At 32.5% G+C, this 119311-nt stretch overlaps 2 protein-coding genes across 4 annotated transcripts; one reads left to right on the forward strand and one right to left on the reverse strand.

Annotated features, from left to right (window-relative positions):
- Positions 1-22589: 22589 nt before the first annotated feature.
- On the reverse strand, positions 22590-53324 carry LOC118189829 (STING ER exit protein). Its single transcript, XM_085822033.1, has 7 exons — positions 53116-53324; positions 50697-50811; positions 41147-41188; positions 39301-39433; positions 34084-34173; positions 31253-31345; positions 22590-22876 (listed from the first exon to the last, which is right to left on the reverse strand). The coding sequence occupies exons 1-7, from the start codon at positions 53234-53236 to the stop codon at positions 22817-22819; spliced, it is 654 nt and encodes a 217-aa protein (XP_085678159.1). The 5' UTR covers positions 53237-53324; the 3' UTR covers positions 22590-22816.
- Positions 53325-53809: 485 nt separating this feature from the next.
- Positions 53810-117852, forward strand: LOC118189828 (centrosomal protein of 41 kDa-like). 3 transcript variants are annotated; one of them, XM_085822035.1, is made up of 12 exons: positions 53811-53965; positions 54073-54136; positions 74486-74533; positions 81156-81217; positions 83305-83350; positions 86864-86939; positions 97974-98119; positions 111326-111393; positions 112768-112882; positions 113289-113378; positions 115003-115047; positions 117350-117852. In XM_085822035.1, the coding sequence occupies exons 1-12, from the start codon at positions 53912-53914 to the stop codon at positions 117589-117591; spliced, it is 1056 nt and encodes a 351-aa protein (XP_085678161.1). In that variant the 5' UTR covers positions 53811-53911; the 3' UTR covers positions 117592-117852. The 3 variants fall into 3 exon arrangements, with proteins under 3 accessions (XP_085678162.1, XP_085678161.1, XP_085678163.1); XM_085822037.1 differs by lacking the exon at positions 81156-81217 and having other exon boundaries at positions 53875-53965; XM_085822036.1 differs by lacking the exons at positions 111326-111393; positions 112768-112882 and having other exon boundaries at positions 53810-53965.
- Positions 117853-119311: the final 1459 nt, after the last annotated feature.

The raw sequence follows: 119311 nt of genomic DNA on the forward strand, positions 1-119311 counted from the left end.
GAATTAAAGAGAAAGTATTATCACATAAAATGAAGCAACTTAAACAACTTACATTGAAAGAAATGTTTAATAAAGTAAACAAATAAATATTAAGCTTTTTTTTTATAAATTTTGATACCCTTTAGATCATAATTGTTCTTTATTTCATAAATTACGGTTTCATATTTTTAATTTTAGAATTTCTGCATGCCATCTTACGAGATTTAAACTGATGATCTATAACCTGAAAAAATCAATAATCCGGAATCGCCGAAGTCCCGACGAGTCCGGATTAACGACTTTTGACTGTATTCATTTTAGTATGAATTCTTAGACTTCGAAAAAAGTCTCTTGAATCATCAGTAAAAACATCTTATTCCACTTTAGACCTTTGTCAACCTTTTTACTTTGCTGTCTTATATTATTTTAAATTTACTTTTCATATTTTTTAACTGAAAATTCATAGTGCTATTTAAATTGTTAAAAATAATGTACTAGTTTGTAACTGTCATAACCTAGATATAGACATTCAGAATTGTTTTTAAATTTGTAAACTGAAATAAGAAGCAAAAGATTTCTTACCTTTAGCAGATTTAATTTTGAGAAGAGTAATGTAGTTAATAGATCACAGTATATGATTGTTGTTAAATCTTTGCATATACATATGTAAATGTAAAATTGGCATATGGATTTCAATAAAATTCTGTTATAACGTATTCATCCAGCACAATTAATTTAGTTGATGTGATAATTTAAAGTTTTGCATACATAAAATTTAGGGTTGCAGTTATTTTGTAGCTTTATTATATAAATTTATTGTAATATATTATGATTTACTTAGATATTTTCTCAGACGAGCAAAAATTTTGCAAATGTGTTATACATTTTAATTTGGATTGCTTTATCATAATTTAATAGCATACTAAAATTCAGTCAATTTAGTTCATATTTTGGCAGTTTTTTAAAAATTCATTTTTCATTTCAATATTTCTTTTCCCTTCCTCCTCTGTTTTCTCTGTCTTTTTTTTCCTCTTAATTCTTATAATGAAGTTTTCATATTAGAAGTCTAAGATTATTTTTAAAATGCTAATTACAGTTTTATTTATTTTTTCAAGCTTTTGTAATCTTTGATTTCATATGCTTGAAATATTATAAAAGGATAGCATAAATAGGCAAAATTTCATATATATCAGTTATGAAATTTAGTTGCAATATTTTTGTATTTATCACAGATATGAATTTTATGAATAAATTATGCCTGTAATTCATGATATAAAAACCTCATTAATATGAAATAATTGGAGGTTGTATTTGGGATTGTCCAGATTAATGAAAGCTCAGAGCTTATATAAAATAATTTTTAAAAATGTAGCAAAAAGTGTTAAAAATCTTATAAATTGAAAAATAATTTGCAAAATACAGATTTATGACATGCTTATGCTGATATTAATGTTCATTTTTATAAAATGTCTGTGACTTAAGAAAAAATTATTAAGCCAAATTTTCCTGTTCACTATCTGAACTAACAAATCTGAAGAAACTGACAGTTTGCTTTGAGGTTACATTAAAGTTTATTTGTTTCATCCCTTAAATGTTTGCAACGCATCAATACATTTCTTGTTTTTTGATTTGCTCTCATAATGAAATTGACACAATTTAAATGTTTCTTTACCTTCAGTTTTTCCTTGTTTTTATTTCCTTATATTACAGCTCACTGTTACTGCCACAATATGTAGAAGTATTCAGTTCAGTTATTTTATATAATTTCTTACTTTAATAAAAGGATTTCAAGAGGATTTTGAGTCTCTTGAAAGATAAAATTTATCACATTAGAAAAATTTTTTGCATATTATATAATCTTTTTTGCCCTCTGCGCCCCTTTCATCATTACTAAAAAATTGTTCTCCCCACCCTCTTCCCAAATGTGAAAAATGTATATTTATTTTAATTTAGATTTTTTTATTAATTAAAGAAGAAAAATTATAAAAAATATTAATAGTACCAATAGTACCAAATTTTGAATGAAAGTGGCCTTTAAGTATTTATAAACAAAGTAAAAACTAGATACGTTGCAGATAATCATTTCCCTGTATAAAAGCTGCTATTCTGTCTTAGAAATAGATTTCTTAATACTCTTTGGGAGAATTTAATAATCTTGTTATGCCTACAAATTTTAAGTTGTTTTATATATATATCAAAAGGGCTGTTAAACTTGAAGCACAGTTTTGCGTTGTTTCACTTTTCATTGGACTCTGTTGCCATTCGGAAAAATGCAAGATATTCTTTCATATTTAATCTGTCTGTTATTAATTCACAACCTAAACTATTTAATAGTAGAATGGAGTTCTTAAAAATACTATTTTTTTTTACTTTTTAATTTGATTGATTTAAATAAAAATGCATTTAATTCATGATATATCTAATTAAAAACATTGGTACTATTCCGTTAGAGCGACGTCAGTTAAAAATGAATTAAAAATGCTACAACAACTAACATTTGAAATATCATCACTCCTTATTTTTTCGCCATATTTCTCCATATTTTTAGTACGATGGATTACACAATTTGGCAGCTACCTAATGACCATGAGGCTGTCATAAGATTCTTTCAGGACAAAGGAAAAATTCATAACAGTAGCCTTTGATCTCAAAATCATCTGATGAAGTTAACTTTTGACTAAAACAAAACTCCTATATCGTGTTAATATGTATGTTCTTGCTGTGGAAAAAAAAAAAGTATTGAGGACCAAAACATGGTTTGAAGACTCATTGTCATTCTTTCCGCAATGCCACTCCTTTTATATATCCATGGTGTCAAGAATTGATATTGATTGATTTTTGCTAATTTCAGTTAGAAATTAGCCATAATATGACAATAGATTGGAATAGCTACATTCAAGTCTTTTTACAAAACGGAAAAAAAAACAACATTGGACGTGTTCTTCCAGAACAATGGGTATTTGGGGATTATGCCGGGAAAGCAACACAGATGGCAGCATTATATTTTCAAACTGATGGAAAGGATTAAAAAAAGGAATTAAGCAATGCTGGGTATGAACATTTCACTGAATCGCAGTTATAATTTGTAGACCCGAAACTGGATGCCATGCCCAAACTGTGGGGCAGTGCTAAATGGAGAAATAAACGTCAGCTTGGCACTGCTCATCACCATTTAATCGTATTTGGTAGAATTTATGTGGCGTCAGTTACATTCAAAAACTGAAATTTTTTTCTGCAGTATTGAACGATATTTGTAATTTTATCCTATCTGTTTCGATTGAATTTCATTTTGTTATGTTATTTTTTATTTATCTGTATTCTAAATTAAAAAGAAAATTTTAATTTTTTTTTACTCTTTTGATTTCTATTATTTCATAATTTTATACTCGGCAACAATTTGTATTAAAAAAAAGTCACATATTATTAACTGACGCCGCTCTAACAGAATAGTGCCAAAACATATATCTTTTTATAAATGGATTACATATTTTTTCACTTTTTAAATATACAAATGAAATATAATATTCCTATGTTAGTGTAACTGCATATTCATATAATATCTTATAAAATGTTTCACTATCCCACTGGGCTACATGTATTAACAGTCTCTCCTGATAAACCATATTAAACTTTAAAAGAGCACTTTCAAATTTTATGTAGTTATTTATTTTGTTTTGTTTCATAGCAATTTTAATGTTTATAGAAACATTCTATAAATACTAGATGTAAATAACTGACTTTAAATCTCTTTCATATGGTAGTTCTGCAAAATTTCATTTGGACTTTAGAGATCATTTTAGTTATATTTTAAGAAACATTATGATACATATACAGAAGGCAGCGCCCAATATGGTCATTTGTTTGTTGTTATCATGTATACGAAAATATAGAAAATGCATCACGTATTGTGATTGACAGTTTGATTAATGTTATAAAATATTATAAAATGAATTTTTCAAACCAAAGTAAATTCTCCAAATAAATATCAAAATAAATTTTTTTAAATTGCCAAATGCCTAAAAAATGTCACCAAGTAAGAAATTAATTCAAACTGCTCAGTTTTATTTTAGTTAACCATTTAAAACTAGACAATAAAAGTAATCTTTTGTTTGGTATAGCGCAGATTTGTAATAAGTTTGTCGATTTTAAGAACAATCTGGTACACTTTCATGTTCAGACAGAAGCTATCTGCCAGGGGTTTTCTGAAATAAATTCAAGCACTTCGTGTAATAAACGGCTAAAGGACGTAAGTATGAAATCGGTGAATACTGTATAAATGCTGATATTAGGGATATAACATCGGTCAAATAATTTCTAGAAAATTAGAGAGTTCATAAATTAACATTTGTAGGCAATCCAATAGTAAAGTAGTACTTTGTTTTAGTTAAAATAAGTATTTGTTTAACACTACTTGTATTTATATTAAATTAGTTAAATTCATTTTCTGATTTGAAGTTTTTTCCCCTCATCATTTAATATCAAAATAGCCATGGACAAATGTGATTCCCCCCCCCCCCATATACACTACCCGACAATGAAACTGCAATGCCTAAGGAGTGGCCTGAAAATTATGCAGATTTTGAGGTAGACGCACGTTTCCGAGTTATGCGAATGATGTGAAATGCGCAGCTCTCAGCTCACGTTGAAGAAAATATAAGGGAAGAAACCTGAAGAATGTTCAATTTTTCTGCTGTTATTTATCCTAAGGAAAATAATCGAAGAATTTTTTTTTGGGGGGGGGGTTTGTTTTGTTTTGTCTGAGAGGATGCGTGCAATAGCAGCGAACGCCAGCCGTCAACACAGTTCCAACAGACAGACGATTTTATGAGGGGCTTGGTGATTGGACTGAGAAGGGCAGGTTGGTCGATACGGCAAATCTAGGGTGACACACACTAAGCGCCCACAGTGCACCGGTTCTGGGGAAGATGGTTGGAACAAAAAACTGTGGCAATTTCGAGGGATGCCTGTGCAGCCAGACTGACGTCTGCACGCGTGCGTAGCATACATCCGCCGACAAGCGGTAGCGCACCTGCAAGCCACTTTTACCTACATTCTGCAGCAAGTTCCAAGACACCCTGAATGTTCCCATATCGACCAGAACCGTTGATTGGTGGCTAGTGGCCTGCACTCGTGGCTTTCGTTAAGAACTGAATCGTAAAAACTGTGCGGCATTTGACCCGACATCATAAATTCCAACATCTGTAGTGGTGCCGGGTTCGAGCGATATGGACGACGGAATGGCACAGAGTCATGTTCTCAGATAAGACATGCTTCTATTTCGCTAATCATAGTCACCGCGTACGAGTGTGTTGTTGATGTGGAGACATGTCCAATCCGGCTGCAAATGTGGAATACCCCCACGACGCAAAATCATGGTTTGGGGCGCAGTTGCCTTCCAGAACACCTCTAGTTCGCATTCAGAGCACTATGATGGCCCAACGATGCAAGGATGATGTGCTGCAGCCGGTGACGCTTCTGTACCTTCAGGAAGTGCCCAGTGCCCTTATCAACAGGATAACCCCCAACCACACATTGCTTGCATCACCCAACGTACTCTGAAAGGTGTACGGATGCTTCCCAGGCCACCATGCTGATCTCTCACCAATCGAACACATTTGGGATCTGATAGGATGCCATTTGCAGACCATGCCATTGCCACGTTCAGAAGATGAACCTTCGCAAATGGTTTACAGGGAATGAAGAGCCATTTCTCAGAACGATATCCGTGGTCTTATCGACTCTGTACCTAGAAGTGTTGCTTTGAGGTCCACCGTCCAAATTTGTCCTACGACCTACTCAGCTGACGCTGTTCTCACTCTGTATCATGCATATCATTTCGAAATAAAGATCACTTATTATTCGTTGCTGTCTCTCTCTGTTTGCCGAATTTCATCACTTTCTGACGATTCTTTCTTGATGTTTCATTTTCAATGTCGGGTAGTGTATATATATATTATATATATGTATATATATATATACACACACAAGTGTATATTAAGAGCATATTAAATGTAGAAGCTAGTCACACATTTTTTTAATGTTTTTAATACAGCAATGAATTTAATTGTAGTACTGTTGCGAATTTTGTTTTTAGATAGCTTAGTATAATTATAGTTAAAAATTGTTGTATTTCCCCATGCAACGCAGCGCGAGGAAAATTTTAAGAGAAAGCTGTGTCGGAAAGCTAAAAATACAGAGGCACCTGTATTTAACATTGAGTAAAAAGTTTATCTCGGTAAATTATATTTAAACTGAATAAATATAATTAAACACTATGTTAGCTGTAACCGTAATTCCGTCATCTTATTGCTTTCCAGAAAAGACATTTCAACTCAGTTCGACGTTTGCCTTTATGAGTTGAAGGTTGTGCTGTTTAACGCTCTTACTGGATCTTACCACGATTTTTACAATACGTCCTGTCGTGTACTAGACGAGTGCTGCCTATCATAAGATCGTCGCATTTTCCTATAAATGTGCCACATGCAAGGACTCTTGTTAGATAATTAGGAGTGATCAGAATAAGAAAGATCATTTAAATAACAGACTCGATGAGATTGCTAGGCTTCAAAGAAGTGTTCTCGCGGGTTATCCACTGGACATGAAAGTGCAACGTGAAGAAGAAATCTTCATTGATTATTTAAAAATCATCGAAGTTGATATTTATTCATTTAAGGACCGCGAACGGCTTAGCCGCACAGCGCTTTCGTCAGATTGGTTTGGCTTGTTAGATTACGGCAAAGCACTCGAGGGCTATCTGCCTTAAGGGAGAGATGCTTTCGTGGAGGACTTTTTAAGGGAAACTGGCTCGTATACACGTTACACATGGGAAAAACCACGAAAACACCCATGCAGCCAGCCCGTTCGCGGGATTCGAACCTCGGACAGAACTACCAGTGTTCAGCGACTTTACCGCTCGGCCGCTGGTGGGCCTCAGCTTTCGTCAGATGGGATTTCCAAGCTAAGGTTATCATCTCGCAGCTTTTCTGAGAGCAGACGCAGCCGATATCCTTCAGACTCTTCTTGAAAACCAAAGGTTACATTTCTAAGCTTTGTTCCACGCCTTGGAACTGCGCTTTAGAGAGAAATGTTTAAAAGACTATAATTAAAATTCAATTGAAATCCCGTCAACAGAAGCCCCACGGAAACACTCCAGGAACTCGCCACGAATGTTTAAAGGCTGTCTTACCTCGCCTTTTCGGAGTGGCCGAGAGAAACAAGGGAAATTCTGTCCTTGCAGTACTTTATCGATGGCATTCGGGATTCTGAAATACCGAAAGCTTTGAGAATGGCGCATGTGAAGAATTTAAAAAGCGCTCTAGTGTACGCCATGAAATTCGAGGCAGCCCAGCAAGCAACTCGTAGAGACTGACACCCAATTAGAGTTGCGTTAGTCCGAGAGCCAATGGATCAAATGGCTGCTAGCTTACATGTTTTAATAAACAATTCAATGCCTTGAGATGGAATAAAGTGACAAGAGACGAATCGTAAAGTGTTGGAACTGTGGTTCTGAAGGCCACGTAAGGCGGCACTGCAAAAGATCCCTGGGCACGGCAGTTCAGACCTCTTCCAGCAAGAAGCAGGCAACTAATTAGTGGCCATCTCGCGAGGCGGACGTTGCCAAATAATAAAAAGCTCCATTTTAAAGCACTTCAGATTTCTGCAGTGATTGACGGCAGCAGTTGTCTTTTCATAATGGGATATAACAACGGAGTTCCCTACAATATGACGATCGATACAGGAGCCTATGTTACCATCATCTGAAAAGATTTGGCTAAACAACTGGAAGGTAAACTTATCTGGATGCTTCGCTGCGTTACCCTTCAGACTGTATCCGGTGAGAAGATCGACATCGAGGGAAAATTAAACGTCAATATCACGTTTGGAAGTGCGCATACCATCACACGGCATGTGTGGCAAAGATTACAGATCCTTGCGTACTCGGATTGGACTTTATAAGGAAATACAATTTTATATTCTCAAGACGATATCACAATACCAGCAAGAACAGAATTTTTACTCCCTGGATGTAGCCGAGAATTTTTACTTCCTTTCGTACCGAAAATAGAAATTTTCGCTACGGCATCATGGAATATTACAAGAACTGTAACAGCCCGAAAGGAGTACTAGTAGCCTCAACACTCGTCGACCTATCGAAAACCGCTATCCTGGTGAGAGCTGCCTATGTAACTGAAAAGGCGAGAGTTATTAAGAAAGATGATGTGGTTGCATCATGTATTCCAATAACCAGAGTTAAACGAAACATTAACACTCCAGAATTCGTGTCTTCAAAGAGCATTATATCAGAGTTATTGCAGAATGAGCAATTAAACGATGAAGAGGAAAATGCTGCTGAACGTGCCATTCAAGATCTGCAAGATGTTTTTTTCCGCTCGTCTTCTGACGTGGGTCGAACTAGTTTGACACACCATAAAAACGATACCGGCGATCACCCACCAGTTAAGCAACATCCAAGACTACTACCGGTCGCGAAACAGGAAGAGGTAGGAAACCTTTTAAAGGCCATACAAGAAAGCAATATCATCGAGCATTCAGCAACTCCGTGGGCATCTCCCATTGACCTGGTAAAAAAAGACGGGTCCTGATGACCGTGAAAAGACTGCAAGAACTTTGCCAAGGAGATGCCGTTTGGACTCTGTAATGCGCTGGAAACATTCGAACGCCTCGTGAAGAATATTTTGAAAAGTCTTTCCTACGAAGCCTGTCTGCTATACCTGGACGACATCTGTCGTCGAGAAGAGTTTTGAAGAACATCTCGAAAATCTTAGAAAGGGTGCTTTAGGTACTAAAAAAAGCCAATCTAAACCACTAATGTAAATCTAAACCACTAATGAGTCCCACTAAATGTAAATTACTTAGACAGGAAGTGACTTACCTCGGACATGTCATCTCTGCCGAGCGTGTGTGTGTGCAGATTCAGAAAAAGGATCAGCAGTTAAAGACTAGAAGCGCCCCGAAAATGTTCACCAGCTAAGAAGTTTCCTGATGCTTTGCACCTACTGTAGAAAATTTGTGAAGGACTTTTCTTCCTTTGCAAGATTCCTTCACAAACTGACATAAAGCAAACAAATGTTCTTATGGACAAAGGGAATGTGAGGATGCATTTAACAACCTGAAGGAAGCTTTAACATCTGCTCCAACGTTTAACATCTGCTCTTACGTATCCTCAGCTCAACAAATGCAAGCAATGAAAGTTTCGGTGTTGTTTTATCCCAAGAATGTGTTATGGCCTATTGGAGCTAGTGCCTATCAAAACCGAAGAGGAATTAGTGTGTCACCAGGAAAAAGTTGCTCGCCATAGTTAAAGCCATAGAACATTTCCATGATTATCTTTACGACAAAAAATTCTTGCTCCGCACGGATCATGCTTTGCTGACCTGGCTTTAAAACTTCAAAAATCCTGAAGGTTAAGTAGCCAAGTGGATACACAGACTCCATGAATTTGACATCACTCTTCGTTTTTGGAAGGGATCATCACATGGAAACGCTGACGCCCTGTCAAGAAGACCCCAGAAAGCTGCCGATATTGTTGCAGAATCGAAGAGAAATACGAGCTGCTCAATCCGGTCGCACGACAAATTATAAGATCAAGTTCACCTGATCGAGACCCATGGAGTAATAAAGAAGTCAGGAAAATCCAACTGGAAGATGGCGACATTAAACCTACAATTGACTTTATGGAGTCTTTAAACAAAAAAAAACCTACCTGGCAGGACATTTCAATCTATAGTCCTACAACAAAAACAGTATTGAACTGTCTAGGACTCACGCCACATTTCAAATGGTGTCTTATACTGGAAATTCGAATCAGAGAATGGAAGGGAATTCCGATGGCAGCTGATACTTCCAAGATCCCGAAATCGGGGTGTTTTTAAGGAATTACATGGCAGCCCTACAGGAGGTCACTTTGGAATAATGACCTTGCAGAGAATTCGTGAGCGCTTCTACGCAAAGGATGACGAGCAAAAGTGGTGCCGATCTTGCGATGCCTGTGCAAGTCGGAAAGGACGAAGAAACGCAACCAAGGCAAGGTGCAACGTTACAATGTAGGAACACCTTTTGAACGTATCACTTTTGACATCTTGCAAACTCTGCCACCAACTACTGATGGCACTCAATACATCATTGATTACTTCACCAATCCTAATCCTAATCCTGATCAAGAAGCTGTCGCGGTAGCAGAGGTGCCTCTTCAGTTCACAAAACTCAAACGACGCCTTTACATCCCCAGTCAGACGGCATGGTAGAGAGGTTTAATCGAACCATCCTTTAATAACCTCTCGTTGGTGGTTTCTAGAAACTAACAGGACTGGGACAAGCTACCTTTATTTTTACAAGCTTATTGCAGTGTTGCCCACTAGACTACCGGCTATTCCCCATCTCAAGATGCTCTTAGGTCGTGAACATCGTCTGCCTTGCGATCTCTTGCTTGGCCGCCCTCTCAGATGTACCTTCATCGCCTGAGGAGTACATCCGAGATATGCAAGCCCGGTTTGAAGTGATCCACAATTTTGCACGACAGCGAGTTAAATTGGCGACGGAGAAGATGAAGACACGATATGACACGATAGCTACAGGACATCGATTCAAGGAAGGGGATAAGATGTGGTTGTAGAATCCGACTCGATGGAAAGTGTCTGAAATTACAGTCACTTTGGAATGGCCCGTACATAGTCCGAAACAGGCTGAACGACTACGTGGTTCGGATCCGTAAGTCATCGAACTCTAAACCTAAAGTCGTTCATTACGACAGGCTAGCTCCTTGCTATGGCCATAGTACGTAGTGTATATAATGTAAATTGTATCAGACCATGGTCCTTTTTTTTTTCTAAATTTGTACCTTTATGCACTCATTTATTGATTTGTATTTGATTTATTTTTAAGTTACTTATTGCAATTATTGTTTATGTTGTTTGTTACTGTATTGTAATGTTTATTATTGCATTGATGCCTTAGTAGTAAGTATGTCTTTCTGTTCAGGGATTGTACTGCACGGGACATACAGTCCTTGGGAAGGGGGCAGTGTTAAGAATTTTGTATTTAATAGCTAATCTTAGTAGAATTATACTTGAAATTATTGTATTTCCCCGTGCAATGCAGCGAGAGACAAATTTTAAGAGAAAGCTATGCATTAAAACTAAACATTCAGGGTCAAGTCCTGGCTTTGGAAAGATATAAGAAATAGTCCAAAAACCTGGGACTATACGATGACTCCTGGCATGAGAGAGGAAGCCTTATGTCAATTAGGAGGAAGTAGAGGAGAATTCGATATAGTTAATCTAAAATTTGATGATATATTTTGGAACAATATTGTAACCGAAACGAATCAGTATGCAGATCAAGTAAGAGAAAATCCACATAGAACACGAGTGTAAAAAGTGTAAAGTTCTGTTACATGTACCAGAATGCTTTGAAATATATCATATCGTTACAGATTACTACTTTTGTATTTTGGAGTTTCGTATAAATAAACATTTTGTAATACCGCAATTATTGCATCAGACTGTAATTGCGTATCAAATATTCCACATAATATTCACTTCTGGCCCGATAATCGTACGCGGGCTATGCCCATGAAAGTTAGGTTTGGCCGGACCATCGTATGCGAGCTATGCCCGTGAAAGTTAGGTTTGGCCCGACCATCGTACGCGGGCTATGCCCGTCATTGTAGATTAAGGCGTTAATATTTATTTCTTTACTTTATTAAACATTTCTTTCAATGTAAGTTTTTTAAGTTGCTTATTTTTTTTAAAATTTTTTTTTGTGCTAATACTTTCTCTTTAATTCTGTAAACAGGCATAATTTCTTGTTACAGTGTTCAAGTCCTGTAACTGCTGCGTCTAGCATTCCAACTAACTTTGTCAATTGAAATTTTTTCGTTTTCAATAACATCTCTCTTTCTTCGCACTTCAGATTTCGGTGTCCGTTAATTGATTGATGATTGGGGCATTTTCATCGCAATGTAAAATTTCAGCTATATCATCTTCATTTATTACCGCTTCTCCACATTTCTTTACAAAATCCATTAACTGGAAAATTTCGCCTGTGGTTTGCTATATCCGAAAACCTTCAAATTCGCGGCTGTCATCTTCATCATCCTTACCATGAAAGTATGGTTAGCTCTCCATACATTATGTCAAGCATTTTCTAAAGCATCTGGAAACACATCCTCCCCAGTCGGGGGAGTTACAACATTTACGTATGAAACTCAATACCATTCAGCAGAGCTGGCTTCTCGCGCTCACCCGTTGTTTCCACACAGTCTCGAGTGAGGTGCTTTTCGTCCTGGCGGGCACTCCTCCTCTCTCGATAATCTACAAGTTTTATTATGATAAAGCTATATTAAGAAACAATATTTCGGACTTATTTAACTATAATGAAATCCCAGTTTTTGTTAATTTACTTTCTGTCTTTAATTTACATCTGATCTATTCGGCAAACCGTATTTCTATGAATTATAATATTTATGATCCTTGTTTAATGGAATACCAAATATTTACTGATGGATCGCTTTATGAGGGCGTGGTGGGCTCGGCTTTTGTTGTATATTATTTTGATACTGAGATCTACCACTATAAATTGGGCCTTGAAAAATATAACTCTCTTTACCAAGCCGACCTCATCGCCGTCCTCTATGTCCTTAAATGGATATTGAAAAGTAATTTTGCAAGAAATTCTAACTTTTATATTTTTACAGATTGCATGTCTTGCTTAAATGCACTTTATAATGCAGAAAATAATAATAGTCTGATTATCGATATTAAAGATCTTTACCAAAAACTATCCCTATCCTTTAATATTAAGTTTGGCTGGGTTAAAGCTCATATCGGAATATTCGGTAATGAGAGAGCGGATGTGCTCGCAAAAGAGGCTGCCTTAGAGAGCGTTTCGGGAACGTCCTATGTTCAAAGTATGAAAAAAAAAAAAAAAAAAAAAAAAGCAACCAAAGTTATTTATTCGTATTATTTTAAGCAATGGCAATTACAATGGAATACTTCTGAAAAGCAAACTCGATATTTGAAACACTTAGAACTGACTAAGAAAAAGAATATTATCTTCAATGATTTTGAAGTTAACTAGTTTCTGACCGGACATGGGCGTTTCCCGAGATACTTCGCTAGGTTTAAGATACAGAACGATGATAAAGGTAAACTATGTGGTCTGTTTGGTGACGCTAAGCATTTCCTCGAGGTCTGTTCCTACTTTAATAGCTTATGAAACAATAAAAATATTGATTTTGAAAATCCCTTTTTATGCTATAAAGATTTCGCACAATTACAGTGTCTCACAAAAGTGATGGGACACTTGTGCTTTACAAAAGGAAACTGTAATAAAATAAATTTAAAAAACATGTAAAAATTTTTTGTGGGTGTGTTTCATACTTAAATTTAGTAACAATTATTACACAAGATACATTTTCTCAAAATATTAAAATATTAATTTAATAAAAATACAATTGTTCAGAACGGAGCAAAAAATGGCTCACATAAGTGATGGGACACCATTAGATACTACTACGTACTACAATAAAAATATTTTTGGGGGTTTTTATTTTTACTCTAAAGCAATTGGCAATAATTTATAAAATCGTCTGCAGTATTTCTCTCCAGTTTGTTTTGGAAATTTTGTGTTTTTTAGCTCTGTGCAGCCATGAATGCTAAACGAAAAGAAGCTTTGCCTGAAATTCGAAAATTAGTTGTTAATTTGCATATTGAACGTGGAAAATCTATTAGAGAAACTGCTGAAACAGTTAACTTGTAAGGATCTTAAGTTTTACTAACGTTTATTTTATTTTAAATCTTTACTATCACTTCTTATTTTCTACTTCCGGCCAGAATTATAAGCGTTAATGTATTTATGCAAAGTTTGTCTGGCGAACGCTAAGTATTTAAGTTGTGGCTTTTTGCCAAGAGAGAGAGAGGAAGCAGTGAGTCGAAGCAGGCCGCTTACCTTAGAAGTTTTACTCAGTTGCTGGTTGCCTTCCAGGCTAGAGGTTTTAATCCTCTTGATAATTTTTTAAACGTATTGTAGTGTTCACAGTTCTCTGTACTACACATGGCTTCCTGTTAATATAAGGCCAATCTTCCACGTTTATTATTTTAAAGTTAAATTAGAGTTTAGTTTTATTTTTTATATTTTTTACGTTAGACCACAAGTAGCGGGTCTGTGTATTCCGAAGTACGGAAATTATTGTAAATAGAGCAAAATAAAGGGTTTTGTATACCCTTCTTGTGTATCCTGTCTACTTCCCACAGTTTTGAACATAGCTTTAGTAAGTTCTCTGTTCCGAGTCAGGTCCTTGCATGTTCCCGAAGAAGGTAAGACGGAACATTGAACCTGATAAACTTGAGTCATTCAACAGTTTTCAATATCATTAAACTATATAAAAAGAATCATATGATTCAGGATAAAAGAAGACCTGGCCGACCATCAAAGCTATCCAATGGAATAAAGCGAATTATCGTTTGGAATATTAAAAAAATTCCAAGAATGAGTGCTCCTAAAGTTGCTCCTGATTTACAAGCATTATATGGAGTAATTGTTAATCCTGAGACTATTAGAAGAGTAATTCTATCTGCTAGATATCACGGTAGAGCAGCCAGGAAAAAATTCTTAGAATAGAAAACTTAGACTGGTTTCGCAAAATCCAACATAAATAAGAATTCTGATTACTGGAATGAAGTTATATTTGCTGATGAGAGTAAATTTAATATATTTGGTTCTGACGGTAGAATCTTGGTGTGGAGAAAACCCAGGGAAGAATTTCGCAAACAGAACTTGGTGCCAACAGTAAAACATAGTGGAGGAGGAGTTATGGTATGGGGGTGTATGTCGTCCGCTGGAGTTGGTAATCTCGTTTTTATTGACAGTATAATAGATCAATACAAGTATATTGACATTTTAAATCAAAATTGGAAATCTTCAGCACGAAAATTGAACCTTCATAACGATTTTAAATTTTACCAAGACAATGGCCCCAAGCACACTGCTTTGAACGTTAGACTCTGGCTGCTGTATAACTATCCTGAAATAAGAAAAACACCACATAATCTCCAGACTTAAATCCCATAGAGAATATTTGGCAAGAATTGGAATCAAGAATTCGCAAGCACACCATTTCTTCAAAGCAACAATTAAAATCGGTGCTTCAAGAAGAATGGGGTAAAATCGCTCCAGAAATCATAAAAAAAATTAGTCGAATCCATACCTAGAAGATTAAATCATGTTTTAAAAGTAAAAGGAAATCCAACAAAATATTAAAACCTTTTAAAAAGTAAAATTTTTGGATAAATATTTGATGGAAAAGTAGGTGTCCCATCACTTATGTGAGCCATTTTTTGCTCCGTTCTAAACAATTGTATTTTTAATAAATTAATATTTTAAGAAAATGTATGTTATGTAATAATTGTTACTAAATTTAAATATGAAGCACACCCACAAACAATTTTTACATGTTTTTCTTAAATTTATTTTACTACAGTTTCCTTTTGTAAAGCACAAGTGTCCCATCACTTTTGTGAGACACTGTATGTAAATCTGTAATGAAAATTATTAACGGTGAGCGCCGGGCAGTGGGAATTCAGTGTATGATTTTTGCTTTTTATTCCATCACTATTTGGTCTATTTTACTAATTTGTTGTTACCATTGTTTGTGTCTGTTGTTTGCGGTTTTTTTTTTTAATATTTATTTTTTAATTTTTTTTGTCTTTGGTGTCTACTCTTGTCTGAATGTTTGTATTTGTTCTTTTTCACCACTTTTATGTTTATAATTATTTTTAATATAAACATGATTATTTTCATTTAGATATTTTGTTGCACCTGTGTGTTCTACCTCGTACTTGGATGACGTGTTTTCCCGCCTCGGTGTTGGAGATCGTCTGCGTTTTCGCTCTGTGGTTGCTTATCTTGTGCCATTGATCGCTCATCACTGAATTGTTGGATTTCGATCCTTCGATTTTTTACTGGTCTGGATTGTTACCCTTTAGCTTTAACTGTCAGTACTGAAGTCAAGGGCCTTGTGAAGTCCCGCCGGCTCATCCAGAACACCTTCGTGTGGATCTGGTTCCGGAGCGCCGGACTCCATCAATTTGCTTATGAATGATGGAATCATTTTTGAAAGTTTTTGTGGCTACCGTTGAGGAGCTGACAAAATGGAAATCTTTCTATCAAAGAAGACAAAGAATTTGATCTACTTCAAAAAATGTATGATGACTTAACTACTGCTCACAAAGAAATTGAAGAGTCATTAGAACATCAAGAAGAAACTCCTTCTACACCTACAGAAAGTGAATGGAAAATTGTCAAAAGAAAACGTATGAAAGCCTCAGCTAATAAGACAATTCAAATGAAATTCCTTTCAAACAAGAAACGGATAGTTCAGGTAACGAAACTGAACAAAACCCAAAGGAGATCGTAGTGTGTGTAAAAGGAAAAAGGGTCATTTTCGTCCCATTAATCCTTCTCAGCACAAACCAGTTGTTACTCCTTCCATTAATAGTCAAGAATCAATGGACACTAGTTCTGTTGTTCCAAATCAATCTCAGATAAATGAAGAAATCCAAAACGATCAAAACAAAAAAGGCAAAGCGCATGATAAAAAATTTAATTGGAAAGAACTAAAAGCGTTATTTGCAGAACATAAATTATCAGACGAATCTGATTACACAGGTTGCATTCAAAAAGAAGGCTTTAAAATTAAAGTCTCTCATGTCAACATTCATAGAGAAATGACAAGTATTCTGAACAAAAAGGAAATTAAATACCACTCCTTTCTCTTGCCTGATGAGAAGAATCATAAAGTGGTCTTTCGTCATCTTACGATGGACACAGATCCTGATGAAATCAAAGAAGAACTTTAAGCAAAAGTTACCAAGTTATAAGTGTCAATCAACTCTCTCGTAGATTTAAAGGAGAAGTTAAAAAATTTCCACTTTTTCTTATCACTCTGCAAAAAAATGAAAAATCTAAAGAAATTTCTAAAGAAACCAAAATTTGTGGATTACATATCAAAGTCGAACCAAATAAAGGACGCTCTGGCTCAGTCCAGTGCTTCCGATGTCAAGGATTTCACCATTCACAAGCTGCTTGCCACAATGACTTTAGATGTGTTAAATGTGGTGATAACCATGACTCAAGAACCTGTCAAAAAGACAAGAATGCACCTACTTAAATGTGCAAATTGTGGTCTAGACCACACAGCTTCATTTAAAGGTTGTGAAAAGTTCCCGAAGCAAGCTAAAAGAAGAACAAATCAAATTATATGCTGATAGGTTTATTATCAATAAGTCTTTTGCTGAAGCCATCAAAACTAATAACAATCCTTCTACAAATCTTATTGCAGAAGCAAAAAGGATATTTGATGACCTTAATACTCTAGTCACCTTCCTGAAAAACTCAGGAATACAACTCCTTGCGGAAAACATCCGTCAAAATGCCACTAATACAGTATCAGATGAAACTAATTCTGACAGCATAAGTCAGATCCGCTTAAACTTTGTTATTGGAATGCTGCTGGCATTGTTAACAAAATTGATGAACTTTTTTATAGAATATAACATAGGTATTGGCATGATCTCTGAAACACATGTTGTTTCTGCCGACAGACTGCATATTGCTAATTATCGCACCTACAGAGGTGATAGACTTTCACAAAGAAGAGGAGGAGATGCAATTTTTCTGCAATCCTGTCTTCTCTGCAATCCTGTCTTGTCTCGACAAACTCTGCTTCTGGATTCGAAAGTGTGACTGTTGTTGTTATACTCCCACAATTTGGTACCATCCATTTTACGGCTATTTATAATCCACCACGAAATCGACTTTCTGAAAATATGTTAAAAACTTACTTCCTGAAGATCAGCAAGTTGTTATTGCCGGAGACATGAATGCTAAGTACCTCGAATGGGGATGTCGTCGTTCTAACACCAATGGACGTATTATGCATAATTTTATCTGCAATCATCCTGTCGCATTACATGTACCTTCTGAAGCCACTTATCGTCCTGCCTCTCCAAATCTCTCGGACATCTTGGATATTATCCTTACAAATACTTCTATCCCTATTTCCTTGGAAGTCAAGGCAGAAATTACATCTGATCATGTACCTGTCATTGCTCCTCTAGGTGTTTCTAAAGAAGACCCTCCTATTACCAGAAATAATACTGACTGGATTATTTTTCACAATATCTTAATCAAAAATCCTCCTATTTTCACTTCACTTTCTACCAAACAGGATCTTACCATTCAAATCTTCACTGACAGTATACTGAAAGCTTTCAGAGATGGTACAGTTACCATTCAATTAACTAACAATAATATTCGACTCCCTCGCAGTATCAGAGACATTATGAAAGAAAGAAACTGATTGCTGAAGCTTTGGCACCGTAACTGGGACCCTGCCCTTAAAAGAGAAATCAATATTTTTAATAGAAGAATCAAGAAGCTTATCACTGATTTTAAAAAGGAAACAAGAGAAGATTTCATATCTAAACTTAATGTTAATGATGGTTCTTTGTGGAAGTATCTTCAAAATCTTAAAAGAAGTAGTATTAACAATAGACTTATTCATACAGATACTAAAATTGCCTACTCAAAGATAAAGTTGATATTTTCGCTGAATACCTGGAAAAGCAGTTTACTCCTAATATGGAGCCCATGAATCAGACCTTTAAAGATGTTCTGGAAAACTATGTGTATTCCTGGCTTCATTCTTCTTCGGCTCATAACTTCCCAAGGCTTACTTTTCCTATGGAAATTACTAACATTATTAGATACCTCAACATCAAAAAAGCTCCTGGAAGTGATCAAATTATTAATAAAATGCTTCGTAACTTACCTAGAAATCTTATCAGTAAATTCGCTAGTATTCTCAACGCTTGTCTTACTCTCAACTGTTTCCCTGATCCTTGGAAGCAGGCCAAGATCTTTCTTCTTTCCAAACCGGGTATAGTTGTGACCAAGCCTGATGGCTATCGTCCAATCAGTTTGTTATCCAGCCTTGGTAAAATTTATGAAAGACTTATTCTCAGATGATATAGTAGTGTTGTAAATATGTTGCTTAGGTTGTTGTTGAGTTGCTGTAGTGTATTGCGTTGAATAGTTGTATTAAAATTGTGTTGTATAGTTGTATTGTATTGTGTTGTATTTAGCACTATTGATTGAGGTTGTTTAGTTGTATTTGAATTTGTCATTGGATCTATTGATTGAGGTTGTTTAGTTGTATTTGAATTTGTCATTGTATCTATTGATGTAGTGTATCTTCTCATATTGTTGTCATTGATTTGCATTGTCTTGGGTCCTCCTTGAAAGCTATGATCGCTCATCACGTTTTGCGAACTTGTCCGATTGGATTGTCTTGCTCCTTTTGGTACTTCTCTTCTTCCCCTTTTCTCATCTCAGATTTTCTCCACGTCCGGATTTCTTTATGTCAAGTGCCATTGGGCTTTAATTCTGGAATCGGCAACATTGCTCTTCATAATAGCTCGGTCAATTATAGAGTCTAAGTCTAGATATTTTATGTTTCAGTTTTTCCTTTGTTGAAATGGGCGTGGCCTGTCATGACCATAAGACCAACTTGTTTGGTTAGGCGGGTCAGGCTGTGCCCACTACTGATACTGATACATCCTCCCAATATCTTGTGATGCTTCGTACAGCAGATTTTATACTAAAATAATTCAAAAATTGTTGAATAGTCTTGCCATTATTCAAGAAATTTAATATAGACTTTAAAAATGTTACTTTATATTTGCATATCAGTGTGCGCACCATTCTGATATCCAAAGGTGGAATGATGGATGTACAATTTGGAGGAAAGAATAATACGGAAACGTTATCTTTCACTTAAAGTGAAGTTTGAACCAAACAGTTGTCTATAATTAACACAATTTTTGCATCATCGGGTAAACCAACCCAATTCAAATGTTGCCGAGCCTCGGATATGAAATAATTTTTAAACCAATCATTCATTGACGCTTGTGTAATCCATGTTCTTTTATTTGCACAATGTATAACTGAGAAAATCTTCACTCCTTTAAATATCCGAGGTCGTGTATTTTTTCCGATTATGAAGTTTACACTTGTGCGTTCCTGCAGCATTTGAACATGCTAAAATTCTTAGTCTCACTTTGGAATCTTTGACACTAGGCAGAGCTTTTTCTGTAGAGACTGTCAAGGTATTTCACGATACATACTGCCAAAACACACCAGCTTCATCAGCCTAGTAAATTTGTTCTGCAGATAGCTTTTCACTATTAATGAGTTCAGTGAATTCATTTGTAAATAGTTCAGTAACTTCAGTATCAGCTGAAGCTTTCTCACGTGAAATTTTTAATTGCTTTATACCATGGCGACTTTTAAATTTGGCTAACCAATCTGCCGAATATGTGCACTCAGTTTTTAAGTTCATTTCTTCATGAAATATTTTGGCATGAGCCATTGGCATTGGACCCGTCAATTGGACGCCCTCGGTTGGACGCTGTCTGACCCATTCAGTCATCACTTTGTCATGATCGCCACTTTTAGCATAATGAATATATATATATATATTTTTTTGTTATTCAATGCGAGTAGTGTGTCGGAATCCACAAAAAGTTCCTTTTTCTGTTTTCTTATATCGTACACATTTCCTTATGTCATATTATTTCCTCATGAGCACTGACTTTCCAGTGTCCTATTCCTTGAATAATTTTGAGACGTATATACTTTTATCCATTTTTTGTTTAATGGTCATCGAAGCATGCTTTCCATTTTAGATTCTGTTGCAGCTCCAGAATTTTAAACTCTTTTCGACATAATCGAAGGTTCAAGCGCCTCCCTAAGTTCTAAATTTTTGCCGCCCTTAAATTTTGGGTTCCAGTGTTTTTCCTAAATTCTAAACATTTTGTGGTCCCTTAATTTGGTGCTCGGTGCTTCTCTAAATTCTACCGTCTGGTGGGGCCATATGAGCTCCGGGTTTATGTGAATAACAAATCAGTTATTCTTAATTCAAATAGTACTAAATGTAATCTTTTGATCTATCAGTGTCATTAACAAAATCTGTTTTTAACACATGGAAAGAAATTTTTGTTAAATTTTTCCTTGCCAACATTTCTTAGCACATTTAACTTAAATCTGTAATCATCGCCAAGTTTAATATCAACATAAAAGGTTACTATGCACTTTGTTATTCAATTACTAATATAAAAGAAATCATTTAGGCATCACTTGAGTTACTTGCAACTTGAGTCATTACTTAAGTTGTCATGTGTTGATAAACATGCAGTGATGAAAGCAAAACATAATAAATAATGGTTCGAAAGGGATATAAAATATTAGTAGGTGTAAAATCAATGACGTTTCTAGGTGCTAGAATGTTTCGGTTTGAGGTGTATGCAAAACAGTTAGGCCAAATTATTGATCATATAAATTTATGCTAAAATGATTGTTTCTTCAATAACGAGGTGATTTATTTACTGCCGAAGTGAATCAGGACTCTCCACGTTTTATTATGGAGAAATATGTTATGTTATGTCTCCACGCTTTATTATGAAGAAAAAAAAATTAAATGCGTATGCGTAAAGCATTAAAAAATTTTTCTAAGAAAAAAAGGTTGTTGGAGGCCTTGATGTTCGGATTTTAGATCATTTCGGATATTGGACGTCCAGATCTCGGACTTTGTACTGTATACCTTACATGGTGAAAATTAGTAGATAAAAAGACGTTTCTTGCATCTGTGGCTATCTATACATTTGAAATTACCTTTAAAAAAAAAAACACTTCCCTATACTGATTGTATAATTTCAAGCATCATTCTTTATGGAAGAAGATAAGTGCATATAATTTATTTTGTTTAAGAATAGCTGCAGAGTGCTTAAGGACCCTGAATACCACTTATTCAAATCAGGCAATGGGCTAAATGCATGGTTGGTTTTACCTACTGTGTAACATGAATACAAGCTAATTTCCCTTACGCAGATAACTCAAGTGCTTTTCTGTAATTAAATAACTTAACCTAATATTCTATGAATAAATGTTTAATTTCAGTCCAATTTCTTTTACATTCCTAGAAAAATTTATCTCCCAAGACATGTTATGCCATGATCATTTAATTAATCTATAGCAGTGCTTTTTGAACTTTTTTCATTCATGACACCTTTTAATCATAAAAATTTTTTTGTGGCCCCAGGTTATTAAATATCAACTATAGATATAAAAATAAAAATTCCAATAAATAAGTTAGTTCTTTGGTGAACAGTATACATATAAAAAGAAGTAATTTGAAGATTGTTTCAAGCATACAAAAATGAAAGAAAATCATGTTTGAGACATATGTGCTAAGTTTTTGCTGAGTAACAAATTAAATCTTTATGCAATATTTGAAACTGATGGATTAAAGCATCTTCACAATTTTTCAACACTGAATGATATTTGTATTTAAAAGACATTAAAGCTGAAAAAGATGAAAATCTTTATCTAATTTTGAATGAAAATCAACAATTTTTTACCTTGAAAAGGACCGAGTCTGACTGTCGCTTTTCTCCCCTTAATTTTAAATTTTACATTGTTTTTGTTAATATGGAAAACATTTTTTTCTAACTTATTAATATATCAAGAAATATAAAATAACTTCCATTTTTTGGAAAGAAATATTTAATTATAAGTTTCAGCTACAAAAAGTTATCTGTTAAAAATAATTTTATATAAACATAATGAAGTAAGACTTGTGACTTATTTACAAATGCATAATGAAATTAATGGCATGTTTACATATTGAACATAAAAAACACCATATTTGATATTTCTATATATTCTGTACATTTGATATTTCGATGCATTCATTGCAAAATCATTTGTCTATGAGTGTTCCTCTGGGCTTCTTCTTTAATTCAGGATCTATGAAAGCACCCTACAAGAAAAACAGATAATTACATAAAATATTTTCAGTTACATTTCAGAGCACAGATAATGAAAGACACAAAAATCTTTTACCAAATTAAATTACTTATATCGTAAATCATAAAATATTCTATGCATTAGTATAAAACATTTACAGTAAGCTGCTATATTTCAATACCTTATTTAGGAGGTATGCATTCAAAATTCACAAAGCAATTAAAAAAAAATTAAGATATTTCCTTTGCTGTTATTTTAATAAGTGATTTTGTCTTTGTTATGCAAGCTACATAAGCTTTTGGTATTAATTGCATACTCTAATTCTATGTCATTAATGCATTGCCAAATGATGGATAATACTCACAAGAGGAGAATATAGTGTTTGTTACACTTACATTATATCTCCAGCTGATTTAAATCTTTTAAATTTATAACTAATTTTTAAAAAGCCTATAAGATTTGGTTGTGAAATATTAAATTATAAACTATTTTCATATTTTATTTTCTGTTAGAACATAAAATTATACAATGCATATTAAAAAGATAATTGAGAGTTTATAACTTATGGTGGCAATCGTAACAGCTTTTTAAATATACTTTAAATCAGGGGTTCCCAACTGTTTTCTAGCATCGACACGCTTTAAAAAGATAATTTTCTTTAATGATTTTCTTCCAATTTTGTGTATATTATACAGCATACAATGTTAACATAATGCACACAACTGCACATAAATAATTTAAAGGTAATAATTAGGCTAAGAATATAAGCAAAACTTTTGAAGAAAAAAAAAAGTTTATTACATTTATGTTTGACTTTTAAATTTTTATTTATTTTGATATTATCTTTCTTTTTTAAGTTTACAAATGAAAACACATTTTCAACAACAAAAACCACAAATTCTAATTTTATATATACAGTAGAATTCCAGAAATCCGCACAGCTTGGGACCAGAGCTTGTGCGGATTTTAGGATTTTGCGGATTTCAGGACAGAAAAGATAAAGCATAATATTCAGACTAAAAGCGCAAAATGAATAAGGCGCATTAGATACATTTAATTAAATTATTATATACATTAAATTATTATTACATATATAAATTGATAATACTATTCATTGTATTATATGTACACAGCATCAAGGTTTGCCAATTTTGCCTCATGCAAAGATTTCCGGTTTCGAATTCTGGTGTTAATGTACACTGTTGCTGTAAAATTCCAATAGCTTTTCTTTATTTTTCCATATATCATACACAATCGTGCCGCAATTCCATACCATTCTGCTATAAATCGAGGAGTAACACCTACTTCCATCTTTTGCAGAATTTGAACTTTTTGCGTTACGGTCAATGCAAAGTGTTTATGTTTTTCAACGTTGCAAGCAGTAAAATCACGAGTGCGTTTCTTATCTGTCATTGTATTAAAAAGGGCTGAAATTAAAAATATTCTTAATTTATGCACAAAATATCTGGATAAAAAAAAAAGGCAGCACTAAACAATCTTGTGAAATGAAATAACAAAGCTCAGAAAATATAACAACATGAATCGTGAACTTGAACAAAGAGTGAATCGTCTGCTTTTTTACCTCGATGCAGATTAGAGAGAAAATAACTTATCTTATTTATTTTAACCAGGGTTCGTTCACATTTCTGCACACGGAAATTAAGTACTTTTAAGGACCACTCATGAAAAATTTACGGACCTATAAGCAAATGGGAACTGAATAAATTCAATTAAAAATATTATCTATGCTGAACTTCACTTTTGTAATACCATCATAAAAATAAAATAGATCCATAAGTAGGATGCATTAGTATTAAATATAATTATTAGTAAGTTTGAGAATAAAATAAAGTTTATGAAATTTATCATTAAATATTTTACACCAATATTAACTGGACATATTTGAAAGAAGATAAGTGACATTTTATTTAGGTTTTACTAACAGTTAGCTTTGATTTTTTTTTTTTTAATGTCTAATTTTGTCACATACTTGCTCACTCTATGAGTTTAGTAAGTAGATTTTATGTCAAGTGGCATAGGTTAAAGTGAGAAGTAAAATCACAATCAGCATGATTTAAAACAAAAGACTGGCTGTTGTCGCCGCTCCTGCTTGCCTAGGAGAGACCTGATGATCAGAACAAACCTTAAGGCCTGATGTAAGCACGGTTCGAAATTTTGAAAGTTAGCCGAGGTCTGTCTGACGCAGTTAATATTGTAGCTTTTTGGAGAGTTCCAGAGATTTTAACTCAGTTAATATAGTTTAAGATCTTAATAATCCACTAAAGCACCAGAGGTGAGAAGTTGTTTTGCATTATTTTAAGTCTCACTAGATGCGAAGAATAGGTTTTACATGAATTTTTACATTTTTGTGTTTTATCTTGTGACCACGATAAGGGTTAATGAAAGGCAATAACTCGCTTTAAAATGCAGAGATAATCTTTAAAGGTAATCCGTTAGTTATAAGTAATTAAATTGGGTATTAGATAACCTTAGTCATTATGGAATTACATGGCCACTATTGAATTTTATTTTTTAACAATATTTGTTAAAAAAGCCCTATCAAAATCTAATAAAATTTCACAATTTAAAATACATGTAATTCATGACATTGATTCTTTAACAATATTAGGATAATTACACATTAAAATTTGTAAAGCATTTGTTTTGTAACAACAACACTCCACAAAATATTTATCCATCATTTTAATTTGAAGCCTTCCCCAAACATTTTGGCTATTTTATATTGATTTCCTTTTCTTTAAGCATCTTTTCTAAAAATTAGAGATTTGTCTCAATATGCAAACCAATGCTCTCGCTAGTTTCTGCGTGCTTTATCTCCTAACTTGTCAACCTCTCCACAATATACCTATGAGGGTTTACTTGATCTGGTAAAAGTTAAATACTCCAAAAGCCTCCGGACAGATGTGAAGCAAATTATCCCTATATCTGAAAGTAACTAAAAAGATTTAAATAAGCTTCTTATTTAAAAGAAGGACATAAAGCATGTTCCTATGCTAAAAAAAAATCAATTACAGCTCATGGTGATGTAATTAAACAAGAAGAATCAAATGCAAACTAAAAATATGGACTAGTCTGAAAGACTAGACAATTTCATTTTAAGCTGACTCAGTAACTCTATTGTCATAACAAATTCAAATGTCGGCAGCGGTAATGTAAAGACGAATAACTGCAAATTATCAGGGCTGGCAGGAACTAACGCAGGAAGCAAGTGGAGGTCAGAAACACATTCTTGTCTTGCACTCCAAAAACCTCAGTTTAAAAACTGTTTAAGTGATTTGCATTCTGGTGATAAAATAGAAATGGGAAATTATAGTAAAGGCTGAAATTGTAAACAACTAGGTAATTTACATAATAATATCTCTACATATTTTGAAGAATAATTTTCCTTTCTCTTAATGTATTCAGTTTTTTCTTCCATGTTTCCTTTTCATTTTATGGTTTTTAGATTTAATTAAAGATTTCTGTTATTCTAAAAATACTAAATGCATTTAGAATGTATAGAGAAAGCTGCTAATTTTATAGTAATAGGAACATTCAGAAATATGCAATATATATGGTAAGGTCCGGAGAGCCTATGTGGCAGAAGTTTTTGAATTTATTAACTAAAAAGATTTAAATAAGCTTCTTATTTAAAAGAAGGACATAAAGCATGTTCCTATGCTAAAAAAAATCAATTACAGCTCATGGTGATGTAATTAAACAAGAAGAATCAAATGCAAACTAAAAATATGGACTAGTCTGAAAGACTAGACAATTTCATTTTAAGCTGACTCAGTAACTCTATTGTCATAACAAATTCAAATGTCGGCAGCGGTAATGTAAAGACGAATAATTGCAAATTATCAGGGCTGGCAGGAACTAACGCAGGGAGCCAGTGGAGGTCAGAAACACATTCTTGTCTTGCACTCCAAAAACCTCAGTTTAAAAACTGTCTAAGTGATTTGCATTCTGGTGATAAAATAGAAATGGGAAATTATAGTAAAGGCTGAAATTGTAAACAACTAGGTAATTTACATAATAATATCTCTACATATTTTGAAGAATAATTTTCCTTTCTCTTAATGTATTCAGTTTTTTCTTCCATGTTTCCTTTTCATTTTACAGTTTTTAGATTTAATTAAAGATTTCTGTTATTTTAAAAATACTAAATGCATTTAGAATGTATAGAGAAAGCTGATAATTTTATAGTAATAGGAACATTCAGAAATATGCAATATATATGGTAAGGTCCGGAGAGCCTATGTGGCAGAAGTTTTTGAATTTAATCACACATCGAGCAACAAAATCTAGAAATGTCAAAACTTTTAGAATTTAGAACAGGCATTGGAAGCAAAATTTAAAGGCACCAAGCAGCACAATTTAGTGTGTATGATGCATTAAGACATATTAGATGAATAGTTTAAATTGTCAGTTTTCAATTTCTTTATTAATAAAAAAATTATTTTCTATAATTGCCTGTCCATATGATAAGATTAGAAGCATTTTTGATATTTTAAGCTTGTGTCTGGTGAAAAATAAAGAAAATAAAAGGAAGATAAAAATGTTAAGAAAAAGATTCTTATATCAGAACTAAAACATTCAACTATTATGTTTTTATTGCTCTTCCAGATGTTCTCCAAAAAGTAAGAAATTATGTATTAATACTATGGAGACATTTTTCATTTTGCCACATTTTTCTGGAATCTTCCAGAATAGTGGGTCTATAAATCTTGCCTTCAAATCTTTCTAAACTTTCCAAGTTGCAATGTCTAAAATCCTAAAGAAAACTTACCCCTGCTAGTTCAGTAATAGCAAAAAGCCAGAAATATTTTTAAAAAAATCGGATAAAAAATGTGTAAAATTAATTTTATAGAGAAAACTGACGCATATTCTGAGACAATTACATAAGTAAACTTACCAGGAAAAAATTAAAAAGAAATTTTTAATTAATTACATAGCTATTTTGCTTTTGCTAAGACCCGTTTCATAAATTGTGCTTTATAGTATTATACCTAGCTTATTTTTCAGATTCAAAATATTGTATAAAAAGTGGTCAAAATGGAACTTTATAATACGACAGCAAAAAATAAAAATGCTTTTTTTTAATGTTATTTCTTAAATGTAATTACAATATATTACCATTATTTTAATGAAACTTACCAATGTTACAATGTTTTAAAAAAAATCGTCAAAAAATTTCCAGATATCAGAATTAAAAATTTTCAATAGACACTGATCTTAAAATCGCCAATGTTGATAAGTCGCCAAATTTAGAGCCATTTAATAAAAGAATTCAAATCCCCAAAAGCGAAAAGTTGTTTAAAAGCTCTTCACTAGAAAAAATGAAATAATTTCGAATGCTTTATGTTTCACACTTGCTCAGAAACTCTATCCCACCCTTTATATTAGAAATAGGAATAAATTATAACCCATAAACGCATTCACCCATTCAAAAGATGACGATATTTGTCAGAGAATTGCCAAAAGTATTCCTCCAAAATGCTAATTCACACTCAAAATGGCAGTCGTAAAAACAGTCAGAAACTTCAGATGATTAAAAATTAAGGACCTTTTAATTAAAATCGTCCTAACATTAAGGACGATTTTGGCCGAAATTAAGGACTTTTAAGGACCAAAAATCGATTCCAAAAAATTAAGGACTTTTAAGGACTCTTAAGGACCGTACGAACCCTGTTAACTTATTTTTTAAAACTTTTTTATATCAATAATTTGGTACAGTCAAAAGTTGTTAATTCGGATTCGTTGGGACTTCGGCGATTCCGGATTATAGATCATCCAGTTTAAATCTGGTTAGATGGCATGCAGGAATTATAAAATTAAAAATATGAAAAATGCAATTTATGAAATAAGGAACAGTTGCGATCTAAAGGGTATCAAAATTTACAAAAAAAAAAAAAAAAAAAAAAAAAAAAAAGCTTAATATTTATTTGTTTACTTTATTAAACATTTCTTTCAATGTAAGTTGTTTAAATTGCTTCATTTTATGTGATAATACTTTCTCTTTAATTCTATAAACAGACATAATTTCTTGTTCAGTTACAAAGTTCCGCTGTTCAAGTCCTATATTTGCTGTGTCAAGAATACTGACTAATTTGTCAATTGAAATTTTTTTGTTTTCAATAACCTCTGTGTCACTTTCTTGACTATCGAAAGCAAATTATAATGACGAGGAATATGATTTAAATCATATAAAAGACGGAGTACATCGAGATGAAATACTACATTTAGTAAGGAATTATAAGCCAAATAAAATAAAAACATCTGCCTTGAAGATAAGGATAGTGCTGACAGATTAACTTCCACTTCATTGCGTGCTGCGGCGTCCCCCGACCATTTTAACTTTATCTGAAAAGCAGTTACAGTTCCAGTCAATTGAAAAAGTGTTTTTTCTTTTCCCTGGAGATCTTCATTCAGTTTTTTCAGTTTAGCTGTTATATCTGTGATAAAATACAGATCACATAACCAATTATTATTGTCCAATTCTTTATCACTTTCATTTCCAGATCCCCAAAACTGCTTTATTGGCTAAAGAAGTTCTACAATTCGTTGAAGTACTTCTTCCCTGCTGAGGTATCTAACATTAGAATGAAGAAATAAGATTTCATGTTCGCTATCAAGTTCATCAGTCAGCAATCAATTATTTTATAACGTCTTGCAAGATATCTCTTATGACTATAAATACTTACCATATTTTAACAATTAAGAAATATAAATGAATAGTTATTTAAAAAATATTTTTGTAGAATAATACCTAATCGGGCTGGCGAGCACAAGGTTGGGCACCGCTGGCCTAGAGCCTGGCTTATCGATTTAAATAGATAAGTATTAAGATTGAATTCAAATTTTTCGAATCATCTTCTGCATGTTCTACACAAAATTGCATCTCCACCCAAAACTAAATTTGGACATGCTTCAGTAGCATTTCTTCCTTGTTGGAATTCATGCAAAATAGAGTGTGATAAATAAACTTTATCAATAGCCCTGTGCACACAATTGCATCTCACTTAATAATGATACGAGATACTTTTGTTTCAGTTAATTTAGAACAGCAGATATTTATAAACACAGTGATAAAGAGAGACAGCCATTTATATCTCAAATGAATACCTTCATGCTTGTTGAAACAAAATTATTGAACAGAACTTTCTAGTAGACCTTATTTTCAGCATAAAATTAAATAAATCATCTCGTTCATATATATTTAGACTATTTCTTGTTTTCCATAGTAAATTATTGACTTGAAGAAAGCCTGCTTCTACTAAGTAAGCAGAGAGAAAAGTCAATAACATTAGTTTGCAAAAATTTTAATTTTGGGGATATTCCTCTTGTATGACTTTTTTGTTTTGAATAGCACTTTGAATAATATAGCACTATTTCAATAAACAAATAATTAGCAATTATATACATACATATATATATATATATATTCATCAATAGAGTCTTCATTATGCTGATTAGTTGGCAGTGCATATTTGATTATTGATCCACTAATCATTACTGCCCCTCAGAGGGTCAATACTGACCACATTGCTTTCTTTAAATTGCCTATATAATAAACCTATATATTGCTTATATAGTGCTTGTTCTAAATTTCCTTGTTATAAAATTAACTTATATAGTAAAGCAACATTATTTATTTGGGGAAAGAAAGAGAGCAATTAACATTATATACAGACTTAGTATGCTTTATTAAGGCAAAGATTTATAAAAAAAAAATAATTTCAAAATTAGTACAAGTTCTGGCTGTTGCCTTAATTGTTATTTAATTACAAAGAAACATTTTCATATTGCATTCATTTATTGTAATGTAATAACAACTATTCTTATTAATTAAATGGAAAAAAGTGTGATAGCCTTTCTTCTTCTTCTTCTCTTTTTTTTTTTTTTTTTTTTTTTTTTTTTTTTTTTTTTTAATATATATGCAAAAACTCACTAATAAACCATTTTACTCTAAGTCAAAAATCAGATGAGGATATATTTCACAATCAAAGCTTTTCATTTGTTAAAAAAGCTTTTAGTTATAATTGTGTTTTTAATAGTAGACGAAATCATTTAAAATTAATTTTAAAATTATTTATTTAGTAGCTATGTGATAAAATGGTGCTTTACACATAAAATATATTATCACAGTATCAGTTTATAAATATAATTAAAACTTAATCGATTTAAATAGATAAGTATAATTTGTAATACTGAATAAATGAACAATTCATAACTATCAAAGTTCAAATTGAATTCTACATACTATTAATATAATAACAATAAGTGTAAATTGTTTTTTAAAGGAATTACAATTTTATTGCACTAAATATATATACTGTTCTAAGTATATATACTATTCTAAATACTATTTCCAGGATTAGAATACCTGCTCTAATGATTTCCTTTTATTCATTCCTTTTCTTTCTAACTGTTTTTCTATTATTCTAGCATTGTTTGCATAAGAATCTGCAACTTCTCTCTGAAATATTAAAATATTGGTAAATTTTTAAAAGCCATTTAATGAGATACAATAGTTAAATTAAAGACACACATTTATTTATTAATAATACCTTTGATATAAATAAAAAACAAGCAAACAGATTTTTTTCATTAATGTTTTAGGCATAAGAGGTTATTACTAGGTATTTTTATTGAAAAAGTAATATTGTGCGTTCAAATTTGCTTAGTCACTAAATTGCAGTTAAAGCTACACATTTATTCAGCAATCTGACAATATCTAATGTGCAAATTACTTGAAGGTTCCCCCAAGCCATATTTATGCAAAAGGTATTTGCATTTATGTACCTGCATTTAAAACTCAATACTTAAGCCTTTTTTTACCTCAGTGAAATGTTTCCTTTCCTTCTAAAAGATCTCCACAATGTAAAAACTATAGTCCACACTCTGTTTCTAACTCTTATAATCTCACAAATTTTAGAATCTATTATTTAATTATTTTGTTATAGGACATAAATTTGAATTATCGTCAAATTAAGAGTGTGGTGAGAAAAAAATTAAGCTATTTTTTATGCCAAAACATTTTGATGATGTTTTATGATGCGTCTTATGAAAAATATCTTTGTAGAGCACTTTCTAAGGGAAATTAGCTTGAACTCACATTATACATGTAGAAAGTCAATACAACTTCTTACAGCAAAACCGTTAAACTTTCAAGAATCATACACAATGCAAATTAGAAGTGTTCATGGTCTACTCAGCAATTCATAAACACATGTTAAGAAAGAAGTTTATCTTAACTTTTACATACAAGCTGCTAATGAAGAAAGGAATGAATTCCAAGAAGGTTCCAAGAACTTGATTCCTTCTTAAGATGAAATATTACTCAATATTAGGAAAATAATTTTATCTTTTAAATGTATACATTAACTATTCTAACTATATTATCCTTTTTATTACACTGTGTTAAAATAGTAAAATTGTATTGGTTACATAAATTAAGTGAATACTCAAAAGGCTAGTCTTCAGATATGCTCCACAAAACCTTAAAATTTCATGCAAATCTTCTGAGAGTTCTGCAAGTCAAAATTTGAGAGAATGTTTGACTATCACATGAAAAGCAATGTCAAAATATTTAAAATAATTAATTAAATACTATTTTTCGTATTGGTTGTATTAATAAACTATTTAGATTAAGAAATTAATTACTACAGTTGTAAAACTTGTGTTTGAATTGTTCAGTAAAAAAATACCATAATAAACTTTTTTTAAAGACCACTGAACTATCATAATGCAGGGTGATTATAAATAATTTATTAGATTTTAAAATAAGATTATGCAGGGAATAATGAATGATACATGAAAACAAATGTTAAATATTAATATCTCAATTTTAAAATTCATATTTGCCATCAGGTATCAGCAGAAACGGTAACTGCTTCCAAAATGGCATCAATGCAACAAAATGCATTCTGTGTTTTAAAACACAAGAAGTGTTTATCCACTGGTATCATATAGCATTCATTTCAGAGACAGTCTGGAACACAATTGCCCTGCAAACAAAGTATTCTGCAGTGGCATTGACAATTTAAAAAGCACAGGTTATTTGCATAAAGTCAAAAGCAGAGTGTGCCCTAATGATTCTATTGAAATTGTATAGAAAGTTAGTTTCATGAGTAACAATGCAGCAGTTTGTTAGCTTGATATTCTGATTTATCAGCCTGACATTTTTCTGGAAGATTTTGAGAACTTGATTGCAACTGAAACCATACCATGTGCAGTTACTGCAAAGTTTGCAACAGAACAATCTCATTTAACAACTAGAATTTTGTAATGACATGCAAGTAGCAAAGGAGGAGCATGGTTTTCTTAACCATGTCATGTTTAGCAACAAAGCCACATTTCTCTTAAGTGCAAAGATGAATCACAATAATGAACAATACTACTCTGAAGTGGGAGACTAAAAAATCATCATATTTTGCAATGCCAACAAGATTCCCTAACATTTCACTTAAGTGAAAAGGTGACTCAATAATGTCCAGGCACAGAATTCTGAAAATTATCATATGAGCAATGCTAACAAGATAACCCAAAATTCAACATCAATATTTTAGAAACAGTTAAAAAAAGTGTCTGGGCCTTTTTTTTCTTTGCTGAAAAGACTATGACAGATAGTTCACATTTTATATACAATTCTAGTTGTTTCTGCAACTGAAAGAACAAATGTTTTTGAACAAAGCCAGCTCCATCTCATTGGCATCTTGCAATGCATGACTACCTCAGGGAGAAATCCCACAGTGCTGGATTGGGTAATTTAATGACAATGATTTAACATTATTCACATGAATCTGGTTTACAATTTCTTTGTATGTTAAAAACTGCATGCCCTGATTACCAGAAATATTGGCTGATATCAAAAACCCTATTACCACTACATTTATGACTATTACTACAAAGATGTTCCAAAGGAAGCTACCCTGAAACTGATATGATGATATGAGCAAAAACTTGGATACTTCACATTTATTTTCAATATTCTATATTCCATGTGTAATTTTTTTTTATATACAGTGTTTTATATCCTAATTATAATTACCCTATACATGTCATCCACTTTATGTCAATGTGTTAAACAAATTTAAGTAAATACATTAATTAGACATTCTACAATGTGATATATAGAATATAAATAAGCAAAAGGAGAATAAATTGCATAAGGAGGAAAAAAATCATAAACAGTTTTGATAAATGAAATATTACTGCTTCAATCTCTTCTTCTTCTTCATCTATTGTGGAAACTGTAACAGAACTGAATTTTCCCATGTTTTTGGTGTGCTTAGTAACCATAATCTAAAAAAGATAACAAAACTTTATAAAACTATCAAATAATCAATGGGATCAATTAAAAAGCCTTTTAAATACTTAAGTAAATGTTTCTTACGATAATTCTAAAAGCATGCATGATTCTGAAACAAAATATGAAAAAAAAAAAAAAGTTATACCGAAGTTCAATAAAAGATTTCAATTTAGTAGTATGTTTTTCCTCGGCTTTATTTCTTTGACATTAAATGCGCATAACTGCACTGTGCTTTCACATTTTGTACACACACCACATACATACACACACACACACAAATACATATTTTTAATTAACATATAGATTTCATTATAGCATTAAATTTTACAATATCTTGGATATTTAGTTTCTGCATCTAAGAGGTAAAACAAATATATTTTTATAATAAAATGCTGGTACCTGACTTTCTTTCGAGCCACATTCAGAAACTCATAGGCACTAAACACAGCTTATATTATACTTTTGTCAGATTAATTTTATCTTTAGCATGTTTGCTTCATGAATTTGATATTAAGTTGATAGCTAAATAAATGCAGATGCCTAATGTAAAGATAAAGTTCTGTTTGCACATACTAATTTTCGGAAATTTTCAATTAATATGGTGTCAGCTCTCAAGCAGTCTCCACAGAAAAAAACAAATATGGTAATCAGTTTATGCCATATCAAGAATAGATGTTCAATGACATTATTTTGACTAAGCGGGAAGTATGAACATCAGCCCAGAAATTTTCCCTCTTATTAGATATTCGGTTGCTTAAGCACATGAATTGGAAGCTGCCAGATATAAATATTTACAAATTAACCACAAATATATTATTACTGATTCTGATATGGGAGTCATGTGCAAAATTACAAAATAAACAGCAGCACAACAATGGCCACAGCATTTAGGTTCTTTTACTTATTTCACATAGCAGTGAATGAATGAAGACAGACAAATGTTTTTGGCAAGGCTTAACGAAATCGGCAGTTTTATGCCTTCTGTGTAATCTGCAATTAATTTGGTAAATCTATTCTGCAGTTTACATTTATCTTTAATCTGGATTTACTAAAATATTCACTCTTTTCCATGAAGCTTTGCATATCATTAGATTTATTGCCATCTAGTTAGAAATTTTTTACCAACGTTTATGTTAAAAAATTACCCAATTTTTTAATAATTCAAATTGAACTTCTTAAAACAGGGTTGCCACTCAAACAGGAGAATGAAATTCCCTGACTTTTAAAGGTTTTCCAGGTATGTTTCGAGAAAATTCCAGTAATGTACGTTGGCTGTGCTAAGAGATAAATTAATTATGGTATTACTTGTACTGTGTAGCAAATTCACTTAATTATTCAATAAATCCCAGAGGACATTTATTCTTAATTATTCTTGGTATACTTTTCCACTTAAGAAATTTAATAAAATTTAAGATATATACATTGGATAACAATTGTACATTTTATTTAATTATTACTAGCGGGCAAGCCCGCTATTCATTGTGTTCGTGTGTATAAGAGTTCCTAATGTAATTTCGTGGGTATTGAAAATTTGAAACAAACTATCAGTGTCCAGCGGTTTCGCGCTGTCTGTGTCCGCTTTATTAAAGTTTGCATCCAGAATATACTGCATACACGATACACATGCAGAAAATCACGAAAACACCCATGCAGCCAGCCCGCAAATTTTCGGGATTGTGAAATCCCATTCTGTGCTGAAAACTCTTTCTCTGAAAGGAGTCTATTTAAAAAAAAAAAAAAAAAAAAAATGTGAAGCAGCCTTTGCAATCAAAATACAATTTTTTCAAAATGTTCACCATTCGAAACAATGAGGTGGCGTAAACGAACAATGAAATTTGACATCACGTCTTGCAATGTCTCAACGGAAATGGAATCACATGCAACACCAATCAGCGATTCAAGCTCATCTAGAGTAGCGGGATTGTTTCGATAGACTGTGTCTTTCAATACACCCCACAGAAAAAAGTCACAAGGCCTCACTCAAATTGGAAGAATATGGAGGCCAAGCTATTCCTGTGTCAGTAAATTGTGGATAATCTAACACAATTACTCTATTCTCAAAGTATTCATGAAGAAAGCAAAAACCTTTATCTGTTCGATGTGGTCGAGCCCCATCTTGCATGAACTAGTCGATACCTGGTCGATTCTCCAATACGAGCTGAGAGCTGACAAATTGTTCCAAAATTGTAACATAACGTTCAGTAGTTATCGTTTTTCGCACAAAAAAGGGTCCGATAATGCCTCTGGTGTATACCGCAGCCCATGCAGCAACTTTACGCGAATGCAGTGCTTTCTCTTCATACAAATGAGGATTTTTGGAATCACAAAATCTCCAATTTTGTTTATTAACGATTCCATTCAAATGAAAATGTGCCTCATCTGTGAACCAGATGCAGCTCACATCAAATCTATCGTTGTCGATCATTGTTAGAATCTGATTCGCAAAAGTCAACCCTTTGTTGCACAGCTTTCATGGGTATGGCCTGATGACTCTGGATTTTGTATGGAAACAGCCGTAGGCTATTTTTTAATATTTTTTGCGTGCTCTTGTACTTCAAACCTGTCTCTGATGCAATCCATCGAATGCTTTTCCTAGGATTTTGCTGAACAATTCCAGAAACTTTGGTTGCATTTTCAGGAGTGACTACAGTTTGCCTAGGTCCAACATTTCCCTTTTGATCATCAGCCACACTGCCAAACCATTCGAATTTCGCAAAGAGCATGCGAATGGTTTTTGCATCGGGTCCAACTGGAACACTGAATTGGTTTTGAAAACTGTGAAGTGTTGCCGTAGGACTGTGTTCTAATCGGTGAAATTCCAGAACCAAAAAAACACGTTGTTCAATGGAATACATTATTTCACTTTCTACACTAGCCTCTTTTCGCTAGCCAACAGTCATACTGATCACTTTCGACTTTGGAGCACATTTTAAAGGCTACTGATAGGTCATTGTGATTAGAGCGCCATCTTTTAACGATATTTGTAACTAAATTTTCTAAACTTTGGTACACCATTTTTACAGTTTTGCTAATAAACGTACAGTTTACCGCATAATTCTCTCGATCTTTGTTGTAGAGATATTTAATTTTAAAATTAGGGCTTATTCGCTGATCACCCTGTATCATACTCTGAAAATTAATTAATCAAAAAAATATATATATCTCTATTAAAAAAATGCACAGATTAAAAAAAAAAACAATATTCTATTATTTAAAAAATTGCACAAAAGCAGGAAAAGAAAAATATTATTAATTATGCTTTTAAAAAGAATCATAGCTAAAAAATTCTTTAACTGCTCTTCATTCCTAAACATTCTTTATCTAGGTCAGATTACATTTTCGTTTTATAAACAATGGAAATATCATAATCATTATGCATAATTATTACCAAAAATAAAAATTAAAAAAATACTCAATTAAAAAACTGTTTAGGGGGGAAGGAATATGAACATTTTCAGATTTTATATTATGCCCAAAAGGGCTTTTATTTTTAACATTTTGTGTGTTACCTTTATTTATTAAATATCTTGTTCTTCACACTTAAAACATAAAATTTAGTTCAACAGCAATATAATTAGCAATATAATACAATCAAAAGTCTTTAATCTGGACTCGTCAGGATTTCAGCGATTCCGGATTATTGGTTTTTCCAGATTATAGATCATCAGTTTAAATCTTGTAAGATGGCATGCAGAAATTATAAAATTAAAAATATGAAACCGTAATTTATGAAATAAAGAGCAATTATGATTTGAAGGGTATCAAAATTTACAAAAAAAAAAAAAAGGGCTTAATATTTATTTGTTTACTTATTAAACATTTCTTTCAATGCGTGCATGCATAAAGCATACATTACGCATAGTCGAAATTAGAAAATTGCAACCAGAAAACTATTTGATGTGTATTCGTGATATTTATAATGACGGGAAATTTGATTTAAATCATATCAAAGACGGAGTACATCGAGATGAAATACTACATTTAGTAAGAAATTATAAGCTGAATAAAATAAAAACATCTGCCCTGAAGATAAGGATAGTGCTGACAGATCAACTTCCAGTTCACTGCGCGCTGGGACGTACCCCCCTTCCCCAGGAGAGCAGCGTGAAATTGATAAATAGATTTCAGAATGGTTAGGGAAACAAAGGATATGCCTTTATCCATTTTTTGCAGCAATTCCACTTTTTGTTTGATGGACATCGAAACATGCTTTCGCTTTATAGATCCTTTGGCAGCTCCAGAATCGGAAATTCTTTTTGACATAATCGAAAGTTCAAGCTTACTTTTATAAAATTGCTCTAACAGTCTGAAAAAAATAATAAGCCAGATCCAATTCGAAGATTAAGGAACAACACAATCTGCAACATTAACTGAAATAGATACTTAGATAAGTTTAGCTAAGCTTATGTTGTTTGTTATACATTAAACATGCATGCTTAAATGCATTATGTGCATGCATAAAGGTATTATGCGCATGCATAAATGCATTATGCGTTTACGCATGAGCAGAAAGTTTGTAGCTTTGAGGTCCGGATTATAGATCATTCCGCATTATGGACATCCGGATTAAAGACTTTTGACTGTATAACACAAAATAATTTAAAAAGAGCATATCTTTATAATTTAAAATACATAATTTTGCGTGCTGGAGATAATTTTTTTTTTTTTTTTTTTTACATACAGTGTTGCCATTGCTCACTTTGAAATCATTGAGTTTCTTAATCAAAAACTCATAAATGCTTTACAAAACATGAAATAAATAATAAAACAAATTCCAAATTTTAGCTTCTAGATCCCCATATTCAGGTGAAGATTTACATTATTCAAAATTTAATGGTTCTACGTACCGTTGTTTTATCACAATGCGAGAAACATCTATACATTTATACAGATTCTTCATTACTTAATTTCTTTAAATATAATACAGGGCGTATTTTTGTAGCAACAATTTGAAAAGTGAAACACCACAAAATGCCAAAACGAAATTAATAGGCCTTCTGGGCTAATAATATCAGGAAGAAATTTCAAATCTATGTCTGTGAGATTTTATAGTACATTTACAAGAATAACATAAATCAAGTTTTAAAAAAATGACTGGATGTAATGAAAAAAAAGTTTACCTTCTTTGGCTGAGGGACCTGAGAGTAAACATTTGTTTGTGAAGGTCCATCGCTTACTTTGCACACAGCTCCTTTTATTATGAATGTAATATTACTCTCTGGCTCATGCTGATAATAAAGTGTTAGGCCACATCTAAGGGAAAAACACAAAGAATTAAATTCACCTTACTTTTCAAATGCAATAATGCACTCTTAAGATTTACTTTTGAAAAGATTATTTCTTATAGAGTTTTCCACATAATATTAAAAATTTTCATGATTTTTATTTTATGATAACAGTTTCATAATGAAAAAAAATTGCTCTTATAAAAAAATCAAATGTTACATGCAAATTAAGATGCATAAAATATTCTTTTAAACAATTTCCTACAAATGCAGACTTCAAAATATTTTATTCAAAGTTAGCAATTTTTAAGCAAGTTATCAATTTTTATTAACTGCATTTACTTTTTATTCAAATTAATTTAATGTTTATGATTTCAGGTATCCTTACAGAGGAATTAAGAGTAAGAAACTTTTAATATGGAAAATTTTAAAAATCCTTTTCAGCTTAATGGGAAAGAAACTGTTCTTTATATAAATCATGTAAAACCAGCTTTTCTTGAATGGGATAAAACATGTGACAATGTCATCAAAACAAATATCAAGCATACCTTTGGATAACATTCCTCTTGTAACAACTATGGTAGGCTTGTAAAATTCTATATGAAATGTCTTTAACATGTTTACTGCCCAACATAAGATAATTCGTATTAGCATTCTTCTTCAGAACGCTCAATATGAGTTATCTCGTAGTAGTGTCTTGATTTACCACTTTTGCACTGCTACGAGTTACTTACTCGCTTAGCTCTTGTTTTAGCTCTAAAAAGGCAACAAGTTGAAGCATGTCTGTACGAATCAACTCGTAGTGAACTTCTGCGAAGAGCTTTGTCTAACAAAAGCCAACTACAAGATATTTTATAGGATGTTTTTTTTCTTAAAAAAAAAAAAAAAAAAAAAAAAATGCTGTAAACATTTTAATGATTGATATGAATCATAATTAGTATTTTTAATAATATAATATGATTAAATAAATTTGGCTTCTCGGACCGGAATTCAAAAAGTGCTGTGGCAGTCAACATGTTAAAGATATTTATACTTGGAGTACTGTGGAGAGGGATAATACTGCAGTGTAATACTTGTTAAATACAAGGGAACTTTCTAACCACCTACCAGATAGTGGCAGAACATGCTAAAACATTTTCTATTCAAGGGCAAGGCATGTGTAGAAACAATTCAGTCACCTGTATGCATCACTGATTGTAGCATGGTCTGAATACTTCTCATTAGTTATGTTTTTACAATGCCTTTAACCATTATGCTCTGTCATTCTTGGATTAATTAGTTTTCAAAGATTAAGCTATGAGTAAATAACTTTTACTAGATGATGGATTAATTCTTTAGTTGTATGAGGAAACAATTTACCGTAGATTAAAGTATAGTTCATTGGTTACAAACAGTAACAATAAAATAATTCAAACATGCATTATGGCATCTTAGTTTAGTACATCTTCAACTGAATCACCCATTTAAACTAGATAACACAGTCTAAACTTTATTTTCTAAAACCAATATTTCTTTTGATCCTCATATTTTTTTATATGTATTATCTGCAGAATATTATATAATAAAATCCTTTTACTATAAACTGGACTATAAACAGCTTATGATAGTTTTATTGTAAAAAACATTACTCATGTTAGATCAAGGGATCTTAGAGCATATCATTCATGATATCAGAAGAACAGTTGTAACAAATTAAAATTTTAGTTTATAATTTAAAGCTTTAAAACAAACAAAAGCATACCTTTTACATTTCTTACGGTACTGCTTTTCAACTCCTTCAGGCCTAAAGAGAATAGAATGAGCAGAATTAAAGTTTTAAATTCAACAGGAACTTAATTTCCATACATTAATAACAAAAATATTTATTACTATGAACTAGCATTGTTAACTCTAAAATTACATTAAAAATATTTTTTGATAATATTTTTACTAAAATAGGTTTTGAAATCACTTGAAATTATTTAATATTAGATATGAAAAATGTTATTAAAGACATTATCATCAATTCATAGTACATTCATGTATTTTGTATTTTATATATACATCCATCAATAATAATTACACACCTGATGCTCAGTAAGTTTTGGCATTCCTTGATGTGATATCATGAAGGAACAGAAAATATTGTATGAATTTTTTAGCTGTTCGTAAATGGTTTGAATTTTGTAGCCTGTTCACAAATGCACGATTTTTCCCCATTGTTAAAACTTAGTCATCAACATCAACATCGCATCAGTCAACTTCAAAATAAGCATGGCAAGTTTTATATATTCAGCTACTTTCTAAACTGAATTTAAATCAGGGTTTGGTTCCAGTAGACTAGAAAACACTGGAAAAGAGGAAGGAACTGGAAGGAATGGAAAGTGATGAACCCATGGAACTGCTACTGGGAATAAATTCACTAATAATAGTTCAACTTATTTCAAATTAAATTAAATTAAATTCTGTAATAAAAAACACAAAATAATTAATTTTCTCCAAAAATCTAATGAAAAGTGTGATAAAATTTTCCTTTTTTTTTATGGGTTTTTGATTTTTTTGATCGAATTAATTCCTCTCAGTCATGTTGGCCCAAAAAGAAAATGATCATTACAATTTATGATTTAATACAAAATTTTTTTAATTTGTATATTTAAATAGTTACATTTATTACATTATTTAAATAGTATATTTAAATAGTTAGTTTTTACAAATTTTTCAATATTTTAAACATATTACAATTTATGTAATATTTTGCTTTACTTCTTTTTTTTTTATTCATATATATAATGAAAATACTTGAATTGATTAATTATGTGTTAATGTTATATATGAATAAAATATAAATGCATTTATATTTTATTCATGTATTAACATGAAATAAATAAAAAATCAATTTCTTCTGGTCTTTTTTTTATTTTTTATTATGGAATAAATTTGCCAATCCTCTTGAGAATACATCACTTCTAAAATCTCATTTAACCCTGATGCAATTTGCTCATTAAAATTACATCTTGCTTGATGGAAAGCAATGTGTCACTTCAAAAATTTCTCATATATTATTACACAATGTAGTTGAGACTGAAGTTCAGCAACATTAGAACAATTTTTTCACCCCTTTTGAATGTATTCATTCAAAACTGCAAAACAAGTATGGTATCCAATGACAGAAAATACTTTTTTTTTTTTTGTTATATGGTTTTTTATGATGATGTAGATTCAATTTTGTAATTTTTCTTTTTTAGTTTCAATACCTGTTCTTTATAAAGAATTAAGTTATTTTGTAATTTTTATAACTTGAAATTCAATTTTAGAATCTATCTAAATTTACTGATGTGAAAGCAGATCTCATAGCTAAGTACCAAAAATACATACATATTTATCGCCAAGAAAAAGTTACTGCAAATATATAAATGAGACCAATTAAATTATATAGAAAATAAAATTATTTAAATTAATAATATAATGATGCTACATATGAATAAAATATAAGATAATTTCTGATTATCTACTCAAACCTCCTTAAAAAGTCTTTTGCAACCTAAGACGCAGAAGACCACAACAGTGGCAGAATGGCCAAAGAAATCAGCTCTGGAAGGAGAAAATATGCAGGCTCTAAGGCCCTCTATGAAAATGGCATTTATACATATAGAAGTTATCATTGTCATCATCATAAAAAAAAATTTATAAAATAAAAATATACCTTTGCAGAAAAGTAACACTTTATTCATATGTATGTGTGTATGCAAATAAACTACAAACTATAAATAGCAGTGACTAAATAATTATAAAAACAAAGTAGTGATAGTTTCATAATTAGCCATTTAATTATTTTTTAATTCTAGGTTCCTGGGCAAATATTTTCTCCATTATATCTTCAATTTTTGCTTTAGCCAAAATATCCTTCTCTATAATTAAGACACAATAACAAGCCGAACAAATACTATTCAGAATTATTATTTAATTCAGAAGTCAAACAACAAAAATCAGCACTATGTTTTCAAATTTTCACAGAACTAGTTCTGATGGTTTTACCGAACCACCATCTCAGCTGCAAAAGCACAAAAAAATTGCATCTAGCTTTGGATGAATGTTCATAAATAGATAGAGCACTCTCTCATTCTGGCTCAATATCACATTCAAAATAATGATTTTCAATTGAATTTTTTAGTATTCACCATTTACGGACTCCTGATATTCATCAATAAGATTATCAATTATTGCGGCTGCATAATGCCCTAATAATACAGATAAGTAGTCGAAAGAGTTCAGTGACAATGGCTTCAAAAAGTTTTGGAGATTGAGAAGATATACGTCTACATATAACTTACTATGCCCTTTAGGCCTATTTTCCATCAATGAAATGGTGCTATCCATTATCAAATTAAAGACAGTTACTTCAAATTGTTTGATAGGGCAACTGAAACTATAGTTGGACTATTCTTCATCATCCATATGTTTCACTTTTCGGCATCTTCTAGCAAGCAATTCTATAATTATATCACAACCAGCCTTTCTAGTTTATTACTGCAATCCATTGCAAATGATTTTGATGTGTTGAATATTAAATCAAAGTTTCTAGTAATAGTTTTCAAAGAACTTGTAGCCTCCCTAATCATATCATATGGTAGGATGTAATATAATTCTTCAGTCTGCAAATATTTCGTTACTGGTCTAGTATATAAAAATATTCTCAAATATACACAAGCAGACAAAATTATTCTAAAAGTTGATATTTTATCCAGAATAGATTTTGCCATTTGTCGTATCTTTGCATTTTGTATATCACTGGAAGCAATACTTTTGAGTGCAAGCATTAATTCTACATAAAAACAATTATCTTTGCAATTGAAAGTGCCAAAATTTATTTTAGGGCATAGTATTTTGAACTCTATCTACCTTCGCCAATGAGATGAAGCTTCCTACATTTGGTTTTATCATCGATTCTTCTCCACACATCCATTCTTTGATAGGATTTTTTTAAATAATCTGCCACACTCATTTATTAATGAAAAAAGAGATATTTCTTCTAAAACACTATTTGTAGAATCAACCAATACTAAATTTATAGCATGGAAGTAACACCAAACAGGAATTCAATGAGGTGCTTTTTCAATTATTTAGTCAAACCACTGTTAGCACCACACACATTTGATGCAACATCTGTAGAATCACTAATACATTTTCTGATATCAATGTCTATGTTCTGTAAGAAGCTGATGATCATATTGCACATACCAAGGCCAGTGGAATCTGCACAAGATAAAATATCTATCACTCTTTTGTATTTTAACAAACATGTATAAATAACAACTAAACATTGGTCCATTTGATTTATGTCAGTAGAAGCATCAATTTAAAATGAGTAAAAATTTGCCTCTCGAATCTTAGCTAATATTAACCATCTCATGACATTCTCGATGCAAGTTAAGATATAATCTATCGTCATTTTAGATAATAATGTTACTCTACTCCCTCAACATTGACGATCCACATGTTTCGTTATAACAATGATATGGCACTGAAGAATAGGTTCGTAGTTTGAAAGTCATGGTGTTGTTTCCAGGAAATTTCCATGATCAACATTAACATCAGTTAAGCTTTGCACATTTTCATTCTGATGACTTAAAAAAGCAATTCCTCTTTTTCTGATAAATTGAACAACATTGATAATTACTTCCAACACTCGCTTTCGTTCTATTGTAGTTTTTTGTCGAATCATCAATGTTTCTAAGAACAAAGTACAATATATGTCTGTTCCTTTTATATTCATAATATGTGCTTCTGTATACTTATTATGAATTTTACTCACTTCATGTTCATTCACATGTTGTTATCATGCACAATTTCTCATTCCTGCATTAGCAAAAGTAATTTCGTTAGAGCTGTTGAAATAAAGTAAACAAATGAAACAGAATAATCCATTTGTCTCTTTATGGAAACTCAGCCATTTCCTATTACTTCCATTAGGATAATAGAACACTAGATGAAGAAGAAAAGAGATATGCTTTAACCTTTTCGCGACGGCGCACCTTTGTTTAAGGCGCTCATGCGGGACGGAAGAGAATTGAAGGCAGTCACCGTACAGGACGGAGGTTTTGCAACACTAAGCCTAATTTTATAACAAAAATCAGAAAAACAAAAGTTTCGTTTCTAGCATCGTAATTTTTGGTATCATTTTAGATTATTACTTGAGCTCTTATATATGTTAAAATTAGCTCTTCAAACATTTGTTTCTTAATTTTACGTGAAAATATACTTAAAAAATAGCTTATCTTCTAAAATAATTTTCGGAAGCGCTATTCAAATTATTCCAAAGTTTTAATTGATAAAATCTATCAATAAAGTTTAATTTTACGTGAAAATATACTTAAAAAATAGCTTATCTTCTAAAATAATAAATAATTCTAAAATAATTAAAAAGAACACAATAAAGACTATTTACAGTAAGAAGTAACAAGATTTAAAATGAAAACGAAGTGTGGTAAATCTCGAAGCACAGAAAAGTATCACTTTGTAACTCTTTAGAAAATGAATCAGTATTCTCATTTGCGTTAGTTAAATGGTTCACTAACCATACTAAGGTGTTCTTCCTCTGATAAATAGCGCCTTCCCGCCATAATAGACTGAAGGTGAGGCTTTCTTAAATAAAAAAAGAAGGAACGGAAATATATCTGAAGGCAATGCAAAACGTAAAAAAACTCTGCACAGTAACCCTAAAAGACCGTACATAGTAGAGGGAAAAAATAGAATAAAAAAAGGAATTGGATATAAATCAGATACGAGAATGTTTTCATTAGCACCCAGCGATTTAAAGAGCCAGCCTCTGTTTACGCTTTCCCTCCGCCCTCCCACCCTCGAACAGCTGATGAGTAAAATACCAAAGTCAAGTAGAATATAACAAACTCAAGGTCAGGAACCTTAAACTGTGTTCATTTCAAAAGTAATGGACACAGGATGCCATCTAGTGCCCTTCAGAAAAACGTTCCACCTTAAAATGCGTATACGTATCACTCGTCCTCTGAATGCGATCTTGGTTGATCTTTACATTATGGTAACTTGGCGATTTTTTGTGAAAATTTGGACCAACTCTCCTACAGCAACCCTCTATTTTTTTTTCCCCGCCGCCATTTTGTCTTCACGAAGTAAAGACATGTTTCTTTTCTTTTTATCTCCTGAACACTTCTTCCAACAATCTACTAGCCGAATTACACTTATGCTAGAAATTTTATCAAACAAAACTGCTTAATCATGACAAATATTCACTGCAAAATTAGGAAAAACTGCACAATACCATCCTCCTTACGCATTTTTCAAAATAACACATACACATAAACCATGTACACGCCGACTTATTTTTACTTAAAAAAACATCCCAGAATTGCACAAAAATGGCATTGCGCACACTCTTCACTATATCCATGTACACTGCTTTTTTCTCATAAATTACAAAAATTTCACGAAAATACATGACAATTTTCTCAATCTTTAAACCCGGTAAAAAGAACATATGTGAAATTACCTGATCGCGAAAAAGTATTTACCCTTTACAAATATGAACATTTCCACATATAAAATAAATAAAATATCCAAAAACTTTTACCTCTAAATCATCTATTACATTATACACGTCACCAACGAATTCATACAGCAAGCATTACAAATACTTAGTATCAAATATTTAAATTATTTCCATTCACGTTTATTTCAACTTAAACGTATACCAAATTCCTACAAGCATAAAATTCACAAAATAACTATCATTTCATTAAAATATCACTAAACCATGTACACGTCGACTTATTTTTACTTAAAAAGATCCCAGAATTGCACAAAAATGGCATTGCGCACACTCTTCACTATATCCATGTACACTGCTTTTTTCTCATAAATTACAAAAATTTCACGAAAATACATGACAATTTTCTCAATCTTTAAACCCGGTAAAAAGAACATATATGAAATTACATGATCGCGAAAAAGTATTTACCCTTTACAAATATCAACATTTCCACATATAAAATAAATAGAATATCCAAAAACTTTTACCTCTAAATCATCTATTACATTATACACGTCACCAACGAATTCATACCTCAAGCATTACAAATACTTAATATCAAATATTTAAATTATTTCCATGCACGTTTATTTCAACTTAAACGTATACCAAATTCCTACAAACATAAAATTCACAAAATAACTATCATTTCATTAAAATATAATTAAATTCAAAAACACTACTTAAAATATAAATGAGCACATACATTAAATTAATAAAAATTACCTTACAATCCTAATTACTTTAAACTAAATCATTGCTAATAACAATTTTCCCAATAAAACCAAATTCCTTTCCACCTTACATTTACAACAATGCATAAAAATAATATCCTCAAATAATTAAAAATACTAACTTACCTAATCTTCTTCAGAATCTTGATTACGTGGCGGATACACTTTTCTTCCTTCTGTTTCAGAATCTTTAAAATCATACTTATCTTTCAAAGCAAGATACCAGGTAAAATAAATAACATAATAAAACATCTTTATTTCTCTCTCGCACAACCTTAAAAAACATTTATTACTATCCTTTTCAATACCACTAAATACCCATTTCGAATTCACTTTAGTTACGGCCATGGGATCCAAAAATTCACAAACACTATTTCACACAACACAGAATAAAGCCAAATACAAAATTGCCAGATTTTTTCCCGATTAAAGAACAGTAATTCGTCCATTAATATCACATGACATATCCCATGATCTCTCATTTCCCTCACACAAAATAATGCGTAATCAGAACTGAATACTACTCACATTCTTAACAAAGTCTAACTAACCTAATCTTCTTCCGAATCTTCCTTACATGGTGGATACACTTTTATTATGGATTCAATAAAATTACTGAACGATTTTTTTTCCGAATTTGATAGAATTTGATAAAAAAAAAATTCTCTTTATCACATCTACAATTCACTTTAGACAGCGCCATACAATCCCAAAATTATTCAACCCTACTTCACACAACACACAATGAAGCTTAATACAAAATAATATACATCCACAGATACTTGTCCAAATTCCCCCCTTTTCCGATTAAAGAACCGTAATTTGTCCATTAATATCACATGACATATCCCATGATCTCTCATTTCCCCCACACAAAATAATGTGTAATCGGAACTGAGTACTGCTCACATTATTACCAAAGTCCCAGGTAGTAACCTTTATCGCCTCCAAACTACCAGTTACCATATTGTAAAGATCAACCGCGATCTTTACTGATGCGTGGATGGGACGCCCGGCTGTAAAAGACATTCTTAGGGAATGCGTATATGGGACATCTGTCCTGAAAGGGTTAAAGCTAAAGATTGACAGCAATATTTGGAAATAAAATCCTGTTGATCTTAAGCTGCTGTTGATAATGTAAAATAGAAAGCTGAAAAATATGAAATGTACGATGATGATGCGAATGTTGTTGCTAGAGCAATATTTTCTATATTGGTTGTGTCCATTGTTAGCAGCACCGAACTCTCCTCACATGTGTTTGATATTTCAACTTCAATGTTTTCAATCAATGTTTTTTAAGTTATCCATTTTTCACCTGAAGCCAAAAAATGATAGCATAATTAAAAGAAGTCAAATAATGTCACTTTCCAATAACAGCCAAACAATACCAACTGACATGTACGTAACAATTTTTATTCATTCAACAAACTAATAAATAATTAATTACTGGACTCTTAATCATATAATTACAATTAATTACCCAATATTGTATTAATAGCAAATGAGAAAAAAATTGCTCCAAAACTGTTCATATAGTTTTATCGAGCAATTTGTATTTGGTTAAACTGTTCACTCAATCAAACAAATAAGAACTTTTTCGAAATATATGAAGAACAACAAACAGCACTGCATTAGGCTGCTGATCATACGGAATATTTTTTTGCAGAATATGTTGTTATAGCTATTGAAGCCATGCTAATTTGATGTTGATTTGAATTAGCCATGCTAATTCAAACCACAGAACTTTTATAGCTGGATATAAACTATAAGAGCACGTACAGGAGATTGTGAAAATTTATTACATTGCCCCATACTTAAAAGGATTGCCCGGTGGTACAGTAGTTGCACCACAGGTCCAGGGTTGGATCCCCGAGCTGTGCAAGGTCAACTCAACCTTTCATCCCTTGAATGGGTCAATAAAATGAGTACCAAGTTCGATTGGAGACTTAACACCAGGGGATCCTGCAACAAGCTGACCACTTGCCCAGGGTATATGCTGATGCACTCCGGGGCTGAAGGTCAAGAAAGCAGATTTCGAGGCACTGCAGGCCATGATCCAGCAAGGCTGTTGCCCCACTGAGTTTAGTTTACACTTAAATGGAGATTAGGTACAAGACGCAGCCTTTTAACCCTCCGAGCGTTACGGGTTTAGCGCTGAAATTTCAAAGTTCCTCAAAATGTCATGAGTAAGTGGTATTTGCTTGATTTTAATTAAAAGACTTCTCTCTCACTTTGTACCTTGATTCCTTCTCTTTCAATATACATCCAAACCAAAATCGAATATGTTAAAAGCTGGCAGAAATTTTCATGTGTAATGAATAAAGAAACTAGCCTTCTGTGCAGAATTTTCTGGCCATAATGCTAAGAGGGTTAAATCCAGATATTGACAAACTCTTGTCCACCACATTTTATAGCATACTATATTGTATCAGATACCACTGTAGAGCGATTAGATTTTTAAGGCTGAGAAACATGAAAAATCTGCCATGTCTTCACCAGGATTCAAATTACAGATTTCCCAGTTGTTAGCTGGACATACAAACTACTTACATCACAAAACCACACATAAAAGGAATGCAAAAACTCATTAGAGTGTACATTATTAAATGTTGGTACACACTTTCTCAATAATTTGTTACAGGTATTAACAGGTTAAGTAATTTTTTTAATGGCAGAGCATCAACAACATTTATTTTTGAATGAATGCTTTATGGACTACAGTATTTTGACTAGGATTAGGATTATTCAATTATGGCAAAGCACACGAGGGTTATCTGCCTAATGGGAGGGATGCCTTCGTGGAGGACTTTCTAAGGGAACTGGCTCATATACATGTTACACATGGGGAAAACCACGAAAACGTCCATGCAGCCAGCCTGTTCGCGGGATTTGAACTTTGGACCAAACTACCAGTGTTCAGCGTCTTTACTGCTCGGCCGCTGGTGGGCCCAGTATTTTGACTATAAACTAAAAAGGTAAATTAAAAACATTTCAAAAAGAAAAGCAAAGTCAAATACCATTTCAAATATACAGTTTCATCCTGTTCACAAGTCAACTTGTGAGCATGCTTTGCTCCATCAATAACATGAGCACCATCTCTTGGTCTTACGGGAAGCCTTTCAAGTTGGCAATCTTAAAGAAAAAAAAAAAAAAAAAATCTTTTGTTAAAATACGAAGTAAAATAATAAATTTACATAACAACAAGGGGGGAACTCAAATTTAACCGCCCATTACATAATATGACAAAACTTTCACATAAGCCTTATTTGTTCCTTAACCCGGGAGCACAGGCGCGCACTCGAGTTACACGAGCATACGCCCTGGGTCCTAAAGACCCAGCTCATGTTTTTTGAAGAAAAAACTGTTACTTTTCAGGTAAAAGTATTACATTTATACCAAAATATTATAATCAAACTTTAAAAATATGAAAATTAAAATTAAATTTTAATTTCTATAATATTTTTTATCAAATAAAAATTTTTAAAGGAATAGAAAAAAACGTATTATATTAATAAAGAATTTATTAGGAAATCATTATATTATTATTCAGGTTTATTAGGAATATACTGCTTGAAAGAACATCTTCCTCAGAAAGCTTCAAGTTTTTCATCAATTGTTATGAGCTCACCGACAGTGTAATATTTCTGGCAGTTATTCACAAACTTTTCAAAAAACTCTCTAATAGGTGCAAGTTTATCTGATCCTTTCTTGACGATGTGAGTTCCTATGTCATCAAAACACAAGCATCTTAACCCCTTAACTGCCGCGGGCATATATATACGCCTTGCTCAGCCGATGCGTTAACTGCCCCAGATGCGCAGCCGATGCGTTAACTTTGCGAATAATTTTAGGTGTAGCAGCGCAAAGCAAATGATAGCAGTTTGGAAGGGCGTATATATACGCCTGGGGCAGTTAACGCATCAGCTGAGCAAGGCGTATATATACGCCCGCGGCAGTTAAGGGGTTAATAAAAAAAAAAAAAAAAAAAAGTTTGTAGGACATAGTTTTGTAAAAAATTTTCAAGCCGGTTCCGTCTGTTACCCATAGATCCTGCACATTTACATAAGATGACTTACATCACAAAAATATAAACGATCTATAAAAGCGCGAATTTCAATTAAAGTTGTGTGACCAGCATCTCTCTTTGAAAGCTGTCAGAAATAGATGGAATATATATATTTGTACGCCTGACGACGTTCAGCAACATTTGTTCACTTAGTAAAAGTTCCCACGATTCATTTGGAGTCTGCACATATTTTGCCTTAGCGATGTTTCCAGGCAATTAGTAATAATATTATGAGTAGGAGTTTTAACATCAGCTTTAGGCTTTTCTTTTGAATAACTTTCATTATTAGTTTCTTCAATGAAGTCTTCAACAGTTCATATATCTAATAATTTTTGCAAATGTAACATTTCTTCCTTATAGGATAAATTACGTGACATATTTGCAGCTTTCTGTGCTACCACAAATGAACTACCTTACAGAATGCTAATAGGCGCGCTGGATCTGAAAGACCCGATCCTGTCAAAACAAAACTTCGAATCAAATTTCCAGCGAAAAATTTCAGGAACATAAAGACGATGGCCTTGAAGGAGACTACACTGAACCACAACCGTTTGGGGAAAATAGGAATGCTTTTAGAAAGGTTTTTTAATCCGACGGGTCCATTGGACCTAACGCCCGCGAGTTAAAGGATATACGGTACTTTTCCGTTTTGCCGCTCGCAAGCGATAAAGTCGCCAATGATGGTACAACCGATGGTAAACGGAATATTCTCGCTGGTAACCTTTTAAGCCTCATTTTCAAAACAAGTCGCAGCTTTTTCTTATCAGATTGATTGTTTCTTTCAATACTGGCATATAATTACATAGAATTTTTATCAGATAGTTCAGTTTTATGTCTAAGGCCATTTTCAGTAATAAAGTCAATTAGGATGCAATCACAGCACTTACCCGAAGCCGAAAATATAGAAAAGGTAAAGTCAAGGGTTAAATTCATCAATTCTAACGAGAATGCATTAGCGAAGTAAAGCACTGCAGTGTTACATAATTTCTGAGTAAGCTATTCGTACGAATTGAAACATTTCTTGCATTTAAACTTGTATTCCAAATTAAGATTTAACTTGAAATTAATGTAGATAATTACTGAGAGCATTAGATTTTTGTAGAGTAATTTACGTGAGATGGCTTTTTATAAAATTTTAAGCGATAGTAAAATGTTTATGTCTTCAAAAAAAGAATTCTTAGAACTAAAATTTTTTTAATATTTTTTATGTGTATACTGTATGTTGTCGCCAATAAAGTCTACTTGGCGAGATTTGCGCCGGCGAAACGGAAAAGTACCGGATATACTTATATACCTCCTTTCTTTCAAATGATTAGTTTAAACAGAATTTAAGCAGGCTCAAGACTGTTTTGATAAACGCCGTAACTTACCCAATATTAAAGCCATATTACCACATAAACAATAATATACATTTAGAGGCTTATCTTCGTTATACTCTTCTTGATCTTTAGTGTCAGAGCAAACAATACTCCTAGATACTACTTTAGGCATCTTAAACCTTAATGTCAAAATTTAGACCAAACAATTTCTTCCGTCGCAGAAAGAACTATACAATATACAGAAATATTTTGGTGCACTTGTAAAATAAGTTTTTTAGCGAAAACATAGGAAAATATGGATTGTTTTGATTTAAAAAAAAAGAAAAAAAATTACTAGTAAAAGAAACGCAACATACTAATAAAAATTGTTCAGATCTAAATAAACTTAACTAAGTTTCTTTTTAAGGTTTGATTATATTTAGAAATATAGTACCTTGATCATATATTGTTTCCATAAATTAGTAATACTAATACAAATTAGTATTATTGTACATACAATATTAACAAAAAATAGCAGAAATAAATTTAATGACTCGATTGCAAACATCTGTTTTTAAAGTATGTTTATGCATATTAAATATTCGAAAACCTATATTGATTTATAACATAACGAAAATATAATATGATCTCTGTAGAATAAGTAATTTCGTTATACTATCGAGATAAGTCTAAATTATTAAGAAAATGGGAAACTTGAAAGAAATTCTTTTGACAAGTTATATAATTTTTGAGTTTGAATTACTTGAAGTTTTTGTATAGACACAGTAACTTTAACTGTAGTTTTGTGATGTATTAAATTTAAATCGGCGTCGTAATCAGAATCTTGCAATATGTGGTTGTGCATGATATGTACTCCAAACAAAAGTCCTTAACTTTCGGCCATTATGCTCCTAATGATAAGGTATACGAAATTTTCATTATAATATTAATATAATTTTACATTTTCGGTAGCTGAGTCTGCATTTTCGTTATCGATTGTTGTAATGGATGTCGAACTTTATCTTATAGGTGCTTAACAAGAAGATACCCGAAAATCCTAAGTATAAACATGTAAAGCCTGCGATTGATACCGGTGAGTGATAATTCTCAACATTGGCTTGTTCTAAAAACATGATTGCAAAAACTGTTGGGTTGCAAAACTTGTTTAAGAAATTCATTGTTTTGTTATTTTTACGAGTACAATGAACTGCTCTATATATTAGTGAATAATCTTCCGTAAAATAACAGTTAATGAGGTAGTTTTGGGGAGGTAGAAGTTTCTGAGTTGCGTTGTTTACATGTATGTTACATTGTTATGAACTTTCAGACACGTCTTTAAGTGTTATCTTTCACTTCAGAGTTTGTAAGCAGGGCAATAAATTTATTGGGGAAAAGTGCAGAATCACTCACTGTTTGGCGCGTTTTTAAGAATTGCACATACTCTGTATCCATGTATACATCGACCTATTTTCACTTCAAAAATCTTCCCAGAATTGCACAAAAATGGCATTGCACACTCCCTTGACTTCATCCATTTACACATAGACCTATTTTCACTTAAAAAGTCAAGGAAAATTGACAAAAATCCAATTCTTCTTACTCTTGTAAAAAGTGGCAAACAAATAAGTGGGCGATTCTGCACTTTACCCATTTTTGATCCAGCAAGCCCATATAAACTATGTTGCACATTGAAATGTTTTAGGAAGCACTTCTGCAGAGAACCCGGTAAATGTAAACATTGCCAACTTTAGCGATAATAGTTCAAACCTGGTAACCTATCGTATTCATTCTATTTGCTTGTTTGAAGGTTGCAACCATTCCTCTTGCATTCGTTTTGTTGAATTATCACTGTCGTTGTTCGCATTTGGAGATTTATATTCTTCTGTTATTTATTATTATTTTTTCTGATTTTTCACATTATTTTTTCTGAATTTTTTAACAACGAATAGATAGAAATATTTTCATATAATTAAAGAAGTTTTCGTCGATAGATGCCGGTTCTCGAATCCAATTTTTATGGCGTAAAATTTTAACAAGATACTATATTGTTAATGCTTTTCTAACAATAACCTTTCAGAGGATGGCAGGTGCGACATGAATAGCTGATTAAATTGAAATAAAAAATATTATTGATTATCTAAGATGACAGAGTAGTTTGATACATCCCCATGGTCATCAAAGTTAGCAAACCACTGCTGGTGTAAGGAATACAGTTCAGATAACTCTTGAAAAATAATAAAATGTGTAAAGTTTTAGTTTTATTAATAATGCTACTGAAGAAAATTTGATTACTGTTGAAGGTTATTTGTATTGTGAAATATATTATGAAAAAGAAATTATTTTTGTATATCACGTTTTTCCGGTTAGTTTTACATCTACATGTTTATTATCTGTGAATTTTTACTACCATATGCTTAATATATTGTTTTATCTGCTAACTTGAATTTACATGCACTAAAAATCACGTTTACAGCTCGGCTCATCAAGGATGAGCCGCGAGCTTGGCGAGTAAAAATTGCAACGCCGCCAATGGGTTCTCTGCAGATGAAAACCCATGTTTTATTCTTTTATTTGTTATGAGGGCTTATTTAATTAAAAGTGTTGAGGCTCCTGTCCATCTGATGCAGAGAAGGACAGGGATTTCTTTTCTCTCAATGCAGCTATTATGTTTTTTATAAGAAATTTGGTACAAAGTAATAGTTGGAAATGAGGTCCATTATAGTAAGTAAAGTGAATTTAATCCTTAGTGCTCCGTTGGCTCCACTATGGGGCCATCCAGCATTTATTCTGGGTAAAATCCTAGATACGGTGCAGCCTTGGCGCGATTTTGAAGCTTATCGCCAACACCAAAAATGACCCAAAGAACGTCTATGTATATACTATACTATACACTATATAACTATATGCATAGTATATACTATGTATAACTATATATATTCTTTGAATAACCCGTTTCCTACTCATCGTATACGTCCCGTTTTTACTGCTTATCATAAAGTCGCCAAATCCCGTGTGCACCGGATACTAGGATTAAACCCTATTCTGCAGCTCCATAGGCTCTGCTACAGAGCCAATGTTTTTAGCTTTGTTGGCTCTACTATGGGGCCATCTGGCATTTGTTCCGCAGCTCCGTTGGGTAGCCAAATGCTTTTAGCTTGATTACGCTTAAGATGCTGGGGAATCGTCGGCGTTGGCAATTCTTATCTGTACTTAAAACTTGCTCAGTCTCTGTACTGTCACAATTAAACCATTTTTTGACCTTTTTTATGGTTAGCCAACATGGAGAAAAATAATTATTGCGATGAGAATTGTTGAGTGGTAGTGAAGACATGCTTGATTTTCAAGTTTTAGAAGATATTGTAAAAGACAATGTTGATTTTTAATTCTGACACTTCAAGTTGTGGTCCCGAAATTATACTACCAAAGAGACGATGAATGAGAATTATTGAAAGTGAAGATGAAGATTCGTAGGATGACTTCGATGCGACACTTGCCCATGTAAACCCAGAGTGCACATGGGAGATTCTTTCTAAAGATATCACACCATAGTGAATCACAAAATTTAAAATTTATCTTTCATTTGCAAGAAGAAAGTGCATATATATAAAATTAAAAACATTCACAAGCATGTATAATTCTTCTTACTTAAAATAAGACCCGTTTCACTCGTTCCGCTGCAAAAATGAGCCGGAGTTTCTGGTAGGCAGTGGTACAAAAATGTGCAGAGCACTAAGGGTTAAGAGAAAGTTTCAAAAGTTGCTCTTTAAACCATTTTAATGTGTAATGAGAATGATTTGTCATATTATGTAGGTCACTCTGAAATATTTGCAATTCGTGCCGACGATAAGTGACCGAGAAAATTAATAGTTAGATTTGAAAATAGGAACTATTTGAGCACAGCAGACTTTTATTTACTGGCCAATTGCAAGTAGTTTAGCATAAAATAAATTTTAGGCAGAAGGAAAAAGGGAGTTGATGCGAGAACATTATCGCCCTATAATTTTGTATGATTTTAAAGTGGAATTAAATCAAGAATACTTTCAATGCCTACAGTTAGCATTTGGAAATGAAGGTCCATCATGTGCTACTGAATGCAGATGGTTTACAGAATTTAACAGAGGTCATAACTCTCTTCAGGATGAAGGACACACAGGAAGGCCATTGTCAGCTGTAATCCTGGATAATGTGTCTGCCGTACAGAAAATGTTAATTGAAGATAATCGCTGCACCTGCCAAATGATACAGAAGTAACTTAACATTGGATCTGTCACTATACATAAAATTATTTATAAGGACTTGCATAGAAAAAACTAGTTTGTCATTGGGTTTCCCATAATTATTTAACAAAGTGCCAAAAAAGAGGAATGTATCAGAATCAGTAAAGAAACCCTTAACTTACTTAAAGAGGCTGACCACTGCATTATTTCTATAATCTTAACTGGTGATGAAATGTATGTACCATTTTTTGATGTTCCAACAGGTCAAGAAAGTAAAGTGTGGGTCTTTGAAGATGGTCCCATGTCCACAATGGTGAAAAGACATTGTGCCATGAAAAAAAGTGATGTATACTGTTGTCTTCAGAAGTACAAGACTGTTCAAAGCCATCAAGCTGGAAAGACAGAATACAATCACAGATAACTGGTACACTACTAATTCTTCAGGAAGTGAATGTTAGAGGAATCATGTTCCACCATGACAATGCATCATCTCATTCAGCAGTATTGACATCAGAGTGACAGAACATCCACAATATTCACCTCATTGTGTGACTTTTGGCTATTTCTTAAATCTAAAAAAGAAACTTACGAGGACGTTGTTTTCATTCCGAAGATGAGATTAATGAGGCTATAACTGTATTTTTTCATTGATTCCAATAAATGAATGGCTTTGAGGCATTTAGTCTTTGGAACATTTTCCTACAGAAGTGCATTGATGCTGGAAAAGATTTCTTTGTAAACTCCTAAAATTTCATAAGCATGACTTTAAAAATCTGAAAAATTACAGAGTGACCCTCATATATTCTAAGATTATTAGCATTTTTGTGTATTTTACTGCAGAAAGTTTTTCAAGTCCCAGATAGTTAAAGTGTCTGCAAATAAAAAATCTTAAATGGATTATTCTGGACTGAATATATATGGAATTAGATAATCAGGATTAAAATCCTACCGAAAACATAGCTGATATCTCATGTTTCTCAGTTTTATAAATAAAGCAGCAAATTTCGCTGTTTCCCACACCATCATCTGGAGAAACCTGCATTCAAATGACTTGTATCCATACCCCAGCAGCAGGTACAGCAATGGCTTCCTGCTGATTGTGGTCAGCAAGTTGCATTTGCTGAATTCTAGAAGTAGAAGTGTGTGACAGAATCCCATTTTTCAGCTGCTGCCCTGTTCACTGATGAGGCACACTTTGGCAGAGAAGGCTGCCACACATCTGTGGACAATGGACAATCTCAGGAGTACTTGAGCATATGCTGCACATTGGTTTTCCATCAATGTTTGGTTGGGCATTGCTAAAAGAACCACCTAATAATCCCATATCTTGTGCCTGTTAGTCAGGATGCATTATTATTTTTTGGATTAGATTTTCATGGAAGAAGTCTTGACTGGATCGTTATTTGAGGAAAGCATCCAGCAGCTGCTATGCAATGATGTGTGGTTCCAACATGATGGCACCCTAACTAATTTTTTTCTTTTCATTTAGCAACACTTTAATTCAGCATTTGGTGGTCCTATTCATTGGCATACACATTCGTAGAACCTGTCCTGCCGAGATTTCTTTCTCTAATGTTACCAAAAAAGCCAAACAAACACTGGTAGTATGAATCATCCTTACTCAGTGAAAAGGGTCTTGTCACACACATTAGTAAAGTTATTGTGATCATCCATGAGACCTCTGGTATATTAAAAAAAAATCTGAGATTCTATGCTACATTGATGCCACACTTATATTCATAGTTGGTGGCTGTAACTTCAGATCGTTACTGGGACTTCTGATTATTCAATACTGAATGATTTACTGATGTCTTATTATTCATGTGACTCTCTCTTTCATTTCTTGTTTTCTGCTCTATACATGAGGATTGTTTCCACCCCTGCATTGCTGTGTAATTCCAAATTGTCTTTAAGTAACCTACCCCTCTCTTAAATTTGTACATGCTTAAGCAAATCATCCTGTATATATATCCCCGATGCATTGACCTTCAAGTAATGATCGGCAGATTGAAATCCTGTTATGGTGATATTCCAAATTTTTCTTTTGATCTATAATTTTGTTATATATTTAAAATGACCAGACATATTCTTTCTGATAAAGTTATAGATGGTTATCCTTAGCAGGTTTCTAAAGCTAGGATTCTTCACTTATTTCAGGAGGCATTTCAAGAGCAATTTTGTGTCCTATCTCTTAATAAAGGAAGAAGGTATCTGTATTTTTTTAAACAAGATTTTAGTGTTTGCTTTCAAGACATTGAAAACTTGAATATGCCTACAGGGCTAGTAAAACAGTTGCTGAACTGCAATATATCTGATCTTGTTATTATAATGCAGTAAGAGTTGTTTGCATTTGAAAGAGGATGTTCAAGTACAGGTCTTATTCAAAAACACATATTTGCAGTATGTTTGGGAATTTAAAAGTTATCGAGAAAAATATCTCAAAATAAGAGTTGTTATCAAGTCAACATTATTCACTTTTCCCATTTCTTACCTAATGGAAGCAGGCTTTAGTTAAGTCAGTAATTTTCTATGTAAAACAAAAAACAGGCTTTCTAAATATTTTTGAATAAGGTAATTTAAGAATTAAGTAATTTTATGCCAAATATTAAAGAAATTGTATCAATACATTAAATGCAGCCATCATAAATAAAATTGAACTTTTATGCATTTAGAATCTGTGATTTTATTTCTGAAACTTGGTTATATTTGTAAAGTTATAATTAATAAAAAAATTATAGAACATAAATCTAATGAACCCTTTTTTAAACTCTTGTTCATATTCTTAATCTAATTGTTATCATTAAGTTATTTATATGGAATTACTTGTACATGATTATATGATCATGTTATTTACCTGTATATTATAGAGAAAAGTATAAAGGGTTGATGAAAAAAAAAACATTCTTTAAGAGTATAGTTGGTACAAGAAGAGGGTTGAGAGTTCCTGGTTTTAGTGATAATAAACCAAACATAAACTCTTCAAGTTCTGTTCACTTTGTCTTTTCTTTTTTTTTTATTGATGAAAATGTACGCTGCTAAAAAAAAAAAAAAAAAAAAAAGGTCAGTACTATATCTCCTGTTCTACTGGGCTGATTGACAAAATTCAAACTGGGTTTTTCATGTCTCGAAAGCATGACTTAGGATATATATTAGATTTATATATAGCACTATTCGAACATAGGTATTTTGACACAAAATTGGACCTTTTTCTGAAATAACATACCAATTTTTTTCCATATTTCGGTTCTACGACTCAAATTATGCCAGAATACCAAGTTTTGTAAAAACTGCACGAGTAGTTTTTAAAATATTAGCTCTCAAAATTTTAGCTCCTCAATGTTAATTGAATTTGGCAAATATTTATTAATATCTCTTTTTTTTAATTAAACTTTTATTATTTTTCCTTTCACATTTAAAAATTTAGGTTCATTCCAAATTTTACCTGTTTTTTGTGTTTTATTTTTTAAATTTCTGTTTTTAAATAATTTGTATAAATTTTTTGAAAAAAATTTTGAATTATATTCTATAAAATTTTTACCATCATCTTAAAGTAGATGTATTTTTAAGCATACCTGCAAAAAATTAGACTTTTTTATTCAAAATTTTCTAAGATATACATGAATTCACATATTTTCGCATTTTGAAATTTGGTATCTTTTTTTTTTTGAGCGATAATAATGCCAAATGTGGTTTATGGATTTTTGTTACAGTGAATTGCCACAGCTATGTTTAACCTTAAATTTCAAATAAAATTTTATGGAGAATTAATTATACAAAATTTTTTCCCTCAATGATGCATAATAAATATTTATTAATACTATATAAAAAGCTATTTTTTTAAATTATAGATGATATTGTTCAAATTTTTAACTATTTTTAAAAATTTCTTTCTTTCCCTTTTTAAAAAAATATTTGTAAAAGTAAATTTTTATCTCCGGCGTTTTATCGTCTGCTTTTTTCCTTTAACTTCGTTTAAACCGAATTGTCTAAAACTAAGAACATCCTTTTGATGTTTATTTGAATATTATGAAAATATTTTATGATATTAACTGCATAATTTATTTCGAAACAAGCTGTTGCTTATGAAGTGGCTGATACTATCATCCATATTTTTATAGAACATAAGATTTAGAATAATCATTTTGGTAAAAGTATAGTTTAGGGTACCCCTTGGCGAAACTTGGCGATTTTTGGTGGTACATGGATACCGATTTTGTACAATTCTTTGACTCATTATTTTGGCTTGCGAAGCGGCGATTTTTGCTGAAACTATTACGCAAACTCGGTATCCATGTACACATCGATTTATTTTCACTTAAAAAAAAAAATCCCCAAATTGCACAAAAATGGCATTGCGCACTCTTTTGACTTTATCCATGTACACATCGATATATTTTCACTTAAAAAGTTAATAATTATTATATAAGTTAACTGTCATATAATTATTAATACTGTTAAGTGAATCTAGCGCCAGAGTGTCGCTATGGTAAATAAATACTAGAGTGAATTTTAAAGAATGCATTTATTCTATTGTGGAATTGTATCTAATTGGAGCACCAAATTCTACAATATAGGCAAACAAAAAATACATAATCTCAATAAAATACACTTTAAACCAAACAATAAAATAACATAAAAAAGGAAAAACCTGTTATACATTTAAGCACTACCAAAAGTAAATATTCACTTACCATGATTTTCGAGTTCGCTTCGTACACCCAAAGCCACGTAAAAATCAAAATGTCAATCATAGTCAAATGACTTTTTTCAAACCCAGTACTCTTTCTGATCGAATGCTTCACATATTGACCATCTGAACCTTTCTTCCTACAAACCCATTCAAATCCATCTAAACGGTTTTTACGTTTGACTAGACGCATATCCTTCCTATATACAGGACACTTATAATGGCTACTAATGAAACCTTCATTTACACACCAGTCAAATAAAGTTCTTTTCCCTTTTTGCTCCAAATCGTACAGAAACTTCAAATTAAAATCTTACTACATTCGGTCATTCTACCGTCTAAAGAATCAGACCAACACACACCACAAAAACGCTTACAAAACACCTCATGATTGAAAATTTCCCAGAATCATGCACCCGATTACGTCACAATAGGGTTTCCATAACATTCAACTACTCAGGCTACCATAAATGAAACAACAACTTGGCGATAAATCAAACAACAACTTCGCCATAATACAAGGGGTACCTTAAAGTCTACTCTACCCATCATTTTTATAAAAGTCAAATTATGATATAAACATACAACCTTCTAGAGACTGAATTAATAGAAGTTCAATGGTTATGTAGAAATGATCTGCAGCTACTTAATGGTTGGATAAGTCAGCAGGTTCTGTGGACAAGTAAGAATAATTATATAAACGACACCCAACATTCTGGATTCAATTAACAACGAGAGTACGATGTTTATTAAATGAATTTAAGAAGTTTTTAAACACAAAAAATCAACTCATTTTTATCCTAAAATGTATTTTATGCATAGCGTATTTTCATTATATCCTTAAAATTCTAATTTAGAATGTAATTGTCAAGAACTGAATTCTAATCATCAGTAATATAATAAGTAATTATTACAATTATTAATAAATCCTTCTTACAAAGTAATTGCAAATATTTCAAAAAACTTTGTCTGAATGCAATTATTTTTCTATGCAAATATTTCTAATTTTATATTAAGATTGCACATGATATTATTTATTTTCACTTCAATTATTACCGTCAGCTCTAGTAGAAGTTACAAATCAATTATATTTAATTAAGGAATGACCATCTAAGTTTAGAAACAGCGTACCGTAACAGCAATTCAATTATTGGCGCCATATCTTTCATGTTACTCCCGATTGGCAAGCTACATGATTTTTAATGAGTATTCGGGTTTTGCTAATAACTTCACTTGGAAATGGCGCTTAAAGTAGGTTAGTTGGTTATTTGAACATAGAAAAAACATGGGAGCTATTTGGTTAGCATACTTTCACAGAGAACCTTTGTAAAGAGAAACTAGAAAACTATGAAAACCAACCTTGCAGCCTGGGTTAGACTTCGCAACAAACAATTAGTATTTAACAATCTTCAAATTCTAGGCAACTGGTGAGGCTACAATTTAATATTTTATTTGTAAATATTTAAAATATTGTTGTATTCTTAGACACAAAAAGCAGAATTTAAGTTTTGTTAAGTTGTTAGTAAACTACCAAGCGGTAGTGCAAATGAATATTAAATTTCTTTTGCAATAATTGTATTCACTTAATATTCATGGAATATGAGCTAAAGAAGGAATGTTCTCGGAGGATTAAAGAAGTGTTTAAATCCAGTGATATTAGGTTTATCTTACAAGCTCAGGATCAAAACGATTCTGCAATTGCCCGAGTAGTTGACTTGTAAATGGTGTGAATTAAGCAGATTACTTTTAATCTTACCTTTTTAGTCAGAAAACGTATGCCAAATGTTTTGTATTGCATGACAATGCATCTTTTCATTATTCAATAACCATTCGGAGAACCGCTTGTGTTCCGAAAATAAGTATGTGTACTCAATCGTCCTGCATGTTCTTCAATTTGTCTTCTTGTGATTTTTTTTCTTTCCTAAAAACTAAAGTTGCCTCTCAAAGGAAAGGTTTTTGACATTGAAGACACAAAAGGAGTATGACATCTACTTTTAGAAGCATGTCGAAAACAGATCTCTACTAGCCTTCTCTTCCATTACATGCTGTGCATTCAGACAAAAAGTTGCATCAGCGTAAATTCTATAGTCTATTTTTATTACATTCTGATTACTTTACTAACATACAGTGAATATATACTAAATCTTTTACTTCAGCTTCAGTAATTCGGAATTTTTGACGGAACTAGGACTTAGAAGATAAGTCAAATTGAATATTTTGATAATCCAATAAATTGAAGGTCGAAGTTTCAGTATTTTATTTTCGGAGGGAGGGGAAATTTTTTCAGTTTTGGTCCATTATCCTAAGTATATTTGCTTCGATTCTTTATTTTATCCATAAAAGTGAATATCTTATACATGGCATACATATAACGCATAGCTTCAAATTAAAATTTAATAATATACAGGGTGGTTATAATTTAAGTTCCATTTTGAAACGGTCATAAAAGGAAAACTACTGGATCAAATGTTATCAAACTTGGTAACCGTGTAAAGGAGGTCATGGGAACTTATTTTCCTCGAAAAAAAGAAAGTTCGGAAGAAATGAAGTAGAATGACAGCTAGTTTCATAACTGAACCATTTTTTTTCTGAAGAGCAGTCGACAGCTGGACCACTGTGATTGCAGCTCGTTTAGAATCAATGTTAAAATATTTCATGATACATGAACTGCAGTAACATGGCATTTTAGATACTATGATTTTTATGCAGGGCTTGGCACCACCTCACATGTGTCGCGCAGTTACTTAGGCAACATTTCACGAATGAACATCTTATAGGCTGACACTTCCCCTCTTCCCACCAGACCTCAATCTCTGTGACTTTTGGCTATGGGGTTAACTCAAAAGTGCTGTTTAGGGTGATAATCTAAACAATTTGGTAGAAATGAAAAATGTGATACACCAACATGCCTGTAACATTCCTTTTGATATGCTAAGAGCTGATGAAAATGCAGTAACAGGATTTAACTTGCTTTTGGAAAATGCTGGACGCTACATTGAACATGCTTTGTAACATGTTTCGGAAAAGATTAAACACATTTTAAACCAATGTTTTCATGTCTTATTTCATTTAACAATATTGTATATAGCGCCATTTTTCCCTGGTGGTGAGTTTTTGAGCTCTTTTTTTTTCCCGCGGAAAATAAATTCCCATAACCTCCTTTACACGATTCCCAAGTTCGATAACCATTTGGTCCAGTAGTTTTCCTTTTATAACCATTTCAAAGCGGAACTTTAATTATAACCACCACGTAAATTAAACTTTAGAAGTTTGACCATTTGGTTCAAGTCCCAGCTTTAAAAAAATATATATAAATAAAAATTTTTATATTAATCCTCTTAGAAATAATGTTTAAAGAAGCTAATTTTTCTCTCACGTGACAGATTGCATAAAAAACATAATCTTTAATATGATTTAGATTGCTTCAGCCGATATAAGAATCAGGTCACTCGGTGGTACAGAATAAACACTGCTGGACTGTTTTATTTCTTTGTCATTTAAAAAAAATCTGATGTGTACACCACATGACTTCCTTGTACAGAATATTAAATTATATGCATTTTTTCTTGCATTTCATTTAAACTTATTGGATTGAATTAAATCTACTTCGCCGACAGCGCATAAACCACAATAGAATAAATGCATTCTTTAAAATTCACTCTAGTATTTATTTACCATAGCGACACTCTGGCGCTAGATTCACTTAACAGTATTAATAATTATATGACAGTTAACTTATATAATAATTATTTAACGGAAACTGAATTAACTGTCATGTAATCCAATAATTATATAACAGTTAACTTATATATTTCGTTCATATTATAACTCATAATGCACAAAATTTATATCATTTAAAGAATAGAATTATCTAATCGTTGCCACATGTTTTATTCAAATACTATAATAAAGCTAGAATGATGTATAAAAGAAATTAAGCAAACAAAACAAAAAAGAAACAGTTTTTCACAGACGATTGAGTATTTCTCATTTAATTAATTCAGTTCTCACTTCGCGAAAAGGCAAAAATGCATAAAAACTCAAAATATCTATATTAAAAATTACGAAGTAAATCTTAAACACTTATTTCCTCGAAAAAATTCCAGAAAGAATTAAGCATGATTTAATTGCCAATAATAAATGAATGCGTTACCTTTGTTGTTGCGAAGCTAAGTTTCTCTAGATTGGCAACAAATCCACAAGTCTCTGTTTCAAATGTAAACATCAATGGCCGCCATATAAAAAAGGCTCAGGGGCACTTAGACAACTTTAAAATTGTTGATAATTCTCAAAACATTGCATACAGATTTACTAAAGGCATAAAAATCTTAACCGGAAGATAAAAACAACATAATACAATCATTTTTAAAGCAAAAAATGTACAATTTACAAACATATAAGAGTAAAGAAACTCAGATCACTGAGCCGGGTAACAGAGTGGATATATATATAAATATATTTATATACGTTTGGTGCAGCCGATTGCAACCAAAATACGAGGTGCACATCTACATGTTATAGCAGTCCTATATACAAAATTTCAACGTTCTGAGGCTACTCGTTTTTGAGTCATGCGAGATACGTACGTACGTACATAAGTTCGTACAGACGCCACGAAAAATTCTCTTCAGAATTAATTTTAAAGCAGTTTTATAATTTTTTTGAAGGAAAAGAGTATTTTATTCTGTCCTTACCTACAGATTTCACGCAAAAACATCGCTAAATTGCATTCGATAGGGGTTAAAACGGATATTTTCGTTGAAATATGCTGCCTGAAACTTTTCGCGATTACAATACTTCCTTTTTACTTCATACAAGGAAGTAAAAAAATCTTTTAATTAAAATATTTATCCTTTAGACTTTCCTTTTCCCACTATTGCCGTGTGTAGCTTGGAGATAGCAAGCTGTATACCGGCTGTCATGAGTTAATAAGTGCACTGCTGGTATGACAAATGCATGAGTGTGTCCGGAGGACAGGATGCAAAGTGAAAGAGGGCGTGACTACTTTGTCACGTGAGGCTATAGCAGCGTCTGGTAGGCTGGAGAGATGCTGGTCCAAGTTTCAAGAACAATGTGCATTTTTACAAATATTCAGTTCATAAACACATCAAAGTGCATTTTTTTCACAATTAGAATGACTATATACAAAATAAAATACGTATTTACAAAGTAGAATTACGCAGGGAGTCCAGCAGAAGCAGTCAAAGATATCTCTTAGTAGAGGTCTTCTGATTGGTTATTGAGACGTGTATGCGAAAATCATGAAAAATTTGCTATTTACAAAATATTCAATTGTAGAGACATAAAAAACATATTTTTCCTGTAAACTAGAATTTGAAATAAATAAAATAAAAGAAATTTGAAACCAATAGGAGCAGTGAGAGATCTACAATAAGCAGTAGAAGACTTGAGTTCGTAGTCACGTAGGAGGTCATCCTCCCGTGCTTTGACCCCGATAGTGGCTGCTTAACTTTAAGCATTTCAGTATTACAAGTAAACACAGGATAAAAACTTAGGTTGGAAAGTTCTGATTTTCATTAAGGATAAATGCAGTAAATGTTCTAAGGTGCCTGTCTTCGTGCAATATTTCATATTCAAAGAGGTTAAATTGGCGCATATGATTGCAGTCCTGGGCTTCTCTGAAGAAATTTTGATTTTGCTTTGCGATGAACTTATCTAAGGGGTCGATCTTGAGATCCTCTTGTAGGCACTTATTTGTCACAAAATAATGAGCATTTGTGATAATCCTGAGATAGTGGTTCTGCACAACTCATAATTTATTGAGGTCAGTTTTGATGAGGGCTTCCCAGGCTGGGGAGGCATAAGTTATGATCGGTCTGATCATAGACGTGTAGATGAGCCGCTTTTTTCTTAAGTCGAGAGAGGAGTATTTACCAACAATTGGGAAGAGACATTTGATAATTTGTAAAGCTTTATCCTTGACATAATTTATGTAGTTAGTCCATGTTAAGCGATCATTTATAATCACTCCGAGGTACTTGGCATGGGGAACAATAGGAACAATTTCGTTAAATAGATAAAGTTCTCTTTTGACAGGTGTGTTCCTTTTTCTTTTGCATATGAGGAGAAGTTGAGATTTGGCTGCATTTATTTGGACTTTCCATTGCGCGCACTATCTTTCAGTGCTAGGAATAACATCTTGTAGTTTTTTGATGGCGTGATTCATATTAACAGACTTTACTGCCAGGGCAGTATCATCTGCATAACAGGCCAAAATAGCATTATTCTGAGATGCTTGAGGAAAGTCAACAGCATAAAACAGATACATGTATGGTCCTAGAACTGACCCTTGCGGAATGCCGCTGTGGATATTTCTTGACTAGGAGATAGCATTGTTCACACAAACACTAAAAGTCCGATTTGTAATGAAGGAGTGAATTGTCAAGATCATTTCTCGGTCACGTTAGCAGTAATTAATTTAGATATGAGCCCCTTATGCCAGACGCGGTCGAAGGTTTTCGCCACGTCCAACATGAGAGCAACACTTTGTTTGTTATGCAAAGCAGAGCCACAGAAGTCAGTAATGCGTAACAATTGCTTCGTAGTAGAAAGGTGCTGGCGGAAACCAAATTGTTCCGAGGGCAACATGTTTAGATAGGATTGCATACGTGAGAGAATAATGCACTCATAAATTTTTCTGAGCACAGGCAAGAGACTAATAGGTCGGTAGCCATCTGGTTTGGTGTGGTCCTTTCCAGGTTTAGGAATTAAAATAATTTTCCACTGTTGTGGAAAGTAGGAGTTAAATAAACACGCATTTAAAATGCTAGTGAAATTTGCTACTGCACAGGGAGGTAACATTTTAACTGCAGTATTAGAAATGCCATCATTTCCGGGAGCTTTGCGTGATTTGGGTTTTTTAATAATATGAGATACTTCTATAGGGGTTGCAAATTTGGGAATATTTCATGCTGTGGGGGCATTTAGCCAATCTTTCACATAAGTAAGGGTGCAAAGTTCAAAGTTTTTGTCCACAGGCCAGTCATTTGGCGTAAATTGTAGTTCCGAATGCAAGGCAAAAACATTTGCTTTATCTTCGTTTGAAAGGGCAACAACTCCGTTGTGGAAGATGGGACGATTGGTAACAAAATTTGCTTTGAGGCTTTTTATTAAAGTTCAAAGAGATCCGTCACGGAAATCTAAGTTGCACATTTTTTCACACCAAAGTTTGCCCTTGTGTTGCTTCACAGCAGTTTTGATTTCCCGGTTTAGGCGATTTATCACCCTTTTAGCAACAGGATCCCAGGTAAGGTTGTAAATTTTTCTGAGGCGATTTCTATGCCTCATCCTTTGACATATTTTAGGCGACAGTTGGAAGAGCATGTTTGTATTTACAACTGTATCACTAGCATTTTCAAGAGCACTTTGAATTTTAGAAGTAAATGAGAATACTGCAGAGTCGATGTTATCAACACAGTTCAAATTTCTGACATCAAGAACACTGTCTTTCATGAAGAGTTCATAGTGCTGCCAGTCAGTAATTTTCCTAGTGGAAGCAGTATTGTTTTTGTTCACTCCTAAAGTAGCAATGATCGGTAAGTGATCTGAGGATAGTTCGTGCAATACTTCAAGCATGATAGGGATAGTTGTAGTGGACAAGACAATATCCAGAATGTCGGAATACTCTATTCTTTCCGGGCGATAAGTGTATTCGTCCGGTGTGTAAATAACAACAGGATGGCTTAAGATGTAATTCTGTAGAGTTTTATCATTTGTATTTCCTTTATGGCACTTCCATGCGATGCTCTTAGCATTTAGGTGTCCTGCCAGGAACGTAGGAGTATCAGGAGGAAGGATTGAGTCTAGTAGGTTATAAGTTAACACATTATGCGGTGCATTATAAAAAGCACTGAAATAAATATTTTTGTGCATCGGAAGGGTAATGCACACTGTAATCAGTTTGCAACCAAAGTCTTTACACTCTTTAACAAGGCAAGATGGTAGATTTCTCTTCACTTAGATGGCGACACCTCCGCGTCGATGGCTAGTTCTATCAGCAATAGATTCTATAGTTGGAGATATTCAGACTGTAACATCTTTGAGCATGTGTCTCAGTAATGAGCGCGAAGTCAATATCGTGTTCATACAGAAATTCTTGGAGTTCTGAGATTTTATTTCGGAGACTATTTGAATTCCACACCATGAAGTGGATTAAATTTGCATTATTAGTATTTTGACCCATTATCTGAGATCATATTTTCTTGACATAGAGCGTTCTTTTCTTGGGTTAGTTGCCTGAAGAGCAGGGGAAGTCCAGAATTTTGAATAATAGCGACAAAGCTTTTAAGTTTGTGTAGAATGGTTTTAGCTTCCCTAACTGCTTCAGGGGCAAGTCCGCTGGCTAAGGCTTGCGAGTAGGATTTGTTACTGATTACTCGATTTGCATAAAATGATGGCTGAATGTGAGCTTTAGGCTTTGGAAACTTTTCACAACCTCGAAAGTTTGCAGTGTGTTCAGTCATCTTACAATTCGCACACATATGGGGAGTATTCTTGTCTTTTTTACATAAAAACAATTGATGAGCATCTCCACACTTAACACACCAAGGTTCATGGTGACAATGTGTCTGAGCATGGTGAAACCCCTGGCAGCGGAAACACTGCAGGGGTCCAGCTCTACCTCAGTATCTTTCTACTTTAATCCTCATTCCTAGGATGAATTCTTCATCAAAGATATTTTTACTTTTTTCTTTACGATTCAGGGTAATCAAGAAGAGAGGCATATTTATGACTTTTCCATCTCATCTTCGTTTAAGCTGATTCACTCTGATGATGATATTATCTTTTTGAGTTACACACTCAGCAATTTCACTTTCGTCCGTGTCCTTGGGGAGATGTCTAATAACAGCCGTAACATATTTGTTTTCAGGCAATTCGAAGCAGTGGTACCGAATACCCTTGTCTTTGAAGACCTGTAGATTTGTTTATAAAGCGTAGGGGATTTGGATTGGATTTTAAATCCACCCTGAATTAATTGACAAAAGTAATCCTTTTCAGCCTGCAGATTATAACCGATGAAGAGTTCTTTAACTTCTAAAAATTTCAATCTTTCATCACCATGATAGGCGGTGGTTTTCTTGAGCTCGTGCCGGGATTGGCCGATGGTAGCATCAGCATTGGTTGCAGACTGGGAGAAGTGTCCATGACATTATTTTTTGGTGTTTCGATAGCTGGATCTGCAACCTGTACGTCTGGGGCTGTATCCATATTATCAGAAGTTGTTTCCATGGTTGGCTCAGCTGTCGTATCAGAGGAATCCATCAGGATAGTCTTTTGAAAGGGTTTTCTTAGTCTTCTAGTGATATCTCCTTTAGGACCTGAGTCCGTGTTGGAGCTGTCTTCATCCAATGCTTTATATTTTTTCAACTGCTCTTCATCTGAGCGCGCTGGGCTGCTGGCTCGTCTGGCATTAGTTTTGTTGATTTCAGTTATTGAAGAATCGTTGTCATTAACCTTAGGAGCAGGGATGTTTGGTTTGGGAAGAGAAGTAGAAGAACGATCAGCGTTCAATTCTCTGTCGATGAAAAGTTTGAGACGATGAAGGAATTTAAGGTCTTGTGCATCTTTAGATGAGAGAGATCCATCAGCTTCTTCGACGCATTCTAAATTGGTAATCTCAGCGGCAATAAAATCAATCATTCGATCCATGGTGGAGCGGATGGCAGAGAATGCAGCAATGGGGAAAGCAATCAGAGTCTATTGCAATGACGGCCTACTGGTACAGCGGCATGCACTCTGATCAGGTATAGTAAAAGAAGAGTTCCAATAGCACAAAATCAGGAGCGAGCAGATGTACGTTTTACATGTACGACAGTCAGAACTCGTTCCTCGTCCTTTGGACTCCGCTTTAAACTTTATTTATAGTTAAAATGACTAGAAAATAAAAAGCTGTCTTCAGCTGAAATGCAATTTATGTAATTGATATTTTAAAAAAAATGACAAGAATGCAAAATTTATGGAAGTCTAGCAATCTAAAAATCTTAATTTTCTTGTGTGAGCTCTGAAAATAACTGTAGAAAGAAAGAAGAAAATTAGAGACAAAAGTAAGCAAAAATTTTCAGGGAAATTTGGCTTTCAGACATATCAAGATGTTCCAAAAAGTTGGACGCTTTTAAATATACTTTCAGGATACATCAAAGAATTTAGGTGTTCAGAGAGAAAACACTTGGACGTGTATACCAGCAAATACCTTCAATTGAGTTTGTGTAAACAGAAAAGACAAAAACAATATTATTGCAGATTAAAGTGAAGAGCGACTGGTTTTAGACTATATGGTTGTATAAATAGGATTAAGTTATAGAACATCATATGGTATCATAAACGGAGAATCCCATGATTTCTCAGTCGAATTATTTGAAGATTAAGGTGTTTATCCAGTGATTTATGTGGATGTCACCTAAAGACGTTTTTTTTTTTTCCTCGTGATGAAACAGCGGCCGAGCGGTAAAGTCGCTGAGCACTTGTAGTTCGGTCCGAGGTCCAAATCGCACGAACGGGCTGACTGCGTGGGCATTTTTGTGGTTTTCCCCATGTGTATCGTGTATACAAGCCAGTTTTCCTTAGAAAGTCCTCCACGAAAGCATCCCTCCCTTAAGGCAGATAGCCTTCGAGTGCTTTGCCGTAATCTAACAAACCAAACCAATCTGACGAAAGCGCTGTGCGGCTAAGCCATTCACAGTCCTTAAATGAATAAATATCAACTAGGCAGATAACCCTAGTGTGCTTTGTCATAATTAAATAAAAAAAAACTTCTTGATGAAACCAGTCTTTCCTTTCATCTCATACCTTCAAAATGCTTAGCCTCTAAAGACTGATAAAGGCTCTCACAAAATACTAATGAAAAGGATTGAATTGGATCATTAAGTACAGCAAAGCAGGGCTATCTGCCTAAAAGAAAGGATGCCTTTGTGAAGAACTTTCTAAGGGAAACCAGCTGGCATACACATTAGAAAATCCACAAAAACGCCCATGCAACCAGCCCGTTTTCCGGGATTCGAACCCCGGAGTGAACTACCAGTGTTCAGCTACTCGTAAACTACCAGTGTTCAGCGACTCGTGAACTACCAGTGACAGTGTACCGCTTGGCCATTTGTCGACCTTTATGAAATGGAAGGCGATAACTTTATTTAAAATGATTGTCAGAAATAGCAAGATGTTTCGAAAAGTTGGATGCTTTTTGATATATTTGCAGATTGCCTAAAGAAAAAAAAGCAAGAATGAAGCAGAATGCCTGAAGAAAAAGAAAAGAAAAAATAAATTTTTGCATAAAATTTAGTATTTGTATTTTTTTTTTTTTAATTTAAAACTTTTTAATCTTATGATATTTGATTCTTGCGATTTCAAAAATAAAATATTTGACTAAAATATGAATAATATATTAAGAAACCAAATGTAGAATAAAACTGTGTAAAGCAATGGGCACAATGATAAAACTGTTTAAAGTGTATGCAAGTCATCCTAAGTTGAAATGTTACATTATACATCTGTCTTATTTTATATACCTTTTCTGAACGGAACATTGAAAGGCGTGTTAGCTGTGCTTCACTGTAATTTCTCTTTTAATATATGCAGTTTTCAAGCACATCGTAATCTGGGTTACAAAGTATTCTTCCGAAAGAAACTCAATTTAAATAAATAAAATCAAATTGTGAAAAATTTATATTAAGAAATATATTTAAAATGCTCAGGCTGAATGAATAAATAGAAAATTTTAAAATAATTATCTGAAGAGACAATGCAACACTAAAAATTAAAATAAAAGTCTAAAAATTCAAAAATGACCTAAAATAGTAACTATGACTAAAGACTAAAAATATTGCATAAAGAAAACTATTTGAAAAAAAATAAATAAATGATGCACCTTTGATTTAAACTATGCAGTTCGAATGAGTAAATAGAAATTTCTAAAACAGTTATTCGAAAGAAACCATGCAACTTAAACAATTAAAATGAAATTCGAAAAAGGAAAAATTGCTTAAAATTAATAGCAATTATAATTAAAAATATAATATAAAGAACATTGTTTTGAAAGAAGGAACGATTGGGTCTTTTTTTCCTCTCGCACACTATACAAAAATGGAAATGAAAATAGGTTGCCACATATTAAGAAGTTCGCCAAGTGAACTAATTTTGGCGCAAACTGAATAAAAAGCGCCGACATAAATTGTTGAATTTCTCCGTAAATTTCACACCAAAATTTAATATTTAGGCATAATTTGAGTTGTAGAATCAAAATATGGAAAAAAAAATTGGTATGTTATTTTAGAAAAAGTCCGATTTTGTGTTAAAATAACTATGCTATAGCTATATATAAATCTAATATATATCCTAAGTCACGCTTTTGAGACATAAAGAATGCAATTTGAATTTCGTCAATCGGCCCAGTAGAACGGGAGATATAGAACTGTCCTTTTTTTTTTTTTTTTGAGCAGTGTACATATTGTAAATTATCATGAGTGAATTTGTTTCTGTTATTAAATACTCTCTGTCACATATAAATCTATATTTCTATTTTTAGGAAAAAATGTTCGAAGACATATTGATGAACTTAAAGAAAAACAAAAAAGTATGTCATATTTAGCTTTTGTGTTTTCTGTTTTGATTTAATTATATACTAAATACAAACTGAATGAGTTTGAGCTTTTTGAAATTTTATTTTAATTAAAATATCACATATTTTGCAAGATATCGGAGATTTTATTTTCAACGAAGAAATTTTGAATTTGACTTGACTACAAATAAATGCTTGTGGTTCTTTTTGTTGGGGGGGGAGGATACATTGCCTAAAGTGCAGAATTGCCCACTTATTTGATTGGCGTTTGTTTGGTGCTTTTTACAAGAGAAAGAAGAATTGAATTTTTATCAATTTTCTTTGACTTTTTAAGTGAAAATAGGTCAATGTGTACATGGATCAAGTCAAGGGAGTGCACAATGCCATTTTTGTGCAATTCTGGGATTTTTTTTAAGTGAAAATAGGTCGATGTGTACATGGATACCGAGTATATGCAATAATTAAAAACGCGCCAAGCAGTGGGCGATTCTGCACTTTCCCCAATACATTTCTAGCTTTCTATAAAATTCTTAAAGAAGTTTTTATTAATTAAGTGTATATTTTGATTTGAAAATTAATTTTGAATAAATTTTTCCATGAATTTATCTTGGATATGCGTGAATAAAAAAGGTTTTGAGAAGAGTTTTGTTTCTTACGTTAAAATTTAACTTGATGCATACAGTGTTGATTATTGGGCAGTTAACTGCACAGTGTAAGTATCAAGTAATGGTAAAAAAGGTAACCTTAATATAATGATTAAAAGATCAGAATTCTATAGGTAGTTCTACTCTTAAACTTGCGATATTGATATATTGGGGGTGTAATGTAGCAGGCCTCCTTGCAGTGCACCCTGGTTAATACTAAATTTGCTATCACTTTGCCTCCTTCCTTGTGTCTCTGGACATTTTACTGGGAATTTTTGCAAGATGTGTAAAGTTTTGAGACTGCTTCAGTGGAATGCTGGCAGCCTCTCACATGAAAAAAAGGACTCGACTCCTAACTGTTCTAGATAAGGAGGATGTTGATCTGTTTTCCATTGTTGAAGTTAATCTGACTTTTGAATCCTTAAAATCCCATATATATTACCTCAATCAAGATAAGTTGGAAGTTTGGACTAAAGAAATCTCTTACTTCTTCTTTCACAATTATTAGTGACTTATACTCTGTCAGTGGCACTGAGTTGGTTTGTACTGAAGTTTGAAAAAACGATGTCCATTTTACAATTTTTATGTGCTACAGTCTACCTGGTAACACAAAATTCAATTTTGACACTCTCTCTTTCTCCAGAAAAACAGTGCTGATGGGTGATTTCAATGCTAATAGCATTAGATAGAACTATGCTGACTACAATAGTGCAGGTAGAGTGATAGAAAAATCTACTCAACTTAACCTCCTTAAATTTTCTGTACCACCCATCCAGTGTTCCCACATGCCTCCTTTACAACCACACATCTATAAATCCTGACCTCGGATGATCTAGCACCTAATGCTGCAAGAAATGTAATTTATGACCCAGGCTCTGGACACAGAGCCATCATTACAACAATCAAGAAAATACTCTTATAAAAAAGAAATGCCAAATATAAGTAGACCACAATGCAGATGGAATTTTAAAAAAGTCAAAAAAAGTCAACTGGATTGCAGATCTAGAACAGGGTTTTGAAGATGATAATATATTCCGTATTGGGAGCATTGATACTTTGTTTAAGAGGTTCAGTGAGACAATTCACAAAGTTGTTAAAAAGGAAAACCTCGCTATTACAAACCATTCTGGTCTTCACATCTCCAAGCTCTGAAGAATAGTACAACAAGGCTCGTATTTCTGCTGAACAGTCAAAAGAGAGCTTAGGAAGTACAAAACTGGAGGAAATGTGTTGCTTCCCTTCAAAAGGAAATTTATAAGGCAAAGCGAAAAAGTTTTAATTATGTTATCAGCACGATGAATTATAAATCTGATTCTAAGAAAGTTTTTAAGTATGTTAACAACTTAAGGGCTGGCCTTTCCCAGATTACTAGGGCCCCTTTCAAGGATTGTCATGGAATTTTAACTAGTGTCGGAAATACTGCAAATGCTTTTATCTCATTTTATTCTAAATCACAAAGACTGAATCAAGATTCCAGGAGAATTAAAAAAATGTTGAAAAGTAATATTCACAAAGCTGTAATTGGTTTTGGCCCGCTTTGGTTGGTGTTTAGTGCCGACTTAACCGAATTTGAACTCGAAGCCTCTATTAAATACCTTAAGAATGGAAAGAGCCCTGGCCTACACTGTTTCCATCTTGAACTTATTAAGATGATAGGGCCTAATGGTCCTTCAGTGCTTTTAATGCTGATTGACTAAAGCTGAAACTCTAACAAACCAGGAATTTGGAAGAAAGCTATTATTGTCCCAATACATAAGCAGGGCAAACCTTCCGATGAATTTGATGGATATTGACTGATAGCCCTTACAAGTATTTTGGCAAAAATTATGGAACTGATGATCGGCGCTAGATTGACTGGTTTCTCAAGCACAGTCTTATCTGTAACTTTTTCATTTCATTACCCAACAGGTGGCCTACCTTAGCCAAAATCTCGATAGCCACAGATCTGCTTTGGTGGCCGGTGTTGACTTCTTGTCAGCATATGATAAGGTCTGGAGTCTTAAGTTAATTTATAAGCTTATTTCCACGAGAATTAGTGGTAATATGTAGTGCTGGTTACGTTACAGCTCCCTGGTCAGCAATTTTGTTCAGTGAAATTCGGAAACTCTTTATCCATATTCAAACAAATGAAATCTCTCAAGGTGCTGTTTTGAGTACTATGCTGTTTAATATTTATATCAACAATCTGACCAATTCATTGGAAAGCATTCCCAGGATAAAAACTGCTCCGTTTGCTGATGACCTGGCTATGTGAGCAAGTGAGTCTAAGAACACCCAGGACAAGTTTAACCCTTTCTGGCACACTACCTTTTAAAGTTGGAATTTCGATAAAAATAAAAGGTAGGCAGTCTAATTAGGCCTAGAGGAGTACACAAGTAAAATTTTGTGAAGATAGCACTTATCATTTTAATTCAGTGGGGGTGCCTGAAGTGGGCACACTGATTGAATAGAGCTTCGAAAAGAGTGCTGAAACGAGCATTGGTGGGAAGCACGTAAAAGAGTAATAAATTTGCCTACAATTAAGAAACACTAGATTCTGAATACCATAACAGATTTAGCATTACCTAGGGTGTGCCACGTGGAGACCTGCTACTTTGTATCCCCCTAAAAGGCTCTTTTTTGATTGTATGATAATTACATATGTATGAATGGGAAAAAACGTAACTTGGGTGTATGATATTTACATTTCATATTTACACTTTAGTGTAATTTCTTCATGGTGGTACTTTTTGAAGAAAGTGACACCACCTTTTAAAAAGCACAACCCAATATGGCATCTTTTGCACATGTACCAGGATCCGTATCAGATTCACTATCTGAAGCAATTCATGTAGCACTTTCAGTGCTTCAGAAATGGTCAGCCCTCTCCGATTCGTTTGGAAAATAATTAAAAATCCGCAAAAGGAAACTAATATTATATCTACAATTAGAAATCATAAACTCTTAAATAAAATTAGATAAATGTCTACTACTTAAAACTACTAAATGTAGCGCTAGTGAAACTTTGAAGAAAGCGAAAGAGAAGTGCTTTATTAAAAAACCAGACAGCTAACTGATAAAATTACACCTGACCTTCAGAAAATCACTCCAATGATTTGTTAGTTAATAACCAAACGTCACCCCCCCCCCAAAAAAAAGAGAGAAAAAAGAAGAAAGAGAAAAACAGGAAATAAAACACAGATGTGGACCCACCTTTCTGTTGTCAATGAACTGAGTAATGACATGTGGAGAAACAAAGAATAGTCTCTCAGTTGTCTCAGAGTCTTGGTGTGCCAGGTTTGGGCACTCCTCGGGTTCACCGTTCTATTTTAGGCAAGATTTCAAAATAAAAATTTAAAACTAATATAGAATAAGGAGATTAGCATACAGCCAAAAAAATTGCATAGAAATTTATTTTCAAACAATTTCTTTTGTACCCTAAAAAAGGTCTTGAAGATTAGTTTTTAAAGATCTTCACTTTTCAAAGAAAACATGGCTAAAATATATGGACTGGTTTGTGTTGAGTTACCATTTACTATAAATAAAGAAGCTTCAGAGTAACCTTTATGTCTTTTTTCATTCAATTTTTCTGTGTGTACAGAAGGAAACTTTTAGGTGTGCCCATACCGGACACACCATGCTGCAAAGGGTTAATGCTATAATTAATAAAGCCCTTGAGCAACTCATTTTTTGGTGTTCTAACAATGCCATGTCTGTTAACAAATCCAAAAACACCTGTCAGTTTTTCTCCCTAAATTGGCATCTATTTGTACTTAACCTTAAATTCCAGGGTATGGCAAATCAAAGAGTAGAAAACACATATTTAGGTTGCATTCTTGATTCTAGGTTGAGTTGGAATAAATATGTTGATTGTGCATATGGAAAAATTGTTAAAAGACTTTCTGTTCTTAAATGGTTGGCTGGTTGAAAATGAGGTTGCAGCCGAAACACTTTGTATACCACCTTCAAGCTTTTCATTCTGCCAATCTTCAGTTATTGTAACGAAGTTCTGGTGTCTGCTGCTACTAGTTCTATTCAAAAACTTGAAACTGTCCAAAACCAAGCTCTCCATATTATTATAGGCACTGTTAGAACCACTTCTATTCTAGCAATACAGTGTTTAACTTAAAACCCTCCAGTAAGAAACATATCACTTTCATAAAAAAAGAGATGCACTTCTTTTTTATGAAAAGCTAATTCGCCTGCCCAACAATACGTTTTGAAGAAATTACGACACAACACAGAGATAAATGTTAAAACTCAAAAAAGGGTTTATACAATATGCTTATTCTGCTGCACTGACATGAATGTCCACCCAGTCCTGAACTTCTCTGTAGCCCTGTTTACCCTTTGGAATTTGGAGGGATCTCTGTGTGTCTGAAGCTGGATATACAGGTTAATAAGAGTCATATGAGTGAACAACAAGTTCATACATTTGCTCTATCTACCACTGGAAACAAATACCATAGAGACACATGGTAACATGTCTACACAGATGGATCAATGTTTAATGATGAAGAAGGAGCGAGAGTCGGTATGTGTTGTGATCTTTTTTCATGCTATGCACCAACAGATGCTCATTCCCCCCATTATGATGGCGAAATTGAGGCTATTTTTATTGCATTGAAGCAACTGCCTACCCACCCTTCATTATTCTGCAGGGCAGTTATTTTATCGGGCTCCCTGTCTGCTCTTCAATCTTTTGCAAACAGACAATACAATATAGAGATAATACCCACATTCTGGAGTGCAGAGAGCTCTCAATATTAATCTCTGTTTCTTTCCAGTGGATCCCAGCACATTGCGGGATTCCTGGAAATGAGGCTGCTGACTTTTTGGTGAAAAAGGATGCAAGGGTCCTCCAGAGACCTTTGAAAAGCCTCTCATTTCATTCAGTCAGACTCCTGATAAAAGGAAGATATACCTCCAGGATAAAGCAGAGAGCACTGTGTGACTCTGCCGGTAAGACACGGGCATCACTGCTTGAGGATACACAGTTGATCCCAGATTTTCCTAGAAATGCAGCTGTGGCACTTTTGCGCCTTACTACGGGCCATGATTGTTTGCCCACATACTTGTATTGGCTTGGGCATTGTGATTCTCCCTTATGTCCAGTGTACGGACGACAACAAATTTTTGATGCTACTCATCTTGACTTGTGCTTTGCACTTTTGTTTTTAAACTGTAAAGTTCAGAAATATTACAAGGCTAGAGATCTAATGCCATCATAGTGAAGCTTCTGGGCATTTGTAATAAATAAATAAATAAATATTAATACATTGGCCTGATAGTAAATATGTAAATATGCCAGCAAACTACTACCAATATGGCTGTGCATTTGGATGTTGCACGACGATCAAAAGCAGATCTTAAATTTTGGGGTACTAAAAGGACAGAAAGATGATGGGAATCTGCATATTGCTTTGGAAGTTTTATGAAATTGTATGCAGGAAGTTCTATATTGGCAATGAAATGGTGGCGCAATAGTGACTTTGCAGTCAATTAATTTTTTTTAAAAATCAGTCATTATGATGACTGTGTTAAAATATTAAAATTTAAATATTTTTTGTTAATAAATTTTGACTGTTTATTATGCATATTGTAATAGTACTTCCTATGAAATATGGAATGCTTGTAATTTTTTTTGTAATAAATAAATTTCTTTAAATGCTTCTAATGATTGGTAGTTACATTTACTTTTCGAATATCTAGCTAAATTTTTTGATACTGTCATTCTTTCTTTTCATCATTTTATTGCATTTCTTTTATCATTCATTTAAATTATATATTGTTAAAATCAATTAAACTGAATTAAAAAGATTTGTTTATTGCTGATAGTCGTAAATCGTCTGTATTCTGCCATATTAGGTTTCTTTCTTGTATGTTTTATAAAATATTTTATTTTTAAAATTGATACATACTGATTATATTTGATCGTCTTGATTATCTACAATTATTTTCATTTGCTAAGAATGTATCAAGGATTTTATTCAGAAGTAACCTTTTTTATTTAGATCTCAGTCATAAAAAAGATGAGGTTTTTAAACGAGTCAAATTTTCTGCATTTATGAGATTAGTAAGTATGATTTTTAGTAAATGTGTAACTAAGTTACTTCCTATTCAATACCCATTCAAGATATGATTCTTCTTTAGATGTTTAAAATGTTGGTACTTTTGGATTATCTACTCACCAAAAAGCAGCAAAAAAGTAGTTGTGAGTCAATGCACCACATCACCAAGTGGTAATTTTGGGCCAACCCAGGTATAGGCATGGCACATGAATATTTATGAATTAGCTCTTTTGAAATTCAACAATCACTTTACTGATTGGAATTTCTTTTTGTGTTAAGTACATTTGTTTTTGCCATAATGAATCATATAGAACTTTGGAATGCACCCTCTTTTATTTTTATTATTTTGTAGGAATATATGTTATGTTGGAATATGCAGATGGAGGACAAAATAATGTGAACACCTGTGAAAAAAGTATGACATATTTCACACCTGCAGTACAGCCGCACCACCTGCAACAGAAGTCTGCCACCTAGTGAGCGTGAAGAGGAAGGTATCAGTCTTTCAACAGCAGTCACCTGCTTTGGCTGCTTCGATCAAACTGCCTGTGAAAAGTTTAAATGTCAGACCTGTCAGAGTTCGAAAGGGGAATGATAGTTGGAGCACGTTTAAGTGGAGCATCGGTTACAGAAACAGCAAATCTTGTGAGGTGTGCAAGGAGTACGCTATCAGCCGTTATGACAGCATACACGAAAGAGGGTAAGACGACGTCTTCAAAGCACAACAGTGGCCGAAAGTCAAAGCTGGCTGATAGGGATAGATGGGTCTTGAAGCGCATAGTAGCTCGAAAGCACAAGCAATCGTTATCCGAGATAGCATCCAAAATGAACAGGCATCTCCTGGACCCCATTTCAACAAAAACTGTTAAAAGGGAACATTTATTCGGCATTTTGGAATTTTCTGCTGCGAACATTTATTCGGCATTTCGGAACATTTGGCAATTCGTAAACCCTTGGTGAAAGCAACTAATGCTTTCAAGCGATGCTTGTGGTTGCAGAGATCACAAAGGCTGATCCCCACAGCAGTGAAAACAGGTAATATGGTCAGATGAATCATCATTCACCCCATTTCAGACAACCAGACCCATTTATGTCTGAAGAACGCCCAAAGAAGCGTTTCATCCCAACTGCCTCTTGCCGACTGTGAAGCAAGGGGATGGCGCCATTATGGTATGGGGTGCGATATCTTGGCACAGTCTTAGGCCACTTGTTATTCTGCATGGGAGGATCACATCCAATCACTGTCTAAGCATTCTAGGAGATCATGCCCAGACTGTATTCTCTGGGGAGTGAATGCTTTTTCATGATGCCAACGCCCCTATCCACACTGCTAGGTGTATTTAAGAATAGTTCGAAAAGCATGATGATGCAATTGAACATCTTGCTTGGCCCCCTCAGTCTCCGGACTTGAATATTATTGAACATTTATGGGCATATTTGGAGTCCAAATTTCGTTCCCGATTTTCATCTCCATCTGGACTTTCGAAATTGTAGACCGCTCTGCGATAGAAATGGCTTAATAATCCTTTAAATATTGTCCATGACTTTTATGCATCTATCCCACATTGCATTTAATCTGTACTTCAGTCAAAGGGCGGCCCAACCCACTATTAATAAAGATTTTCCATTATTTCACAGATGTTCATATTATTTTGTCCTCCATCTGTATATCAACCGTTCTTTGGCAGTTGTGATAATGGTTGGTGTCCAATGCCAAGTTTGTGATTTTTTTTTTTTTTTTTTTTTTTTTTTTTTAAGTGAAGAAAGATTTTTTGTATGTATGGGGAGAAGATTCTTTAATTTCTTAAATTAAAAAAAAAAAAAAAAAAAAAGAGGAATGTTAAAAGTAGGTATGGCACTGGATGCAACATTGAAATAGACATAAAGATACCCAAACAAACATCTCTGTTCTAAGTGGCCAACAAGTTTACGAATGGTTTCCAAAGTCAACAACAGGTTTGTGATATCCTGATGAGGGTGGGGATAATCAGAAAGTGCCAAAATATTAAATTACTGCTCAGAGTTTTTTAGACATGTGTGGTATTTGGAATTTCTGATTTGTTGTTATTGTTATTTATTATTACTATTTTAGGCTGTTGCATCTGCATTGGAATGTTTGAGCACTCAAAATGCTAATGGTAATTATTCAAATATTCTTCTTTTGTCTCTGAAATTAAAGATATACTTCCTGTAGTTTTAAATTTTAATTAGTTTATATTTTGTTTTCTAAATTTTATATAATTTTTCTATGTTTTATACAAAGTTTAATAAATTAATTCACAATGATTTTATGGTGATTTCCTGTTATGTTTTACCACCAATCCTCGAATTCCATATCACAGATTATGTTCTTACTGCATTAATATAAATATTAACAAGACATAGTGCACAATAAAAATTAAGCTTTATTTCGGAACTTCGCGCACACTGCCCGACAGCCTGCCTGTTTCGCTCTGCTCGCTACTCGTAAGAAACTTCTCCTCTAGGGTTGCCACACTTATCGGAGGGCGCAAGGCGCGCTCCTTATCGCCATCACCACAATTTCTTAATATTGTATTAAAAGATTTTTAAACTGTGAGAAAAAGCTTGTCATACAGTTCTTTTCAGAAATTGCAGTTAAAATTAACAAATTTTGAAGCATTCTAAAAATTGACAAAAACTATAATAAGAAAGCTCTTAAGCTTTATGTAATCATTTTATTATGCATTTGAACTTCTGACCTTAATAACTTAACGGACTAAATCTTTTTAGTAGACATGTTACAGCCACTAAGCTGACCATGTTTCCACATGACAAAAACAGGACTTTGGGATGGCACAAATGGTATCATTTTCTATTCTTAATGGAGGAAAAAAGATAGAAAAGTCACATGAAGGTTTTGAGCTGTGGTAAAAGAAACCATATGAAATTTAAGTTTGTATTAGTTAGACAGTATTATTTTGCAGTGATCTTGCCATGAGTGTTTTTCAGGAAAAGCTGTCTTACTGATTAAAGTTTGAGCTTTCAACATCATAATGTAATGTAAATCATTATGCTGTATGACATTGTATTGTTTGCTTTTGAAAACGGAAAATGATCTTTCAATAGGGGCTGTACTTCCTGGAAAATAAAGGAATGAAATTTACAGTATTTGAAAAGTCTGTACAATCTGTACCTATCTGGTTGTTAATTCTGTTTTAAAACCTGTAAAAGCTATACTTGTGTAGTTTTCTATTGAATGCAGGAATGTCCTTTTTTATTCTAAGTATTCAGTCTCCTCATATTATTGATTTTATAAAATAATGGATATACGAGTTTCTTCAGTTTTAGAGACTGATGAATTCTTTAATCAGGCTGTCCTGTACTTTTCATTCAGGTTCTTAGTAATTTGACTGTGTTTCCTAAACTGCACTTCTGAGTTAAAATAACATGCTGACTAGTGATTATTGAAGGTGTTAAGGCAAAAAGAATCAGCATAACATTGTTAATTTAATGGCACTTATTTCGAAGGTTTAAACACAGAACTTTCTTCTTCAGTTACAGAAGAGAAGCTTGTGCTAAGGCATTAGCAGTGAGAGAGAAGGAAGGCAAGCTAATAGCACTGTCTATTTTATAAAAAAAAAAAAAAAAAAAGAGAGAAACAACTATGAAATAATTTACTTGGTGAATAATGTTAGGTTAAAAGCAGTTAAAAAGCTCTGACCTCAACATGCCTAAGAGCAGTCTCTCTTATTTTAGGAGATTATAAGAATTATGTTGTGAATTCTTTGTTTCCATCAATTAGCTATAAAGCTGCATGTATTTTATAGAAATTAAGCTTTACATTAGACCATCTTCTCTTTTATCAATAAAATTTCCAGTTTTGTACATGAAGACACCATTCCAGATATAAACTCCTAGAGTATACACAGGATTCCTTGCCAGTTGGTCAAACAAAGAGAGCCTTAAAATTCCGTGCTAAGGAATATGAGGCATATGTTAGGAAAAAAAGAAACATATAAATCATCCTGCTGCCCAATACTTTCACCCCCGGGGGTTGACTCGGGCGAATGCCTGGGAAGTACTGGTTAGGATCTGTACCTAGGCAGTCTCAACCGCGGGGGTAGAAAAACAGACTTCACAAAGGCCTGAGGGTTCTCGGGACAGAATAAGGCTTGGCAGGGACTGTACTAGTACTGCCTTGTCTGCCCTTGCTCTGTGAGGTCGCAACATGGTAGATTGTTTCATGGGTAGGATGGCACTAATCCCGTTTGGCAATGTACCTTAGGTTGGAAGCCCCCTGCCCCTCAGCGTTGCTGCCAACCATCTGTTGGTGAATCAAGTTTTCTAGAGGTGTATTCATAAAAATCTGTCAGTTCTAGTTAACAATTCGAATTCCAATCCGTCTTTACATCAACTTTTAAGGAAATTGTTTCATAGTTGTTTGCATTTTTTATTGGTAAGATGGCACCACTAGCTTAACTTCCTTCCTTTTGTTATTGCCTGCATTCCCTCCTTTTGTTATTGTCTTCTCTTTTGTCATTTGCATTTATGTAGCTAAAGAAGAAAATTCTATGTTTAAACCTTCAAATCTAGTACTGCAAGTTCACAAATATTACACTGAACCTTTTTTTCTTAATACCTCCAATAATGCATTTTCACTTGTTGATATGTTCTAAATTGTTTTCATGGAATTTAATTCATCATTTAATTTAAGGACATTTTTAAAATAATATTTAGATACATTTATCTGATTTTAGTAATATAAATTTAAATGGGTATGGCTGTTTGGGAAATGAATTATGTATTTCCAATAAGTAACCATTAATTTTATATTTTATTAATTGCATTTTTATATATAGCGTAATTTAAGTATATTTGCTTATAAAGCATGCTTTGTGTCTACACTGAAACTGGGAGATGGCATTAATGAAATTTTACAGGAGATTTTTGAGTATTGGTTATTTTGGTTGCTGTGAAGGTATTTATGATGGGCATGTCTGGCTAGCAATAAATGTATTGTTTTGATAAAGAAGATCTATCTTCTTTCAAATCAATTTCTAACTTCCATTCTTATAATCTTTCTGCACTTTTCAATATTGTGCTTTCACAGCACATTTTCCTCTGAAGTTTAGAATTTCATTGTATGAGTTAGCCATAAAAATATTATCATATTCTTGATTTTTCAGCATTGTTCAATAATTTTGAAGGAAATTGATAGCCTTAGTTTTACAGTTCACTAAATCCAGACTGGGAAAGAAAATCACATAATCATAAACATGTTGAAATCATGAACGTGTTAAATGATCAAGCTCATGAAAAGCTAGACATAGCTGCAGATAGCAGATGGATACAACTCATAAGCAAATCTTAATTACCAAGTTATTGCTATTTTGATGTCTAATGAAATATCCATTTTCAGATAAGACTGAGATGTGGGCCACAACGTTCTAGTCCATTAACTGGAAGTAAAATTGAATTTCATGTATTAGATGAACACACTATTTTATTTTTGTTAATTGTATGAATTTAATAAAAAATAATAACTTCTAAGTTGAAAAAATTATAGATATATGATGTTTAATAGGACTGTTAAACAGCATATAATTTCAGTTTTTATCAAGAGATTATTAATGGGCCTGCAAGTTGTAGTTTTATATAATCTTATTTCAAGAACATATTCTTATTTTAAGGTGATGCCAAAGAAATCACTGACAGTAATTCTGATGCAGAACCCAATAAGCAACTTGAAAATAAAAGGGTAGCAAAGTAAGATATTTGTTTTTTATTATAATTTAATAAATCTGCTGTTCCTGATTAGATCTTTATAGAATGCTCCTGTTTTGGAAATTAATGAAAAATTGTTGTTGTGTAGTTTTAGATATAAGATGTCGTATAATTTTAGATCCGACCTAAGTTTGTTTTAAGTTCTCTTTTATTTTATGTGAATATCATGGATGCTAACTCCGTTGGTTTTACTAGAAGATTCCTAATTTTCAACACATATCGTGCTCTCAAAATAGATCACCGAAGTTTCTGGTTTTTAATTTTTAGCCTTTACTAAAGAAAATGTTTTTTCAGCTATGAATTAAATTTAGGGGAAACTTAAATTGGGCAAATTTCTTTCTCTACCTTTAATGATTTACAGCATATTTCTTTTTAGCCCAAAAGGGTCTGTTAATCTCAAAATGGGATTTAGCCTCATTTGGAAACATCGAATCGCTTTTCAAATTGTGCCATCAAACATTATCACCCTGCATTACTTTTAAAGAGATGAAACAATGAAGAATCTGCATGCATATATATATGTTCCTCTCATTATAAAAAAACGATGGTAGCTAGGGCCATCAAATTTTGAATAACATAGTAAACCACCCGAACATTTGCATGTGGAAGTCCAAATTTTGAATTTTATATTTCATATTTTGTATACTTTTAATGAATTTTTGATTAATAAGCTCAACAATTTGAAAGCAAGCAGTGACAAAACTGTATGGAATAAAACATTTTTATCTCCAGAGCACGAGATTTTGTATCAGAAATTCTAAAGATATGCTGTTTTTAAATATTTTGAGATTTTGTTATTGAACTGAATTTTGTATAGTGTGCGAATTTGTATAGAGTGCGAGTTTGTATAGAGAGAATTTGTATAGAGTGCGAAGAATATTATAGTTAATGAATAAAGTTAACATACAAAACATTAATAATAAAAAGATCAAAAAAGTTTTGCAAGCTGTCTTACTAAGAAAACTGAACATTGATATCATGAAATGAGAAATGATTGAAAAAAATTGCTATGCCAATGTGTAACGCTGCATCAGTAATTCTAAATATATGCTGCTATGCAGCTTTTTTACAATTTTTGTTGTTGAATTGTATATGGTGTGTGAAGAAAATGGTGTTTGATAATAAAGCTGACAAGACCGGGGGGGGGGGAAGAAAAAGAAAAAAAAGGGAGTTGTAATGAGTATAACAACAGACTGGTAAACTGCGAGAGCGTAAAAAACCTTAACAAACCCTTTTAAGTGACCATTAAAATCTGAAACCTTTCAGATTTATTATTATTATTATTTTTTATTAAATTCTGTTTGATCTGAAGTGTCTGTTTGATCTGAAGTCTCTACTGTATACATTTGTAAAGCTTTATATGAAGATTCAACCGATGTTCATTCAGTTCCTATTTGTATTTAATTTTATTTTTCACTAATAAGGTGCAATTCTAAGTTTATGCACACAATAGTATGTACATTTATTATTTTATTTTATTTTCATCATGTTTAAAAGTGCTTAGATAAATTAAAGCTTTCTTTCCTTGCTGAGGATTTTCTCAGTATAAAAGTGTAAGAAAATAGTAAATTGAAATTAGCCAGAGGACATAAAATTTTTCTTAAGTCAGAATTATCTTATAAATAGTTAAAAACCTAATTAATATGTTATAAAGTGTGTTTAAATGAGTTTGGAGTTCTTTTGAAATGTTACTGCCACATGATGTGAACACATTTCAGAAACTCACAGTTTTAAATGCAACAAGCTCTTCATTTTTTTATATTTTCAGTCTGGCAGCTGTGCAATTTATTTTTGTATGAAGAAGGATAATTCATGCTTTACGGGGCATGTTGAAGTAAAAATTGTGTGTTATTTTATTTATAAGTTTCAGAAGTTTAAATAGATGTGTATGTTGATATGAAATTAATTGATAAGCGGCCTGGAAGTCAGTGATGAAAGCTCCTGAGAAATCTTCCAGGTAATGAGGACCTTGTAGACGTGATGTGACTTTACGCATCACATCAGGAAAAGATAATTTTTCATGCTACATATTGTACATATCATTTGTTGTTATTTTTAAAAATGACTATTTTTACTTCCTTATACAAAATAAAGAAAATATCATAATTGTAAAAAATTTCGGGTAACATATTTCAATGGAAATATCCATTTTGACTGTTCCCAAAGCCATGTATGATATTTTTTCTGCGACATCTGTACGTACAGACAGAATAACAGGCACTTTTCTTCCAAAATGGATTATAAAGTGGATTTAAAAAGGATTTTTAGTGACGTCTGTACATACATATGTGTCGCACATTACTCAAAAGCAATTAGCCATAGAATATTAAAATTTTGTGCATGGGACTGCTATAACATCTAATTTAATCATTGTCAATGAAATGTGTTGATTCCGGAATCAAGAGTAACTGTCTTCTTGTGATTAAAAACTGTGTGCCATCGAAAAGTATTTCCATCAGTAAAATCATTGTGCCTAAAGTGTAAAGGAAACCATTCTTAAAAATTAATCTAGTGTAATGAAAATGAATTAATGTGCAAGAAGATTCCGAGTTTATTTTCAACAACGCAATCTATTGATTATCGAGGTCATCGTTCTTTCTGTGAATAAGTTATTACTACAGCTATTTCATCATGTAATTTATGCATCAGCAATCTTCTCCATTGAAAGTTAGTTCAAAGTTGCTTTTCTCGTCCAAGCTGAATTGAAAAATGGAAATGATTTTTCTTGCATGATATATTCCAAGTTTTGTGATATGAAATTTTTTTTTGCAGAAAGTTTTATTTAGTGCAACTGAAAATATCATATTGAAGTTGCTAATCATTATTATGTTGAAAATCTGAATACATATTGCTGTTTCTTCTTGCATTGGATTAAAAGTATAGTATTGTTTTATGAAAAATGGTATTAGAAATTCGAATTCTAATAATTTAGTAAAGTAAAGAATTGTTAGATTTTTAATTATTTAGAGAAGGCTCTTCTCTAAATGTTATAAATAATTATATTTTTGAATTTGTGGGGAAAATTTTGAATAAGAATTTTATAATTATTTTTAAAATGAAGTGGATATAAAAAATAAATGAAATTAGTATAGATAAATAATATGAAATTATGTAAATGCATTTTAATTAAAAAAACTTATTATTCATTATTCTGCCTCCCAACTGAGCTTTAATTTTTCAATTTAATTGTTTTTTGATATTATCTTAGCAAACTTACATAGAAATATACATAATGCAATTTAAATGCATTATTATCAAGAAACAATTTTTCAATTTAATTGTTTCTTGATACTATCGTAGCAAACTTAAATTATATCTCCTATAAGTATTTAATCATATGCCACAAAACCCCTAAGGCTGTACCAACCCTCCAAAAGTATAGCTCTGAAACCCTGTCCTCCTAATATGGCTGTCAATAGCAATTTTTTGTGCTACACTTTCTCTTCACTCTTAGCACTCCTTTGCAGATACTTCGAATCAGTTAGATGGACGACTCCACTGGAAGAGGAACAAGTTCCATTGCTGCGGGTACTAACTAACTCTCCTTGAAAGAAAATTGAATTTCTCTTATGGCAACTAGTTGCAGCTACATCTTGGCTAATGTACCAACAAAATATGCATCCAACTTATGTCAATAAGTTCTAATAGCTCTATAATTGCTCTTTACGTATTAGCAAGCCATAATTGCTGCTTCTTCAATTTCACTACTAAATTTACGAACTCTCTGTTTTACAGATTTGTTCAATGCTATGCTTAAAGAAAGGTATGCCAGGGTTGCCACGCTACCTGGAAAACCGGGAGAACCGGGAAAAGTCAGGGAATTCGAAAATTGACCAAAATATTCAGGGAAAAGTCAGGGAATTTAAGTATTTTTGTCAAAATCTGGAAAAGTCAGGGAAGTTCATACAACGATCCCGCCAAAAAAAGCGATTTTTGCGCCGATGTCGGAAGAGATAACTTTTTTGGCGAGTTATGTATCACGTGAGTGTCATTCGGGTAGCTGGCATAGAGCCAATTTTCGCAGCTCTAATTTGATTGTCTTTTAGAAAGGCAAAGCAACTTTCCTGCAAGTTTTGGTTTCCAGTATTCTCGAGAATCGCATGTGCAGTGCATGAATTAAAGAAAGTACCTGTTCTCGTATAAAACAAAATGGGTTTAATCCTAGTATACGGTACCATGGAGGTTAGAATCAAAGAATATGTATTGTAAAGAAGGAAAACCTCTCTGCAACAGACGTGGCTGTGGCTCCGTTCCATCATAGAGGGAAACAGCTGTGCATGTCTGATATATCTGTTGCCAAAGCTTGAAACCGGTGTCGAAGTTCGAAGGTCACGTTATCAAGAGTTCATAAAATGAATATCGTTTAAAATTTCTTTAACCACTTGCGCTAAAAAGACGTGCCACGCACGTCGAGATGCTTTTGTCTCAAACCGCGAGCGATGTGAACAACTACGTCGATAAGCATTTATCGCAAAAATGAAAATAACGTGGTGCACACGTCGCCTAACAACGAGATTGTTTATTTCTCGAGTTACAGCTCTGGATTGCACTCGCAGATGCGGAGCGGCGTAAATGAGACACTTTACCGCTTGTTATATTGTAGCGCATGGCACCGCAACCATGAAGTTTAGTCTTAGCGCAAGTGGTTAAACTGTAAAGGAAAAGAAAATATTTTTTGGTGCAAGTAAATTAATTCATGGATTAGTTATTTTCAGGAAAAAAAAAAACTACGAAAATCCGTTTTTAAAATTATTGCGAAAAATCCAAGAAGAAACGCCCTTTGATAAAATGTTTCTTCTTGGATTTTTCGCAATAATTTAAAAACGGATTTTCGTAGTTTTCTTTTTGTCAAAGAGCGTTTCTTCTTAACACGTGTTTCTCAATTTCCTGTACACATCGTGGAGAGGGAAATTCTGGCCGCCAGGTTCCGTCGCAAATCCCTTGGCAAATTTTCCCTCCGCATTCTAGCGGCGTAATAGCATTTTACTTGTATGGAACCTTTTCTTCTTAACATAGACGTTCTTTGGTTAGAATAATAATAAGATTTGGCGACATCATGATGCGCAGTAAACAGGTCATTTTGGTCTTGGCGACAATTTTCAAAATCATGCCAAAGCCTTACCGTATGCTAGAATTTTACCGCAAAATCTTTTTAAAACCTTTTCTTTTTAATAAATACCTTGCCATTTTGCAGTAAAATAAAAAAATAGTAATCAGTCATCTAGGCTAGCCATGTAATATAACTATATTCGCTAAAATATCGTTGATTATTATAATTCAATTTTTAAGTAATTATTTTTATGTTATTCATATAATTTAATGTTGCTTCTTCCTCTAAATTTATTTATTATTAGTAAATAATATTTCCAAATTTCAGGAAATTTTCTCTGGCATAATCCTGAAATTAATTATAGCAGTATGATGACATACCATCACGAAATTTAATGCACATATTTTTTCCTTATGTATGCTGCGAAATTAATATAAAATACCTCAATTTATTAAAATAGATTTCTTTCGTTTAGCTGCAGAATGTCTGCAAAAAAAGCCTTATTTTATTCCAGATTGGAAAGATTCTAATCTCAATCTTCAGTGGAGAAAACAAAAACTATTATAATTATATTTGTGTTTTCAAGTGTTAAGGTGCCTTTTAAGAACATAGCCTCACGCAAATTAAATTTACCTAAAATCTAACCTAACTATTTAGCATTGCGTTGTGATTTATAAGGACCGGATTAGCCTCGTGTTGAACTGGTGATGATCATGAGTATTAATTAAATAAAACATACATTTGTTATCCAATGTATATATCTTAAATTTTATTAAGTTTCTTAAGTGGAAAACTAAACAAAATTATCAAAGTATACCAAGAATAATTAAGAATAAATGTCCTGGGATTTATTGAATAATTAAGTGAATTTGCTACACAATACAAGTAATACCATAATTAATTTACCTCTTAGCACAGCCAACGTACATTATGCGGATAGACTGGAATTTTCTTGAAACACACCTGGAAAACCTGGAAAAGTCAGGGAATTTCATTCTCCTGTTTGAGTGGCAACCCTGGTATGTATACCAACCAACTTCATTACACACAGGGTAGGGCCAAGCCCAGGAACCTGCTGCGTGACTTCGTCACTTAATAAGATGTATGTTAAAATTTATGGGCGATTGTATCTTAAGTCTAGAGTATGTTGAGGGAGTACTGGTTCCTAAACAGAGGCCTGTTATTGCCTCTGTTCAGTTGTTCCATTTACTCTCTTCATAAAAGATAATTTTGGAGGCTCTCATTTTACGATTGAGTGTAATTTTTATATATATATATATATATATATATATATAAATATTTACGAAATAATTGTTTTTACACTAAATGAATTTAAGATCATTCAACACATATATAAATATTTATATATATATTAAAAATATTTATATATATTTATTTATATAAATATTATATATATATATACATACATACATATTTCATTTTTTTATTATGGAATGTATTAGTGCAGTTCACAAAGGCCAGTTACCTTATGCAAGGAATAGGGGCCTTTTCAAGTAACTGCCTAGGCATCCCTGAGCCACTAGTGCAGAAGAACACACACTGGTTAGCTCAAGAAGATAGCCATAATGATAGAAATGTTTGTTTAGAAGTACTGCATTTTGGTAAAATTAGGAATTGCAAATGAAAGATAATAATGGTGAAACCATAATTTCTGAAAATGTTACTCCTATTATATTTAGGGTGGTAAAATATAATTTATCAATATGGAAATTAGTATAAAATATTTATGTGTATTACATTTAATTATAAATAATGATTATGTAAAAGATTTTATATGTGATACTCTGTGATAACAAGAATCTTCCTTGAAGAATTATGATTATGCGAACTCTCAAACAAAAAGAATTTTGGTCTAAAATTCTCAAAAATCTAAAAAGACTCTAAAAATGAAATTATTTTTTTAAATTGATACTTTATAGTTATTTAGTTACTTATGTTGATCAAAATTTTATGATGTACGTTTTTCTTCATTTGCTAGTGCTTTAACGCTTTTTCTTTAAAAAGGTTTCTCTGTCTCTATGCCTTTATCTCCTTAAAGGCCCATTTACACTAGCAGAACTTTGAGCCTAAGAAATGCATGCGAAAGTTGCTAGCTTCACTAAATGGCGAAAATGTGACTTTTTTTTTTTAAAACTGAAACTGAATATGTACACATTTAAACAAACAGCCTAACTTATAGCATTATTCAAGAGTTTAAGAGTTAAATATTCCATCATAATACGAAAAAATTGCTGTTAAAAAGCTCTCAAACGAGTCTTCAAATTCGCCAAAAGCTTGGCATTCAAAAAACCAAAAGCTTGGCATTCGAGTGTTAATACAAGCTCAGACTTTGACGACAAACACTCAAATGCATATCTTTGGTTGGCAAGGTCTCTACCTTGCAAATGATTGCAACAAGTTAATTATCTAAATTATTAGGCGGAAAAACTACCTTGGTATCAGGTATCAAGGTAGCAGTTGTTTTTCTCTTAGCCATCTTCTATCCTGTCTTCCTGGACTTTCTGGTAGAGACCTTGCCAACCAAAGATGTGCATTTGAGTGTTTGTCGTCAAAGTCTGAGCTCGAATTAACACTCGAATGCCATTTACCCATTTTGTGCATTCTCTGTGAGTTTGTCACTAAACTGATTGTGCAACATTTGGTCTCGTTCATTCGCTCTCCCAACACTGTTGTAAGTTCAGATTGAAATTCTAATATTCTTCTTTTCTGCCTCTCAGAGTGGAATGCGATCCTATGTTCTATGGTAATTATTGCTTATCTCATCCAGATAAGAAATTACATCATTACATTACAAATTTCACAAATTAAGAGGGTTGATAGTACTCATCCAGTACTATCACCCCTCTTAATTTGTAAAAGTAATTTAGATACACCCTGTATATATATATCTGTAATTATATTACAGTATCACATATATATATATATATAATCCTCCTTGCCTGTCCTAAAAGTCCTTGCCCAGTTTTTATTTTCGCAATTGTTATACAGTACATAGTCCGAGATCCAGACTCGTAGGGACATCGGAGATTCCGGATTTGAGATTTTTCCGGATATTAGATCATCAGTTTAAATCTCTTAAAATGGATTGTAAAAATTATAAAATTCAAAATATGAATTGGTGATTTATGAAATAATGAAGCATTTATGATCTAAAGGGTATCAAAATTTACAGAAAAAAGCTTAATCTTTATTTGTTTACTTTATTAAACATTTTCTTCAGTGTTTACGTTGCTTCATTTTTTGTGCTAATACTTTCTCTTTAATTTTACAGATATATCTAATTTCTTGTTCAAGTCCTGTAATTGCTGTCTCGAGAATTCCCTGTTAACTTTTCAATTGGAAATTTTTCGTTTTCAATAACCTCTCTGTCACTTTCTTCACTAATGGTAGTGGTATTTTCCGCATCTAGAACCATGCTACAGATTTTGTTATTCATTAATTGATTCATGATTGGGGCATCGTCATCACAATGAAAAACTTCTTTCATATCATCTTCATTTATTGCCACTTCTGCACATTTCTTTAAAAAATCCATTAATTGGAAAATTTCGCCTTTCTTTTTGTGATATCTAAAAACCTTCAAATTTGTGGCTATCATCTTCATCAGCCTCACCATGAAATGTGGTAGCTGGCTATTAAATTTTGCCAAGCATTTTTTAAAGTATCTGGAAACACATTCTCCCACTATCTTGCGATGCTCCACACAGCAGATTTTATGCTAAAATATTTCAAAAATTCTTGAATAGTGTTGCCATTATTCAAGAAATTTAACATGTACTCTAAAAATGGTACTTGATATTTGCATTTTGCAGCTCGTGCACTATTCCGATATCTGTAAGCTGAATAATGGACATACGATTTGGAGGACATACGATATGGATACATAATCTTTTACCTAAAACATTAGCTGTGTACTACAATCAGGAAAAGTTTTGTGTCATCAGGTAAACCAACCGAATTAAAATGTTGCCGAGCCTCGGGTATGAAATGATTTTCAAAGCAGTCATTCATTAACACTTGTGTCATCCATGGTGTTTTATATGCATGATATTAAATGGAAAAAATCTTTACTTCTTTAAATGCTCATGGTCATGTATTTTTTCCGATTATGAAAGGTTTACACTTGTGCAATCCTGCAGCATTTGTGCATGTTAAAATTGTTAATTTTGCTTTGGAATCTTAGACACCAGTTGGAGCTGTTTCGGTAGAGGTTGCCAAGATATTTCGCGGTACATATTGCCAGAAAAGACAAATTTCATCAGTGTTGTAAATTTATTGCGATAACTTTTCACCATTAGTGAATTCAATAAATTCATATGCAAACTGTTCAACAGCTTCAGTATCAGCTATCATCAGATTGGCAATTGAAGACAAGTTGTTTCGCTAAATTTTTTCTTGCTTTTATCTCACACTGACAAAATTAAGCTTGAATTGTATTTTTTTAGTTATTTTTTATATTTACATCTATTTCATGCACATGCTTAAGGCTTATCTGGGTCTTGAATAAATAAATTCCCACGTATACCTACGGCTAAACAAGGGCTGATGCTTCACATCTTACCGCCTTGATGCAGTCTCTGCAGGGCCTCAGTTCTGCTAACAACCGAAATTCCATTCTCTGGTGTGGCCATATGAGCTGTGCCGCCAGATCTGGGTTTATGTAAATAACAAATCAGTTGTTCTTAATTCAAATAGCACTAAATGTAATCTTTTGGCCAATGAGTATCATTAACAAAATCTATTTTTAGCATACGAAAAGAAATTTTTGTTAAATTTTTCCTCGTCAACATTTTTTAGTTCATTTATCTTAAATCTGTAATCATTGTCAAGCGCAATGTCAACAGAATAGTTTACCGTACTCTTTGTTATTCCATTAAAAATTGTTTACACATCACTGCATGAGTCATTACACAAGTTGTCATGAGCTGAGAAGCCTGTAGTGATGAAAGCCAAATATAATAAATAATGATTTGCCATATTGACTTCAGGGATATAAAATACTAGTTGGTGTAAAATGTGTTTGTGAATGACGTTTTTATGTAGATGTTTTAGTTTGAGACCTGTGCCAAGCAAATACGCAGCTACGTAGTGAAATTATTGATCACACAAATTTATTCTAAAATGATTGTTTTTTCAGTAATTAGGTATTTTATTTAGTGGCAAAGTGAATTAAGAATAGGGACTCTCTGTGTGTTTTATTATGGGGAGAAGATCAAATGTGCGTGCGTAAAGCATACAAAAATAAAAAAAGGTTGTTGGTGGCTTTGAGGTTCAGATTTTAGATCATTCCGGATATTGAATGTACGGATCTTGGACTTTTTATTGTATTTCAAATTACAGAAGTGTTTTAAATTATGAAAATATTCATGTTTTCACAATGTCAAATATAAAAACAAAAATAATAATAATTTTTTACAGATAACGAAATCTAACTTATAATGTGGCCTCCCAGTAAATACTTGTACTGGGAAAGTTTTATACTCGTCATGAAAAATAAAATTATAAAGTTAATCTCATATGATAAAAATTAATCAGAATATTTATTTCCAGAATTTGCATAATTCGAGGAAATAAGTTTAATTTAAGTGCAGTTAATGTCTGTAATTTAATAGGCTGCACAAGGAAGTCATGTGATGTCCACATTAGATTTTTTAAAGAAAAATTACAAATTTGCTGTTCTGGTTGATATATAAGAGTATTGACATTTTGTGGTAAATTAGTTAAAACTGGAGTTTTTTTATAAATTAATTAGCAATAATGTTTTTGATGATTTCTGTTTGGAGACAAACAATGAAAATGATAACTTTTTTCTTTCCATCCTAATTAGCTGATTATTTTGTTAGATAAAATATAATATAAATTTTATTTATTTAGACTTTAATATGTACATGTAAGTGTATACGTTGTGTGCCCATCTATAGCATTTTATCTGTGTTCTGTTGTAGTGTATTGATTGGAATTGGAGAGCTAGACATTATCAATGAAAAAAAGAAACCACTTGCAGCTCCACTTGAGCCAGTAAAAAAACTCCCGTATCTGTTGCTAGATGTACGTGATCGCGATGAATTTCAGCGATGCCATATCTTAACAGGTAAATTATTTATTTAAAGTATATGCATAAATTAGTTTATTATCAAGCCTGGGTGTATCAGTTTCCAATATCAAAATTTCCATTCACTTAAGTTGTTTCTATTACTTAATATATTTAGTTGCAATTACATTCTTAATGGACACAGTTTTCCAAAATTTAAGCAACAAATAAAAAAATTGGCTAAAAGTAGTTCTAAATACTTGAAATTCAGTGAAATAGTATATTAACCCTCTAAGCGGCAAGGTCGTATATATATATGGCCTAGAATATTTTTTGTGATATCTGTAAGAACATATATATACGTGGATATTAAAATAAGTCAAAGAAATTAAGGTATCAAAACAAATCCAGGTATCCAGTACACAAATCCAGGTATGAAATCCAGTACACAAATCCAGGTATGAAATCCAGTACACAAATCCAGGTATGAAATACCAGGAGAGTTTTTACATTAAAATCAAAAAAATAATTTGTTCTCGTAGTAGTTTTGGGAAATTTGTGCTTTCTTAGTGAAAATCCTGGCCACTCGGAGGGTTAAACAATTTTGAGATGGCCAATGTGTAAAAATAAGCTCAAGGGACATTTGCTAGTAAAATTGCATTATGGAGCCATAGGCTGAGTAGAAGCAGCTCAACAACAGTCTAATGTAAGACACCTAAATGTCTACCATTCTGTTATAAACAAGTTGTGAAACCAATTTGTAACTTCTGTTTGAGCCTGTCAAGAACCTACTGAAGGTTGGCCAAGAGTCGACACTTCTGCAGATGGGTTTTATATGTGACGTAATGCTTGATGCAACAGAACTGCAGCTCTATCTCAGGGTAGACCTGTGCTTATTTCTGCTACAGGGAAAACAGTATAAGCCACAACAGGATGTATGCTAGGCGACCGGCATTATGTATCCCTCTTACCTTCTGCCACTGGAGGAAACTTTTGAATTTGTCATGCAGAGTAATGTAAACTGGACTGAAAATCAGTAGAGGTCTATTGACTTCACTTAAGAATCCTGCTTTGCTTTATGGAATGATTCTTGGCATGTTTATGCATGGAGAGACGCAACACTTGCTATCTTCTATGTAACATAAGGAAAAGTATACTTATGCAGGAAGTAAATGTTCTTGTATGGGGAAGATTACATTTAGGTGGGCATACAAACTGTTTGTGCTGCCACAGGGAACTCTCAATGTTCAGAGGTACAAAGACGACATACTGTAGCCCATTGTTCATATATATACTGTCGCAATCGGCGATACCTTCATTTTGCAAGCTGATAATGCCTGCTTTCAAACTGTTCACCTTGTGCTCCACTTTCTTGAAGAAACTGTAGTCCAAATGCAATAGCAGCAATCTCTCCTGCCCTTAATTACATTGAGTATGTGCTGCTAACCTCAAACCTGCGATGAGCTTAGAACTTCTTTGTGATCAATTGGTATTGCTCACTGACAATGTCATAAATAGCATTAGACATTGCTGTCAAGCTCGTATTCCTGTTCAGGGTATTCATACATGCTATTAAGAAATTTTTTGTATTTAATTTGTATATCTGAATTAAAAAAATTTTATGTTCCAGTTGATATCATAAAATGTAAATACTCTGTATAGCATTTTCTTGTTTTTAAATTACAAGTGATATAAATGTTATAATAAGTCTTTGAGTTATCATCAGTTTTCCGTTTGTTACTTAATGTTTAGAAACCAGTATAGTTGATTATTTGAATGACAGTTTTTATTATTATCTCATATAATGAATTTTCTGCTTGATTTCTGAGTAAAAGAAATGCAATTTTCATTTGAACTTATTTCTTTTAAAGCTAAAAAGGCATTTTCTGACTTTTTACACCCCCACACAAAGTTGCAGGTGAATATTTGGGCGACAGGGGATTTGGGGGGGGGGCATTTGTTTATCTGTCTGTAGGCTCACAGGTACTACTCAGTTCTGAAATAATATTTTTTTTTTAAACTCTTATAAGAAACAAGAAATTTTATGTGGAAAAACAGAAACTGTTTGGCTATGGCTTTTTAAATGTTTTCGAAACAGTCATTTTCCTTTGCTTGCTGGGTCTTGTACCAAATAAAAATAAATACACCAAACCACAACAATTCTACCAAATGTTGAAACTTGATGTACAGATAATCAGACTGTACCACAAAAGATAGCAATAAGGAATATTTTTTTATACCATCACTAATTTTAGCCTATTCTTATGTTTTCTGACCCAGACATAAATTTCTCCAATTAATTGGGATGTACAATAATATTTAAATTTTTTCCTTTGTGTTTATCATTTTACATAGCTAATCCCCCCTTTCATTCCTGAGAATAGTATTGGTATCTTTATAAATCATTTGTGGATAGGAAAGAAGTTTTGTGGATATAGTAATTTGAACAGAAAATAGATTGTGTAAGATAGCAGAATTTTTTCGCCTTGCCTGGTTTACATAAAACCATCAAGAATCATAGTTTTGCATTTTTTTGATAATTCTAAATGTGCAATTTTTTTGTTTGTTCAAAGTGAGCATAAATTTGTCTGTACTAAAAATTTTAAAATTTCTGCCTATATGAGGATACACTTTTGCTTTATGGAAATGTAATATTTTCTTGAAAATAAAGATATTAAATAACATAAAATAAAAAAATTAAACTTACTAGAGTGCATGCTATTTTACATTTAAAAATCTGTATCTTTTTTATAAAGGAAAATAATCATTTCTATCTTTTAAGAAGATTGTATTCATATTATTTAACTTTTTCACCCTGCCTTAATAAACCCAGTTATTCACCAAAATTTCTTGCCAGTTTTATCACACTGACCATGTTCTTTGTAAAATTTTTGCCTTAAATTTTTCATTAGCATATGAATTTATTTGCAGCAAAAAATTGTGATATTTTCTGATTATCTGCACCTCTACAAAAAATCGACAACTCATCGGTGACTTTGTGATTTGATAAAAACTGCCATAGTATAGGTACTATTTTGTTCATAAGTAATAACAATAAAAAAGTATTTAAAAAAAATTATGAGCAAAAGCAAAAAGTTTACGTGCCTGATGTTTACATTTTTACAGTTAGCTGATACAGTTTAATGAAACAGTTGTTAAATGTAAATACACATGTACTCAAATACATTTGTGGTGTACATACATGTGTTTTGGCTATTGTCATGTGTACATCCAACGGTATACTAAAAACTTGGCACTTTTACTGAATGTTGAAATTGAGGGGGGCTATAGTAATAAAAAAGTACCAAATTTATTATAAATTTATTTGTAAAAGATGTCTTAAAATAATCTGTTGATCTAGTATTTGTAAACAGGATTTTTTTGGTAAATTAATGTCATTGTCATTATTGCTTTTTATCCAGTTTTCATCAGAATCGTGATAACTTCTTTTTCTTTGCAACTGGGTATGATAACGATAAATTATTCCTTTCCCAGGCGTACTATGTAAGGCTGATATCATTGTCAAAATTATTATAAGAATTAGAAACATTGTCTAAATCTTCATAATTTTCCTAAGTTTTATTACTATTATTGCTTCTTCTTTTCTATATTGCTATTTTCTTCTGTATTCATTTTTTTGACAGAAATAAAACATTATGTGTAAAATAGCCTCTGAAATATCAAAATATCATATGATCTACTACATTGCAGATATTAAAATGTAAAAACAAATATCTATATATTTGGCAGTCACCTCATTATTAGCCTCAAAATGGCATTTTGATTTGAATGGCTATAAACAGCATATCACTTTTCAAATTGTAGCCACCAAATATTATTGACTTACATTATATTTAAAGAAATTAAGTAATGAAGAATTTGCATGGATATATGCATGTTTCTCACATTGTGAAAAAACAACAGTACCTATTATATCAAATTTTGAATAATGTAATCCTTCACCTGAACATAGGCAACTGGAAGCCCAAATTTGAATTTGTTTTATTATCGGTTTCATGTTTTGTAGAACTTTAACGAATTTTTGATTGACAAACTCAATAATTTCAAAGTGAACAGTGGCAACACTGTATGGAAAAAAAAAACATTTTTATTTCCAGTGTGCAAGACTGTCTGTCAGAAATTCTGAACGTATGCTGTTTTTAATTATTTTGTGATTTTGCTGTTGAACTGAATTTTATGTGGCTTAAGTGTAAATAGCTTGGCATTTAAAAGTAAATGCACAAAACGAAAAAAAGATGAAAAAAAGTTTTGTAAAGCCATTTTAGTAAGAAAACTGAACATTGATATGATGAACTAAAAAAAGACTGAAAAAAATAGAAAAATATTCCAACTCTTTAACATTGCATCAGGAATTCTAAATGTATACTGCTTAAAATTTTTGTAATTTTGCTGTTGAATTGTATATGGCGTAAGTGCGGAGAAAATGATACTTAATAATAAAGCTAAAAAGACAAAAACAGTGGGTTAGTAGGAGTGTGTGTAATATAACTGGCAGACAGCGAGCTCAGTGAGAGCATAAAAAACCTTAACAAACCCTTTTTGGCAGCCATTAAAATCTGAAACCTTTCAGATTTATTATTATTATTGTGCAATTTCAACACCTCTTATGAAAAGTACAATTTATGTAGTAAAGTTTCAGTTTACATCAGAGGTGGCATATGCTGAATAAGGATTAAGACATTTACTGTATATATGTAAGGCATTATTGAATATACCTGTAAATGTTTAAATTCTTTTTATTACATTGTTGTTATTTACTTATTTGTTTTGTGACCTGGTATATTTTTATGTAAGTGTTATTTCTTATATGGAATTGTTAATTTGGTTATTTTGAGAATGGCAATGTTTGGAACATGAAAATAGCTTAAGTAAAAATATGAAATATGTGCTCCACTGATCTTTTCTAAAATTTCCACAAGCTCATACTGCACCAAATCCATCCCCTTATCTACATAAGTGCAGCTAAGAGAGTTCGGAGAGCTATTATTGCTGTTTTAGTGATTATTCAACTGTGAGATTTAGTTGAGTTCATTCTGCAAATGATTTTTGCAGTTGCAGATATTGCTTGCATACTAAGGACAAACTGTTTGATGTTAATTTCTGTACTACTGATTTTTATGATAAATTGCTAATTTTTTCTTGTGCATATAGAGAGATATAATGAACTGTTAACCCATTGCAATATATTAAATGTGCTTCATACTAAATTTAATAAATTACATTTAATTAAAGGCTTTGCTTGCCTAGTTTATTTTATTAACTCCATATTCATGCTTATTCATATTTTGCTATTTTCCTTTCCATTAAAATAGATTTGAGTTTCATATAAGAAAAATTTCTTATAATGCTATGCATTATAATTCTTTCTTATAATGCTATGCATTATCAATTCATATAATCCAGGAGAGAGTACAGAATGAATTTTCTAATTCTAGAATTTCATTTCTTTAACCATGTGTAAATGTATAAAAGTAATTTCATCTCATTAAATGTATACCAATGTATGAATGTTTTTTTTCCGTGTGTGTGTGTGTATTATTTATCTGTAATTATAAAATAAAAGGGTTTATAATGAGATGAATCATTTCTGAAGGAAGTTATACATGCAATCTTATTACATATATATGCATATATTTTAATTATTGTCAGCAATCTTATTACATATACCGGGTGGCCATAATTAAACTGACAGTGCTCGCAGTATTCTGTAACGCAATCTATTTGCGAGAATGACGCCATGTTTTGTAGGAAGATTAAGCAAAACGGGGGACGAAGGATTCCGCAAAGATACAAATTAGTTCCAAAAGTCACCGCTAGGGGAATATTTGGCGCTGTGTAATAGAAAATAGAGTGTTAACAAATGCAAATGAAATTACCTTTTAGCGTAAAATCTACATAAACACCAATAAAGTCTCGTGATCTGCAATATCACGTACGCTGAGCAGAAGAAGTTCTTTATTCAAATTTCACGTTACATTCATTCGCACAGTGCCAGCTGCTTGGGTTTTAAAAGGCAATGTGTTACGTTTCAAATCAATTGGATTGAAAGTTTATGTGCAATGTTTCCTTCTTTAGTCGAGCATGTGTTACTGGTCAAATTCTTTTACCTCAACCAGTGCAACGCGTCAGCCGCTCTTTGTGCTTTTAGAACGCACAAAAAAATGCGTAAATGTAACTGTCCTGTGTCAGTTAATGGGCTAAAAGCAATGGTTGCGATGTTTGAGAAAACATCGCAACCATTGCTTTTAGCCCAGTACTGACTGAAGGTTCAGTCAGGCAGAGGATGAAAACCTGTACCACAGGATACAATCGAAGCAGTCACCACGGCGATTGTCGACAGAGGACCAGACTCTAGCGCTCATGGAGTAGCTCGGAATATGGATATGCCTTACAGTACGGTATGGAAAATCTTTCAAAAGATTATCAACTTCTATCCGTACAAGATCAGCCATGTACAGGAGTTACTCTACCCCGACCATGATAAGCGATTGACTCACCTTTCTTGCCAGAATGGAGGTGGATGATGCTTGGCCGTGGAAAATCTTATGGGGAGACGAGGCCCACTTTTACCTGAATGGAACTGTGAATACCCAGAACTGCCGAATTTGGGATGACAAATCACCACATGCAGTCACAGCAATTCCCTTACATTCACCAAAGGTAACTGTTTGGTGTGGGTTCACAGCGGAATTTATCGTAAGTCCATTCTTTTATGAGAACATTACCCCGACAGGACCGGAAACCTGTTCTGTTACCGGAGAGAAATATCACCACATGTTTGAACAGCTTTGTCATTCCGGCACTTCAGCAAAGACAATGCCCGGGGAAAATCATTTTCATGCAAGATGGAGCCCCTCCACACTTTGCTGTACAGGTGCAACAGATGCTACGACAGAAATTCACAACAGAAAGAGTCATTAGCCGCTACTTTCCAACTGCATGACCACCTCGGTCGCCTGATCTTACCCCATGCGACTTCTGGCTATGGAGTTAAGGTCTGTCAAGGAGTGGTCCAGGACCTGGCTACGTTGAAGGATAACATATCACGGACTGTACGGGAGATTTCTGCAGACATGTTACTTTCTGCTGTTGTGCATACTGTGCACAGAATGCAATATGTGGTCCACAACAATGGCAACCACATTGAACCTCACTTGAATGCAAAATAAAAGATAATCTCCGTATTGATTTGCATTTGTTAACACTTTATTTTCTATTACACAGCACCAAATATTCCCCTAGCGGTGACTTTTGGAACTAATTTGTTTTTTCGCGGAATGCTTCGTCCCCCGTCTTGTTTAATCTTCCTGCAAAATGTGGCATCATTCTCACAAATAGATTGCTCTACAGAACACTGTGAGCACTGTCAATTTAATTATGGCCACCCGGTATATGTATATATTTTAATTATTGTCAATTATCTCCATGAAGATGAAGAGTAAAATCTATTGTAATTTGGATACTTATTAAAATTCAGTTGGAAATAAAACTTAGTAAAAATGCATTTGATTTATATAAATAAAAAATATAAGGACAAAATAAAATAAATTATTGTTGATTTTGTGGAAAAATGCTAACTTTTCAAAAGGAAGGAGCCCTTTTTGATAAAATCTGCAGTATTTAGCAAATCTGATCACATTTCTTATCTTATGTATATGGATGGAATTCAATTTAGAAATGCTAAGAAGTATTTCTGTTTCATTTTAAAGCAGTTTACTTTGAACTATTAATTTTTTTCTTGAGAAAGCTGCCACTGATATTTAAATTTAATTTTTAAACTTATTGTCATTATGATTACATTATCTGAAACCGTGTAGAGGGTAAGGCAGGATGTATTATCAAATTTTAATATGTGTATATTTTGTATTAAATATTTTAAATTATTTTATTGTATGTACTTCTGGCAACTATCCTGTTACTAAGGCAATTTCATGTCAAAGTCTGAAAAGTAGCTATTTTGAATGAAGATTTTTAACTGTAACTCTCCCTATTTTTTGTTTCCTTGACTTTTAGCCAGAATTAATTTTAAATTATTTATTTTAAACTCTAAAGCTCTTTTGCCAGTTTCAAATTATCTGCCTTGTGATACTCTGAGAACATCTTTCTTGCCTATTCCACCCTCTTCCATGCAATTATAATTTTGCTCAGCAGCAAATAAAAAAAATCAAAAAAACTCTGTATCAAAGTTTTCTTGCCAGTTCAGAATTTACTAACAACGAGCTTAGAATCAGTTGCCAAATGAAACTCTTCATACATCTAGTATTGCAACCTTTAGTGTCCTCAGCACGTTGTTCCAACTAAATTTCCTTTTTGAATAGAAAAATGGTCACTTAAAGTTGTCATTAAGAAGTACAACAAATGTAAGTAAAATTTAATTGTTGGCCCTTGTAATATTTTAATGTTACAATTGACTTTATAAATTGTAGTACAATTCGTAAATAGTTAGGTATGTTTTGTTAGTCTCCAGTAAATCACATTTATATAATTTACTTCAACTTTTGTACCGACTTATGTTTGAATAGTTAGTATTTATCAATGTTTTTCCCAGCAGTTGGATTTTTCTCAATTTTTTTTAATGTAGGATTCCATCAGGGAATTTCTTTTCTGTGTTTGAAAATAAATTGATGTAACCGCAAATAGAAATATTTCATAGTATTTTGAATTGGATTTCACTTAAATATATGAAAGATATGAAATGTAATCGGATTTTGTAATTATTGGTGATTTTATCGGAAAGGGCTGATTCCCTTTGAAAAGTCAGCCTTTTCCGACAGAATCAGCAATAATTAATTTTATTTTGTCCTTATATTTTAATTTTTATAATTCGAATACATTTTTGATAAGTTTTATTTCTATCGTTTAAACTCATTTTCCTAGAGAATTAAGTTTTAATAAGTATCCAAGTTACGATAGTTTTTACTCATCACTTCCAAGAAGATAATCAGCATTAATAATTAAAATTTATGATTTTGACTTTAAAGGTCATTTTCACCTTTTTAGTTTTTTTACTTAATGTGTTAATTGTATATATTTATATGCACACAGAGTTTAAATTGCACCAGAATATGGCTCTGGTACATCTCAATTTTTTTTATTGAATCATAATTTTAGCCGGAGCACACTGGAACCCTAAATAAAAGGGCTGTGACACTTTTTTTTATGAAGTGAACTGCAATTTCAGCAGACATTATATTTTAATAACAAATATGTGTTAAGAATTAATTCAGAAGTCAAACAACAAAAATCGTTATATTTTAAAATTTTCACAAGACTAGTTTCGATGGTTTTACCGAACTACCATCCTCAGCTGCAAAAGCGCAAATGAACGAGATAGGATATAATGATCAGATAAGAAAGCCTAAACAGAAAATAAACTAGTGGTGCCATCTGTTGATGAAACCAGAACTAAAACATAATTTCTTTAAACACCGAGGGCGAAAATGGATTGGAATTACGATCATTAACTAGAACAGAAAGATTTTTTTGAATGTGAAATACCTCTAGAAAATCCAGTTCTCCAATGGAAGATGTTTTATGAATAATTTTGGCAGCAGAAAAATTAAAAGTGTGATTTTCGGACCAACAATGTTGGGCAACAGAAGACTTCTGTGTTTCTTTTTTTCTAACATATGCCTCATGTTCCTTGACTCGAAATTTTAAGGCTCTCTTAGTTTGGCCAGTGTAAATTAAACCACACTGGCAAGGAATCCTATTATTACCCCAGGAATTCATATCCGGAATGGGGTCCTTGAGTATGGAACTCGGAATTTTATTGATGGGAGAATAAACGATCCGAAAGTAAATTTCTGCAAAATATGTGCAACTGTATAGCTAACTGAAGGAAAGAAGGGAATGACAACTGAATTTTTATAATCTCCTAAAACAAGAGTGTGCCTTTTAGTGTGTTGAGATGAGAATTTTTTAACTGCTTGATTAATAATGTTGGGTGAAAAGCCCCTGTCAACAGCTATTGCTTTCAAATAAATTAGTTCTTCATCAAGGGATAGTTTGGAGGAGCAAACATATAGAGCACGGAAAACATAGGAATAAAAATGAAGTTAACTTTTGTTTAGACGGATGACATGAATTAACCGCTCCCCTTACAAATTTTTTTGAAATAAATTGCAAAAAATCATCACATTTTTTAATTTTATTATTAAATACAACAAAACAAAACAAATCAAAATATTTAGGTTTTATGTTGAGTTTTTAATTTTTTGAAGGTGTAAAAGCATTTATTTTTAATATTAGTTTACTATCCCAAGTTATCTCAGGCAAATGAAAAAAAGTTAAATATTAATCTTTGTATGATAGTTTTTGAAACAAGGAACAGCACAGAGTGGTACCTGACGTTCTACACTTGTATCTGGTCTCTTTTCTTACTGGCTTATCGCTGGAATCTTTTCCACGGGAGCACAGAGTACACTGTCTCGTTGGATTTGATTTTTTTTTTTTTAATTTTTTTTCCCAACCTTTTCATAATCACTATCTGAAAAGTCATCGCTTTTGCTATCTTCCATCATCACCATTATTTTATTTTTTTCCAATGCATGCATCTTTCTTTATACATTACTAATCCACATGCCAACGTATACTATACAATAGGGAAACACGCGACCAGTCCATCCAAAAGAACCGCGCAACCAACAAAATTTGGCAAACTGCCAATCAAAGCTAAATATTTCCTTTCATTTCCTCCAGACTGAGTAAAACCGTGATAAAAGAAATCGTACTAACAAATTCTGCTTCGCCCGAGTTTTCTCAGGATAATAATTAACTGCAATATATACGAATTCAAGATAACCAGGCAAGTGGTTAAAGTGTGGTGGAAGGCAAATCGATGAAGGTTTACGGTAAGCAGTAGTACTGATGTGTTACGTGTGACCAGAATGTCGAGAAATGGAAGAGAATTGCAAGTCTCAAGTTCAAAAGTGAACTGAATAGCAGGATCAATGGAATTCATTGTTGAAAGAACTTTATTTAAATCATCTTTATTACCTACCTTTATTACCTTATTTCAGTTTTGAAGGTAGTAACCTCAAAGGTGTCCCAAATAAAACAAGGTCTAACAAATTTTTCATTTAATTCTTTAAATTTAATTTAATGATTTATTAAATTTCTTTTTATCACTGTATGTATCTTTTAATTTCAATTTAATTATTTAGTTTTTTTATTTATTTATTTTTCCCTACCTTCTTCACAGTCTTCCATAGGACTCCTGCACTTCTAATTTTAGATCGATGATAAATATTTAATTGATCCCTGTATAATATACCGTATTTATGTGAATCTAATGCACATCCCCATTTTAAAACTTTAAATAATAAAAAAATTGTTTGTCGGCGAATGTAATGCGCATCAATGATATGAGAAATTTATTGAATCTTATTTTATACAACAATGGATTTGTATATAAACTATCAATTAATGGTATGATAATTTTATTTAAATTTAGATACCATATTTTATACAACAATGAATTTATACATAAAGTAGCAGAACATAAAATTAACCTATTAGTGGGCTATTGTCATGTGAAACAATCATTGTTAATTAGCACTTACAATTTATTTCATGTTCATATTTTACGATAGGAACCGTAATATACGGTTCCTATTGTAAAATATGAACATGAAATAAATCGTAACATTTCTATCTAGCTAACAGTTTCTACAATCAGTGATTAATAGTAAATGTCTTTATTCACTAATGTTTTCATCACTGGAATCCTCGCAGCTCTCTTCGTCAGAAGCAGATTCATTTCTTCTTTCCTCATCATCGTCATCGTCGGCGTTCCAGAGCACGTCATCGTAACTGCCATTCAATGCATTTGAAATGCAGCATTTCTTGAAAGATTTCACAATCATTGGTGCTTCGATGCTTTTCCAGGCAGCAGAAACCCAGTGTGCAACAATGTGCGGTGCAGCACGCTTAATTTTCCTGTCAGGGTCAATACACGGTTTGTCTCACAAAACCATTTTTCGTACTCTGCCTGAACGTACCCCTTAAAAGGTTTATTTATACTAACGTCCAGGGGTTATAACACAGACGTCATCCCTCTAGGAATGATAACAAGATCACTGCCTAGGCTGTGCATCTTCTTTTTTACGTCGTCAGTGAGATGACCACGAAATGTGTCCAGACAAAGCATTGATGGTGGATTAGAGAGCCCACCGGGAAGGCGTTTCCATACATTTCGGAGCCAATCAAGCATTAATGATTCTGTCATCCACCCCTTCTCTTGGTTTCGAATCAGGACATCATCTGGGAACAGCTTTTCATTCTTAGGGGTTTTAGGGCATGTTTTCCGTTTGAAGATTAAGAAAGGGGGAAGTTTGCACCCGTCTGCTGTTATTGCCAGCATCACTGTTATGTGTTGTTTTTCACATCCTGAAGTTTTGATGATAACTTCCTCAGTCCCCTTCTCCGTAAAGGTGTAGTTACGAGGCATATCAAACCAAATTGCCGTCTCGTCAGCGTTGCCAATTTGCCTCATTGAAAAATTCTTTTCCTTCCGAAGTGTGATGACATACCGCTGAAATGTTAGTAGTTTTCCCTCAAAATCTGCAGGAAGCTTTTGGCATATTGTTGTATGGCGTCTTAGAGATAAACCCATCCGCTTCATAAACCGATCCACCCATCCACGGCTAGCCTTAAACTCTTGTTTCGGTATTCCAAGAACTTCAGCCTCCTATTTTGCTTTATTTCTTATGGTGTCACTAGTCACAGGTTGTCCATTCTTCCTCCTTTCACGTACAAATTCCAAAACATTTTCTTCAATTTTAAGGTGTCTTCCTTTGCGAGGGCCAGTGAATTTCTTTCTACTAGCTTTAGTTGCAATCAGTGCCAATTTCTGTTGCCGTTACAAGCGAACATTGCTCTCAGCTACGTTGAACTCTCTCCCTGCCTTTCTATTGCCATTTTTTTTCGGCATAAAGAATTACTTTACGTTTGAAAGTAGCATCATATGACATTCTTCTCTGTTTGCCCTCCATTTCGTGACTACGTACTCTGCAGTTTGTATCCTCTATGCAATAATATGTCAACGATAAATGTAACAGTAAATGTAGTCGAGAAATTTGGTTGACGTCATCGGCGAACTTTGCACTCGAATCTAATGCGCACCCCAATTTTGAATACTACATTGGCCAAAAACAATGCGCATTAGATTCGCGTAAATACGGTATATACACAAAATGTTTTGCTTAGATATATAAATTGAAATGTCCCTAAATTATGTTTCAGCAAAGCATTATCCTGCAGCCTTACTTTCTCGTTCCATGGGTTATGAAACAGAAGAACTTAAATTATATGTATCCTTTTTTCTTCAGTGAAAAAAATCTTGTTTTTAAATGTAACATTTTTTTCTTTATCATTTGTTATTGTGTCATGAATGATATGCTTATATAGAAGTTTTAATTGCTTTTATACCATTAGATTTTTAATTGTAAAGATTTTTTTCCCATTAATGTTTTACAAATTTGTAATTTAAAACTACTTGCAGTTTGTGAAAATTTGAATTAAAGTTTTAATTGCAAGTAAAATTATTTCAGTTGTTTCATGTTAATATACAATTGATTTTAGAAAACTTCTGCTTTTATATAATTTCTAAAAGCTGAAATTTTAAAAACAGCTTTTATGTATAAAATTTCTTTATTGGTATTTTGCCATTAAAATTTCTATTAAAAAATCCATGTATATATTTAGATTATTTTATAACAAACAGGGCAACATGTTATATTTAATCAGCATATTTTTAAGATTTAAATGAATAAATAAAACATGGGGCGCAGGATATTATCTGCTAATATTTAAGTGTGAATCATTTTTATTGTATAAATAAAACATATGCACTACTTTAACTTTCTTTTTTTCAGGATTTAATCACAATATATGTTTCTTACATTCAAATAATTTTTTTTTTGTGTGTGTGTGTGTGTGTGTATGTGTTTTGTTTTTGATATTATCAAAAATGAAGAATGTGATTGAGTTCAAATTGCCTATCTGGGATATCATTATATCATACTGGCAACCAATTTAATATTGATAATAGGTTTGATTTATGCACATTTTTGGATTTGTTGCAAAAGTATAATTCTCATATTAATTTATTATTAAAATGTCCAGTTTCTTATAGTTACAAATAAAAAAAATATTTAAGTGTTTCATTTTTATAATGGTGACTGGTTAAAATTTGAAACTTTAAATTTTATTGCATTATAATGTAAGTTATGTTGTAACTGTTTGAAACAAACTGGTATATTCTTCTCTTAAAAGGCATTTAGGCGACTTTGCAAAGTTTAGAAACAGTTATTTTATCTCATACTTTAACCATTTGTAAAAGCTGTTGTACATTTAATGAAGTTTAAAGGGAAATACCCCACCAAATATATTTGGCAACATGAATTTGCAAAGAGAATTCAGAACATTCTTTCGTTATATAAGTATGCTTGGCATGAAAAAGACGTGCATGAAAAAGGCAAGAAAATATCGCACAGTTTTTTCATATAGTGTCATCTCCTAATAATTATTGCTTATATTTCATTTTCATTCCATGCTGTGAAACAGGAGAATCTAAATTATGTGCACACTTATTACTAATTTATATCTAAATTGTTGTATTGTATTGTTTTTTCTTAAATAAACTACAAGATAATTTGAAATTTCCCTTGACTGCTTCTGATCAGAAAAACAAACCTTTTGAAATTATAGTGATATATGATGATGATGAAGTAATTGCCACAAGAGTAGCTACTACATTAGTAGAGCGAGGCTATGACAATATATACTTACTTTCTGGAGGTATTTCGTGCAAGATTTTTTTGGCATTCAATAACTCTTAATAAATTGATTACCAGTTTTATTTTTTTTATTCTTTTTTTTTTTTTTTTTTTTTGTGTTATATTTAAATTTATTTCTCAACATGAAAAGGAATCAGTAATTTAACATGTGTTGATACACAAAGTATGAAATTTCAAGCATCCTCTGCCTTGTTTATAGCATGCTAATTTGTAAATATAGTCATATATTATGAGTATATATGTTTTTTAAACCTCTAGTATAATTTCATGAGAATACAAAATTAATGAATGAAGTTTTGTAGGATAACATAAGTATGTTATCAGATGTTATATTTTAAACTTGTGTTAATTTTGTAATATATGTATTGTTTATGATACTGAATATTAATTTTTGATGTTATGTATAGGTTTAAAATATGCTTTGGAAGTCTGCCCTCGAGGATTTACAGCTTCTTCATCTGGTAAAAGAGCAGTAAATGAATTTTTTTCTAGAGATGATATCCTTTTCATGTAATGCATTCTTTAATATGATTTATCTGCTGTAAATCTTAACTATTTGTCCTTTTGCGGTTTGCCTTTTTTTTTTTCATTAAAACTAATTTGCAAATAACTATTCTAATTAATGTAACTTTTTGCAAGTAATTTGGTATTTCTGCTTCAAAAGTAATAATTAAAAAATTTTATTGGCCAGCTTTTCCTGTTATACTTCATCTGCTTTATACATTTGCAGCTAGTTATGGAACAAAAATTACTTTCATCGAAGCACATACCACTGTTTTCAGTATCCTTGAGTTTATATTGCTTATACCTAATACATTTTAAATTCTGGTTCTTCATCTGGTAAAAGAACAGTAAATGGATTACCAGCTTCTTCATCTGGTAAAAGATTTTAAAATTTTATTGATGAGCTTCTGTTCTTCATCTATTTTATAGATTTGCATGAAGTTATAGAGCAAGAATTGCTTTCATTGAAACATATAGCATTTTCTGTATTCTTGAACTTATATTGCTTATACCTAATGCAAAACTCAGACTCGGAGTATACTCAGAGTAGACAGTATAGAGACTCGGAGTATTTTTAACTCTGAGTCATGTAATTTAACTTCCTGTGCATTAATAGGATGAGGTTTATCAAAGCAAAAACATAATCTGAAAAATATACTCTTTAAAGTTTTCAACCAATGTTGATTGGTGTAATTATTTATTGTTCAGTGGTGTAATTATTTATATTAGTTATAACAAACTGAATACAGAATTTGATTTCTATTTAAGTGTCTAGCATTTGAAATTAATGTTTCTATTAGTGATCAGTATTCATTACTTGTGACTCAGAGACAGTCTTTAAGTGAAGAGCAAATCTTGATGTTAATAAACTTGGGGTGGAACAGACCAGATCAAAGTTGCTCCTGAATATCTCTAAAAATTGGGAACACTTTTTAAGCAATTAGTCAGTTAAAAAACAGTCTGGCCAAAAATAACAACTGCAAACAAAGAGCATTTGATATCAGAATAGATGAAAACAGAAGATATCTCAAATGGATTAGCTAGATACTTACCAGGCTTGAACCTGATTAGGCATTTGGGGAGTGTTGTGGGTTACTGAATTGCAGTGTATCAGATGGTTTCCAGAACTTCCACAGGCATGCAGTTCTACAAGTCTTGGTCAATAGTTTGCCAAGTTCTATAAAATCAAGGTGCGAGGTTTGCATTTCTATCAGAAGTGAATGTACAACATATTAAAGATTGTCAAAAAACAGGGAAGATTATTTTTTCATCATTTGTTTAAATTTAAATTCAATATTTTGAGATTAATCAGCTAGTAAATATGGTAATTTATGTTAAACAATGCTTTCTGTAAATTGTTTTTAAAAACTTTTCAATGAAATGAAAAATAATAAATTTATAAAAAATAAAGTTTAATAATAAAATTTTAAATAACTTTTCAATGAAAAACTGTTAATTTTTTTTTCTCTCAGTATCTAATTTTGACAAGCAGTGTATATATGAGGTTTATTTGCTATATTTTCAACATTGCTATTTAGTTTTTAGAATGTTACTATTTCTAGAATTAAAAAGTTCCATATGACACCTTTTCTGTTGTATTATATCCTTAAGTATTACATTTAGATATCATTCAGCAATATATAGAATTGTATCCTAAAAAAGGTAATAATTTTCATGTTTATATTTTTCTGAATCTTCTTATGAATATATAATGTATAGTTACACCACTTAACCCTTTGACATGCGGTGGTCATGTCCTGAAACCACCAATTTTCGTTTTTTTTTCCTCCTCTTCTTTCTGAAATTGAGTGAAAATCGATTGATTACTGAGCTTTGACCTCTAAATAACACAAATGGACTGCAGAATAATACATGTTTTAGGTCTTAGTACTTCAAATCGGATGCCTTTTAAAATTCGTTTTCAATGAGACAAAATAACTTCCTTTTATTAATATAAAAAACTTTAAATTTCAAAAGTTATTCATCGCACATCAGAATTTCTATCATAAACAATAAAAAATAGCAATAATTAAACTGCATATATTAAAAAAACCCTCAATATGTATGGCATTTGCTTTGTGGTTTCAGGGCGCGACCACTATCCCACTAGAGCATTGTGTCACAATGCTCACAAAGCTCTAGAGGCTCGGTGGTCATGCCTTGAAACCCCTGCTCTTCACAATGGTGTTTGCTTTTTTTCTCAAATAGGAATGTTTATTTTTATCTGGATATAGATAAGGGGTTTTGAAACCACAGAGTTATTTTATTACTAAACATTTATTATTTTATTACTTCTCTGACCTCAACACACTTGCTCCCCAAATTAGTATTGTGATTTTATAAATTATTTCCTGTGGTTTAAATTTAATGTAAATATACGTTGCTATAATTAAAAATAGAAATTGCTTAAAGTTTTATTTAAATAAAAAATATTTTCTGAATATTTTGGTACAAAATACGAATAAAATAAGTGTGAATGGGAAACGAATAATCTGTACCAAAGCCAAAAAGACAAAGAACCCGCCTATTAACATAAAAAATCACAAGTTTCATGTGCCAGATGAAAAGAAACTAAATAACGCTGGACACATACCAGTGAATTAAGACACAATAACACGCCGAATAAGTACTAATTTAGAAGTCAAACAACAAAAATCAGTGTTCATTTTCAAAATTTTCGCAGGACTAGTTTCGATGGTTTTACCGAACCATCATCCTCAGCTGCAAAACCGCAAATGAACAAGATAGGAAATAATGATTGGATTGGATAAGAAAGCCTGGATAAGAATAAGCAAGTGGTGCCATCTGTTGGTGAAACCAGAACTAAAACATAATTTAAAAAATTGAAAATGAACACTGATTTTTGTTGTTTGACTTCTGAATTATATACCAGTGAAATTTAGATCCAGGCAGTGTACATTTTGTAGCACAAGGGAGAAACCTCATAGAAGATACATGTGCGAAACGTGCAATGTGGGTCTATGCATGTACCAAAAAGACAAAACATGCTTTGAGCAGTGTCACAAAAAAAAAAAAAAAAAAATTCTTTGAAATTTGGAAGGGGGAAAAAAACTGAGTCCTTTTTTTATCTTTATTTTACTGAGTTTTTTAATCCGTTTAGCCAAACGTTCTTATTATGTAGGTACTTATATTTTCACTGCTATAGAAAAATTACGTAAATGTTTATTTTTGAATTTTTTCTGACAATTTACTTTGTAAAATAATGTAAAAAAAATTATATATAATGCAATTCTTGCATACATTTTTTTAAAAATTCATAAATTTTGTCATTTATTGGAAACGCGCACGGACAAAGGTAAGTTCCCCCCCCCCCTTACTACCTCAGCAAGTTGCAAAGTCCTAGACGCAGGGTGGTTTCACAGTGCAACCACCACCCACAGAACAATGGGCAAGAGTAATTTTTTAAAAATTCATATATTATTTGTCTCTACGATCATAATATTCAACTTCTAGAGTTTTTAGTTAAAAAAAATTATAAAAATAATATCGCGTGTCAAAGAGTTAATGTAATCACAGTAAATATTATTATTCATATATTGTTATTGAATTTACCAAAATCACACCAATTTGCTTATGAAAACATGGAAAATACTCTGCTTATTGTGTGACAGTTCGGTCTATGGATTCAAAGGATTGTAGAATCAGTTTTTTTTAAAACTATAGTAAAATTGCAAATAAGGTCAAAATAAATTATAAAAATAGCCAAGTGACAAAGAAATGTCGCCAGAGTCACCAAACAGCTTAGCTTTGATTTTAATCAACCATTTAACTTAAGCAAAAAAAAGTAAACATAGTTTGCCATTGATTTTATAACTTTATCAATTTTGTGGGTAGTCATGTTGAATATTAGAGTTTAAATTAGCGAGCGTTTGATGTACATACATACACTTAAATAGAAGTAATAACTGTATTTATTCCTTTTTCTTTCTCTGTCTGCATCTAGCTAATGAAGTAGTATGTAGTTCAAGAACTTCTGCTTCACATTCTAAGAAATGCGAATCTATTCCAAATTCTAGTAGAATGAGTGATTCTCATGATCGGATCAACTCAAAGCACAGTTCCATTTCCTCCAGAAAACCTAGTACAAGCAGTGCCAAGAAGACAGAATATTCAGTAATGCGACCAGCAAGTGAAAGTGCTCCCATTGGAAGATCGAAGGTAGCTAAAAAGGCTCCATGGAAATGAAATTTAATTCAGCAAGAGTCATCCATCCCAAACCGTCCATCTACTACAAATTGCAGAATGTATCTATAACTAATTTCTGCAACTAGAAGTTTATAACTCATGAATGAACACTTGCATCTACTTTCATTCACATTATTATTTATTTACAATTCAGACATATAATCTAATAACATGCAAGTTTTTATGATCATTTTTATTTTTAATAGCAATTTTTTATTGTAAATGGAATGTTATGTAGATAATAAAAGATTTTAAATCATTTTCTGTGCTTCAGAATTTCTTTTCTTTCCTAAAATTTGCCTCTTGATAATTTTACCTATCAGATATATTACAGTTGGGAAGATCATGTATATATGATATTCTGATTACTTGCTTGAACTACTTTGCTGCACTGTCAGGTGCCACTTTATATAAGCACACACTCACACACACACACATATATATAAGGCGATTGTAATTGGGTCTGATGGTATTCTCTTCTTGATAATATTACATCAGATCTAACTGAAGTCTTCTTCTTTATTTATTTTTTCTGGTATTGGTTTATTTTTTTATGTATTTATTATTCTTAGGTTTTAATTTTATATTTCTTTAATTATCATTTTGTATTTATTGGATTTTTTAAAATTTATTAGTATTGAATTTCTCTCTTTTGGAGTCCTTGTGTAGAATGGTTCTGAATTTTTTACTTTTTCTCTCTCTCTCTCTGTATAAAATAATAAGGTGATTAAATCAAAATTTTGGTGGTCAAATCTTTTTGTTTTTTCATCCTAGGGTGTATGTTGGCAAATTCATATTTCACCTGTAACCTGTTTCAAGAGCCGTGACAATTTGTCTCATAAATTCTGTTATTTCTGCAACAGCATAAACAATAAAGTTTTGCCCATGACCATATCATCTTCTGAGTACTTCCAAATCACCTCTTTGACTAATATTTGTACTACAGCATGAGAATTACAAGTCATTTAGATAATCCTATAATGCAGCAGTTCTCAACCTTTTGACTAATGCATATCATCTAAACAAAAATTGATAAATTTTAATACCACCACTACATTTTACAATAATTATTTTTCAATTTCTCAATAGAAATATTAAAACACAGATATATATATTTTGCTACTTGCATAACCTATTGGCTATTTGTATCGAACATGCATGCATAAAATATTAGATTAAAAATTGGTTGCAATTTTAATTATCAAAATTTAAGTTATAATACGTTAATTCTAAAATTTAGTGCGAAATTTGAGCCTGTTTAAGAGAGATTAATATCTTTATTTCTGTCTTATTTCACTTAGTTTAAACCTTAAATTAGGATCCACCTGTAATTTTGTTCTGTATCTATTTTTCAAATGTACCATGGAAGAAAATCTTTATTCACACAAATTGGTTGTGCAAAAAGGTATCTCTGGGGAAAAGTATGGGTTTGGATGACTTAGTGGAGTAACTTACAACTGATGAACTTAAAAGAAATTCACAAGGAGCAGCAGCAAGAGGTGGTAGAAGAACTTTCATTAAGGAAGGAGGGAACAGGAGATGAGGCTCTCTTTTTCCAGTAAGATTAAAGATACATTGGCAAAGGGAAAAGAAGTGAGAACTTTTTTTGAAGATAATCATCTTAATAAAGCAGTGTGTGGGCACACCATGAACTTATGTAATTACAATGCAGTGTCACATTTTAGAGGCATCTTAAAAAGGAGACAGAAACAAGTGTTAT

This window comes from Stegodyphus dumicola, chromosome 8 (genome assembly GCF_044657685.1).
Source record: "Stegodyphus dumicola isolate Sdum_Otavi_A_Nest chromosome 8, ASM4465768v1".
NCBI classification, from domain to species: domain Eukaryota; kingdom Metazoa; phylum Arthropoda; class Arachnida; order Araneae; family Eresidae; genus Stegodyphus; species Stegodyphus dumicola.

Bases quoted from the DNA above. Each gene is read 5' to 3' on its own strand.
- LOC118189828 (XM_085822035.1), top strand. From the start codon at position 53,912: ATGTACTCCAAACAAAAGTCCTTAACTTTCGGCCATTATGCTCCTAAT. The intron at 74,534-81,155 runs GTATGTCATATT...TTTTTTATTTAG, and splicing joins ACTTAAAGAAAAACAAAAAA to ATCTCAGTCATAAAAAAGAT. The intron at 98,120-111,325 runs GTAAATTATTTA...ATTATGTTTCAG, and splicing joins GCGATGCCATATCTTAACAG to CAAAGCATTATCCTGCAGCC.
- LOC118189829 (XM_085822033.1), bottom strand. From the start codon at position 53,236: ATGCCTAAAGTAGTATCTAGGAGTATTGTTTGCTCTGACACTAAAGAT. The intron at 41,189-50,696 runs GTATTTGACTTT...TATTCTCTTTAG, and splicing joins GAAACTGTATATTTGAAATG to GCCTGAAGGAGTTGAAAAGC. The intron at 22,877-31,252 runs GTATTCTAATCC...TTTTTCTTGTAG, and splicing joins AAAGGAAATCATTAGAGCAG to GGTGCTTTCATAGATCCTGA.